A 127,743-nucleotide genomic window follows, 5' to 3' on the forward strand; every position below is an offset into this window, starting at 1 on the left:
GAAAAACTTCCCCGACCTGAGAGCAGGCACATCCTCCAGCTGGGACCAGACACCACAGGTCTATCCATCCCTCCAGGATCTGTTCAGAGCTGTGCCCAGGCCTCTGTGCTACAAAGTCAGAACAGCAAGGGATCCTAAAACAGAGTTTTATTATTTGCTTTATGAGCCACTCCAAAGTTGGGACCAAACTTCCTCTGGTGCACACTCTCTCTGTCCCATGGCCCTTCCGTTTGGACCACCTTCCTGACCTTTCTAAATGCAGTGGGACCCTCCCCTTGTTTGGTGAGTAATGACCTTCTTCTCTGCATTTGATGGCTTTGGTGGCCTCTGTGACTTTTCCCATTCTCTGGGTCTCACCCCACTCGCCCTTGCGGTCGGTGGCCAGTTACTCCCTCTCGGGGTCATCATCCGAACCCCCTCTCCTTTCGTGGGCAATCAACAGGAGACTTTGCCGAGTCTCCTGGGAAAAGGTCAAGTCCTGGTTTATTTGCCAACTTGCTTGGAGGGTGTCCACTCGAAAATGATTGGCCCCACGGAGTTGCTCCTCACCTGCTTGCTCTTCTAGTTGGGGATTTTTTTCTTTCCCTCAGCTAGATGTGTGCAAAGATTGAGGGTGTGAGGTAGCAGACATTTGTCAGGCTGGCCCGAGAACCTGACAGCCGGGACCACTCTTCTTATGTTCACCTTTCAGTCAGAAACCTTTTACTCCCTCAGCTGTTCTGGGGACATTTGCTTTGGAAACCACGGCCAGGTTTGACTGACTAGAAATCTAAGAACCTTGGGCAGCGTTACCAAGCGTTCAGTGCTTGGTGACCAGCTCTGGACTGGGGCTCTTGGCTGCCCTCCATCCCCTTCCTCATCTGCCCACATGTCTGGGCGAAACTTGTTTCTTCCCTGGTGGCGTGACTTCAAGCCAACCTTCAAAGAGAGTGCCCCTTTCCTGGGGCTGGTGTGGGGAGGGCAGGCGTGGGGGATACTGTGTGGGCATCCTAGCCTCACACAGGGGCAGGCACACCTCACACCCTGTGGAAAACCAGCTGTGCTCTCCTGAGCCTTCTTTGACTTCAGACGTGGTCACTGGGTGTTCTCTTGTATAAGTGGACTGACCTGCGGTCTCCTGAACCCTGCCTGCAAATGTGTGCAATCAGCATTGCACGTGTTTGTGACAAACACAGAAGAAGGAAGCGCCTTGGCACGTGGAGTGCAGCTACACCTAATACCTAATGGGGTTCTGTTGGGGGATAGGGGCACAGGATTGGGGGGGCCTTGGCTGGTGACCGCAGCAGCGATGGGAGACCTTGGGATCTCCTCCTCTGCCTTGCAACTTGGGAAAAAAAGGTGGCTAGTGATGGGGTGAACAGAGCTGGGCTCCCTGTCACTTTCTCACTAATGGGGGCATCTTCAGAGCAGAGGTGAAGACAGACTCTATAGGTGTCTCCTGGGAAATTCCAGGTGCCACATCTGGTGCTGAGAAAGAGGTCCAAGTCCTCTGACCTCCAGCTTTGGTTAATTCCTATCCATCTCTAACTTCCCTGGTGGCTCAGACGGTAAAGCGTCTACCTGCAGTACAGGAGACCCGAGTTCAATCCCTGGGTCGGGAAGATCCCCTGGAGAAGGAAATGGCAATCCACTCCAGTACTCTTGCCTGGAAAATCCCAGGGACGGAGGAGCCTGGTAAGCTATAGTCACTGTCTTTCTTTGATCCGTCTCTTATCACTTTCTAGTTAACGTCCAATGAAAACATTTCTACTGCTCCCCTGGGAGGTTAAGCTTTGTGTATTTTTTACTTTTCTAGGATAATCTCTTGACTATCAGAGAACCTTCGAAAATGTAAGTCTTAGAACATGCAGGTACTTCAGTGAATATGTGGCACGGCCCCTTTCATTTTACCCATAAGGGTTCAGAGCTGAGACCTAAGTGCTCTATCCGGCTCACAGATATAGACTCTTAACCTACCTCACATCCGTCTTGCTGGGTGACTTCAATGATTGAATAGCAGGCTCTTGGCAACCCAGGTGCCATTTGAGATATCCTGGGAGCAAAAAATTCTAGTCTTCTTTCTAAGGGTCCAGTTACTTTATGAATGAAGACACACGTCTGTCATTCTTAGCAATCTACGTGGGCTGTGGGCATCACCAGGTTCTCATTATGCCTTTCTTCCAAAGACCAAGCAGCTGCCATGCTCGCTTTCAGACTTGCCAGTCATTTCCTGGCTTTCCCAAATGACCTACTTTTCCCTAACCATTCTACTCTCTGGCTGATCCTAGGCAGTAATGCGGTTAGAAGTGATAGGGCAAGAAAGAAGGGAATGGCAGAATAAGGTGCAGGAGGAATTAGAAACATTGATTGAGCACTAACTATATTCCTGGCACTCTGCTTAGTGCTTTCCCCAATATTATCCCCATTTTACAGACTGAGGAAATTGAGGTTTAGAGAGGTTAAGTAATTTGCCCAAAGTCTCACATCAAGTAATAAGAGCAGCCTTGCTCTGATTTCAGAGCCGAAGCTTGTCATCACCGTGTTCGTGGGGCCACGCTGGAGGGATAAAGTCAGGTATCTAGGAAACTTCCAAGAGGCGGCAGCAAAGAATGTTTCTTTTTTAACTGCCTGTTGCTGCTGTCTTGATGGGATTTCTAGGACCACAGTGGAAGTGAGGGCATGAAAAGGAGAACAGACATTCCCTGGATTACCCATGCTCAGGACTCATTTCTTCTCTCCCTCTTTTTTCTGGGGTGGACAGACAAGGATTTTTCCAGCAGGTACAGGCCTGAGGATGCTGGGGCTTTATGTTTGCACCTATAAAAACAGTTTTTCAGGCTCAGGTAAACACTCATGTAGCTGTTTATCCATCCAAAGAGCATTTATTAAACACCTTCTGTCCTGTCAATTTTTGAGCCAATAAACTGGCAAAGTCACTGACCCAACAAACCTAGCTCAGATTCAGAAATTCATAACCTAATTCCAGCAGGGCTTTCTGTAGATTCTCCAGAGCAGTTTTTTAAAATAACCCTTTATCTTTCCCACTTCTCAGCTACTGCTTTACAGCCGGACCCTCTACATGAAGGAAGGTGGAAGTGATGGAGAAGCTGGCCTGTTTAGCACTTGAGCTCCAGTTTGGGGGAAGGATATGGAAGCCAAAGACTAACAAGAGGTTTTGGCATTATTTGTGAATATCCCCTTATTCTGCTATTCCATTTCCTTGGGCACTTAAGCTAGGCTCATGATGTATAAGGGCCAACTAAGTTTACTTAAAACTCTACCCCAGCATCCTCAGCGCAACCTCTGAACTAACTGCCAGCTGCCACTCACTTGCCCCAACGGAATTAACGGAAGCTGCCAACAGCTCTGCCCTAACCTCACTGGATAGAATTGTGTCCTCAGCAGACATGAGTTTCTCTTTCTTCTGAGATTGCCTCCCTCCTGTCTTGGAGCGGGAAATGTTCTCCTGTCCAGTCCAAGTTTCAGAGAGGGGAAGGAACGGGGTGTTTATTTATTCTTACCTTTTACTTATTTTTATTTATTTATTTATTCAATGTGCTCCCGTATGGGTATCAGGACTAGTCCTACAAGCAACTGCTGGCAGGGCCAGAGATAAGCCAAGGAGAGGGGTGCTGAGGAATTAAAGTGCTTGGGGGGGGTCAGCGGTCCCCTGATTACCACCGACAATCCAAAAGCATGGTCCTTTTGGACTTAACTGGTCAAAGCCAGTGAAGTCACAGAAATGCCTCTGTTAGGAAGAGTGGGCTGGTCCTTTTCCCTGAGATCTTGTAGCATAGATGCAGGTGGATGGAAAAGACATGGAGAGCCTTCATAACTGCACAAGTGTGGGTGGGGATCAGTACTTACTGGGGAATGGTGGAGGTCACAGGAATGTGTGTGCAAGAAGTGAAATTAGCAGAAGAAAGGCTCGATCTAGGATTCAGGGTTTGGTTATGGTAAAATCAGAGACATCTGGAAGGATGGAGACAGAAACCTGAATCTACTGGCTTTGAAAGTGAGATGCACGGCTGAGACAATGTTGCCCTGAGAATTTCTAGTTTTTGGCTTGAGACGTAAGGTTGTGGTCAGCAGGTGGAAGTACACATCTGCAGGGACACAGGTCTACCTATCTGTCTTGGACTTCTGGAAGATTCTCTCTAGGCCAAAGATTGTTAGCTAGGTTACAATATCAAGGAAGGTTATAGTTGCTTCTTCTCCACGTTGCCAAGCAGTTGGACTTTCATAAACTCTAGAGGAGGTTTCCAGCAGCATAAAGGAGACGGCACTGGATTTAAATTTGAAGCCTGGCCCTGCCAAGTTGTGTGCTCTGGGACAAGCCATTTAACATTTTTGACTGTAATCTAGAGAGTAACACCTATATTACAGGGGACAACTTTAATGATCAAGGGGGGGACATAACCAGGAAAAAGATAGGTTTACTGTAAAAAGCTGTCATCACTTACAATGGTGACGGAGAGGAGCTTTATACTAAACCCTAGGAAGCTGGCGCACGTTCTTGTCTAGAGCAATTGTATGTACAAGATAATCCTTCCAGCTTGAGGATTCTCCAGTCAGGTTAAAGGATGCTACTGTTGCCTGGGGTTTCACACACCTAGACCCACCACCTACTGCTTTATCCTAGGGGATGTGGGACTGGGGGGGCCTCTGTTAGCAACACTGGAGACCCTGGTTACAAATGATTGGAATGCACGGGGAGAGGGGATAATTATCAACCTTTGAGAGCCATATGAAATGGGTGAGTTATTTTCGTTCAGGAATACAAAGCAAACATTAGCGGTGAAAAGAATGCAAACCACATCTTGCCTATTTAAAGCAATGAAGGAAGAGAGCACAATCACACAGGCAAAGAGGCTCTTTTGTTTCCCCAGCCAGGAGTGGTGGTTAAAAAGTGCACGCAAACCACAAAGACCTAGCCCATCTCCTGCGCTCCTAACGCCATGTGTTTTCTTTAAGAAAAAAATTCCTAAAAATAAAGCAGCACCACATTTTCTCCAACTTGCTATCTCACTTGAGCTTTATGTTTATATTCTGTTGAGAAAATCTCAAGACATTATCTGTTTTTCTGTACAGTAGTAGCTGATTCTTCCCAGGGGTGCCAGGGGGAGGATAAATGTAATTTTCCCTAAGCACACACTTATTCATTTACTCACTCTTTATTAAGACCCATCACCACTTGAGCTGTCTCCTAGGTGGGGACTAACAAAAATAAACTGAAAAGACCCTGTCCTTTAGGAAGAAAAGATATACACCCCAGCATCTCTGACTTTTGGGGAAAGAGAACAGGCTTGGGATGAAAAAGAAGAGTGTTTATTTTTCATATATCTGAGCTGTTAGGAGTTAGATTGAGTGGCTGATGGGAAGAGAGAGCGGGAGTTAACCTTAGAGGTAGGATTAAATAAACTGGGTCACAGGTGGCCTTGGATAACAGGTTAACAATTTATGAGTTTTATTTTTAAGATGTGGGGAGTAATAGAGAAGTTTTGAGCAAGGGAGAAGCATGATGGTCTGGCTATATAGACCTGAAATTTGGAATCTTAATCCTGAGAATGAACGCAGACAATAATTGCACGGGTGGATGTAAAGTGACTTGAGGATGTTTGAAAGAGAGCAGCAACATGGAGTGGGCCCTCTGCTAATGTCACATTTGCTGCTTCTCTTTATTTGGCAGGGAGAATGATGCACGTGTACAAAGAGTTAGGTTCTTTTGGAATTCCCTTTCTGACTGAGATGGCCTCAGACGACTGAGAAACCTAGAGGATGTGTCTAAAAATACTAGATAGGAAGAAGTGGCTTCCCCAGCCTGAAGATGTCTCTTCCTAAGGCGGGTGGGCGGGGCGTGGCAGCAGGGCACGGTAATAGGCTCTACGGCCAAGATGAACACATGTTGATGGGGAAGGGGGCAGGACACTGAGGGCACCAAGCTCTAGTGAGGCCGGCTCAAGTCTGAACGTTGCCACTAATCCACTGTGTGACCTTGAACAGGTCACTTTTCTTCTCTGGGCCTGAAATGTCCTCCTCTATAGACTGAAGGGTGAAGCTGGGTGGTCTCTGTTGGTCCTTTGAGCTCTGACGTCCTGTGGGTCGTGGGGCCAAGCGAGGCTGTGGTCCCTCCTGCTTGACACACGGCCCACAAGTGCCTTCTCGTCCCTCTCACTGGTGCCAAGGAAGACAACTCAACAGGGGGTGTCCTCCCCTAGGTCCCCAGCCAGGTCTTACAACCCCAGTTCAAGTTCTGGCCTAGCTATAGGTCAGTAGTGTGAACTTGGGCAAATCACTTCACCTCTATGAGTCTCTGTTTCCCTTTCTTAAAAAAAATGGACAACTTTATTGGCCATGCCCTCTAGCCAAACAATCTTCCTTTGACCAAGAGAGAGTCAAGCTGTAGGACATTCATCTCTGACACCCAGATCTTGCCCATTGCTGAATTTTTGCTGTCTAGATCAGGAAAGCGGTTCAGAGAATGTAGTGTGTAAGCTGGTCTGGGGAAGAAATCAGTTTTCTTCTGGTTCCTTTGCTACAAGGTGAGCTGTTGGCTCCTGTGAGTTGCTAATGGCTACAGGGTAGCATCACAGACCCTGGGCAGAATATATGGACCAACTGCAACACAGGAACCTTCTGAAAACAAAAGGCTGGTTAGTTCTTATGACTGGTCTCAATGCCAGGGGGCCCAGATTATGAAACTCAGATGATGAAAACATGTCCCAGGATCCATCTGGGCCTGCTTTAGAGCCTGGCGGCTTTCTCTTGTGCCCGGTCACATGCTGTGCCAGTTGTCCTATAATGTGGACATACAGGGATAGCAAGACATGTTGGCTGTGATGTCAGTTTCCCTTTCCCTACCTACAAAGAGACTGAGGGGTCTGTGATTACTCACAATGAGCCAACTCTGGCTAGTGATGTTTGAACTGACCTGCTGGACTTCTGTGTTTGAGGGTGTTGCCATTTATGATGCCGTTAGGGTCACAGATAAGTTTGGACCGCCTTTCTCAGTCGTGTTAATCCCTACCATGGGAACTGGGGCTCTCAGAGGGGATGACGTGCTCCATTCTTGCCTCTTTTGGAGGTTTCTGAGTATACTCCTCAGGGAAGCCTGGAGGGGTGGTCCTTGGATGCAACTGAAAGTCTCCCAACAGCTCCCCTGAAGAGAGAAAGTCAGTGTGTTGGCAGATGGGTGAAAGCCTAATGTCTGCAGAAGCAGTGGGGAGAACTGGATTAGGAGAACATTGTTTAGCACAATAAACATGAGCAGAGCTTTTGTCTCTCACATCGGGACAGATCCCTTGAGTGGGTTCAATTCATTCCCGCAGAGCAAGAACAGTCTGGCTCTTGTAGCTCCAAGAGCCCCAATATTAGTTCCCATTCCTGGTGGACTAGGTTCTGCTGATAGGATTGTAGTAGCCACAGCAGAAACATGTTGCTGAAGTGGAAAAGCAGGTTTCAATTTTCAAAGACTCAAGTTTGGAATCAGTCATGGGAGAGAAACTTAAGAACCAGAAGGGGCCCACAGAGGGAAATTGACCTTCTTAGATGTTTAAAGAAGCGTTATTAAATTTTGTCAAAAATCAGTTAAATTCAGGGCAGTGGCTAAGGCTGAAAAAAAAATAAGAGTTCTGATTTTTCCTAAGAGGACCATAGGGAGTAAAATAGTGGGGGGAGGAGGAAGGGATGGGAGCTCATGTTGAGAAAAGAGAGCAAAGCACAGTGATAAGCAGAAAGCAGAAGATGACATACACATGAATGAGAACCTACAGGGCTTTGCACACTCCCTGCATGAGCCATTATCATTATTCTATTTAGTTGAATATTATGTGTGCAACTACATATAATTCTTCTTTTTAAACAAGTTATGAAAACAGCAGAACTTACTTACACCATGAAACCAATATAGAAAACCTAGGAAGGTTGAATCATGAGAATTGGAACCAGGGCCTCATTCAAAGCAAAATACTGTGCTGACATTATTAGTATAGGGTAAATTAATTTTTTACAGATGCTGAATCAAACCCAAGGCCCTTTATCTCAGAGCTAAAGCCTTTAATAATTGCCTCAACAGTGCAGTAAAAATGAGAAGACTGCTATGTAGGTAAGTGTCTTTTCAGTGTCTACTGAGAGAAACACAATTGAATCGCTCTCCTTTGCAGACTTTTTGGACACTTTGTCTGCACTCTAGCTACTCCTGGAAGACACACACAACTACAGATTGATATTTTGATTGGTTACCTTTAGTTTTCTAAGAGAGGGAAAGATAGAGAGAAATTTAAAAAATGGAGGAAATTGGCTTCCAATAATATGAAATTATCATGACAAGGCTAATGGAGTCTCTTCTACACAGAGAGCTAAGAAAGGTTAGACATAGAAAAATAGAATTTGACATATGCACTCAAAAGCGAATGGCCTTACACTGTTTTAGATAACAACACGGGCTCTTGACAGTTGTATCAAGCTGCATGGTAAAAAGCCAGCACTTATTTATCCCCCCAATTCGGAAACCAAGGTGGGGGTGGGTGGGGGTTGTGTCTCCTATATTAAATAGTCTTGTTTTAGACAAGACAATCTTCATGCAATTTCCTCTCAAATCATCTTGCTTGTGTCAAAATTCCCTCAAGGGGCCACTGCCATTCCAACTTGTCTCTCACGGCTGCGTTAGAGACACAGGGAGACAAGTGACAGAGAAAATGAAAATAGTGGGTGTCGTGCCCCAAAAGTGTCATTTGGGTTTAAGAAGAAAGACCCCAAGCAAACCAGAAGAATCTGGAAGGAGGCTCTGTGTCTCGGGACCACGGTCAGAGGCCGATGGCTGGACATCAGTGGTCAGGGGCTGACCCCAAATCCTCCGGAGTCCAGGCAGGTGGAACTTTTTAAGGAAGGTGGTTCCCCAGAACAACAGAAAGACGGGACTGGGGAAGGGGTCTTGAAGGCTTTGAAACAGTGACCTGAGGGTCAAGTGGGGTCCGAAAGGACAGTGATCTGAAGAGGTCTCCTGAACTGCGTCCTGGTGACCAGGGCCAGGACAGACTTCTTGATCTCCATGTCTGTGCTCTTCCTGTTGGCTTTCCCACAAACAGCACTTAAGACACTAGACAGACAGACAGACAGACAGAGACAGACACAGGAGCAGCCGTTAGAAGGTTGGAAACACTTTTTCCAGGGAGCAGCCCAAGTCTGACCAGACAACTGACAAGTCCCACAGCATCTCATTCCTAGGAGAAAAGAAGGGGCTCAGAGCCGAGGGCCCTCCAGGTGATCCAAGAACTTATTTTGGGCGGAGCTTCATCCCCAGCCACGGGCCCACCCGGTGGGAGGCCTGGAGGCTTGACGTGAGGTCCACGGCTGGATGGTGTCTTCAGGTTCTGGGAAGTGAGGCTGTGCTCGGTGGTGGCTCCCTTCACCCCGCAGGGGAACCTCCATTTCTGCCACGTGCCTCCTGCCGAAACCCACCCAGAACATGCCTGAAGTTGAACAAAAATGGATTTTCCTTGACTTGTTTCCAAAAGGAGGAACGCTCACCTGTGGAGAAGGTGTTCAAAGGAACTCTGGGGCTTGGGCTTGTGATGGACAATTCTGGGGAGGGTGTAGCTTAGGATGGCGGGGTCTCTGAATAACATCGATAAGCAGGTGGGAGGCTCTGGCTGCGGATCTCAGTTAATCACCTAGAGGGTGAGATGCTTGGTGGACGGTTTGAGTGCGGCGGGTGCGTCACTAAGATGGGGAGACGCCTGACATTTGTGTGTCTGCTTAGACCAGATGATGAAGGAGTAACTTTTTTTTTTTTTGGTCTCCCCTGTGGTCAGTGGTTATGTCTGACATTGGTGTCCTGGGAAATGATGTCCACCAGGTCACCCTGGTCCAGGGCCCTATGCCCGCGCCTGGCAGATGGAGGCCAAGCTCTGTGGGTAAATGGGGCTGTTCCTGAGGGTCTGGGGCTGTATTTCTCTGTCTCACATAGACTGGTTCTTCAGTGCAACTGGGAGACTCCAAGCAGGAGAACTGTGGAAGGATGTGTAAAAATGAAGAGCACAAGAGAAATCAATAATTCTTACCCTGATACTTTCCTTATCTGGGAGTTGCCTACCCACAAGCCTTGGCCTTTGAGAAAATAGTCAAGGACTAGAAGCAAGCAGGCCACACTTCTGAGCACCTGAAATAAAAGCCCCCCCAATGCCCCAGGTGTTTACAAGATCCCGGGGTTTAACACAAGTCTTTCTGCTCTAACTGGTTTTGTCATGGTACTCACAGAAGGTTAGAAACTCAAGGGGAAGTGACAGGACCACTCAGACGTGGGTGGGCCCTGAGGACACTATAAAAGAAGCTGATACCAAGAAGCTGATAAAAGAAGCCAGATACCAAGACCGCATTTCTAAGGAAATGTTCAGAAGAAGTAAGTCCAGAGCACAGGAGGGGGGACCGTAAGGGTTTCCAGGGCTGGGGGAAGGGGTGGGGAGTGACAATTGATGCGAATTTCTTCTGTGGGGTGGATGAAAATATTTTGAATTAGTGGTGATGGTTGTGCGACTTGGAGAATACACTAAAAACCACCTTAAAAGGGTACATTTAGTGATAAGTGATCTATGTTTTGATTTTAAAGAGTTAGAATGAAGGAGAGCCTTGTCTGGCAGCCTGGTAATCTGATGGCAAGAGAGAGTCCAAGCACAGTAGACATCTTTACTCATCTAGAGCCTCAAGCTCTGCCTGGAGCCTCCACCGGCTTCGTCGTCATAACCCCATGAATGCACGCGGCGTCCCTGCTGTCCACGTGCACTCCTGGGCGCTGAGGGGGTAGAAAGACAAGTTAGGACATGGCGCCTGCTGCCTGGAGTGGGGGAGGTCACCTCCACACTGCGGTGCCGGCATACGTATTGGTGACCCCATTTTGAGGCAGCTGACTGATGTCCAAAACTGTTAGCTTAAGAAGGCAGAGGAGTGGGTCATGGGTGATAAATTTGTTTAAAAAAAAACGTTTCTTTCGAAACCACCAACCTTTTAAAGAAAGGTGGAAGCTGCCGGTGGCTAGTGTCAGGGAGCTAGAAGGATAATGCATGTGGAATGACTCATTTCCCAGAGAAGTGGGGTCCTCGCTGCATTCACGGAAAGGCAAATGTCCCCACGCAGTTCACTAACCCCAGACAACGGGTGATTCCTCCAGCCCGCTGGGGCATCTGGGTTCTCAGGGCCGCCGCCCCAGTGGTACTAACCTGTCTTGTTTTCCCAAGAGGCTCCACGTGCGTCTCCCTGAGAGGGCAGAGGACACAGAAAGCCTGAAATGGAGGGAAAGTCTCTGGGAGATGGGACTGAGGTTGGGGGTTGCTGGAGGCAGGAGCTGATTAAACCTGCCCCCCCTTCCCTAGGCTCTCCATTCTCTGTGCTCCTCAGCGAGTGGAGGACTATGTGTGGCTTCATGTGCAGGACATCCTGGAGGGAGCAGGTGGGGCAGGTGCCACATGAACCCCTGCTTCCCACCCCGGGACTGGTGTCTCTCGAAAGGAAGAGCCATGCACCGCTCTAAATCACAGCCTCAGTGGACAGCTTTGTCTGCGGCGGCTTAAGAGGGGGCCTTAGGCGTGCACGAGAGGAGAGCTGAGGCCTCTTTCGAGCCCTGGGCACGTGAGTCCTTAGCTCAGAATGTCCATTAGCTGAGGCCTCTTTCGAGCCCTGAGCACATGAGTCCTTAGCTCAGAATGTCCATTTCGGTACTCAGGCCGCTGCCAGCGACCCTAGGTTCTGACTTTGCCACAGGTTTTGGGACACAGGGCTTTTCAAAGAAACATTTGGGAGATTTGAAAGGCACAGGTTCAGACCCACTCATGGAAATGATATGTATAAAGAGAAGATCCGGCTCCCCACCCCTTACCCTGCCTCTTTCTACCAGGGCCACCCTCAGTGGGATCCAGAGGCTGAACACTGGGAGATAGGGACCCATGTCTTGGGAAGACTAGAGCCAAGCTGAGTGGGAGCGGGGTGGTAGGGGGTGGGGGGAGGCGGGCAGAGGGAATGGCGACTTCTTCACGGGTAAACAAGTGGGGGTGATGGAGACGCCTGAGTGGAGGTAGGGGGGGTTGGTCTCAGTGATGGCCCATCAGAGATTGCGTGGAGGCCCGGGGCTTCTCCTGGGCTCCTGTCACCTGCTGGGCTCTGGACAGGAGTCGGGGGGGTGGGCAGGATGGAGTGAAAGGCAGCCAGTGTGGAGACCCACCCTTGTCCCCAGCCCTTCTCCTCCGTCCCCTCCCACGACCCCCTAAGATTTGAGGAGCCAAGGCTGTCTGTCGGTCAGACCCTCTCAGGGGCACAGAGGTGTTTTCCCTTCACTAACGGGGATGTATTGTAAGGATATCTCTGGAAACTGGATGGTTACGCTAAACACTGAGGACAGATTGGCTTCCAGGGCTTTGGAACAGGATTCTGGATCCCTAGCAGCTCCAGGCACGAGCTTCTCTCGGATCCTCTGGTGAGATGGAACTCCTAGACCATGCCGCCCCCAACTCTATACCCGCCCAGCCCTGCTGCTTGTGATCTTGGCCACAGGCGCACCTGCCCCGGCTCACTGGCACGCCTCTCTGTGTGTCTTTTAGCTTTTAGTTACACGCCCAGCGCCTTTTCTCTCACCTTCAAACTTCTGGAAGAGGTTCAACTTCTGGAAGTACTTCGATTAGACCATTGTCACCATGGCCACTGTCACACGAAGCCACCTCCCGTAATGGTACAGGGCTGTCCTGAGGTCAGACGCTCCTGGTACCCTCAGCTGTGGCTTGTACAACAGAGTGGTGGCCGCTGACAGTTGGGTGTCCTGGGTGGATGGAGACTGTTTGTGTTGGTGGTGGGGCCAGTGTGTGCGGGTTGTGTTGAAGGAGCGAATAGCAGGTCTCTTAAGACTTGGTCTGAACTTCCGCCCCAGCAAAAAGAAAAAAAAAAAACAAAACTGTACATATATGAAGCCAGATTGATGGGATGCAGCCCTGCCTGGGTGCTGCTGTTTCTTGAGTCTTGTCTCCCCAAATGAGACTGGGAAGGACTCCCTCATTAGCCCCCCGCCCCCGCCGCCTTTCCTTTTTTGGGTCCTGTGAGTGAGAACAAGAAGAGGTGACCCTGTGTTTGTAGGGCTTTCTCTGGTTGCAGGAACTAACTCTCAGATTTTAAGTCCTAAGGAATGGGCTGCACTCTGGTCCTGATCACCTGACCCTCTGGCCCGTCAGAACCCATTCCTTTGGATGCCAGACTTAACGTTCCTTAGTTTCAAAGTAGTATTTGGAGCCCAGTGAGTGAGTCAGTGTTCGGCAAATGAATGAACAGATGAATGAGTGAAAACCATCGGCACTTGGGGCCGGCTGGGAGAGGCCGAGGTGCCTGGGCTCTGGTAGGAGCAAGGCCTCACTTTGAGTCCTGGCTCTGCCCCCTGCAAGCTGTGTGACATCAGAACAAGTTACTTAACATTTCAGAGCCTCCCTCTCCTCAACTGTAAGGTGAGGTTAATGTCCAGTGCTAAGTGGTTGTGGGGCTTCCCATGAGCCGAAGGTTCTCAGCACAGGACCTGACACTGGGCACTGGGGTTCTGAGAGCTGTAATGACCCAGGCTGGCTCCAGGGGGCTGGTGGGTGGGGACTGCACACCCACCACGTGTGGGCACGGGGGCATGAGCCCACTGGGGAAAGAGTCACTCGCCTGTGTGTGTGTGTGTGTCAGGAGGAGTGCGAAGGCCAGGGCCAGGCCCAAGTTGCTTGAATCCTCTTTATGCCCAGGGAGTGAGAGAGGGGCCCACTGGGCTCAGGGAGTGCGGTCCAGTTCCAACCAGGCCTGGGCTAAACGTGTGGCGGTGGGGGGAAGGGGGGGTGGGAGGCACTTCCCAGACGGGCTGTTGGGAAGAGCAGGATCCCAGAGAGGGGTGACAGCCCTGGCGGGGCCAAAAATCCACGTGGGGTCCACGGAGACTTAGAGTCAAGTCTGTGGTCAGTGGAGAAGGGGAGGGCAGAGCCACAGTGAAGAGCCAGCAGGATCAGAGAACAGGGAAAGCCCCGGGGCTGGGGTGAGGGGTGCCCTGGCTGCCTGGGGTGTGTGACCTAAGAGGTTGGAGAGCACCACCTCCTTGTCCGTCCCCGGAGTCCTCCGTCCACCCAGCTTGATGCCAAGCAGGCTCTTGACGTCCGAGTCTCTGATGGGGTGCAGCCAGCAGGTGGGGAGGGAAGGGTCGGTGGGGAAGGGGCACCAGGTGCCCAGAGAAGCTCCAGCAGGGGCCCCTCACTGACCGTGGCCACTGCTGTGAGCGCGTGTGCGGGTGGGGACGACTGCCCTCATGACTCCTCCTCCTCCCCGCTCCCCCCGCCCCACCACCCAGCGAGCCTCCTCCATCACGGTCCTCCCGCCCGGGGCCTCTCCCAGCCCACCTTCTCTTCCTTCAATTCCCGGCCTTGGGAGCTTGAGGGCCACCCCCCTCCCGGCCTCAAGGACTTCCCAGCTGTGGTCAGTCCTCAATGCGGCCCCGAGTTCCCCCCGCAGCCTCCCATGCTGGCCCCCCACCCCCAGTCCCTGTCCTAACCCTCACCTGTCTCCCTAAGCTCCTGTTTCCTGCTGACTTGCCCCTCTCCTGCCCAGCCCCCTGCCACCTCACCTTGTACTTGAAGGTAAAGGTCTTGAAGCTCAGTAGCAGGAGGACCCTCTGGTCCAGCCCCCTCCCTGTGGCCTGGGGGTCTTATTCTGGGTCTGGTGGTTTTCTCCCCACCTGAACCTTTTCCTCACCAGCCAGCCCCTCCTCTCTGTTAGCATTTTAACACACTCCTGGCTCATTCAATACAATTTACTGGCAAAACTCTTTCAACCCCAGGTCCCCCTGACTCCAGGGGCTGGTCACTGCCGCTCCTGACAGTTCGACGTTCTGGAAAGTACCTATTCCTCCTGGCACTTCCCTCCCGCCCACCCATTCATCTCAGGAACCAGCTTTCATAGGCGGCCCCTCCCCCCACCACCACCCAGCCTGTTCTCGAAGATTCTGTGCAACCACTCGGCTGAGACCACTGCCAGCCTCTGACTGCAAAGCCCAGCAGACGCACCTCTGAGGCTTCTCTGAGACCTCCTCCAGCCCTGACTGGCCTGTCTCCTGGTTTTACTTCTGTCTCTTGAGCCAGTCTTTCTCAACCTTCTCCTCCAAGCTCCTCTTTCTCTGTTGATCCTGCTGAAAGACGGGTCTCCCAGAATTCTCCACCTGCCATTCCCAATTGTCCACTTCTCCTTGGGTTTAAATGCCGTCGCGATGCTGATGACTTCCCCCACCCCCACCAACACTGGCACGGCCACCCCACCAGGGGTCTTTTCTGAGCGCCCCCTGTCAACAGGGCATCTCCTGTGGACAGACGGGAATGCCAGGAGGATCAGGTCCTTTGCAGAAGAGGGCATCTCCTTCTGGCAATCCGTTCAAACAGATTCTTCCCTCCCTCCCCTGCTTCTTCCTATTCCTCTTAGTTCATTCTCTGGGTAGATGTTGTCTCTGATCACCCAGCTGGCCGGCTCAACCATGACCTGAGACCCAACCCTGGCTCGTCCCTCCTGGGTGTCTGCTTGGTGCCTCCTGCTCATCTCCGATGGTTCCTTCTGCTCGTCACCTGGCTCGGTCGACTCTACCTTCTTACTGTCGGCGGAGCTCATCCTTCACTCTGCAGTCACGGTGTCCTCCAGACCCACTTTGGCATCTCTCGTGGGGGTTCAGGGGGGCCCCTGCCTCCCCACCCATGCGTGCCATCTCTGCCTCGTGTGTGGTCCCCTCCCGTTCATTCTCCATGCAGCTGCCAGGATGAATATCTACAGGTACAGCTCTGCTCGTGGCAAACTGCCACTTAAAACTCGTCACGGCTTCCCTGATGCTTTCAGGATAAAGTCCAAACTCCTTAGCGGGGTGTTCAAGCCCCCCACCCCCACCCCATGTCCCGTGGTCCAGCACTGCATGGGTCCAGGAGACTTGAGCTCAAATCTCAGCCGCACTTCTGCTGTGTGATTTTGAGTAAGTTACTTAACCTCTATGAGCTTCCGTGTTCTTGTGTGTCCAGGGCGCTCGGGTGCCAGGTCTGTTTCTCTTTATCTTAAAGCAGGCGCACAGCCACTGTCTCCCACCCCAGGGCCTGTACCCGGCACTCTGTCTCTTGCCCACAACAGCTTATGCCCCCGGACAGCAGACAGCCTCTGCCCTAATGCTGCCGCCCTGCATCCTCCCCAGAATGTCCACAGTTCTCCCAGGAAACCCCCGGATTGGTCCCGATCCTTGTTTCCACTCAGCTGCCACTCTCTGCAGCCCCCGTCCCAGGCCGGTGCCTTCCTGCCGTGCTTGCCCGAATCCTCTCCACTCCTGAGGGGGTCTTCTAAGAGACCCCCTGCGGGAAGCATCTCCTGCGTGCACACACCTAGACTAGTTACTTCCCAAATGTCCCAGGGGAGTCTTTCCAGGCCTTCCCCTCCTGCCTCCCAGGAGGGCTCTGGGTTGAGCCTCGTGGCAGCCCCCCAGAGGGTAGAGATCATGTCTTACTTATCTTTATATCCCTAGTATGGAGTACGGCACCCTGGGCTGTCTATAAACCTCTGTTGAATGAACAGTTTAGACTTGGGATTGTCTCAGGGTGCTACTGGGATCCTGACTGTATTTATCGGTGTATAATGCTCTCATTCTTGTTTGCTTCTGCTCCTCTGGGGAGTAGGGGCCTGGGCGGCCCGTCAGATTGTAACCTCCCTGAGGGTAGGGTCTCCGGTTGAGGGGTGCCCTGTGCAATGAGTACACGGCGGGGAGCCTCATCAGTATTGCCAACCGCCCAGCTTCTGAGAAGAGGGAACTGTCACGTGGGGTGGCTGGGTCCTAGTTCCACTGTGTGCAGAGCAAACGCAGTGGCCGTGGAGGGTCCTGGGCTGTCCCTGAGGTACCGGGTCATGAGAGGTAGCAGTGGTGGAGGGGCAGGGCACATTTTGGGGCAGGATGGCAGAGCCGAAGCCCCTAGGAAACACACGGTTTCCTGGGAGAGTGGTGGACATTCGCACCGGGGACTGTCAGGCAGGGACTGACTTTTCTTACCCAACTGGTTTGAGCTTTTCTTTTAAAATGAGTTTTCAGGCCAGGTCAGAGCATCTCTGAATGTCACTTCCCATCAGTTCAACGGGTGAACTTGCCTGTTTGTAATGTGACAGATCCCTGGGGGCTTTCTCCTGCCTGAGGACCCAGGCCGAGCTGCCAGCCCTCTGCCTCAGAGCTGCCCTGGGCTCTCTGCAGCCTGCCACCAACTCCCCTCACACCCCTGCCACCCCTGAGTTGTTGCACTCCTGGGGTATTTTGCTTTGAGGTGGAGGTGGTCTGCAAGAAAGATGCACAAGCCCCCCTAAATGTGGCCCTGCAAGAGCCTGTGGGCTGTCCCCTCTGGTCACTCCGGGAAGATGGGCACCCTCACCCTCCCCACCCTGGGTGCCCAGCACTGGGGTCATGGGGGCTGATCCCGAGGGAGGTGAAGCCCACTGCTGTGCTGGTGTCTATCCGGGGGGACCCTGGCACCTCAGGGAAACTCTTGTTTGTATGCTCACTCTCTTCCCTGTCCTGTGGGTGTGTGATGAACATGGAGGGCCGGGAGCCGGAGGGCCATGAATTTTGTGCCCCTAGCTCTGAACGCCTTTTTCCATATCAGAGCTTTCATAAAGTTGGTCTTCTGATAATCTGCTGAGAAATGGGGTTGGGCCAGGTACTTGGCCGAGCTTCAGGAGTCGTGTTCAGTCTAATGAACATCTACGTGTCTTGGTAGAGGGAAGACCTCATTTGGGTCACTGGTCCTAAGACCGATGTGAATAAAAATTCCTTTATCTGCCCTCTGGGGCGACCCTTCAGCTGGCAGTGGGGGTGAGTGGGGCCAGGCGCTCCCAGCCCTCCTTGCTTAGGAGCTGGGTGTCTGGGCATGAGGGATGCCATGGATTTGGGGACAAGCCCTCCTTCACATGCAGTGATAGAAACATGAGACTGTTGGGGAAGGGGGAGAGGGAAGTTGAGGCAGCTGGTCCCAGGCAGACGTCTTCTTGCAAGTCCGACTCTCAGCATGAAGGTTCCGCTGTTGGCAGGTATCTTAACAGTGGAGTATCTAAGCAGAGGAGTGCTCACATTGGGCGTCTGTATTTACAGGCACGGAGTCATCCAAGAAGGCCCCCGTTGGTGGCTCCTCCATATGCAGGCACACAGGAGATTTCTGTCTGTCTCCCCTCCCTCGGGCCAGGTGTCTGGCTCGTGCTGTGCACGCAGGTCAGGAAAAGAGTCCCTGCAAGAAAAAAAAAAAACAAAAAAGCCCTCTCTGGAGGAGCCTTCCTGGCTGGGTTCACCAGGATGCTTGCCCTAGAGTTCTGACGGCAACCTCTTGCCCCCATTCTCTTCTCTGCCTGACAGAAGGCCTGAAGCTGTCCACAGATTCTGGACACAAAGCAGCTGAGCATGCAGCAGGGCTGTGAATCAAACAGGGATGGGGCATTGAGTCTGTCCATTGGTGGGCAGTGGAGGGGGGGATGGCCCCTCAGGAGCTGGGCTGGCAAGGCCCGGGGACTCAGAGAAACCAGGCAGCATTTTTAAGCATATTGGCATCCCGTGGGCATATGTGTATTAGCAGGAACTCACAGCTGTCGGGTCTGCCTGGTGTGTGACTGGCCGTAGGTGGGAAGGTATCTTCCTCTGGTGGTGCTGGACATGAGGAGGAAGTGGAAGGAAGGGTATCCTGGGGGGCTGTAGAATTGCTGGGGTCCATTTACAAGGCTTCCTGGTTGTACAAAATGTATTTAGGAAAAAAAAAATCCATTTTCTAAACTTGCTCCCAAATAATGAAAGGCAGTGAGCCTGGAAATAAAAAGTTACAGGAAGGCATCTTGTGTCCATTCATTCATTCATTCATTCACTCATTCATTCATTCATTCAACTAGTACCTATGAGTACCTTTTGTGTGTCTGGCGCTGGTCCAGGCATGGAGAGGGGGGTACACACAGAAGGTCAGGCTTTGCTCTCCTGGGGCTCACCTCACTGTGAGGAAACTGAAAGGCATGGCCAGGGAGTGGTGGAGCCCCTCTAGCACAGGCGGGGAGGTGGCTGCCCTTGTTCACCTTGGTTTGGACGTGGGGTGCTGAGTGCCCAGACTTCCCTGTGTTGGAAATTCTTCCAGCCTCTAAGTTTGGAAACATATCATTTGAGCACTTTTTATGGAGATCTTTAAAAGGGCATCCCCTCTGCCTTAGGAAATTTAATCCACAGAACACAACCTCATCTCTTTTCAATGCTTTGGTCCTAATCTTCCCTTCCCCTTGACTGTCCCCCAATCTATTCTTGCTCCCCTGCTGCCATACAATTGGCCATTGCCCTTACGAATTTAAGACTGACTGGAGGAAGGACAGAACCGATTCTGTTTAATGAGCGAGCCTTGCCTTGCGTTCAACCCAAGGGTAACAAGCTCCGGCTTGGTGGGTAGGGTGCTGCGGAGACAGGGTGATGACTGTTCTTACTTTTCTGAGCATTTTCCTTGCCTTAAGCTGTGTTCTGCAGACTCACAGTGGCTGGATGTAACTTCTGGCTAAAGTAGGGCAAAACTCTATAAGATGCAGTGTCAAAGTGAGTGACGTGGTGTATAATACTTTGAGAGTTTAAAGAAAAAAAATTCCCCAGGGGCTGGCAAGCCCCAGGAAAGGTTTTATGGAACAGAAAGTTAGCTAGGCCTTGGTGACGGGGATGAGGGGCTTGGTGAGTTGAGGGGAGGCAGCCCCTTTATCAAGAAGGAGGAGTAGGCTGAACTCTGTGATGGAATCAGAGGGTCTTTGTGATCTGTACGCATAACTCTTCATGAGGTTCTCTGTGGTGTCATGTCTTCCACCCACAGGCCAGGTGGGGATTTATTATGCAGATTCTGGGCCCCTCTGGGTTCCATAGGCACTCATGGGTGCATTTGCTGGCTGTGGGTGCTGCCTAGATTGTGGGCCTGAATCACAAGACAGAGACTTGTGCACCAGCTGTGACTCCGATGACTCAAAATGGGACAGCATCATGGAGCCTGCATGTGTCTGTCAAAGGCAGAGGAGAAAGAGGGCTGGTTTCATCCCCTCTTTGCACCGTCAAAGGCCCATCCCCTTCTCTGGAACCCAACTTGCCCTAATATTTCAGAAGGATGACAAAGTTGCACTTGAAATCAAGAGCCACCAATGGGTATGAGCTCATGTGGGTATCTGTTATCAGCAAAAAAAGCATGAGGGTCTTTTTTCAATTTATAAAATTCCTTGGAAATCTAGAACAATAGGGAAAAGAAAAAAAAAAAAAAAAGACATGCAACTGGGCCTAAGACCCTTCCATGTGACGCCCAGTTTTGTATTCACTTAGAGTAAGGTGAAAAGTCTCTTGAAATCAGTCACTATTAATGAGTCAACTATTTTTCAAATGGCTGCTGCTGCTGCTAAGTTGCTTCAATTGTGTCCAACTCTGTGCGACCCCATAGACGGCAGCCCACCAGGCTCCGCCATCCCTGGGATTCTCCAGGCAAGAACACTGGAGTGGGTTGCCATTTCCTTTTCCAATGCATGAAAGTGAAAAGTGAAAGTGAAGTCGCTCAGTCATGTCCGACTCTTTGCGACCCCATGGACTTCAGACTCCTCTGTCCATGGATTGTCCAGGCAAGAGTACTGGAAAAGTACTCTTGGGTTGCCATTGCCTTCTCCAATTTTTCAAATAGAGGAAGATGTTAAACTTATAGGCATTAGGATCCATTCATTCGTCCAAACACTCTTTATTGAGAGCATAGCATGTTTGGTTCAAGATGAGGGATTCAGCAACAGTGGCCCCCTCACCCTTCCATCCCAAGATCCCAGAGATGACAGAATAGAATGAATACTTATATAAAATTACATTAAAGAACATAAAACAGTGCCAGAAATTGAAAGAAAAAAAAAAAGGTGTCTTTGGTACAGAAGAAACTGAGGACTCCCCCAAGGATGGAGAGCAGTCAAGATCAGACCGATGAGGGAAACCACAACTCCAATGTCCCTGCAGAAGGATCACTAAAAGATGTGCTCTGGGCCCAGAAGTGGCTGATAATGGGTTGGAGGGAAGTGGGAGTACATGACAGGGTGAGGGCTTGAGGTCACCGGGAGGCTCAGGTAGGCAACGGAATCCCTCCACACCTCCACATCCAGCCTCTTCAGGGCATGCAGGGAGCAGAGGAGACTGCTTGGATACTTGGGTGAGAGAGACTGAAGCTGAGCAGTGCTCCAGGGTGGCTGACACAAGCCCAAGAGGAAGATTCCACTTCTCCCCTCCTTGCTTGCTCACTTCCCCAACAGCAGGCACTTCCCCTTCACTTAGATTGGAAAGGCTGAAGCCAAACCTACCCTGTAGCACATCCCACTTCCCACTGCCAACCTGACTTTCCAGTACAGAAAGGGGTATGCCTCCAGGATTCACCAAAAAGCTGTAGAAAACCCAACTGTGAAAATGATGTGCTGATTGTAGGAGGCAAAAGTTCACACCAAAGCAGGTGCTAACAGTACAAGCAGAATGGGACTTCTCTGGAGCCTTTGGAATAATAAGTACCACTATCAGATCTGTAAAATGATCAGCAGGAGACCTTGGAAACAAACTGTGCACAAGGACATATAAGAATCAACAGATGGGCTGGACCGGCAGTGTGGATGAGAGTGAAGAGTAACTGGTGAACTGGAGGTGTTCTCTGCAGCATGTGGTCTACAGGACCATGAGATGGAGATACGGATTGAAGCACTTGAGAGAGAGGTGGAGAACACACTCTGTCCACAAGAAGTTTCTGAGGGATGGAAAGGGTGAAACATAATAAGAAAGCTTACCGGGAGACAGAAAAGAAACCACTGAAGACCAAATTGCAAGATGAAACCGGATGACCAAGTGCCAAGAAGGGGGAGTGACAAACACCTGCGACTAGATACAGCACAACAAGAAAGTTAGAGGAAAACTACTAAAAAAAAACAAAAAAAAAAAAAACAAAAAAAAAACCCAAAAGCAAAAACAAAAACTTCCAGGGAAAGAGGGAAAAGATGATCTAAAATGGAAGGATGAGAAGGACAACAGACTTCTCGCTGGCTACACTAGATGCAGAAAGGCAGTGGAACCACATACAGGAACCCTCTGGGGTGGGGAAGACCGCGAGCCAGGAACCTGTCCCCAGTAACACTCTCTTTTGTGTGTGCAGGGGAAAGAGTCACTCTGGACGCTTAGGTCTCAAAGAGTTCACCATCTTCTCTCTGAAAAAAAAAAAAGGTCAGAAAAAGGCAGAAGAAATTTGGGAATGAAGAACCTCCTTTTTTTGCTGACTCCCCACACTTCTGTCTCAGAAAGAGACGATCACTTTGCTTCTGGTTGGAGAAGAGTGGACTGAGCATCTCCCCAGGCCGGCTGGCTGGACAGAAGCAACTGTCAACAGTTCTAGAAGGTCTCGGCCTGCCCTTGTGTGGTCACCATGGTAAAGTGTGCGACGGGGCCTGCCGCTGGCCATCTCCTCTCAGCCCTCATCCTAGGACTTGCTTTTTTATCTGAAGCCTAAAGAGGCCTGGCTACCTAGCTGGGCTGGCCACCATCCCGTGGAGTGTTTGCTTCTCTTTATTCTCAAATCCATCCCGTAGGCGTCAAAGAGGGGATGAGGCTGGGAGAGGCTCTCTCCCCCAGACTTATGCTCAGGGCAGTAGTAGACACACTTGTGCAACCTTTGCCTACTGGAATCTGTGCCATGACAGCCTTAGATTGCTCAGAACATCAGGTGTATGCCTGGCTGAGCAGAGGGTCATGGACTGGACCTCTGGGAACTCTGCCCAGTAGCCTGGCAATATGAGAGTCTGCCAACTCTGCTCGAGGGAGGAGAACGATCTGTTGGGAAGAAGCCCTGACGGCCTTGGAAAGGAGTGAAGGAAGGAAATAAAAACTGCTGTCACAGGCTACAGGTACTGGAAGTCCAGGCAAAGACCCAAGGTGCTGCTCTGGGACACTGGGTGGCTGAGAGACGAGGCTTACAGGGCTGCCCCAGGGTCTCAGCGGTCCAAGCCGGCAGAGCTGGTCCTGGCTGGGAATGGTCTGGATCCCCTGGCAGGCCTATCCACCCACTGAGGGGGGTTTGGAAGCTCTTTAAAATTTCATATGCTATTAAAGTCATCTCCCTTCCTCCAGTTTCTCTCCTCCGTATAACCGTGTCTGAGAAAACCATGCCGGGCTCATGTTCCCTACAGGAGTCTGTGCCTCCCTGGTGGCTGCTCTCCATGGCCCTGCCTGGTTCCCTGGGGGCCAGAGCAGGCCCCGAGCCTCCTTCACCCTCGTAGGCCTTGGCCTGGGTTCTGCCTGGTTCTCCAGGTGGGGCTGAATTTGGGAACCAGTGTGCCCAGTTGGCTATCTTTGGAAGGGCCCCGGGGACTTGGCCCACGCTCTTATTATAATCCTAGAATGTGCAGTCTAGTGGGGGACCTTGAGACCCTTTATCCAGCCCCTTTGGCTCTAGTCTGTTTTCTTTAGGTAACTGCCTTCTTCGCTTAAAAAAAAACAAAAACAAAAACAAAAAAACAAAACAACTCTGAAGATGCAGGTCCTTCCTTCTGCATTTCTTGAAAAGGCTTTCCTGCACTTTGCTTGCTGTTGGCCAAGAGAGGTTACACTGCTGTATGCAGGCCCACTGGACTCAGAGGAAGGGCCAGCCTGAGGACTCTCCCCACCCCTGAGGAGCACTGGGCACCAATGACCTTATTCCATCTTGGCCCTGAAACGAGGAGGCCCCTTGGTTCTTGAAGCTGCCATGTAAATTACATGTTTTTACACATCACCTGTTAGTGGCTGATTTGACTCTCCTGATTTCGTTATTCACGCTTTAGGCTATATCCACTCATTTAAAGGCATCTGAGCACAAGTGGAAGATGCAGTGGAAGTGGGAGCAGAGAGTAAGCGGGGAGATTGGAGAGAAACAGGAAGTCATTCGTGGCTGCCTTGCAAATAGATTCCCAGGAGTTCAAGTCCATGGGTGCCTAGGGCTGGCACGCCCCTCGAGTGGGTGCAGAGAAAGCGGAACACTGGCTGGCATGAAAATGAAAGTCCCTCAGTTGTGTCCGACTCTTTGCAACCCCGTGGACTACACAGTCTGGAATTCTCCAGGCCAGAATACTGGAGTGGGTAGCCATTCCCCTCTCCAGAGGATCTTCCCAACCCAGGCATTGAACCAGGGTCTCCTGCATTGCAGGCGGATTCTTTACCAACTGAGCTATCAGGTATATTTCTCCATAAATTCCCAGCTAGAAGAACACCCCCTTCCCCAACTCTACAAGCTGCACTTGGATGGAGTATTTGAGAGCAGATGATTCCTCCCAGGAGACCATGAGTATTTGAGATCCTTGAGGGCAGGAGGTGGCATCTACAGCTTTCTCTTTTTTTTCCCCTGCATTTTTGTGTTTTTTTTTTTTTAACAGAAAAACCACTTTGAAGATGAGTAGGGCTGGGTGTTGGTGTGGCCCATGTGACTGAACCCTTGGATGGAGCACAAGGCTCTCCAGCACTTTTTGTTCTTTTCCTCATTTGCCATGCTGTGGGACAGCATCTTGCCTCTGGACACCACTGTGGGCTTTTCAATGACAGAACGGAGAGTTGACAGTGACCTCCTGGCTCAGCTAGTCCCAACTCAACAGAGGAAGAGTGATGACAGGGAGCATCAGGGACTCTAAGGACAGGGACAGACCCTAGCCATCCGCGCTCCACCACTTCCCTCTATCTGATACCTCCCTCTCCAGGGTCTTGAGCAGCCTGTGGCCCAGCTGGAGTTAGAATTTGAGCCTCTCGATTCTAGCTGAGTGCTTTTCTCTGCTCCCCTGCCCTCCCAGTGCTCTGTGTTTTCTCTGCAGCCCACAGACCAGGGTACAACCCACCCACAGGCAGGAGAATGAAACAGGATCTTAAATAGTGCAGGGCATGCTTCCACCCCAGAAAGACGCTCCCCCTGGCAGGTAGCTGATGCTTGACCTTCCACCATTAGAGATTCATTCCTTTGTCACTTGGAAGTGAGGCCGGCCCATAACTCTGGAAAGGCCACCCATGGCTGATAGCTAACAACCTGCTTGGGCTGTTCCTGCAGGACAGTTGGTATCTGATGGTGGCAGGGGTGGAGGAGAAGCCAGGACAGAGAGATCTGAAACTTGCTGAAGCAGGAGGACGGCTTCCCAGGTGGTGCTAGCGGTAAAGAACCTGCCTGCCAATGTGGGAGACAGAAGAGACGCGGATTCAATCCCTGGGTCGGGAAGATCCCCTGGAGGAGGGCCTGGCAACCCACTCCAGTGTTCTTGCCTGGGAAGTCCCACGGACAGAGGAGCTGTGGCAGCCTACAGTCCATGGGGTCACACAGAGTCGGACGTGACTGAGCATGCATGAAGACGCAGAAAGACCACGAGCTGGGGGTGTCGTGAAAACGGGTCCTCCTTGTTGCAGACATTCCTTACAGGCTACCACCCATCTGCCCAGCACACACAACAGAACACGACCAGAGCTGCTTCCGCATGGACTGAGCCGCACGGTGCATTGGTCCCCGGCTGAGGGAACAGAAGTGCTTGAGCTGTTGTTTTGTGACCAGAAGGCAGAGGAGGGGCCCCAGAGGCCGAGGGGATGGTGTGCTTGCTACCCTGACACAGGGCTTTGTGTTCTTGCAGACACAGAGTGGGAGGGTTCCGGCCAGAAACAGAAAGGGCCGATTCCCCAGGAGGCTCAGAGGGACTCAGAGCATGAGGAGGGGGCTGGGGGCTCATCAGGTCTTGCCCCCAGCTTCTGCACAGCATCCAGAACTGCCAGGTGGCCGGGGAGACGACAGCCCTGCACGGCCATCAGCCTCCTTCCAAGCGACACGGTCGATGTGGGCACGGGCAAGGCTCCTGGAAGCAAGTTCAAGGTTACCGGACGGTGATGAAGGGGAGCAGAGATGAAGAAGGAGATTCCGTGTGAGTGCCTATGGGGTGGTCCTGCAGGGTCTCCTGGAAACTCATAGATAGGAGGGGCTTTGGTACGGGAGGGGGTTATAAAGGATCCTCTGTCATGTGACATCTTAAAAAGCAGAACTCTGGGCCCCTGTTACTTGGTTGGGACACAGGGTGGAGTTGGCCTGGTTATAACTGGAGTTCCTCTAATGCCATCTGAACCCTGCCTGAGATGCTGCTTGAAAAAGAGCCTCTGGTCCTGGAACCTGGGATAGAGACCGCAGCCCTGCTTGGAGAAAGTGCCGGAGCTCACGGGTGCAGCCTCCTCTTCCCCTCTATGTCTAGGCCATGAGTCTACAGGACTGGAACTTGACCCAAACTCAGTCTGGGAAAGGGCGGAGTTTTCAGGGACCTCATTATCCAACCTGGAGGAGGAAGGGGGAAACCTAACCCACCTTGTCTTATGAACTTGAAGGTAAAATGAGGCTGAAGGAGGAAGACGAGGTGTGCTCAGAGGCTCCGGGCTGGAAACCATGACCTGAATGAACCTCCTGGGGCCTAGATTATGGGCCAGCGGGGAAAGGGTACAGACAGAGATTTGTTTTAAAAAGAGAAGGCCATCTCTGCAGGCTGGAGAAAAGTCAGAGCAGATAAGCAGAGTTGTTCTGCTGTCGTTGCCCCTGGGCCCGCTCTCTCCTTCCTGCCTGTGATTAATCCCATGCTGGTTCAGGACGCATTCCCTAAGTCCCCAGGCTGTGGAGTGGCAGATCTGGCCCCTTGCATAAGCCGAGTTTTCCAGAAGTTAAAAGGGCGAGGTCCTCCACGCCTGCAAATATGGTATGCGACCCAGGGTGACACCACTCAGGGCAGGTACTAAGCAGATGTGACAGAAGGAGCCGCAGCAGGAACACGGCCTGATAGGTGCCATTTAGATGGAGTGACCCTGTCTCGAGCCATTGCCCGGTTGACGGATGCTGCGGCCTCAGGGGGATGGGGTGTGCTCGTCACCTGGAGAGTCAAACAGAACTGGAGGAGATGCAGTTTTGGTAGAGTGAGGTCGGTCACATCCAGCCGCACACCATTGCACCCGTCTACTGAGCTCTGCAGGGAGCCTGGCTCTGGGTCAGGCACGTTGCCACAGTTCAGCCTGCCTCTTTTGTTTTTTTATTTGAAGGATAGTTGATTTACAATGTTGTGTTAATTTCTGCTGTGCAGCACAGTGACTTGTATATATATATTTTTTTTTTCTATTTTTCTATTCTTTACATTATATTTTATTCTTTATGTTTTTGTTCTTTTCCATTAGGGTTTATCATATGGAATATATTCCCCTGTGCTATACAGTAGGGCCTTGTTGCTTATCCACCCTCTATATAATAGCTTGCATCTGCTAACCCCAACCTCCAGCTCCATCCCTCCCCCGCTTCTCCCCATTGGCAACCACAGGTCTGTTTTCTGTCTGTCTGTAATTCTGTTTTGGTTCCATAGATATGTTCATTGTGTCATATTGTAGATTCCACATGTAAGGGACATCATATGGTATCTGTCTTTCTCTTTCTGACTTAACTTCACAACGTATGACAATCTCTAGGTCCATCCACATTGCTGCGGGTGGCATTATTTCATTCTTTTTTATGGCTGAGCAGTATTCCACTGTGTATATGTACCGCATCTTCTTTACCCATTCCAGTCAATGGACACTTAAGTTATGTCCATGTCTTGGGTATTGTGAAGAGTGTCATGAACTAGGGGTGCGTGTATCTTTTTGAGTTGGAGTTTCGTCTGGATATATGCCCAGGAGGAGTGGGATTGCCGGATCATATGGAAACTCCTATAGTTTTTTGAGGAACCTCCATCTGTTCTCCATAGTGGCTGCACTAACTTATATTCCCACCAACAGTATAGAAGTTTCCCTTTTCTCCACACCTTCTCCAGCATTTGTTATTTGTAGACATTTGAATGATGGCCATTCTAACCGGTATGAGGTGATATCTCATTGTATTTAGTTTTGTTTGCATTTCTCTAGTAACTAGTGATGTTGAGCATGTTTTCATGCACCCATCTGGCCCACCTCTTTTTGCAAATGGGGTTCTCGGGGCTCAGAGAAATAGAGCGATGTGCCCAGAGCCATAACGGAAAGTATCAGAATCTGGATTTAAAACCAGGTCTGTGCTCCTTCTGCTGGTGGAGTTGGGGAGACGGGGGCTGTGTTTAGTCCCCTATTAGGAGCGTGACCTGAGAAAGCTCTGAAACCTTCCTGAGCCATCCCTCCCTGATGCACAAAACAGGGTATAACGCAGCTCGCCTCTGGGGTCAGTGTGGGCTCGGCGCCTGGCCTGGAGCAGGCGCTTGGTCCGCAGTCACAGCTCTGAGGTCACCGTGCTCCCTCCCTTCCCTCCAGGCCCTGGAGAGAGGCTGCACAAGCTCGGGAGAGGCCCTGAACCCTGCCAGGGCTGGTCCAGCCCAAGAGAGGGAGGCCCTGCTCTCTGGAAGCCATAGCTGCATTTGAATTAAACAGATACCTGGATGGTCCATGAAACTGAAGCCACTCTTTTCTTGTATGATTTTTAAACATCACCCAAGCATTACGCAGGTTTTCCCATAGAATAACCCTGGGAGGTGTGTAATGATGACAACTGATTTTTGTTTTCCTGCAGGAGAATCAGCTCCAGGGGGACCGCTTCTGATGAGATGAAGACTCTGGCTGGCTTTGTCAGCACCCCAGCAAGCTGCTGCCTGGACTATCAGCCAGGGTGAACATTGAGTATTTGGGACAAGAAATTAATGTGAATATATTTTGAAGCCAAGAGTCATGAGACATGTAGAAGTTCTGTCTGCATGTACCTGGATACATACATGAGTCAGAGAAGCAGTTTGGGGATCATCTGCTGCTTTGAATGATTCATGTGTCAAAAAAGATCACTGAGACCTCATGGGGGTGTAACTGGCCACAACCGCGCAGCCTGGGCTGTCGGGAAGCTTGCTGGCTCCCCCACAGAACTCTGCCCCTGGTAAGCATCTCAAAAATTAAGTGATGACTATTTATAATGATTGCCTGCTTATTGACTTTGAGGCTGCGAAAGCCAAAGAGGACTGTTTAAAAAAAAAAATGGAGTGCGACCTCTTAGCCCAGTGCTGGAGTGACCATTGCGATGAGCATTAGCGGCAGGCCTTCTTTGTAAATGTCTGACTGGCCAGGAAGGGATTTTCCATTTGATCCCTCTGACACGCCTTACTTTTCAGCCTTTGTTTTGGCCATCAGAGTTGAGTTTTGGTCTGAGATGTGACCAGTCTTGGTTGTCATTTGGGTGTGATTGGATTCATCATTCATATCGTGCATAAAAGGACAAAGCAGAAAGGGGACATGGGGCTTATCTCATGTGAACCACCCCTCCCCCCCCTTTTTTTTAAAGAAAAAGAAAGGGGTTTGAAGAGGGAAAGGGACTTTTTCAAGCTACCCAGCCATTGACTAACAGAGCTGGGACCAGAGCCCAGATCTGCTGACCCCTGCAGTGACCCTCTTCCCCCACATCACTCTGTTTCCCTCTTATGTGGACAGACATGATCTTCTATGAAGATGCTGGAAAGGAAACCCACTTCTATTAGAACACTATTTCCTAGGAATTGTCTTAGATGCTTGGTCTACCTTGGCTCATTTTATTCTCACAGTGCATCTGCCAGAGAGCCGTCTCCATGAAGCCACTGATATAGGAATGAGAGGTTAACTGACTGGTCTGTAAGACCACAAAGCCCAGGCCCTTTCTCCCAGGCTCTGGCCAAAGGTCTCTCCTACCTTTCGCTTCTTCCTCCCTCAGCCTCTCACACACTCTGAAACAGGCTCTAATGGCCTAACATGGGAGGTTTTAAGCGGTATAAGGTTTCCTTGGGTTACAGGTGAGTCACGGGTGGACTGCATCTTATCGGCAAGTCTGGACACAACAGATGTTTCAAAGGGACTAAGCAAGACTTACTGGGAAGTAAGGGTGTGGTTTTGCAGGTGGTGGTTTTCTATTGGGTCCCCTGGACAAGAAGCAGGGGCATCTGGCCTCCAAGCCAGGTTCTCCTGGCACAACTTTCTAGAAGGAGTGGGAAATGAGACGTGCCCCACAGGCCTGAGTGTCCCCGTGCACATTGCACCCAAGTGACAGGTAATTGATACCATTTTTTTGGCCTTTATTATTTTTCAGACCATAGAACCTCTTGGTAGCATCCAATCCATGCTTGGCTGCCTAGACCTGGAATCAACCTGGTTTCCTCTCAGGAAAAATGCCCCATGCCTCAGCTGGTCTCGTGAACACTCTGCCAGGCTGTCGAGCTCTTAGTGTAGGAATGCTTTTAAAACAAGGACTGTGTCTTTTATTTCATGGATCCTCCCCCTCAAGTCCCTGATCCAGGGCTTTTAATGCAGTAAGTAAATATTTTTGTACTTAACATTGGAATAGTGGCAGGGTAGGGAGGCTGGATTTTCACCTTCCAAGGGTTCAGGCTACACCCCAAGGAATCAAATTTTTGAAAGGATCTGGCAACATACATTAAAATGCTGCCACTTTTGAGAAACTATCCTGTGGAAATGAAATTCCTGTTCATAGGGGTGTATGTAAAAGACCATTTATTGCAAAATGCTTAGAGTGACAAGAAAAATCAGAATGACTTGAAAATCCATCAGTAGGAGGGTGCTGGTTGACAAAAGCATGGTTTATCCACATAGCGAGACATTTTGCATGTTTTAAAAATAATAACTTGGATTTACATGTAATAACCTGGAAAGGAGTCTCTAAGGTAATAACATACTGTTTAACAAAGAGATCAAGTTGCTGAGTGATGTATGTTATTCCACTTCTGTACAACACATTGATGGTCCCTGACTTAGCAGAGTTTTGATTTATGATTTTACAACTTAACCATGGTATGAAAGTGATGGTGTGTTCGGCAGGAACCATACTCTAAAGGTTGAATTTCAACCTTTTCCTGGCCTAGGGACATGCAGTCCAATACAATCTTGTGATGCTGGGCAGTGGCAGTGACCACATCTCCTGGTCGGCCCTGCAGTTGAGGTAGACAACCGATGCTTGTAGAGCCATTCCGTACTCAGATAGCCATTCTGCTTTCCTGCTTTCAGTATATTACATGTGGGGAGGTGGGGTGTTAGCAAATGGACTTTGTGTGAGATGATCTTGCTCAGCTGCAGGCTGATGTAAGTGTTCTGAGCGTGTTTAAGGCAGGCAGGGTGACCTGCCTGTGATGCTCGGGAGGGTAAGCGCATTTTTGACTCATGGTATTCTCCATCTGGGATGGGTTCATCAGGAGACAATTGCTACTGTAAGTCAAGGAAGATCTGTTCATACATTTGCATGAGAAACAAAGGCAAGATATACAGAAACATGCGAGCATCACCAGAGAGGGGTAACTTAATTTTTAAGTTTTTAAAAATCTAGCAGAGTTTATATTAAAGAAAAAAAATGCTTTAGGAAGGGAAGAGATAGATCAGGGCAGTTAACTGGTCCAGAAAGAAAACAGGTGGAACCAAGCACAGCTTTTTTTGCCACCTCAGCTTCCTGTGCACCCCCAGGCAGGACCATCCCTAAAACTCAGGATGAGCTCTTCGCTGGGGCAGGTCACACAGGGTGTTATGTCCCAAGAAATATCAGTACTTGATGTTTTGGGGAGGGAGGCAAGGCTGCAAAATTTCCCATCCATAAAAGTTTTGGAAGCACTCAGGAACTTTAGTATCTTGATAATGTGTCCCCAGCCTTACCTGAATGGAGGCTACTATGCTTCTAGTCCAGGTCCTAAAGCCTCCAGGGTCTCCTGTCTATATCAGTGGTTAGTTCTTGCAGGGCCTCCCTGACAATAAACCATTGGTTATAGCTGTATTGAACCTATAAGACCCAATCCATATGACCTCTGATAGTACCTCTGAATCCATAACCATCTCCTCCTGAGAGGTCATCAGGGTAGGGCTGTGTCTTTTCATCTTCTGGTCCAGAACACCCAGCACAGTGCTTGGCTTAACGTATCTGCTATAGAAGGGCTAATGGAAGAAAACGTGTGCTGAGTTCTGGCACCAGATAAATGGAATTGACTTCTAGCTGGCTTTGGGGACCCAGGAGAGATTTTCCAGAAGAAGGTGAACCTTAATGACTTAAGAGGAAAGGAATGGAGTATCCAGCTTCCACCAAGGAGAAGAAGCTGATTTTTGTTGTGACAGCATTTTAGAAAGACTAAAATAGTATCTCTAAGGGCTCTGCTACCTTATTCCTCTTCTGCCTCCTCCAGAGAAGTTTGGGTTCCATCGTGGGCCACTGAGAAAATGTATGGATGTCTTTTGAGTCCTTCTCACCTTGGGAGGGCTCCCCTGAGAGCTCAGTTGGTAAAGAATCTGCCTGCAATTCAAGGAGACCCCGGTTCAATTCCTGGGTCAGGAAGATCCACTGGAGAAGAGATAGGCTACTCACTCCAGTATTCTTGGGCTTCCCTTGTGGCTCAGCTGGTAAAGAATCTGCCTGCAGTGTGGGAGACCTGGGTTCAATCCCTGGGTTGGGAAGATCCCTTGGAGAAGGGAAAGGCTATCCACTCTGGTATTCTGGCCTGCAGAATTCCATGGACTGTATAGTCCATGGGGTTGCAAAGAGTCGGACATGGCTGAGTGACTTTGACTTTCACTTTTCACCTTGGGAGAAAGGTAGGTAACAATAGCCTGGGGTTTAGCTTCTTAGGGGCTTAAAACACCAAGGAGTAAGCTCTGAAGAACTACCAAGAAAATGCCTCCCAGATATAGTTAGAATAAATATTCAAGTCAAACAAGATCATATCCAGCAGAAGACTACAATGAATCCATTTAATCAGACATTATCAGAGTAAAGAAGAAATAACATTCTGGTTTTTATGGCAATGGAAAAAAAAAAGGGAAGAAACTCACATTACTTTGCAGGCATTGGTGGCACTCTTCAAGTTGTTTTGGGGAACGTAGTTTAAGAAACAATTTGGCTTGAATTGGGGAGAAATAGGACTGTGGAGCCTTCGTGCAGGAGAACTCCCCAGGTGAGGGGCTGTCTGAAGGCTCAGCCAGGTAGCTGGCTGCTGCAGCCTTGGCTTGGCTCCCACCTCCCAGAAGACACTAAGAACAGTGCTGGGTTTGCTGCTGGGAGGTGGTGATGGATAACGACTGTGGCCTGATTCTTGAGGCGCCATGGATTCACTGCAGCGTGTCTCAGCCATATGTGAGCCCTGGCCACGTGTGAGCTCCCCCGAGGAGGAGGACTCGGGGGTGGGGAGCCACGTGACACGTCTTATACATCCCCTCTTATTGCAGCAACCACATTTGAACAAGCTGGCATCTGGGTTTCCCTAAACAGTATGTGTGCAGGCCAGAGAAACTGCACCCTGAGCCCAGGTGCTGGATTTGGGGAGGCAGCAGAGGAAGGGTTGGCTGGCTTCTGAAGAACATCTACTACACACGGTCTTCATCTTCCGGGGGTGGGGCTTGGAGGAGACGAAGATGGGGTGGATGGAACATCAGAGGCATTGCTCAGCCTTCCAGAGTTTGCAGCTCTGCTACTACATCTATGCCAAATAATGAGTCCAACTGAACCCTTCTAGTGACAGGCGACTTGGTTTTTCTGTGGCATCTCATAAAGAAGGATTGTGGTTGTACGGTTGCTAAGTCATGTCTGTCTATGACCCCATGGACTGCAGCACACTAGGCCTCCCTGTCCCCCACCATCTCCTGGAGATATAACCACCCCAACCCGTCTATCTGGGGTGGCCCTGCTTGGCCTGGCTCATAGCTTCATTGAGTTATGCAAGCCCCTTTGCCACGACAAGGCAGTGATCCATGAAGGGGTTAGGCAGGATAACTGGTCCAATTACAGCATAGTCCTCCCCAAGGTCCTTCAAAAACCTCTGCATACTCAGCCAACCCACAGCACAGCTTTACTCTCTCAAGGACCTCTGTTAGGGATGGACATTTTGATAATGTGAGGCTTCTTACAGTTTTGGATGGGTCTTCTCTGTGACTTAGGGATATTTCCTCAAATGGGTCTTTTCATCTCTAAATAGCCAACTGTCCTCAACCATGACTACCTGTTAGACTCATCCGGGGACTTAAAAAAAGATCCAGGTACTAGTTTCTTCTTAACTAAGTCTTAGTTTCTGGGGGTAGAACCAGAGCATGGTGTTTCTAAAACTCTCTGGATGATTCTCAGCAAGGTTGGGACCCACCCCCTGTCCCTGGAACCCTGGGTGACCTCTGGAAGATCATGCTGGCATCCTGGATTCGCAAGCCCACTCCACCACACGGGCAGTTCTCTTGTGTTTTTGTGTCATCTGTTATGATGTGGAGACAGCGACAGTATATCAACTTCACAGAGTTGTTGAAAGAACCTCACGAGGACACATTACGTCTGGGAGAATCTCCAGCACGTGAGAAGGGCTTCATTGAGTTGAACTCAGAGCCCCCCAGCTCAGGGCCTTGAAATGTGAGTGCAGTGTCCGTGTTCTTAACATGAGCCAGGCATGTTCTAAGCATTTCACTTGTACTATTCAATCCATTTTGTTGCATTGAAGACCTGGTGTAAGAAAAATGACAACAGCAAAATTAGTCTTCGGGATTTCTTTACCAGGTAGGACTTACTGTACAGACCACACATTTAACTCACACCCTGGAGAGCTCCCCTGTACCCCTGGTCATAGGCCCTCTTGCCTCCCACCAGAGTCCTTTCCAAAGAAAGCTCTTCTATAAAAGTTCTGTATATTTCAAAACATCCAAGGTGATTAAGGGCTTCTCAGTTGGCTCAGTGGTAAAGAACCCACAGGAGATGTGGGTTTGATCCCTGGGTTGAGAAGATCCCCTGGAAGAGGAAATGGCAACCCATTCAGTATTCTTGCCTGGGAAATCCCAAGGACAGAGGATCCTTTCGGGCTACAGTCAGACTTGCAAAGAGTCAGATACAACTTAGCGACTGAACACATGCATGCGCATCCAAGGTGATTGGACCTCCTCAATGGCCATTCCAGTGTCTTTGCCTATTGCTAAAGCCCAGTGCCTACTCATGGGCTAGGTATAAAAGTGCTGCCCAGTAAGTTCTTGGTGGAATGACTACATTAATCCTACAAAGGAGTATGCCAACATACTTGTGCAAAAGATAGGGAGAAAGACCGAAATCCTTGTGAACAGTGGGGATGGTGAGAAAAATGGTACCACAAAATGCCTTCTGTGTGCTGGGCACTTTAAATACATTATGACTTTTCACAACTCCAGGAGATGAGTATTCAGGTCATCTTTTGCTGTGTAGCAATTTACCCCCAAACTTAGTCTTTTAAAGTAGTGATTAATGAGGTGGGAGCGTAGAAGGGGCCGCTGCTGTCTGCTCCAAGCTGGCTCTGCAGAGGACAGGAGCATCCACTTTCAGACAGCCCAGTTGGTCCTCCAGCCACTCTGAAGCCACCCTGAGGGCCTTGGCAACTGGGCACCACCCCAGGCTGGCTCAGGGTTGGATGTGTTGGCCTAGGACACTCTTTGCCATGAGAATACAGCTTTCCCATCTCAGCCTCTCTGCTCCCCATTCTGAGGGGAGCCGTGCCTGGGGAGAAGCCAAGCGAGAGATTTCAACAGAGAACAGAGGAAACACACCCACTGAGGTTCTCATAGCAACATAATCACGCACAGGCAGCAGCCTATTTTGGTGGGAGCTTGTCTGAACCTCCCTCCCCACCCCGGTTAGTCACAGAATGGATGCCCTGCACAGGCTGCAGCAGTGTGGGGTGGCATGGGCTGGGGTGAGGGGAGAATGCTGGACTGGAAGCCAAGGGCTGGGGAGCTCATCTCAGATGCTCCATCAGCCAGCTGAAGGATCACAGGGTCCTTGCCCGAAAAAATGACAGGATAGGACTGAAGTGGAAAGATCCTTTCTGGTTTCCTTTGATCTTACAAGTGCTGAGCCTCTCCCAGTGGAAGATCATATGTCTCGAGAGATCTTTTGTCTCTGAGAAAGATGCTTAGAGAAAACAGGGTTCCAGAGGGTAAAGGTCATTCTTTAAATTCAGCTCATTTACCCCCTCACCCCCACCCCATCCCCAACCTTTGGCACATTGGCAGGATGTGAAAGGGGAGGAGAATGACCAGTGTCACCAAAGACTCTGGTCACTCACCCAGGTTTGTGGGCTGAGAAAGGACAGGGTTAAGGAGGTTAAGGTCATTCGTTTAAATTTACTCCTTCCTCAAACACACATACACACACATAATCACTGGGAACTCAACCGTATTGCTCACTGTCTCTCCATCCTCTCCCTCCTGCACTTACAGCAAGGCATCCTCTTTCCCCGCAGGACCAGGTGATGGAAACCTCTTTAGTTTCTGGCCCATTTCTTCAATGGATGCTGGGGTTAGTTGAGGACAATCAGGCTGTCAAAGGTGACGTTAAAAAACAACCAGGACATGCATGCAGGACTGCTCTCCCAGGGTCAGCATGGGGGTGAAGTACAGAGCACCAGGAGGACCAAGGAGCCCCTTTTGGGTCCCTGCCCTTGACTTGTGAAAGCTTTAAAAGTGCAGCTGTCTTTGAAGGAGTCAGACCCAAGTTGGCCTGTTGTATTGGGAGACAGAATGACTCCCCCCCTCCCCCACCAAGCCCAGCTTTGTTTCCCACCAGCCTGACAGATGGCCACTAAGAGAAAAAGAAGCTCTCAAAGTGAAGACAGGAATGCATTGTATAAAAATTCACACCCCCTGCTACCGCCCAAACTCCCTTAAAAAAGGACCAAGAGAATCCTAATGGGTACGTGACAACCTCCTTCTCTCCCATAAAAGGGACTTCAAAATCTGGTGATGCTGGGGGAGGGGTGAGGAGGGAGAAGAGAGATGTGTGGGCAGGGGACTGCCAGAGAAGACTGGGATTGGGGGAGGGAGAGGTCGGCTGCAGGTCACCCACTTGACTTCCTCCCACCCTCTTTTCCAAGCCACTTCTGGCTGAACCTTTGCCCCACCTTCCCAGCGAGGCTGGGAGCCCCAAGCCCTAGGAGAGGCAGAGTGGGAGAAAAAAAGGATGGTGATGCCACACTTGGCCCTAGAGTTGAAGGAGTTAAGGACCCTCCCTCACCCAGACAGCCACCCTTTTGCTCCCCAAACCCCAAACGCCAAGGAAGCATCCAGGAATTGGCAGCGGAGCAGGAGAGGGGGTGGGATGGGGTGGGGTGGGGGCGAGGTGACCGTAGCCCAGCCTTGCCCAGTGCCAGTCCTGGGGGGCGGGGAGGACGCACACCGGGGCTGAGGACCTGCCAGCGCCCAGCTCCGCCGCGCCTGCCTTCTCCGAGCCTCGAGCGTGGCCCAGCCGCGTCCTCGCAGCCCTCGCTCCCCTCCACCCCACCCCCCTGCAAGTTGTCTACGGCTACGGGCAGCGGAGGCGGCCCAGAGACCCCCGGAGCCCAGCCGAGGGGGCGGCCCCGGGGCGCGGGAGCCCTCGGTCTGCGCCCAGCCACCGCCCGCCCGGCCCAGCCTCCTCCCCGCCCCCACTCACCCGCTCAGCCCCCGGGAGGGACGCGCAGGGAGCGTGTGGCTTCGCCCGCCGATCGGCAGAAGTTGAGAGGAGTTGCCGGCTGCCTCGGCCGGCCGGACTTTGCGAGCAGAGCAGCCGGCGAGGCGCCGCCGCCGCCGCCGCGGAGCCTTCGGGGGCTGCCTCCCGCCTGCCGGGCCCGCAGCGCGGCCGGAGAGGGGCGGGGAGGGGGTCGCGGGCGCCTGAGCCGCTCGGATCTGTGCGAAGGACTGGACTCCGAGGAGAATAAAACAAAGTGGACTCGGCAGGGAAGACCCTACCGCCGTTGATGGTACCGGCCGAAGCTCCGGCAGAGGGGCTGGGTTGGGCTTTTTTTTTTTTTTTCCCCTCCCATTCTCTCTCTTTCTCTCTCTCTTTTAAAGCGACACCCGCTCTCTCTTTCTCCCATCACTGTGCCACCAAACCCTCGCTGGCTCTTATGGGCATGAAACATTCCTCCCGCTGCTTGCTCCTAAGGAGGAAGATGGCGGAGAACGCGGCCGAGAGCACCGAGGTAAGGAGGCCAGAGGCCGGCCCGGCCACCCCGCGGCGGCCGGGTTACCCCGCGGCCGCCCGGACCCCCGCGCGCGCCGCGCCGCTCCCGGTGCCAAACTTTCTCAGCTCCATCCCGCTTGCTCCAGCCGGCCGCTTGCGCGTCTGTGTGTGTGTGCGTGGTGTGTGTGTGTGCTGGGTGGGGGAAAGACGGTGCCTGTCTCAGGACCCCTCCCTCTTGAAAAATGCAAAAGAGTCGCTCTTACCCCAGCTTCCTCTCCTTCCACCCGCTGCTCGCTCGCGCCCGCCTCGCCCCCCCCCCCCAACCCCCCCAACCCCGAGTCCCAAGCCCTGGGCGGCCGCGCTCCCCTGCCCTCTCCTCTGGGCTCCGTTAGGGCTCCAAAGTAGCGGACTGTGCTGAGCCTGGATGGGCGACCCAGGGGCCAGGTCGTTTCCCTGCAGGGCCTGGACCGTCCCTCCTGGCCGTCACCCTTCAAGCTCGCGCTCTCGGTCCCCGCCGCACCGCGGAGAGCTTCGGGCCTCGGGAGTGCCGAGCCGCGCCGGGGTGGGGCAGGGGCACCGCCGATAGACCTTGGCGCCCAGACCGGGGCGGGGGAGAGGTCCGCAACCCTGGACCTAGAGCCGCCTCGGGGGTGCTAACCCAGGGAGGGAGCTCGGGCCGCGGCCACCTTCAGGACCGCGGACAGCGCCCGCGCCTGCCGCAGCCGAGCCCGCGCGCGCTGTGGGGGCTGCGCGCCGCGCCGCAGCAGCTTGGAGGAGGAGGTAGTGGGATCTCCGCAAATTGCGCTCTGGCCCCCAGTCTCCGGCAGCCCGGCAGCTGCCCTTTCTCGACTCTCGAGTTGGCTCGGAGCCGCCAAAAGCCCAGCGTCCCGAGACCGACCAGAGGCTGGGCTTCCTGTCCTCGTTCTGACTCTGCTGTCATGACCCCTGGCTCAGCCCGTAGGCTCCGGGCACCTGTAGTCACGCAGGGGATCCGCATGGGCAGCCCCCTTACCTTCCTGGAGGAACGGTGCGCCGGGGCGGGGGCGGAGTGGGGTGTGTGTGTGTGTGTGTGTGTGTGTGTGTGTGTGTAGATCATCCCTTACTCGGTGGCAGGAAAAAGACAGAGAACAAACTCCCGGACTCTATTAATAGCCTGGTGTCTGGTGGGGCTGCCGTGCCTTTCACAGATGGTTGCCCATATGCAGCGTGGGGCGGGGACGGAGGTGTGGCGCGCGGGGATTGTCCCTCCGTCCGTGGGATGCCCAAAGCGGCAGAGACCCTTCCCAACTGTCTTCCCTCCAGGTCTGAACTGCAGCTAACCCTCCACCCCACCGCGGAGGCAGCAAAGCTTTTTAAAATCCCCGTTCCCCGAGAAACTAGAAGCAGCACACATCCTGTCGATTTCGAAACAAAAAATGCTCCGGGATAGAGCAGCGGGGCGTCCAGGAGCTACTGTGTCTCCTTGAGTTAGGGCAGAGCCAGCGCGTGCGGGGCCCCTCCCGGTCCCCCACCGGTGAGAGGGCATTTAGGAAGCTGTGTAGCGCGAGGCAGAGAGCTCGCCTGTACGGAACCCCTCGCCCTCCTCGCTGTGATCGCCCACCCACAGAAGTGGTTTCTAAAAATAGCTCCGAGTCAAGGCAGCACTTCTGTAATCCGTTGGCCCAGCGGGCACGTAGCAGTCCCTGCAGCCATTAGGCTGGAGCGCGGGCAGCAAAGAACAGCTTCTCCTGGCCCACCGCCAAAAAAAATAAAAGTTTTCACGGGTCTCTGGCCCCCGCACTCTTGTTGTTGCCCGCGGGATGCGGGCGCAGACCCCGGGCCAGCGTCTGCAGTGAGCTTGTTGTGGTGAGCTCCACACCTCCGCCAAGGTTCAAGGCGTCCGGAGCAGGCAGAGCGCCGCATGTGCGCGCGCCAGGCTATTTTTACTTGCTTCCCCCGCAGCTCCAACGCTCCCCCTTCTCGGAGGTTGCACATGCCAGCTCTGCTCAAGGCATCAATGAAAACAGCAGTAGAGGCGGCGAGCTCCTGCGGGGGGGCGGGGGGGGGAACCCACGTCGCACGCCTGGCACACAGGGGAGGGGCAGATCCAGCTGGGGCTCCCGGGGCGGGGAGTGAGTCTGGGGTTCAGTTCCTCGCAGCTTCCCCGAGAAAGGGAGGAATTCAGACTTGGGCCAACGTGCCCCGGTGGAGGCATCCAGGCAGCGTGACAATCTCTTGGTTTTCTTCCAGTAACTGCCTGTTTTTGGAATGAGCCAGGACTAGAGCAGTACTTCCAAAAGTGGGGTGCTGTGGGTTTGCCTGCATTTATGGTGAGAGAGAAGCAAGGATGCCTCGGGGTGTATGTGTGTGTGTCTATGGTGGTAGCTCTCCTTGTTCTCAATTCAGCATATCTTTATCTAATACTGACTCTGTGCCAGGAATAATTAGGTTCCCGAGGTTCAAAGATAAAGACACTAGGCCGCTGCCCTCATGGAACTCAGTTTGGTGGACAGGAGTGCCAGCTGATCCAGATCATTCGGTAGCACCTTTTCCCGACTTTTGTTAGCGTGGTTTGCAAGCACTTTATCTCACTTTATCCTTACCATAATCCTGTGAGATAAGAGAAGGTTAGAATTCATTGTGTAGCCCCATTTTACAGATGAGGATGTTGAGGCAGAGAGGTCCAGCAAGTTCTAAATATTACCTGACCGGCTAGGACAGCCTTGGAGCACAGACTGCCCCCACTTCTGACTCATTGCCCTTTGCCCTATACTGCCACCTTGATTCTTTTTTCTACTGCACCATGCAGCATACAGATCTTAGTTCCCCAACCAGGAATCGAACCTGCACCACCCCCCTCCCAGTGGAAGTGCAGAGTCTTAACCACTGGACAACCAGGGAAGTCCCTACATGGCTACTTCTAAAACGATGCCATGTGTGGGTGGGAGCAGGCAAGAGGATGGGGAGAGAGGATGTTTGGGAAGGAAGAGATGCTGTTTTGGGACAGGCAAGGAGAACAGGGAGCAAGTGATCACTCACAAAGTAAAGGTACGGAGAGAGATTCTAATCGATATGCAGGAAGGAGAGTGGGGAATAAAACTATCTGTGAGCAGAGCCTCCCTTGACCAGACAGGTTTAGAGCTGGGGCCGAGGGCATCCTGGGTGCAGCTTGTTGGGGGGGGGCATGGCCAACGTTGTTGCCACTTTCTCCAGCTCCCTCCCTCAGGTGCGCTTCTCCTCCTCAGCTGAGGGCATCCCCTCCTGGCAGCCTCTTCTCCTCTCCCCTGCTCCACACGTGCCTTCAGAACCTCCTAGTGGGCCCATTGGAGTCTTTTTTTCAGCACCCCGCACTCGCTAGGCTGCCACCCTCACTCAGGCAGGAGGCGCTTTCCCGTTGTCCTCTCCTCTAGTCCAGCCTCGTCATCACTGCTCGATGGGCTTTCAGAAGCACAGACCTGCTCAAGAGCACACATGGCTGTCAAAACTTACCATGTCACCCTGTTCCCTTTAGGACACAGGATAAAACTTGATGTCCTTAACCCTTCCGTATCTGCCCCATGCAGTTCTCTGCAAACACTGACTTCATGCCTGAATGCCTTTGCACATCCTGGTTCCTCTACCTGGGCTGCTCTTTCCCCCTCTTTCTCTCTGGGTGGGGGGGGGGGATTTTCCTCAACCTGCAGGACTCAATACAAAGGTCACTTCCTCTGAGCAGCCTTCCATTTAAATAGTTCTTCCATATATCCTCCATCCTTATGGAGATGGAGTGTTCCTCTCCTTCTTCTGTGCTCCTAACACCTATCTCTCACTTTCCCTGTTACAAGATAATTGCATTTTTATATATCTGTTTCTCCAGTTGGATAAAGAACTTTTGGGGTGGTGGGGAGCGGGTCTACCCTGTTCTGACACTGGGCCTGACGCAGAGTAAATTAAAATCATTGACAAATGTTGACTGATTCATAGGAATATGAACAAATTCGTGAGCCTTCTGGGTCTTAATCACTTTCTGCAAACTGGGCCTCCTATCTCTCACTCTTGTGCTTAGATTCTTGTGGACCCGGAAAACACAAAATGAGAGGAGATTCTGGGAATTAGGTGCTGCAAAGCTCCAAGCCCGGGTACATTTTGGTTACCCGTGTTCCTACTTAATAGTTGGTAATGACTGACTCTTCCTATGGGGTGTTCGTCTGAATAGCAAATAAATGGATTAATCACAATGCCCAATTAGGAGCCGTGGGCGATGGTGGACGCTTTGGAGCTGCTGCTTGCTTTACCGGCTCTCAGTGAAAGCCTGATGCATTATTTATGGTGCCGACCTCCCTGATTGGGGTTTCAGCACCTCAAAGGGAAGCCTCCATGGGTGTGAAAACAGTTTTAGCAAAGGAGTCATTTTGGAGGCTGGTTTTTGAATGTCATCTTGACTTCCTGGTCCAAGGAGAGAGAGAATGTTTATGGGTTGGGAAAACTACAATAAGACCCAGGTTGGGGCGCCAATGGGTGCTGCTCCTGTGAGTTATGGGGAGACTGGGGCTGTATTCTGATGTGGTGCCTGATGGTGGTTTTTGCTGATGGATCCCTCTTCTCAGGGTTTCTCACTTAAGTGTGTGGTCCTATAGCACAAAAGTGAGAGAGGAGGAGGAGGAGGAGGAGGAGGAAGAGGACAAGAATTGGCAAGACCCAGGCCCACTTCTCTGAGGTCCACGTGGTGTCTCTTTCTAACGAGCGTGGGGCTCTGGAGCCAGACCGCCTGGCTTTTACTCTGAACTCAGTAGATGTGTTGTTATGATGAACAAGGCGCCCCTAACCTCTCTGGGCCTTGTAAAGCTGTTGCGATGATTGAATGAATTAATTCGTGCAAAGGGTTTAGAGCCTCGTGAGCTCCAGAGGCCTTCGCAATCACCATCAAGCCATCAGCTTGTAGGAGCCTCGCCGAGAAAGTGCCAACAGGATGGACTCAGCCTGCCCTTGTTTCTCCACCTGAAATGGTCCCCAAACCCATGGTCTGCACGCATTTCTCCTCCCTCAGCAAACACGGATTTCAGTCCTGAACTGAACTCAGGAGAATTAAGAAGATACCCACGTTTGTTTTGTTTTGTTTTGTTTTCCTCCTGGGAAATTTGGCTCTTGAGAGAGTCCTCCATTGGCTTTTGGCTGTCAGAGAGGGTGAAACCACACTCCCGTCTCTGATTCGGGAGCGGTTTTCATTTCCTCCTCTGTGCTAACTGCGATGTGAAGTGATTATCACATTCCAGCGTGGAACATGCAAAAAATCTGTAAAAACAGCATTTACACCTTGGCTTCTCCTGTGCCAGCAGGGGAAGAATGGGCAGCATTGCGAGATGTGAGCTGCCAAGGTAACTGGAAGTGGATGGTGGTGTTGTGTGATGGGCAGGCATTGCTGTCCAGTCGTGCACGGGCTTGGCCAGAGGAGAGGAAGCTTGGGCAGCAAGGACCATCCCGAGCCCACTTCCTGCACCCACGATGCAGTTGGCCCCTTGGTTGTTAGTTACAGAGCTTCAGAGAAGGCAGCTTCACCAACTTCCTTGTGCATTTTCAGTCAGGAAGTTCTTAGGTCTGAGCTCCACCTCTTCATTGCCATGGGAGTCACTTTGGTTTGTTCTGTTCTAAAAGGAGATTAAAGACTGTCTGGTTGCTTTTGCATTTGGGACTGCACGAGGGCTGTCACCCTCTCTACTAAACTCTGTTCTGAGTCATGCCAACCCTTTCCTCTGAAATTCTGAACTAGCCAGAGAGGTGGGGTTGAGAAGATATACCCCTCCAGGGTTACCCAGACGGTTGGATGTTTCACACACCAAAAGGCTTTTCTATTTTGTTATTAGAAGTCCCTCAAGCATCTCAACTTTCCCCAGATTTGTAACGGGTGACCCATAAGTAATGATTGTGGTTTTTTTTTTTTTAAACTCATTTTTATTTTTGACTGCACTGGGTCTTTGTTGCTCCACGAGGGCTTTCTCTGGTTGCAGTGGGAGAGGGCTGCTCTTTGCAGTATGTGGGCTTCTCATTGCAGTGGCAGATGTGTGTGCAGGCTCCAGAGCATGCAGGCTTCAGTAGTCGTGGCTCCTGGGCTCTGGAGAGCGGGCTCAGTAGTTGTGGAGCATGGGCTTAGTTGCCCCGCAGCATATGGAATTTTCCCGGACCAGGGATTGAACCCACGTCCCCTGTGTTGGCAGGTGGATTCTTAACCACTGGACTGCCAGGGAAGTCTGTAAGGATCTCTTTTTAAAATGTAATTTTATACAAGCAAATAGCTCAACGTATACATTTTCACAAAGTCATAGACTCTTAGAGCCGGATGGGAACTTTAAGTTATTTAAGAGGCAGGAAAATTTTTCCAGCACCAGAGTTCCTCAATGTTGGTGTTAGTACCATGTTTCCTCCTAAGTCAATGCCATCTCTTCCTTCTTTAGACTCTAATTGATTGCTTTTGATACTTGGCACTAATTTTCTGGTGTATGCTGATATGGAATACTAAAAACTAGTTGTTACCCTATATAAGATCTAGGAATTGTGCATAACAAGATACCTCTCCCTTTCATATGACACTTCAAATGCTTTGGCATCTATTGTCTCGTGTTAGAGATGCCATCCTATATTACATACATGCATACACAGGCTCCATCCTGTACACCATACACAAACACAACGAGTTCCATCCTATTCCCATGGGACAGATGGAGAAACCAAAGCACAGAAAGTTAGTGTGACTTGCCCAAGATCCCACAGAGAGTAAGTGATGGAACCCAAGCTCTGGTTTTCTAGCCACTGAGACCTGTGGCTTCTCCACTCTATGGGGCTGTGAAGGTAGCAGGAGGACCAGAGTAGATACTCAAAATAAATACGAAGAGAAAGAATGCGGAAATTAACTGGAGAAACCACAAATGGTGGATTGGGAAGAAGTCCAAGAAAAGACACCAGCCCTGGCTTTCCTCTCCTGTTTTTATGGTTCTCACTGCTGTGCCCCATGGCTGGCGGGGACCTATGGCCAGGACAGGCCTTGTTCCACAATGCCCCTGAGCCCCAAATCCTTGCCAGTGTAGTGGGCCAGGAAAAACTCTTGAGTAACAAAGTATACGTTTTTGAAAGTTGGACTGAAGACCATTGTCTGATCATCGTTAAATATGAACGTTCATCCAGCTTCTTTCTTGGGATGAAGTAAATAGCGAGACTTCAGGACAGGAACTTTGTTTTTTAATTTATCTTTGTAGTTTTATTTCATTGTTCAGGTGGTTGCAACAAAATACCACAAACTGGTGGCTTCAGCAACAGGAATTTATTGTCTCCCGGTTCCAGAGGCCAGATGTTCTGAAATCCAGGCATCTGCAGGGTGGGGTTCCTGCCGGAGATTCTTAGGGGATTGTGTTTGCTGACTTCTTCTTCGCTTCTGGTGGTTGTCAGCTGTGCTGTGGTTCATAGATGCAGCACCACCTCTCTGCTTCCATCTCCACCTGGCCCCCTCCCCTGTGTGTCTGTATCTCTTCTTCTAGGGACACCAGTCGTATTGAACCAGAGCCCACCTTGTCAAGTATGGCCTCGAATCCTTAATTCGATGTATTGGCGAGATCTTGTTTACAACGAGGTCAAATTCACAGGTCACAGGGATTGCTGTTTAGTCGCCCAGTCGTGTCCCACTCTCTGTGATCCTGTGGACTGTAGCCCCACCAGGCTCCTCTGTCCATGGGATTTCCCAGGCAAGAATACTGGAGTGGATTGTCATTTCCTTCTCCTGAGGATTGTCCATCTTCCTGACCCAGGGCTCAAACCCGAGTCTCCTGCACGCCTCTTTACCACTGAGCCACCTGGGAAGCCCTAACAGTGGCTAGGGCTTCAGTACATCTTTTGGGGGGACGACTCAACCCATGACCTCAGCCAACACGTCATAGGCCTGAGTAGAGAGTGACTTGCAGATGACAATGAACAGGACTCAAAATACTTGCAAAATCAATGGAAGTAGTCTCTCTTCTCCGGTCCACCCACTGTCCACCTCCCCCACCACCTCCCCAGCACCTTGGCTGGGCCCCCTTTCCTTGAGTAGCAGCAAAATTATAGCAAGAGCTGCGGTGTTCACGTCTGTATTTTGTGCTGGACACGGTGTTCAATGCTTCATATGTATTGCCTTGTTTAGTTTATACAAATTGCAAAGCAACTCTTCTTATTCCTGTGTTGTAATATCTTGACAAACCTTGTAGGGCCCCAAGTAGCAGAATGGAGGTGCTCTGGAGCTGGGGGCTCTGCTACTGATGGGGGCCTCTCTCTGCTCTTTCATCCCCTTCCAGCAGGAAGCTTGTCCTCACTTTTGCTCCACACTAGCTCTCACCGCCGGAGGGCTGGAAGGAACTGATAGACATCCATGGGTGGAAGAGGGCGGAGCCTGCCAGCCTGTACCTGGCTCCATGTGTTCAATCCACTGGTCCTCCCAGGAGACTGGCTTGGCAGTAGTTCAATCACTCAGTCATGTCTGACTCTTTACAACCCCATGGACTGCAGCATGCCAGGCTTCCCTGTCCATCACCAATTCCTGGAGCCTGCTCAAACTCATGTCCATAGAGTCGGTGATGCCATCCAACCATCTCATTCTCTGTCATCCTCTTCTCCTCCTGTAGCCAGAGACTTATTGTGGTGGTAGCATCGTGAGCCCACTGCCAGCTTCCATGAAGGGCTGTTCTGGAGGACTGGAGGTGTGAAGACTTTGTGGGCACCTTCCAATTAAGCAACATGTGTCACTGGCTTCTGGGCCCAAGGCAGTTTTGTGTGAAGGTTCGGGGCCCTGGCCCTGGGGTTCATGCCCAGGTGCAGACCTCAGCCCGGTTGGGCCTCATGATCACCTGTGCCCAGTTTAATCATCTATGATATGGTGGTAGCACTTTTTTCCCATGAAGCTGTTACGAGGATTAAACAAGTGACTTCACATAAAGCTCACGTTGGCACACAGGGAGATGCTCAAGACAAGCTCAGATTTATCATCCGGGCTTCTCTGGCAATGTCTCAAAGGAGCAGGGCGGCACACAGATGAATAAAAGGTGTCCCCTGCTGATGTGATGGACTCACTGATTCAAACTTTCTCAGGAGGGATGGGGTCCTCGAAGCCCCGCGGGCTGCCCTACCTACCCCATTCCACATGCACACTCAATGCTGGGCTCCAGGGTTCTGGTGTCTGCAAGACCCAGAGCATCTCATGGAGCCCCTAGAGATGGAGAGAAGCAGGGAGCGATGAGCACCCACTGCAGACCTCTCAGCCTCCTCTGGGCCCCCCTCAAGCCTTGCTCCTGGGATGAGAGCGACTCCTACTGGTCTGTGGCTGGATCGAGCTCCCTTGCCCACATTCCTGAGAGGGAAACTGAGGCCTGTCAGAAGGGGAGGGAAGACAGAGGTGTGGCCCAGTCTCCCTCCGCACATCGGGTGTTAAATACCAAGTTAAACACACTGCCCTCTTGGCCATGGACCCAGGAGAGCATATTCACTGGGGGTGGGGCTTGACCGGAGGGTTGTAGAGAGCAGACCACTCTAAAGGAAGCAGCGATTAGCAAACGCCTCCATCAGGGCCTGACCTGCAGCTCTGTTGTGAAGGATCCTCTCTTGTTAGTTGGAGGGAGGGAAAGGGGTGGCCCTTTACGGCTGGGGCTGCCAGGAAATGAAAGGCTGCAATTCTCACAGGCATGTGACATCCAAGGGCTTCATCGCTCCTTGACAGGCAGTCATGACAGGTGCTCTCTGAGGATGCGCAATCAGAGGATCCCCAGAAAATGATTGCAGCCCATCACCAGCGTAAATGGGCTCCTAATTAAGGGATGTTCTCTATTAATGCACATTAGTTCAACTCTCGCCTTCAGGTACCGAGTGGGGAACTGATGAATATTTATTGAATGAATAAAGGAGATAAACCTGCGCATCGCATGCACAACAGCCAACTTCCTTCTCTTGGAAAGTCTCTCTGATCCCCGCTTTCCAGAATGAAAGCTACAGTCCCAGGATGCAGGTGGGGAAGGTTTTGGAGGCAGCCTTGAGTCTGATCATCTCATCCTCATCTCTGTGGGATTAAAACCCACTTCACAGTCCACAAACAAGGATTAAACACGATCATGAGAGAAGACAGAAAAAAAGAAACTCGACACATGTTTTCTCCTTCTTCCCCGCTGTTGTAACTCTGAGTTTATTTGCTCAGCTTTTGGTTTGCTTTTAGGGGACGATTTACAGTTCAAAGCATGAAGTGTGCTTTTGGATTTCAGTGCAGAGGGGGTGTGAACCACCTCATCCAGGTGGCAGGGCGGTGGGCGTGTTTATGCGAGGGGGTGTGGACAGATATCTGTAGAAGCACATGTTCCCATGCTTATGAACTTCTCACGTGTGGTTTGTAGTTCATTGCAGGTAGCACACACGAGGTACACACTTCACCGCTCGCCTGGAGCTCCAAGATGGAGACAGGGAATGGTGACTCAGTGTGGTGGGGAGTGTTGTATGTGGGGCACAAGACTCCAGGGAGGAGACATCATAGAGATGGATCTGAGTGTCAGGGTCAGGGAGGTCCGAAGCCCCGGCTTTGCAGCTGATGCACGACCTTTGTTACGAAACCCGGATGCTGTTTTCCTCAGGTGGGGGGTGAGTGGCCTTCCCGTCTTGCTCCACACGCCATCTCCAGACCCTCTCACGCCCTCTCTCCAATATGCTGGTGCTTCTCAGCTGCAGCCCAGACCTGGGCCTCAAGCTTGGACCATTCAGTCTGGCTGCCCCCCTGTCGCAACCACTCCGGTGCCTCTCAGGGACCTCAGATTCACAGGGTCCCTCGGGAGCATCACCTCCTCCCATGTCTGCCCCCTCTTCCTGGTCCTCATCTTGGGGTGTGAAGTCACCTGAGGAACAAGCCCCAGTCCTGTGTCCATGGCGATTCCAGTGATTCTGCATCTCCTTGGCTTGTCCTCTGCCCTGACTCTGTCCTCCTCTTTCGGGTCCCACTTTGGCCGTCCTGGGCACGTCGCCCACCTCTTGCCTGACTCTCTGCGTCTGCTCCAGATGCGCACCCCACCCCTCCGCCCCCACCCCCACCCCCGCCAGCCGCCCCTGGCTTTCCTCTGTCCTCACAGCAGCACGGACCCGCATTCTGAAGTGGCGGCCTGACTGTGCTACCCCCCTCCTCAAACGCCTTCAATGGCTCTTCCATTATCACTGCAGAAAGTCCCACCTCCTTGCCAGGACTTAGACGGCTCTGCAAGCTCACACCCCAGAGCGCTGTTGTCTGATGTCCTTCCCCTCCACTCTAGCTACGCTCACCTGCCTCCCTCCCCTCATCACCTTCCTTCATCACTCTTCCTTCAGATCTCACCTTAGATGCCACCTCTTCCAGGAAGCCTTCCCTGACTCCACTCCCTCATTTAAGTCAGACTTAGCTCTCCCCACTCTCCACCATGTGATCCTACCTGTGTCGCAGATCCTACACCAGTCGCAGTGTGTAGCACTCTGTACTCATTGGCTGACTTCCTCGTTGACAAGTCCACCATAAACTTTGTGAAGGCAGGGGCTCTGTCTGTGCTGTTCACCATTGGATCCCAGCACCTAGCATAGGGGCTGATACCTGTTAGAGGTTAGAAACCTTTTGTCCTATGAATGATCACTGTTGCTCATACTTTTCCTGCATGGACAGTGTTATATGGATGGTGGTAGTGGTTCAATTGATAAGTTGTGTCTGACTCTTGCAACACCATGGACTGTAGGCTTCCAGGCTCCTCTGTCCATGGGATTCTCCAGGCAAGAATACTGGAGTGGGTTGCCATTTTCTTCTCCAGGAGATCTTCCAGACCCAGGGATCAAACTCAGATCTCCTGCATCGCAGGCAGATTCTTTACTGACTGAGTCACCAGGGAAGCCCGTTCGTTCTATGGATGCTGGTGTTAAATCATTATGGCGCCCTTCCTTTGACACTGGTTGGGATTGTCAGTCATTCACACAGCATCCCCTAAAAAGGAAGTCTCCACGGTCATAGTCATCATCCCCCAACCCAAATAAAGGTTGCAAGTAAGCTGCCCCCAGAAAGATATTCACTGCCAAGCAGCAAAGGCAGGACTGCAGAGAGATGGGGACAGTTGTGCAAACTGGGGAACTAATTTTCAGATAAACAAACGTGTGCGTACTCAGTCGCTTGTCCTGTCTGATTCTTTGCAACCCCATGGACTGTAGCCCATCAGACTCCTCTGTCTGTGAAATTCTGTACACAAGAATACTGGAGTGGCTTGCCATGCCTCTCTTCCAGGGGATCTTCCTGACCCAGGGATTGAACCTGCATCTTATGCCTATCCTGCATTGCAGGTGGATTCTTTACCATTGAGCCACCTAGGAGGGCATATGTTTAATACCCTCCTGAACAGGCAAGCCTTAAGTTTCAGAAAGGGCTGGGGGAGGTCAGGGCTGTGCCTTGGCTGTGGGAATTCTCTGCACTTCTGCGGTAGGAGGAGGAGGCAGAGAGACCGTGAAGCCTCCCCTGAAAAACCTCACTTGAAGCACAAGAGCTGGAGGTTTGCATCAGTTCAATTCAGTTCCATTCAATTGCTCAGTCATGTCTGACTCTTTGCAGTCCCATGAACTGAAGCACGCCAGGCTTCCCTATCCATCGCCAACTCCTGGAGTTTACTCAAACTCATGTCCATTGAGTCAGTGATGCCATTGAGCTGTCTAATCCTCTGTCGTCCCCTTCTCCTCCTGCCTTCAATCTTTCCCAGCACCAGGGTCTTTTCAAATGAGTCAGTTCTTTGCATCAGGTGGCCAAAGTATTGGAGTTTCAGCTTCAGCATCAGGTAGCCAAAGTATTGGAGTTTCAGCTTCAGTCCTTCCAATGAAAATTCAGAACTGATCTCATTTAGGATGGACTGGATGGATCTCCTTGCAGTCCACGGGACTCTCAAGAGTCTTCTCCAACATGACAGTTTGCATCAGATGTTGGTTTGCATCAGCCAGTATATTTTTTCCCACTGGGCCTGATGCTCATCATTGGCTGATGTGAGCAGGAGCTGAGCAGGGTAGGTGGTTGTGTCCAGACCAGGGATCTGAACCACCCTGAGGCTCTGGCTCCCAGCCCCAGGTTCTCGGGAGCCCCACGCTCCGGCTCAAGGGCCAGCACTCTGCAGGGGGATGTGACTTCTTGCCCAGCTTCTCCTGAGCCTCCTTTATTCACAGTTGTCTTAGGCTGGCACTGTCATTCACTCTGCTATTTATAAAGTTAACAATAAGATGCTCCCTACTCCAGGAGGGAAAGAAAGTCAAACCAGCGGGCTGGGCTGCCGATGCAACCGGGCCCTGGGGTTCTGTCCACAAGGACAGCTCTGGTGGTTTTACTGGCGGCTTCCCTGATGCTCGGCCAAGCCTGTGCCCACCCCCCTTGCTTCTTGTGGCTCTGCTTCGGCATCAGAACCCAGAGCTCTGGCCCTGCCCCTGCCTTTGGAAGGTACTAAGTGTGCCCTAGTCCAGGCAGTCAGGCTCCATCCTAAGCCCAAAGGAGTCTCGGCCCTGGCCTTCCTGTATTTTTTGCTCTGTTTCCTCGGGCCCTAGGTGGTTACCAGGTAGCATGGAAAGAGCTCAGAAGCCTGAGGTCCTGACTCTGGTGCCGTCTGCCGTCTGCCCTCTGCCTCTCAGTCACCCGTGTGAAAAATACCTGAGTTGGTCCTCGTCTATCCCACCTGATGTGTGCATGCTAGATTGCTTCAGTCGTGTCCAACTCTCTGCGACTCTATGAACCGTAGCCCACCAGGCTCCTCTGTCCGTGGGGATTCAGGGAACCCCTGAACTAAATGGAGACCAGATCTTGAGCACCTTTGGAAAGGAGGGAGGTGTTTTATGCAAGTTGTAAGCCTTGCTGTGGCTCCCCAGCTGCCCCAGGTGCCTCCCCGGGCAACTTTGTGTTCGTTTCCCCTTTACTAGGTTGTCAGCGGAGATGGAGACAGCTCATCGCCACGCTCCACGTGGCTCCCCTTCCAGACGTGCCCACGTGTGCTGGACTCGTGCTGCTGAACATGAGAGATGTTTTCCCCTCTCGGTGGCAGGTGGCGCAGAAAGTGGAGGTTTGGAAGGAAGGGAAAAGGAGCCACCAATCTGGGCTTGGTGGACAGCTGACCTCTCCTAGGGTCCTGAATTGAACAAAGGGTGATAGGGAGGTGTTTATCCAGGCTGGGGAGCAAACCTTCTGGAAACCTCCGCCTCCTCTTCTGCTCCCCGCCTGCTGGCTTAGCCGCCTCCCTTCCTCAGGCTGGGGCTTCTGCACTGCTGAGAGCCAGGGCTCTTTCTTTTTTAGGTAGGAGAGATGTGTTGTTGTTGTTGTTCAGTCACTCAGTCATGTCTGACTCTTTGTGACCCAATAGATTGCAGCACAGAGTTTTCTCAAACTCATATCCATCGAGTCAGAGATGCCATCCAACCATCTCATCCTCTGTTGCCCCCTTCTCCTCCTGCCCTCAATCTTTCCCAGCATCAGGGTCTTTTCCAATGAGTCAGCTCTTCTCATCAGGTGGCCAAAGTATTGGAGCTTCAGCATCAGTCCTTCCAGTGAATATTCAGGGTTGATTTTCTTTAGAATTGACAGGTTTGATCTCCTTGCAGTTCAAGGGACTCTCAAGAGTCTTCTCCAGCACCACAGCTCAAAAGCATCAGTTCTTAGGAGCTCAGCCTTCTTTATGGTCCAACTCTCACATCCATACATGACTACTGGAAAAATCCTAGCTTTGACTATACAGACCTTTGTCAGCAAAGTGATGTCCCTGCTTTTGAATACGCTGTCTAGGTTTGTCATAGCTCTTCTTCCAAGGAGCAACTGTCTTTTAATTTCATGGCTGCAGTCACCATCCACAGTGATTTTGGAGTCCAAGAAAATAAAGTCTGAGAGAGATGAAGGGCTCTGGGGGAAGCAGCCTCAGCTTCTTAGTTCTGGATTCTGCGGTCCTGTATCTTGGAGTGATTCCAGTTTCAAGCAGCTGCGCCTTAACCTCCAGACACTTGATGCACCATAGGTCTAGCCTGTTGTTAATGAGTACGGGATGGAGGAGAAGAAAGAGAAGGTTTGCGTCTCAAGTCCGTTAGTGCCGTGCTTCTTTGTCTTCCCCTGTGTGCACTGCTGGACCATTATTTCTGAAGTGCTGGGACCTGGCTTATCTCCCAGGATCCAGGCTGAGCCAGGATGTTGGGTTTCTTTGGTACCCTGGCTGGTGCCAGCGGCCGAGCGCCAGGCTGGGGGCCTGGAGGAGGGAGAATGCCACAGCCAGCCCTGGCATCATCCCCCCCTGACATCTTCTTACCATGGGCCCTGGAGACCCCCTTGTTACCAACTGCAACGGCCTCAAATCTCACCTGATCGATCAATGGCAATGGCATCAGATGCTGTTGGTGCTTTGTTTTCCCTGATGCTCTCTGCTCTTCGGGCTCCTGTGTCCTTCCTCCCGCCGCTCCCACAACTCTGACTTCCTGGATCCTTCTTGCTTCTCCCATGAGTGACGCTGAACCCTGCTCCCCATCCCTGGGTGATCTTTTCCTCCTCCATGTCTTGTGACATCCAGACCTCCACTCCTGGCTATGTTCCTCTTCCTCAGTGTTCGGCAGGCCCTTCAAGTCCTACACAACCCAAACTATGCTCCCTACGTTTACCTCTGAGCTTGCACATCTGTTCCTACCCCAAGTGCATCCTCCCCTACTCAGGCCAGAAGTCAGGAGTCACACTAGCAGCCTCCCTACACTCACCTCCCCAACCCTAACCCTAGAGAATCTGTCACAGAGCCCTGCTGATTCTACCCTGTTCATATTGTTGGCTTGCATATCCTCCTCTGTCTCTTGCTGCCTCTGGTCAGACCCTCGCTGTCCTTTGTCTGGGCCTGCTGCCTGCTTCTGCCCCTGCCCTGGCCAGTGCTCCAGAAGGCCGCAGTGGATGCTGGGGGGATGAATTCATGAGTTCTGGGTGGAGATGCTGGCTCAGAGGAGCAACGAGGGTGCTCATTCTGCAACTGCTGGACATTGTGAGTTAACATCGGGGCTCACCATTCTCATCTGGCCTTGGTGGAGATGGTTGTTTAGTCACTAAGTTGTGTCTGGGCTTCCCCGGTGGCTCGACTGGTAAAGAATCCACCTGCAGTGCAGGAGACCACAGTTCAATTCTTGCGTTGGGAAGATCCACTGGAGAAGGGATAGGCTACCCACTCCAGTATTCTTGGGCTTCCCTGATGGATGACACCAGGGAAGAAGGGGACAACAGAGGATGAAATGGTTGGATGCCATCACTGACTTGATGGACATGAGTTTGAGCAAGCTCCAGGAGTTAGTGAGGGACAGGGAAGCCTGGTGTGCTACAGTTCATGGGGTTGCAAACAGTTGAACATGACTGAGCAACTGAGCTGAACTGAAGTCATGTCCGACTCTTTGAGACCCCATGGACTGCAGCACTTGAGGCTTCCCTGTCCTTCACCATCTCCTGGAGCTTGCTCAAACTCATGTTCTCTGAGTCGGTGATGCCATCCAGGCATCTCGTCCTCTGTCGTCCCCTTCTCCTGCTGCCCTCAATCTTTCCCAGCGTCAGGGTCTTTTCCAATGAGTCAGCTCTTCTCACCAGGTGGCCAAAGTATTGGAGTTTCAGCTTCATCATCAGTCCTTACAATGAGCATTCAGGGTTGATTTTCTTTAGGATTGACTGGTTTGATCTCCTTGTTGTCCAAGGGACTCTCAAGCAGTCTTTAATTCAGGGCTAACTTTTTATCACTGAAGTGGGGGAAAAAACCCAACTCTTCAGAGTATTCAGGATTTATGAGGTTTTCCACTCTGGTCCAGAGGGACAAGAGCTCTTCCTGGCTCTATGTGAGTAACTAAAGTAGTCCCTTTATCTTTTTTTTTTTTTTTTAGAAGTTTTAAAATAATTAATTAATTATGGCTATGTTGTGTCCTAGTTGAAGTGCCCTGGCTCAGTTGCCCCAAAGCACGTGTGGTCTTAGTTCCCTGACCAGGGATCGAACCTGAGACCCTTGCATTGAAAGGCAGACTCTCACCCACTGGACCTCAAGGGAAGTCCCAGCAGTCCCTTTATCTTGTTTGCAGGTTGGTCTCATGTAGCGTCCTCACAGGCATGATTTGATCAGCCTTGGCTGAAGACTGAAGGGACTCTCTCTCCAGTTCTCCAAAGCCGCCTCACTGTAGAGCCTTCTGCCCTCCAGCACTCTGCCTCGCAAACTCTAGCTGCCTTGCTGTCCTGACTCCCACCTTTGTCTCTTCCACCAAGGACAGATGTATCACTCTGCCTCTGAGTGTTCCCATTCCCCACAGCACAGCTCAGACACACCCGGCAGCTGGGTCATCGTAGGCCAGCCTTGTCTGTCATCTTCCAGAGATCTAGTTTTTCACTGCCTGGTGTTCAGTATCTTGAAAACTGTTATTTCATATGTTTTCTCCAGCTTTTAAACTGATCTTCGGAATTGCATGGGAGTGCTTTGAAAAACCCAGATTTCTGGGATCTGCCATTGGCTAATTTGAGGCCACTCTGGAGTAGATCTGGATATTATTGGGTGGCTGACAGTGTTCCCTTTCTAGCTGGAGCATCTGCACTTTCAGTCAATACTCACATTGGGAGCCTCTGATTAAAGGAGTCAGTCACCTCTGCTAAGAATCTGAGTGGAGAGATATTTATTAATATTTAAAGCAAATGAGTTTCCGGGAACTGGGTGGAAAGTATCTGGAGGAATCCATGGAAACCAGACGAAAATCTGGATTAAGCAGATGTGGCTTTGGTTTTGGCCAACAACTTGCAGATGAGGACGAGATGGTTGGATGGCATCACCGACTCAATGGACATGAGTTTGAGCAAACTCTGGGAGATAGTGAAGGACAGGGGAGCCTGGCGTGCTGCAGTCCCTGGAGTCTTAAAGATTTGAACATGGCTTAGCAACTGAAGAGCAACAACAGCAACGTGTGATTTTCTTTGTGACTTAAGACTCTGTAGCTTGTTTTTCTCCAGCCATTGGCATATCAGACAGATCATGGGGCCAGAGTCTCTGTGAGGGACCAGCTCTGGGATCCTGACCAGTCCTGCCATGGGGGCAGAGTCAGCTTCTCTGAACCTTGGCACTGTTATCTGCAGCTCTGTCTTTGCACCACTTGGGTGTGAAGAGATTGTTGGAAAAGCATCTACGAACACACTTGAATCTGTACTTGAAGCCACTTGCAGACTCTACAGATGAAACGACGGGGCTTAGTAAACACATTCTGTATTTGCAAGATATTTCCTTCTAGAAATCCCAGGAGATAGGACACTTCTCAGTAAAGATATTAGGAGCACTACCGAACCCTCCAAAGAATGTTGAATATTATTCAGATTCTGGTGGTTATTTGTCTTGGTTTTGTCTTTCTTCCTGCCACCTCTCTGCCCTGTAAAGGGGAAAGAAAGGTCTCTGATTGCACGGTGGGAAGGAACCTTGCATAATATATTTATGAAGGGCAGCATTGACCCAGATGAATGCAAGGATGCTGTAATCAACACGTCTTTATTGAGCCCCAGCACTGTGCCAAGTATGAAGAGAGAAACAGTGACACAGAAGGTCTGCTTACTGGTCTGAAGGAATCTGCTTCTTTGTTGTAGACTCAATACCTACATGTGTGTGTGCTCAGTCGCTTCGGTCACGTCTGACTCTTTGCGACCCCACAGACTAAAGCCCACCAGGCTCCTCTGTCCACAGGATTTTCCTGGCAAGAATACTGGAGTGGGTTGCCACGCCTTCCTCCAGGGGGATCTTCCCAACCCAGCGATTGAACCGCATGTCCTGCATCCCCTATACTGCGGCAAATTCCTCACCACTGAGCCACCAGGGAAGCTCCCAGTGCCCACAGTTGTGAGACAGTTTGCATGAGACCCTTTGCCAACAAAACGGAACAGAACGTAACCAGTAGCTTCGGACCAGCAGATGCCATGGGAATTGAGAAGCAGCAGGAGAGAACAGGTGTCGGGGCTAGAGAAAATGACTGACTTTCCATGATGGGTATGTTCCTGAAGACAGCCAACTGGATAGTTCTCAGAAAGCTCTGGGGAGGAGGGGCAGAACGGAGCCCAGGGAGCAGACAGAATGGAGGGTGAGGACTGGAGTCCAGTAGGCAGAGAAACAGAGTTCTAAGAGCAGCCAAAGCCACCATGTCCAGTGCCAAAGAAGAGCCCAGGGAGGATCCAAAAATAGCACCAGGGCAGAGAGTCAGATGGCCGGAGATGGACGCCTGGCCCTCCTGTACCACACTTCAGAATTTCCTCTGAATGTTTATACACAAGATGTCTTTAGTCATCACTCAAACCCTGTAAAAGTCTGGACACATAATTATTGCCATGTGACAGGGAAGGAAGCTGGAGGTCAGAAAGGTTAAATGGGGTTTGCCTCGTAACCTGAATAGGGAAAGAGAGAATGAAGACCAGAACCCACAGGTGCCCTGTGTGCATGTGACTTCTGCCTGATACCCTCTGTCTCCATGGCGACCCCGGCTGAGTGTAGAGTCACCTGCCCGGCTCAGATCCCACGTGGATGCTGTGATCCAAATCCGGGATGAGGGCTTAATCCAACTCTGGGCAAGATGAGGGTCAGGGGAGGAGATGGTCTTTCTGCACGTCTGTCCGTAAAGGAAACAGAGAGCAGCTTGGTGGTTTCCTTCCAGTCAAAGGAGAGACAGGCCCCTGTTGGCTTGGGGAGGGGAAGGGGGGAGGGGAAAGGGAGGGAGGGGTTGGGGCACATGGCAGGTCTGCTGTTTAAGCCCATTAAGGAGGAAGAACCAGGAGCCAAGCATCCAATTAACCTGACATCTCTTGCAGCCAAAATATCTGAGGATATAAGAAGAAAATTTAATATGTGGAGGCTTGGGAGAAAAGTGACTAATAGCTGGAAAACAGCCCCAGTTTATTTAAAAAAAAAAAAAAATAGGTCAGACCCAACAGCTCCAAAAGATTCCTTCCCAGCAGTTCCAGATCTGGGAGATGGAGCGGGTACTGCATGGCGGCAATGCCCCCTCTGACATGAGGCAGGTGTGGCTATTGCGCCACAAAAAGATGGTCTGGTGCTGCCAGGAAGCGACGGGACACCATGCACGTCCTTGGAGTTGAGCTGCACTGTGACCCTGGCCGTGACCATAAGTTAGGGGCTGGCCCAGGTCGCCCAGCCTGCAGGTGGCTGAACCCTCACCCAACCCCAGTCGTTTGGCTGTGAGAGCCAACGTGCTTTCTGTAAGCCGTGGCTGCCTGTCCTTCAGATGACCTTGGCTGGCTCTGGTGTTGTCTGGGGATCACAGTGGCCCTGAGACAGGGCCAGGCTGGCCTCCAACGGCTGCAGCAGGGGGTCACTGAGGGATGGAGAAGGTGGGCAGCTGCCCCCAGTCCTGCCTGGACCAGGCTTCATGGGTAGCCCTGGAGGAGCTGGTTAAAGTGCAGGCTGTCCGTCCTGACCCTCAGAGGATCAGATTCTGTCCGTCTGAGGAGGGGCCTGACCCCCACCCTAAGGTGACTGATGTATATGGTCCTCAGTCAGTTAGTCCCCAGGTGATTTCCCTCAGAACGCTGCTTTCTAGAGACAACTATAGCTCTCTCAGGAAAAAAGGATGTCCCAGCTATTAAATTGGTAGCACTAGACACCTTTCTCTGTCCATGGGATTTCCCAGGCACGAGTACTGGAATGAGTTGCCGTTTCCTTCTCCTGGCGAGCTACAAGTCTATGGGGTCTCAAAGAGCTGGACATGGCTGAGCACACACACAGGCATGCAGACACCCTTGTTGCCTCTTAGAGATTCAGGATTCGTTTTAGCAAATTAAAGGCTTAAGAGGATTGCAATTAAGAAATCGCTTTATACTTTGTAGTCTATACATACAGCAAATTGTTACATTGTATATGCCTTCAACTTCCACAGTGATATATATCAATTTGATCTCAAGAAAGTGGGGAAAGAAAAGAAATTTCTTTGGCTTTCTTTTTTTTTTTTTTGCCCACACTCAACCACAGAACCCTTGATTCCAGGAGTATATCTTCTGTGGGAAACAAAGTGAAAATAATTCAGCTGCAGACAAGTGGTTCTCAGTCTCTGGACGCGGTAGAGTCCGGGGGTGGAGGTAGGAAGTTTGTTGGGATAGATTACGGAAACCCACCCACCCTAGAGACTCAGTGTTTCCTGTGAGGTCCAGGTACTTGGTTTCTTACAAGCCTCCAAGTGGTGGCTGCTGCTGCTAGTGGACCTGGGACCACCCAGCGAGAGCCACCCTGAGGCCCTTCTGTGAGCCCCTGGGAGAGAGGGAGGGTGGGCAGCAAGACCCAGGGGTAGAGCATTCTTGGGAGCATAGCCTTGGAAGGGGCGTGAGTCTGAAGTTAGAAAAAAGCATGTGGGGGTGGGCTTTGCTGAGATGCCAGAGTTGCAGTCAGGGACACCATATAATGGGCTTCCCTGGTGGCTCAGATGGTAAAGAATCTGCCTGCAATGCAGCAGACCTGGGTTTAATTCCTGGGTCAGAAAGATCCCCTGGAGAAGGAAATGACAACCCACTCCAGTATTCATGCCTGGAAAATTCCATGAACAGAGGAGCCTGGTGAGCTACAGTCCACGGGATAGCAAAGAGTCGGACACGACTGAGTGACTAACACTTTCACACCATACACTGGAGAGATACCAGTCTGTGACAGGATCAGAGTCTGGCCTTGCCCCAGGGGTCTCTGTGCCTTTAAAAAGCCAACTCAAGGGAGGTGCATGAAAGTGACTGTTGACAAATGAACAAGCACAGGGGCCATGCCTGGGGAGACAACTCTGCCCTGTGGGACCAGCAGCCTCTAGAACCCTCTCCCCATCCATCGCTGGGTTGTCAGGTTTCTCATCGCAGGGTGAGGAGCAGGGAGCTGGGTCCTGGCTTCCACTGCACCGTGCTTCCTTCCAGAGTGATGGGGGCTGACGTCAACATTCCTCTGCTGATTCCTCCTCTTTCAGCCCAGGTGATAGGAAACGGGTGCAGCAGTGGAACCAGGCCCGTCTTTGGCCCAAGGCAGGCAAGAAAGCTGTATATCTGTGGTGTGGTCATGGCAGTGGTGGGGGACAGGGGAGTCCCCAGTTCCCGACACAGCCATGCCTGCCTGGGTGCTGCCCGACACGCACCCTTAGGATGGCTCCCCTGCAGCGGAGCTCTGACCCCCTTCCTAGAGGCAGACAGATGGTGCCAGAAGATCTTGCTCTGGGTCACTACCAGCTGCGTGGACCACGGTCAAGATCGAAGTCCTGGGAGTCAATACAGATGAGGGGGAGAAAAGGGTGACCCCAGGCTGGGTAGGGAGAAGATGAAGACAGGTGGGAAGGACGAGGCTGTGAGACCTGGGCCGGGAGCCCTCCTCCTCCTACGCCCTCCTCTGCTCCCCCTCCGGTGCCCCACCCCTGCAGGTCCCTTTCTGTCCCTCCGCGGGGCCTCAGGCTGGGCAGGCGGCTGCAGAGGACAGGCTCAGGTTAGAAAAAGCTCTCCTGACATTTAGAGACAGAGCAGGATTTGGTACCTCCAGTGGCGCCTTTTGTTCTCAGGAAAATCGTTCGGCTTGGGCCGGCGCCAGTGACAGCCATTTATAGCCCAGCGGGCTTAGGTGGCTTCAGCTGCCTGGTACAGAAGGGCTGGCTGCCCCCTGCCCCCCCACCGCCTGCAGGCTCTCGGCCTCCCTGCTCCTCACCCTCCTTATCCTCTCCCTCCTCTCTCCCCCCTTCCTGTTTCCTAGAGGTCCCAGTTCTAGATTTGCCCACGTGACCCTAGACACATCCCCTTCCTCACATAGACCCCGAATTCTCCTGGAGCTCGCTGTCCGCTCGCTTTGGAACTCAGTCACCTTGGCGAGGTGCCTACCTGTGCCAGCCTCCACCAAGGGCTTGTCCTCTGCTTCCACATGACCTTTGACCCTCCCCCCCCAAACCCCAGGTTGGGCTTCCTGCCTGGGCTGGCTTTGCCACCTACTTCTGAGTGCAGAGTCTGGCTCCCAGCAGAAGCTGTCAAGCTTGGTGGGACAGAACTGGCCCAACCACAGTATCAGGGTCAAGAGCACGGCTTTGCTGTCAGACAGACAATAACTGGTTCATGTGTTGGCACTGTTACTCACTAACTCTGGGCTTAAGAAGTGATTGAATTTTTTGAGCTTCAGCTTCCTCACCTGTAAATTTCATTACCTCGTTGAGTTATTACGAGGCGTTTATGGGATATTTGTGAAGTGCTTAGCATAGTGCCTGGCACACAGTGGGCTCTCAGTCACTGTTAAGGATCACATCACCACCATCATCACCATCACCACCGTTATCACCATCATCACCACCATCATGACCATCATCATCACCATCATGACCATCATCACCACCATCATGACCATGATCATCATCATCACCACCATCACCACCATCACCGTCATCAACACCATTATCATCTACCCTCATTTTCAGGTGGAAGTGGGGTTAGGTAAAAAATTCTGTCTCTGAATCCCCAGCCCTGCCCATGGAATTCCCACCCACCCTTTGAGGACCAGCTGGACACCACTTTTGCAGGGAGCCCTTCTCCAGTCTCCAGCTTCAGTGTTTCCACAGCCCTTTATCTAATTTCTCAGCATTTAGGAGCCTGGGCCTGTTGACTGCAGTGGAACTTGGTGGGCCAGGGAGACAACAGGTGAGAAGTACTGGTGAGAAGCTATGCTGAAGATGCCCTGGTAGAGGCCAGACCTGGGGGCAGGTCACAGCATCCAAGGAGTCCTGATCCACAGTAGGCACTAAGAATAGAAGACAAAGTCACAAATCCTCTCAGTGGAAGGTGACCCTGAGCAGATTGGGGAGCAGGCAGCAGTGCGAGATTTTCCACAAGAGCAGTGCCCTGAGCCCAGGGCCCTGTGGAGGAGCGGGGAGGTCAGAGCAGGGCACGGCCGGAGATAGCCATGTGGAAACGGTTACCAAAACCAGACAGAGCCTCAGGGAGCCCCATGGAAGGGACCTTGGACTCAGAGTAGAATGGAGCTCAGGAGTGCAGGAGGCTCCTGTGACCTTGACCATGCAACAGCCTGGTTCAGCTGGAACTTTTTCTTTCTTAATGTATTTAAGTGGAGTCAAGATTAGGGCAGCTTCATGCTGGAGCCCTCTCCTGCATTAGAGTTGACTACACAGCTTCCTGAGCACAGCATCCTCTGGATTCGAGAGGCTGAATGAGGTTGGCTTTGTTCTGGTGTCTTGTCTGGTTGCTGGAGTGCAGCACTTGGGTCACATGTCCTCAGAGCAGGGGCCGTCACAGAACCAGAGGCGTGAGGACACGTCCTCCTGAGCCTCTCCTCTGTGTCCCCTGGTGCCTCCATGGTCCTCAGAGGAGGGTGCTTCTCTCGCTGCCCCATCCTCACCCCCTTTACCCTCTTCCCTGAGATCTCTCCCAAGTGAACCCCTCAGGCCCCCTCCTCTGCAGATGGCCTCCAAATCCAGAGAGCCAGCCTAAGCTTCCATCTGAGGTCTGGGATCACGGTTCCAGTGTTTCTACTTTCGGCTCTTCACAAAACTCGTACCGGTTCGTGGTGTACATTTAAAAATACATGAACCAGCACAAGGGTGAAAAGAATGAACTGTCCACAACCCAACACGCTGTGACAGTTGCCGCTGACTCTAGGACCTTCCCCGGGCCTCCCCTCCCCACTCACAGGCATGAAGAGGCTTCAGTTCTAAAAATGCTCTCTCTTCTCCCACTGGCACTCCTCAACCCACAGTTCGTCACGATCACATTTCTGTTATTAAACACTCTTCCGCCACATTTGAAACAGCTGTGTAGATGCTCCGTGGTTTGTACAATCAGTTCTGTTTTGTGAAAACCCCAGGTTGGCTCATATTCTTTCTTCCTTTTTTTAGTCTTTATTGAATTTTGTTGTAATATTGCTTCTGTGTTATGTTTTGTGTTTTTGGCCAAAAGGCATGTGGGATCTCAGCTCTCTGACCAGGGATCGAACCTGTACCCCTTGTACTGGAAGGCAAAGTCTTAACCACTGGACCACCAGGGAAGCCCCTGATTCATTTCCTGCGTGATGAATAGAGTCATCCCCAAATTCTTACAGCGACGTGCTTGCGATTATCCATGATTCTTTCCTTAGGATACATTCCAAAAAAATGGAATGGCTGTGCTAAAGGATTTGTGCTTTTTACCACTTTTAATGCATTTTGTCAAACTATTTTCCCAAAAAGTCTCACTAGCACTGGAAGTATCCAAAAGCACGTATTTTTCTTCAATCATTGCAAATGCCGTTTTAGTCTTTTTTTTTTTTTGGAGTGGGTAGGGAGAGAGTTGCGCTTATTTGGAATTTAAAAGTTATAACTTTTCCATGTTCACTGGAAGTTATCTGGTTTCCAGAGAGACTGAATATTCTGGCAGCATGTTAATTTGCCATTTGTGGTGATCCTCATGTGAGCTGACTGTAAGATCCTCTGTTCAGTGTTAAATTGGAGATGTTCCTCTTGTTCTGGCTGGTTTGTAAGGGCTCCCTCCATTTGAAGGGGTAAAGAATCTGTCTGCAATGCAGGAGACCCGAGTTCGATTCCTAAATTAGTCGAGAAGATTCCCCTGGAGAAGGGAAAGGCTACCCATTCCAGTGTTCTTGCCTGGAGAATAACACGGACAGAGGAGCCTGGTGGGCTACAGTCCATGCGATCGCCAAGAGCCAGGCATGACTGAGCAGCTAACGATTCCGCTGTGTGAAGGATATTAACCTTCGCTGCCACGTGTGTCAGAGATGTGCTTCTCAGTTCCCCGTTGACCTTCCGGCTGTGTTTATGGCATTTCCCGGCTGGGACGACATTACCGCCTGCCTGCCGGACATCTTTCCTCGTACTGTGCAGTGACGTGTCCAACTTCTCACAGGCAAATTGAAGTTTACCTCTTCCCCCCCCGGCCCCGGCAGGCTCTTCCTGCTGACTTGCTTATTTCTCTTTGTGTCGCCACCACTTTCCTAGTCAGCCAGGCTTGAAATGTTGAAGTCATCTTTGATTCCAGCATCTCTCTTCTCTCCTCCCTTCTGACAGTTGCCAACTCCTGTGGATTCTATTTCTGCGATTTCTCTGGCAGGCAGCCCCTCTGACACCACAGTGTCTCATTATCTGGACTTTGGAACCGGCTCGGAGGCTCGCACTTTGCCTCCCACCCCTACTTTCCCCCACATCCATCCTCCTTGCCCGCACTCCCCCCACCCCCGCACCCACCCCCTGCAGGCTGCCAGCACATCACTCTTCCTCAAGTAGAGCTGAACCCTAGAGCTCCCCTGTTGCAAACCACCAACAGCTCCCTCTCAGTCTCGTATTTATTTACAGCCTCTTGCTGCTGCTGCTGCTGCTGCTGCTAAGTCGCTTCAGTCGTGTCCGACTCTGTGAGACCCCGTAGACGGCACCTGGCTGTAATTTCTTCCAGTCTGATCTCCCAGTATCCCGACCATGTTCCCCAAACAAGCTCCACTGCTTCTCCACCCTTTTCTTATTTGCTGAAGCCACGCCTTCCTAGAACTCTCACATCCTTCTAGTCCTTCTAGTCCTTCTAAAACTCCCTCCCGTCATCCTCAGCCACCAAAATCCATGGAGAAAGCCCCACGATCTCAGGTCTCTCTGAATCTTCAAGTTGAAGTGACTTCTCTGTACTTTGAACCCGCACCACCCCCCACCCCCCCACCCCCACTCCCACCCTCCCCCACGCCCCTGCCCCAGCCCAGAGCAGTTTGCTTGAGCTTTTCCTGTAAAATAAATCTTTCTCCACCATCTGGTGGAGCCTCAAGGGCCTCCGGCTCCCACTAGATCAAGTCCTTTGAGGGCACATTACTTGCATGTCTGTTTCTTCCACGGGACGCACAGCACTCACGGCCGCCAAAGTTCAGTGGGTGTTTGTGGAATGAAACAGGCGGCGATGCCTAGAGGTAACATGCCGCTGCTGTTCCCCACCCCAGCCCCCTGGGACAGGGCACCCTGGCCGCCAATAGGCAGATCGCAAGTCCCCTGTCTCTGCAGGAGGCTGAGCTGGGCTGACAGCCTTGGCACCAGGGCTTGGGTCACAGTCAACTCCTTGTCCCCTGGACCTGTGATTATTGAGATGAACGGCCCTGAATCCATCCATCATTTGCCTCGCGATGCAATGGGAGGCACATGGTGGCACTTTGTAAGTTGGCACCAGGGAAAGAATCTCATGGAGCCTGTGGCAAGGACCTTGGACTCAGCTGCCTGGAGCCCAGGGGTACAGGAGGCCCCTGTGACCTTGACCGTGGGAGAGCCCAGTCCAGCTGGGACTATCTCCTTAATATATTTAAACGGAGTCAAGATTGGGGTCAGCTTCATGCACAGAGCCCTCTCCAGCATTAGAGGTGACTCTGCAGCCAGCATGGGAGTGTGCAATTGACACAGTCTATTTTTAGCCTCCCAGAGACCGTGACCAACATCCCAAGTGGAGGGTGGGTGCACCTGCCGCATTCTAATGAGGCAGCCCATTGCCTCCACTGCCAGACAGCCCGGGATAGCGCTGACCTGGAATCTGATGTTGCTAAACTGGGAAGTCTGCTTATTTCCCAGAGGCTGTAGCCTAGATTCACCAAGAAAACGGGACCATCGCCACTGCCTCGAGCTCGCTCCCCTCCAGCCCAGGACTCTGGGAAGTTTTGGGGCTATGCCTGCAGGACAGTGGAGGGGATGGACTTGGATTTCTTGATCTTGCTCTGTCCTAGGACCTCCCTGTTTCCCTTGCTGGAGAGGAGATAGTAAGTCTGTGTTGACCCAGCACACAGATGAGAAGACTGAGGCATAAATAAGGAGATGTTAGTGTACTCGGAATAGTGTTACTACTACTAAAGATTGTTGTTGTTCGGTGGCTAAGTCATGTCCGACTTTTAGCGACCCCATGGACTGCATCACGTCAGGCTTCCCTGTCCTTCACCATCTCCTGGAGTTTGCTCAAACTCATGGCCATTGAGTCGGTGATGCCATCCCACCATCTCATCCTCTGTCGTCCCCTTCTCCTCCTGCCTGCAATCTTTCCCAGCATCAGGGTCTTTTCCAATGAGTCGGCCCTTCGCATCAGATGACCAAAATATTGGAGCTTCAGCTTCAGCATTAATTAAGCAATGATAGGTCATATAATAAAGAACTTACTATATGCAGAAAGTGTTCTAAACTCTTTACATGTATTAACTCATCACTTAAAGTAGACTTTTATAAATTCGGGACACCTGGATTTCCTACACTTTGGAAAAGGCAATCTTCTCCCGGCAGAATCATGCTTCTGCAATGAAACCTGAACTTCTGGGCTTCTGTCTCTTCCTCTGCCCTCCCCTTAGCCGGTGGAGGAGGAGGGACTGGTCAGTGCCGTGCAGCAGCTGAGGGAGGTGGAACTGAGCTGGCTGTCGGGTCAGGGAACCGGGGATGGGCCATGCGCTTGCAGGAGGTTGTCTATCAGTGAGGGCACTCGCAGCTCAGAGCAAACTTCTGCTGAAGTTCAGAGTCAAACAGTGAACCAGAAGCTGGGGGAGGGCAGACAACAGGTGTGAGAAGCCAGAACCCAAGAGACCTGCATTTTGGGGGCCAGGGGCTGCCTGTGTGCTGGAGAGAAGTCCAGGGGCTTGAACTGCCTAAGAACACAGGTGGGATTGGTTTTCGTCAAACACATTCATGGTGCCCTGGGTCCTTCTCTGAGCGCTTTCCAGATACCACCTTCCCTAGTCTTTAGGATGGCTCTACGAAGTGGGGACATTTATATTCCCATTTTAGAGTTGGGGAAACTGAGGCGCAAAGAGGTGAATAACTCTGGCCAAGGTTGTACAGCTGGTGAGTGGCAGGGATTCATGTTTAAGGGGGCTGGCCCTTGGGATCCATACTCCAGCCATTCTGCTATGGAGTGCTATGTGACGCTATTACCTCTTTCCCTTTATTCTCCTCTAAGGAAAGGTATTATTGTCCCCATTTGACGGATATGCAAACTGAGGCACACATTTGCCCAGGTCACCAACTAGTAGGAGACAGAATTGGGTTAAATTCAGGGGGCTTCGCTGATGGCTCAGTGGCTAATACAGGAGACACAGGCTTGATCCCTGGGTTGGGAAGATCTTCTGGAGAAGGAAATGGCAACCTACTCCAGTATTCTTGCCTGGAGAATCCCATGGACAGAGGAGCCTGATGGCTATAGCCCATGGGGTTGCAAAGAGTCTACTACGACTTAGTGACTAAACAACAGGTAGGTTTGGCTCCTAGGTAAGCAAACTGCCACCCACATAGCACGACCATCAGCTTGGGGACACCATCCCTTCGTCACCTTGGGTGCTGGGGCTGATGGAAGCTGGACTGGGGGAGCGGAGGGCGAGGAAGGAGGGCGGAGTCTCAGAGGGCAGGAGGTGGCCGCTGTTCACACCTGCCCCTCCTCTTTCCCTCAGGTGAGCAGCCCCCCATCTCAGCCCCCGCAGCCGGTCGTCCCAGCCAAGCCTGTGCAGTGTGTACACCACGTGTCCACTCAGCCCAGCTGCCCAGGACGGGGCAAGATGTCCAAGCTGCTGAACCCGGAGGAGATGACCTCGAGGGATTACTACTTTGACTCCTACGCCCACTTTGGGATCCACGAGGTATGGCGTCCTGCACTGGTGGCCAAGCGAGGCGAGCTGGGTCCTGCGGCGACCGCACTTTTTCCTAGGGCAGCATCCTGCATGCAGTTCTCTGCTGTCATTAAGGGAGATCTCCCCAAGGCTCAAGGCCAAGGGCCTGTCTCCATCCTGGAGGCTACCCAGGTAAGAGATCAGGGCCAGGCCTGGAGCTGGTGAACAAGGGGAAGCATGTGTCTGGGTGTTTCTCAGTCAGAGAGGAAGAGATGCTTCCGGGGTCCTTGTTTTATGGTCCAGCATCCTTGCCTCTTTCTGAGCCTGAGCCTGAAGGTCCAAGAAGACCGGACATCCTTGGTCCTTGCTACCAGATGCTTTGCAGCTGGGGTCCTTCTGGCATCTTGATGTGCTGGCTTCAGGCATCCACCGGTCCACAAGTTCTCCCTGGACGAATGAGCACCTCTAGGGAGGGTCAGCAGGCTTCCTTGGGAACTGGGGCCTGACACCCTGATTGATTCTCAGGAAGTTCTTATGTCTAAATGCTGTCTTCTTCCATAGCAGGGGAGATTGATGTTAGCTGCGGAACAGAACAGAGCCTCCTAACAAGCGCTTCCTGGCTGCAGCAGGGGCACAGGCAGTATTTCTTACCTCCCTCCCCCACCACCTCCAGCACCTCCTCACTCCAAACAAACAACGGACATGAGATGAGCCAAGTGTGTACTCAGGGCTGGCCGCTCTTCTCAGCAAGCTATCCGTGTCGTTGCATCGAAGCCCCAAGCACTCTATGAGGGAAGTGTTTATATGATCCCCCTACAGTACACAAAAACGTTTTGAAAAAGGAACAAAGGCTCGCTTGCTATGCAAATGCTTTTTCAAAAGAAGTCTCTGAGCTCCCCTTTCAATTAGATGCTTCTGTAAACCCTTCCTGTATCCAAACAGTGATGCTGCATTGCCAAAAGCATGTTTAATAAGTCATAGGCAGCTTTTTCTTTTCCTGAGTGCCTACTCCATCCACACTGGGTGTTGATCCCTATTTTTTATGTTACTGACTCATTTATTCCTCAGGCCAACCCTACGAGGTTGGTATTATTATTTGTCCCCATTTCACAGATGAGGCTAGATGACCTTAAGAATCTTATCAACCTCCATTCATCTTTGCTGGTTCCTTGGTACTCAAGCTGATACTTGGCAGAGCTAGAAATGAAACCTTCATGTTTGTGGCCCCGGGGGCTTCATTCCTAACTTCTAGGCCGTATGGCGTTTTGAATGGGTCTTTCTTTCTCTCTTTCTGGAAACTTTGGCTTTGTTCCTGCTGGTCCCTTTGCAGTTTCCCATGGAGGTAGAGGGTGGAGGGGTTTGACCCCCCTGAAGATGGCTCTCCATATCAGAGCATGGGGCCTTGCAGGGAAGGGGCTGGGCCCTGTGTTTAGTTCCAGGGTCCCGGCCGAGGGAGCCCCGGGCAGCTGAGCCTGCAGCATTTGGCAGTTCCCACTGGGGTTGGGAAGCTCGCATTCTCTGGTGGCTCAGACGGTAAAGAATCTGCCTGCAATGAGGAGACCTGGGTTCGACCCCTGGGTCAGGAAGATCCCCTGGAGAAGGGAATGGCAACCTGCTCCAGTATTCTTGCCTGGAGAATCCTATGGACAGAGGAGCCCGGCAGGCTATAGTCCATGGTGTCGTAAAGAGTCGAACACGACTGAGCGACTAACATTTTCTTCTTTCTTTTCTATCTGGGTGTGGATGGTGGATGGAGCCCTGTCCTAGGGAGGCAGGAAGGGTGCTCCCCAGAGCTTCCTTCCTCAGGACCCCGCCTCTAATTAAAGGACAGGCCTGGGACTGTGGGCACCTGTCTCAGAGCAGGATCCTAGGAAGAGGCAGCAGTTCTGAGTCAGTCTTCAGTCGTGTCCAACTCTTTGCGACCCCATGGACTGTAGCCTGCCAGGCTCCTCTGTCTGTGGGATTCTCCAGGCAAGAATACTGGAGTGGGTTGCCATTTCCTTCTGCATTGAAGGCAGATTCTTTACCGCCTGAACCACCGGGGCATTAGTTCTAGCGGTCCCCAAATGCCCCCCCTGGGCCCCCTGTTAGGGACCAGCCGACTGTGGTGTGCCCCTCCCGTCTGCCCCACTCCTTTTGACCCCTCGCCCACCACAACACATGTGGGCAGGATGCTCTCTCTGAGCTGTTACACCTCTACGATTCCTTCAGGACAGGGTTCCCGGCCTCTGACTCAGGCACTCAGCAGACTGTCTGATTCGTACAGGTTTGTTGAACTAGAGGCTCATCTCCTCACTTGGGCACTGCTGGTCCCTCCATGGCTGGGCATCTGAAGCATCTGATGTCCCCTGGGGGGAGCCACCCAGGCTCACCTCCTACAGACAGTATGACCAGGTTCCCTCCATTCCATGCGTCACTGGAAAACTCACACCTGCTTATGAACACATATGAGTGGAGTGCGGACTGAGTGAGCTTGTGAACCCGGAGTAGAGAAAGGATCTATATTCAGGTCATGCAGTTCACATCTCTCCCTAGTAACCTATCCTAGAATAGTTTACCAGACCTTTGCATCAGGAAGTACTTCTGATGACCCAGCTGGAATCCTTCTGGTTGTCATGGGGGGCCATCCCTAGATCCTAGCTCCTGGGAAACGCAGGGGTCTTTAATAGTGACAGGGGCTAACTAGCTTCCCTTTACCCCTAAACTCCCCTCCAGGCCTTTCGTCTCCATGATTGTCCACTGTGAAAGGAGGTTGGGGCCTGTGGATGGCCTCCTCCTGTGATCCTTTGCAGAGAGCACCTGTTCATTTCTCTGTTATCAGACACCAGAGATGCCCTCTCTATGCCAGACGGCTCATGGGGCTGTCTTTACTTCCTCAGTCTGGACAAGACCCACATCTCATAGCCCACCTGGAACCGAGCTGACTGCTCGGCAGGCTTCTCCCATCATCAACAAGCCCCTCACGTGGGCCGGCAGCAGTACCGCCAGTTCGCTGATTCATAGTGACCAGCGAGTGTTTAGGAAACATGGTCCAGGCAGGATTGGGTTTGATTCGTCTGCAAATACAAACAAATGCCCAGTGTGGTGTGTGTGGGGGGCACCGTCGGAGGTTGGAGGGCACAGTGGGAGGTAATTCTGAACACTTCTGGTCTTGCATCCTATGGTTCTCCCAGAGCTGACTCCACGCTTGGCCTTGGAAAGGCAGGAGACAGGGAGAGGAGGACCGTGAATCCTTTCCCACGGCCTCTGCGAGAAGAAAGGAGTGGAAACGACAGATGTCCCTGTGTGCAGAGGGGAGGGGCCCGGCCCCACGACCTGGCCCCATGACCTCTGAGATCCCGCCTCAGCTGCCAGAAGAATCAAGCCCAGCCGGGCCATGTTCCCAGCTCCGCGCCCACCTCTGGGGGCCCCACCCGCTCCCAGCCAGCGCTCTTTTGACAGCCTTGCTGCAGGTTCTTTTTGAAATAGATTCCTCAGGGCTGCATTTCGCAGCCATTAGTCAATGTCCTGCCATGTGTTCAGTGGGCAGGAGACAAAGTCACCCACAGCTGGGGGTGGGAACTGCTACCACCGAAGAGTGGCATGCTCCTGTCTGAGTGTCTGGAGATGTCTCTGGGCTGTTCTCTTTCAGGAGGGATTAAAGCAAGGGCGTGTAGGGAGGGGTGGGGAGGCAGGGAGATAGCCTTGCTATGTCACAACTTCTCTTCCCCCAGAACTAGTGTCTTTGGACTGAACTCCTGTGGTCTGGAGCCTTAAGGAAGGGAAAAGGGGGCCAAAGAAATGACGAAGATGATGAATTGAAGGGGACCCTGGGGAGATCCCTTTTAGCAATAGTAGGATCTGCAGAGACACTGGGCCGATCTACTTCCATTGGGAAAGGCAGTGAGGAGTTTGAACTATGAGTATAATTGGGAGATTTCTGAATCTTCGTCATATTTTTGCCTCCATTCCCTACTCACCCTCAACAATCTCCTCCCAGAGATGGAAAGGGTCCTCGTTTTCACAAAGACCCAGAGCTAAGCATTTTTGTAATACTTCCTTCACTTATTTGGTCATGACAACAACCCTATGAAATAGCTGCTCTCATTATCCCATTTTTCAAATGAGACTAAGACACAGAAGGATAAGTGATACTCTGGGCCTGCTGGAGAGCTCACTGGAGCTATGACTTGCATGCAGGTGTCCTGGCCCCTTCCTTATAGAGCACGGATTACACCCTGTGCCCCATGCCTGGTTCCGGGGATGCCATCTTGCAGTCTTGTAGGCTCTCAGTTTTGAGGCCCTGTTTTTTTTGATGTCAAGTGATCTTGCAGTGTTTGGTCCCAGAGAACTTCTGGAAGGAGAGGCACAAACTCACTTACAAAGTATTTAGACTGAGACGTGAATTCAGTCTAACCAAACCGTCACCTTATTCGGCTTCTAAGATAACCAAAGATGTGAGCCTTGGGGCAGCACAGGAAGTAGTGGCTGGACTGAAAAGCGAGCTCACATACTGTTAGCTCCTGTAGTTGAATTCCAAGGCCCTGAGAGATGAATTAAATCCCCCCATCTGAACGAATCCTACTCAACTCCTAACCTGCTCAACCCCTGATTGGACTGAACCGACCAACTCACCATTCTAGCAGCCTAGAAAGAAAGGCCATTCCCACTTAGAGAAACAACTGACTTCAGCTACTATTGTTCCTTAGACACCAGCCGTGGCATAAAGGATAAGTGGCAAGACTTGAGAAGAAACAAGAGAATTTTGTTCATAGTCAAGAGAAAAATCAGTCAATAGAAACAGATCTACAGGCAGCCCCAGTGTTGGGCTGATTAGATAAAGATTTGTAAATAGCTATCAGTATAATAAAAATGATTTTTAAAAATTTCTAGGGAGAGCTAATGGATGTAACAGGTGCAACTGAAATCTTCCAACTGAAAAATACAGTATCTAAACCAAATATTTGCTGGATGGAATTAATAACAAATAGGATACATAGAAGAAAATATGTATGAATATGAGGACAGGAAAGAAAGAAATCATTGAAGAACAGAGAGAAAAAAAATTGACAAGTGAAACAGAGCCTCGATGAACTGTAATACAGAATTAAGTGGTAAAACATGAGTAATTGGAGTTCAAGTGGAGAAGAGAAAGAATGGGACGGAAAAAAAAATGTTTGAAAAAATATGGATGGATAAATGTCTAAAATTGATTTTAAAAAAGGCCAGTAACCTTATGGATTGATTTGGTCAAACAATGAAACCACATCAGAGACAGCCCCCGCAATCGTAGTCCTCACCTGACTATGAGGATCCATGGTCACTCTGGGTCCATGAGGATCCTCTGGGTCCACTCTGGGTCCACTCTGGATCCTCATGGTCCATGAGGATCCATGGACGCTGTTTTGGTGATTTAAGCCAGACTTCCGTTCACTAGACCTATAGCTTTTCTGCTGAAACAGAACAAGTGAGAATTTAGTATGCTCCTCAGGACTTATTTTCTAGAGGTATTCTAATTAACCGGTCGCCCCCTAGGGTTTGGTGAGCCAAGCTTTTACAAACACTGCTCAGGCTCTCCGGTCCTTCACAGTGGCCACACCCTCCTCGTCTTTGGTGATTGGCCCCTGCTACCCCAGGATCCCAGCTGGATGCTGATCCCACGGTAACTTGGAACTCAGTTCCCAGTATAATTTCTGACCTAGAGAGAAGGGCACACAGAGCTGGTCAAGGGTGCTGGACTTCCCTCATCAACTTCTGCCTCACAGCGGTGGGTCTGTTCTCTGGCGCTGGTGTGTGGGTCTCACACGACAGCTGCATTTTAACTTTCCAATCTCCCTGACTCTTTTTGGATACCTTCCTTTTCTGCTTATCAGGGATGTGCTGGCATTTCCAATTCATTTAGTGTCAACTAACTTTGACCATGTTTCCTTCGACCAACCACAACCATTAGAGGTGCTCCAAGCCCCTGGAGGTAAAACAGTGAAACCATAATCTTTGCTCATGGACCCACGTCAATAGACTCGGCTCAATCCAACTTTATGTTCCCTTCAAATTGTTCTCTCACTCTTCCTATACAACACCCCCCCGCAACTATCCCCCAGATTTCCGACTGTGTAAGTTAGAAGTATCGTGCAGTTATTTTGGTGGGTATCACACCTCCTCCTGCGTCACTCTTTGCCTTGCTATTTTGTTGTTGTCTACTCACTAAGTTGTGTCTGACTCTTTATGACCCCATGGATGGTAGCTTGCCAGACTCTTTTGTCTATGGGATTCTCCAGGCAAGAATACTGGACTGGGTTGCCATGCTCTCCTCCAGGGGATCTTTCTGACCCAGGGCTCAAACCCATGTCTCTTGCGTCTCCTGTATTGGCGGAGTTGGGGGTGGTTCTTTGTCACTAGCTCCACCTGGGAAGCCCCATGCTGGTACAGTTGCTTGCAAAGTAACACAAATACTCCTCAGGGCCACCCTCACCAACCTTATCCCAGGTGGCACTAGGGGTAAAAAGAACCCACCTGCCAATGCAGGAGACATAAGAAAGACTAGTTCAATCCCCGGGTTGGGAAGATCCCCTGGAGGAGGAAATGGCAACCCACTCCAATATTCTTGCCTGGAGAATCCCATGGACAGAGGAGACTGGTGGGCTACAGTCCATGGGGTTGTAAAGAGTCTGACATGAATGAGGCGACTTAGCACAGCACAGCACATATGGGTAAGACTTCAGGAAAACAAGCTTTCTTGGGCAGGGGTAGAAGGTGCTTTTGCTGGCAGATAAGACCATGCAATTTAGGAACTTGAGGTCCCAGCTGCACCCGAATCTGCCCGTATGTTCCCATTCCAGTTCTCAGGACCTCGTTCTTTTCCAGTTGATGACTCAACTTTAACAAAGAGACCCTGCAAGGACAGGGGATTCAATCCGTGTTGTCATTCAGACAAGATTAGACTTTGGCTTTGCTTTTCAGAAATCTTGACCTTGCAAGGAAATAAGGGTTTCACGCCTCGCTTTTATTCTTTTCTTTCTTTTTTTTTTTCTCCTAGAAGTCATAGAAGTTTTCAGGTGCTAAATGAGCTGGGAATTTAAGTCCCTGAGCTCATCATTGTCTTCCTTTAAGTTTTCTAGTACAATTAGCAATGACCAACCAACCAATCAATCCACCCCATTAAAATGCTCTAAGGTTGCAAATACTCGGCCACTTGGAGTCCTGTCTTTTGTAGGAACTTTATCACAGATATCTAAAGCTAAAATCTGAGTAACTCTTTTGCCATTTCACCAGAGCCCTCTTCACCAATGGCAACAGATTCATTAATGCCTTTAAATCCAATCAGATCAGAGAACCAATTCCAGAAAACCCAGAACCTATTCAGAGAACCCACCCTTAAGCTCTGTTCCTTAGGAGCTATTCTTGGAACCTCAGGCAGTTGTGTAAGGTCATTGCCTCCATGTCTGATGGTGGAGTTGAAGTCCAGCGCACGTAATCAGGAAAGGAGCAAGAATGACAGTTCTCTCACCACAACAGAAAGTTCTGCTGCGGGTCTAACTTAAATCCTTAACGCTGTGCTCATACTGTCCCCTTTTTTTGGTTCTTGAGAAATTGGAGCCTTCCCAGGTCTGGATGGGAGTTTCTCCTTCGATGGTACAAGGCGACCTTCCCGGGGCAGACTTTTAGGGAACTGTGTGTCCCATGCAGGGGGCCCTGGCCTAGCCATGCTCTTCTGTGGCTCGTCCTCATGACAGAGCTGAGGTCCCAGAAGAATTTGGCGGGACAGCCCTGGGTGCATGACCCCGTAGGTGTGTGGCCAGGTGCCCTAAACACGTTGACTCTGCCTCTCCTTCCACACAGGAGATGCTGAAGGACGAGGTGCGGACGCTCACTTACCGGAACTCCATGTACCACAACAAACATGTGTTCAAGGACAAGGTGGTTCTGGACGTGGGGAGCGGTACCGGGATCCTCTCCATGTTTGCTGCCAAGGCCGGGGCCAAGAAGGTGTTTGGGGTGAGCATGGCCTCTGCGGGGACACTGGCCCTTCCTGGTCCTTCTGGCCCTTCCCAGTTCCCGTCCTTGCTGGGGTCACACACACCCTCCAGGAGGCAGTCAGGCATGGCTCTCGGGAGACAGGCAAGCTCCTTAGCTCCTTGTCACCTGGGCATTGCTCCTGGCCTTGCCCTGGAGCTGCTGACATGTATAGAGGACTTTTGACTTTTCTGAAACCATTTTGGGCTCAGCATTGCCTTGGAGTCCTTAGTCCTATGTGGGCTTTAGAGGCAGGGCAGGGTGGCTACACCTGTGAGCTCTGGTTGGAATCTCCGCTCTTCCGCTCCCAATAGGTATGACCTGGACTATTCACCTCTCTTCTGTACCTCGGTTTCCCCACCTGTAAAGTAGGCATAACTACGGTACCTTGCCCACAGGGTGACTATGAGGAGGGGATGAGTTTAATATACAAATCAAGTGCTTAGCACAGTGCTTGGTGCAAGTCAAATGCCCAGGCTTCATTAGTAGACTTGGGAGGGGGCCCTCAGCGCTAACAAGACAGTCTCCTTCCTCTGTTCTTTAAAGGCTAGCTGATAAATTTCATCCTGCTCTTCTGGCTCCTGCAGCCTCTCCAGCTAGAGGTGGTGATGGGGGACCCACTGGGAGAGCTCCCGCAAAGCAGCTGGGCGCAGCCCCAGGATGGGGGCTGCGAGGGTCCAGAACTGGGGAGAAACTGAGAAAGCAGAGCTCTGAGCTGCTGGCTGACATAGTGGGTCTAGGGCTGGAAAACGGGAATTCATCTTAATCAAAATACAAGGCACACTGCAGTTAAACACACAGCGTGTGTACAGGACGGCCCAGTGCAGAGGCTGGCGGGAAGCTTTTGGTGGGGCTTCGTTAGCTGGATCATCCTGCAGCTTGTCTCAAGACCCTGCCCCCTGCCAGGCTCCTGGTTGACTAGAGCCCCCCAAATCCCCCTGCACCCCAAAACCCCCTGCCTGAACAACATCCCCCTCCATGCCTTCCTTAAAGAAACTGCCTGCAATTCAAGAGACAGGGGTTTGATCCCTGGGTTGGGAAGATACCCTGGAGAAGGAAATGGCAAACCACTCCAATATTCTTGCCTGGAGAATTCAATGGACAGAGGAGCCTGGCGGGCTATAGTCCATGGGGTTGCAAAGAGTCAGACACGACTGAGCGACTAACACTTTACATGCCTGACTTGAAAGATACCCGGGTCCTGGTTGGAAGGGGTCTCAGGGCGGTCTCAAGGCCCCTCTGGTGTAGCCTTGACCAGCAGAGCCATGCTGTACTTGCTGAGGTCCATGTAGAGGATGCAGAGTCAGCCCGGCTGCACATGGTCAAGTCCTGCTGTCTCCACGGCACTGCCTCTCCCCACCTTCCAACCTTCCTTCCTTCATGAAGCCTCTTCCTCAAGATGGGGGCTTCTGGTCAAGGGACTGATTCCCTTCCAAGGTGCTCACAGAGCCTCACGGCTTGATGTACACCCCCTGTGCCTCCCTCTGTCCTCCCTTCAGGGGCTCTCTGAGGTCCCAGCTCAGCTCCAGAGTCAGACAGGAGCCCAGGGCAGAGCCAAGCAAGGCAGGGCAGCCATCATTCGCTTCCAAGTCAGGGGGCTTCAGCTGCAGGTTTGACAGCTGCCCCTCTGATTCTAGCACCCGGGAAACAGGTTTTCTACGGCCAGACTGGGGCTTGGTCTCCTGCTGTTCCCACAAGGTCTTACTCTCAGCTGAAAGTCAATGAATTTCTCAAGTATCTTAGCCCTTTGCTTAGGAGGGGCTTCCCCGGTGACTCAGATGGTAAAGAATCCACCTGCAATGCAGGAGACCGGGGTTTGATCCCCAGGTCAGGAAGATCCCCTGGAGGAGGAAATGGTAACCCACTCCAGTATCCTTGCCTAGGAAATTCCATGGACAGAGGAGCCTGGCAGGCCACAGTCTGTGGGGTCACAAAGAGTTAGATGTGACTGAGCAACTAACACTCCCCCACTTTGCTTAGGAGATTTGGAGAGCCTGGCAAGACTAAGGCTTGCAAGAGTAAGAAGAATCAATTCTTTCAAAGGTGGAGATTGCAGAAGGAGTTAGAGTTAACACAGGTCTGCCCATGGGGCGGGAAAGGGTCTCAAGATGTCCTGAGTCCCTTACCTGCCCTTTTCCGATGGTCCTTGTGGACGGTACCCGTTTAGCCAGGGAGGGCCAGGGAAGGAGAATGACAGCAGGGAGGCTCATCATCGCTCTGGCTTCCCACCTCATCTGCCTTCCCACCTCCTTCACCCCACCACCCCCAAGACAGTGGCCATGCCAGGGGAGTGAGACCTGGTCACTTCTACCAACTCAGAGGCCAAGCCCTCCACTGTGGGGAAAAGCAGCCAGTTTAGTGGGAGAGCCACTGCCCTGTGCTTCAGAAGGGTTGTGGGTTAGGCTTCCATCTGCCACAAAGTAGCTCGTGTGGCCTTGGGCAGGTCATCACACCCCCAGGCCTCAGCACCTCCGTCTGTTCTACTGGCCCTAAACTGTGTGCTGTGATTCTTCTAATGCCTGGCCCCTTTGCTCTGTATCCCCTCCAGATTGAATGCTCCAGTATTTCTGACTATTCAGAGAAGATCATTAAGGCCAACCACTTGGACAACAGTAAGACTCACCTCCGCCTGCTTTCCCGTGGAGGGAGGGGGCGAGGGGTTTGTACTTCCTTGTTCGGGTGGCAGAGACTGATGTAAGACCACTTGGCCTTGAAAAGGTGGAGGCCAGCCACTGCCTTATTAGCAGGACTGTGCCCACAGGGCTCAGTTTTTCCCAGTCCCTGCCAGGCCACCAAGGGCACGTCTGTCCCAGCTCAGCCTGCTCTGAGCCCAGCCTGAGGCTAAAACCTTCATTTCCAAGCCCTCTGCTTGGCCCCAGCTGTCCCTCCTCCTCTGGTTCCCTCTCAATGCCTCCAGCCCTACGTCCACTGATCAACATCCCAGCAGACCCCACGCTCTGTATTTGGAGTAACGTCATCTTCTCATGCCCACAGGCCCCGCTGCTGATGAACTATCTTGGCAAGTAGCTTGCCCCTGGGAGTGGGACCTTCTTATAGCTAGAGTCTGAGCACAAGAGGAGCTGTGTTTCCTTCCCTTCCTCTCCTCACTCCTTTCCCAGGCATTTGTGATCTCCTTGGCCCCTCCCTCTGGGACTCATCTTGAACATGCTCACCCTCATGAGGGCCCCTAATCAGGAATAACTCCTGTATCTCCCATCACTCAGTATTCTTGCCTGGAGAATCTCCGTGAACAAAGGAGCCTGGTGGGCTACAGTCCATGAAGTCGCAAAGAGTCAGACACGACTGGAGCGACTTAGTGTGCGTGCACACACTGGGTCAGTTTCCTGTGTGCGGTCACCACCTCCTGCTCTCCCACCTGCCATGCAGTGCTGGGTTCCTACCCCTGGCTTGTAAGGCCCCCTGAATGCGCCCCAATCTCTGGGCTCAGGCTTGGGTGGGCGGAGCTTGGCTGCTTCTGCTGACCATGCCCTTCCAAGGGTGACCCCTTGCTCATCACGTGGCCTCAGACCCTATCTGGCCTGTCTTCTGCTGGTGCCATCTTCTCAGCCCACCTCGTGGCTCCAGGAGAGAATCATTCCCTGCTCTGTATTTCGATGGCTCACATTTGATTCTGTGCTATGGAGGCAAAGACCTGGGAGGGACAAACAGCTGTCCCCAGGTGGATGGCCACCCCCATGGCCCATGCTTGTCCTCTTCACACAGGCCCGGGGGGATCTTTTCAAGGCAAAGCATGCTCTGCCTTGGCATGTATACTAGAAAGAGGACAGCTTGGCTTCCATGGAAATGCTTCTGAAACGTGGCAACAGCCAATTGTGTGGGTCTCGGGAGCGTAGGTGTAGAGACATAAATAACAACCCAGGACATAAAATACCTGCTACCCAGAATCAATCAATCTCCCTCCCTCTCCACCTCCGTACGGCTCCCCGGATGGGTTTGTTCCCAGGCAGATGCGCACCTCCACATGGCCACCTGCAGGCGTGAGTGTGGCCTTCACGTGGCTCCTGCCACCCGCGTGGCCCACACATGTGCTCAGATCAGGGTGTCATCTTGGACATCAGGGCTGACAGCCCCCACTTCCTCTCTTTGCCTGCCCAGGAGACCCATAGTTCTAGAAGACAAATGCTAATCCATTGACTTTTCAGAAAACTAAAGGGAATAGTTGGGCCCTCCTTTCTCTTCTTCTGCCCTGGAGCATCCGTGAAGGTCACGGATGCAGAAGCCTGAGCAGAGTGTGAGGCACAGAGAGGCAGCAGGAAGGGCTTCATCAGGTGGCTCCCCTTCTGAGCCCCGGCTCCTGGTGCAGGAGACGCCGCCACTCTCAACTCACAGGATTACGGAGGGATTAGAGACAATGCACGCGAAGGGCCTGTACAGCAAGCCTTAACTGTAGATCTTTCTGGCTTTACGTTCTGCACTTTGCTCATTCCTGGTCATGCATCCCAAGCCTTTTGTAGACGATGCTTGAATTCTCTGCCCTGTAGCATCCCTCCGTGCTTGAGGCCATCCAGTCCTGCAACGATTCCCCTAATGAGGGTCCCATCAGCAGCCACCTGGGGCTGTGATGGTTTGAAGAACTTCCTTCTGCTGGAGTCTGCCTCTCTGCAGCCTGACCACAATGCTCTGGGTCATCACTTTGGGACCACACAGAGTAAGGGGGCTCCCCTTCACCTGGCAGCCCTACTCCCACAGATACAGGGACACACCCCCAGTTCCTTCACCCGTGGCTTTGGTTTCAGCCCCCTTCTCCTCTGGCCATCCGCCAGCATCCCTCTCACCCTGGCAGAGGACGCTCTGGCTCCCTTAGCAGATGTGCTGACCTCAGGCCACACTGGTACTCAGCTGGCATCAGCCATGATCTGTAATCTACCCACATGTGGCTGCCTAGCAGCAACTCCTCACCTCTGTCCAGTCTGTGGATACTTTGAATCCAAACTGAGAATCCCACCTTATCTACATATCAAGCCTCTTGTTGTTAGGTTTGGTTCTTCCTTACGATCTACTGGGCTTCCTTTGTGGCTCAGCTGGTAAAGAATCTGCCTGCAATGCAGGTGACCTGGGTTCAATCCCTGGGTTGGGAAGATCCTTTGGAGAAGGGAAAGGCTACCCACTCCAGTATTCTGGCCTGGAGAATTCCATGGACTGTATAGGCCATGAGGTCACAAAGAGTCAGACACAACTGAGCGACTTTCACTTGGGCACTTTCATTATAATCTACTCGGAGTCCCCAGGCAGAGACTGGGGCTTCCCTGGTGGCTCAGTAGTAAAGAATCTGCTTGCCAATGCAGGAGACGCAAGAGGTATGGGTTCAGTCCCTGGGTAGCGAAGATCCCTTGGAGGAGGAAATGGCAACCCACTCCAGTATTCTTGCCTGGGAAATCCCATGGACAGGGTAGCTTGACAAGCTATAGTCCATGGGGTTGCAAAGAGTCCAACAGGACTGAGCACGCACTGAGGAGTCCCCAGAGCCTTGCTCTTTGGGGATCACTGTTCCCTGTGAGGCGTCATCTACATAGGGAGGAGCTGGGGTGGAGGCAGGTCTAATCCAGTTCAGCTCTGAGCCAGCACCTTTGAATACAGTCAGGGAACAGCTGTGAATTTGCAAAATAATTGGTCAGCTTCCACTCCAGAGAGGCCGTGGAGAAGGTGCCTTGCCAGATCCTCACGTGGGGCCTGGCATGGTGGTTGAGAACTCTGGCAGGTTCACACTCAGTTCCAAAAGATCAGCTTGTGATCTTGGGCACCTGACCTTCTGCGCCTCCGTTTCCTGCTCTGGGAAATGGGAATGACAATGGGACAGACCACAGAGGGTTTCACAGAGCTACCATACTTTTAGTGAATTTGCAGAATGGATGCAGGGCATGTGGTGGCTTGAAATTGGCCTCAGTGGGAGTATTTATGTGGAGAAACAGGCAGATGCTGCAAGTCAGGGTATCCTTCCTGGAGAAGCCCCTGTTAAGTGTCTCCCAGCACAGCTCTGTGTAAAGCACAACAGTGTACACGTGCCGTTAGCAGCCAATACATGTTAGCTATTGTTATGATTATTTCATTCATTAACTTGACTAATAGGCTGGGCCAAAGAAGGGATGAGTTTAATCAGATATAATCGCTGTTAATGAACCTGTAGTGGCTCTTGGCAATGGCTGCTTCCCTCAGAGGCAGCGCATGAATAATCCCAGGACTGGGTTCGTGCACCCACCCCTGGGGGAAGGATGTCACCCACAGTCCGGGCCCCGGGCCAGATGCAGGGGAGCTGGGGAGAAGAGCACAGATGAGGTCTGTGCTCTCATGATGCTTACAGTCTCAGGGAGGGCACAGACTCAAAAGCAAGTGGACACACAGCATCCCAATAGAATCACAAATGGTGACGGCGCTCTGGAGGACAGGTTGGAGCAGTTGAGAAAGCTGGGATCCGCTTTGGATGGGGTGGCCGACCAGGCGTGTCTGACTCTGCTCATACCGTGGACAAGCGCTTCGCTCCCAGCCCTGCTGCCCGTGACATCACGGCTGAGCCAGAGCAGAGCAAGGGTGGGCGTGTCTACACCACAGGCAGCGGTGGGTGATCAGGTCGTGATCCTGTCCGTGTGCAGATGCAGGACAGGGGTCTCAAGTGGCTTTTACCAAGTTGAACCGCAGGCCTGGATTTTTCTTCAACTTTTGATTTGTATTAGTGTGTTTGTGCTCAGTTGTGTCTGACTCTTTGCGACCCCATGGACTGTCGCTCACCAGGCTCCTCAGTCCATGAATTCTCCAGGCAAGAATACTGGAGTCGGTTGCCATTTCCTTCTCCAGGGGATCTTCCTAGCTCAGGGATCGAACCCATGACTTCTGCATTGGCAGGCAGATTCTTTATGACTCTGCCATCTGGGAAGCCTTATTTTATATTGAGAGTGAAAGTGTTCGTCGCTCAGTTGTGTCTGACTCTGCAACCCCATGGACTGTAGCCCACCAGGCTCCTCTGTCCATGGGATTCTCCAGGCACGAATACTGGAGTGGATTGCCATTTCCTTCTCCAGGGGATTTTCCCAACCCAGGCATCGAACCTGGGTCTCCCGCATTTCAGGCACATTTTTTACCAACTGAGCCACCAGGGAATCAAATTGACAATGTTGTGATAGTTTCAGCAGAGCGACTCAGCTGTACATATACATTCTCCCCCAAATTCCCCTCCCATCCAGGCTCAGGCCTAGATTCTGGCACCCTCTTTTGACATCCTGGGGGAATTCCTGGTGGCAGAGTGGTAAAGAATCTGCCTGCCAATGCAGAAGATGCAGGTTCGATCCCTGAGCCAAGAAGATGCCCTCGAGAAGGAAATGGCAACCTGCTCCAGTATTCTTGCCTAGGGAATCCCAGGGACAGATTAGCCTGGCGGGCCACAGTCCAGGGGGTTGCAGAGTCTGAACACGACTGAACACACGCAGGTCACTGTTTAGTTTCCCCAGAAAAGCTCAGGCACCAGGTGGTCTTTCAGAGGATGATGAAGGATGAGTTTCCTTCTAGAGGAAAGGTTCTGGTGGAACCAGCCCACTGTCCATTGCACAGCAGCACCTAGGAGAGCTTTTGCTGGGATCTTTACAGCAATGAATGCAAAACGAGCCCCCAAATGAGGTGTACATCTGTCTTGAATGATCAAAAACTCAACTGAGAAGTTTCTTCTGCTGTAGAGGGAGGCACAGGTCTGAGAAGGGACTCAGGGGCAGAGGATGTTTACAGCAGGGGCTGCCTAAATCCTATCCACCTTACATCTCAGTCATCTGGTCACCAAGGAAACAATGTCAGTGTTTGCCTTCTCTAGAGCCCCGATTGCGAGCTTGCCCTTCACCTATCATTTCATTTCATCAGTACAACCTCTCACCAAGTAGATGTCACTTCTCCTGATTGTTCTCTGGATAACTGGAGTTCAGTCAAGTAACTTGCGGAAAGTCGTACAGCTAATCATGAGAAGACCCAGCACTTTAAGCCAGTTTTCTTGAGTGCAAAGCCCATACTCTTGTCAAAACACCAAGTCCTCTCCTCTCCAACACTAGCCAGGCATCCTTGGGGCTGAGCCCGGGCTGTGGACAGATGAAGTGGCGGCAGTCTCTCAGCCCTCTGTGGGTTTGAGTTGTCATGGTAGCCTGACGTGGGGTGGGGGCCCTGGTAAGGGTATGGGCTCTGTTTCCATGGTGATCATTGAACCCCCTGTAAGCCTCACTTTCCTTAAAAATGAGAATAAGAATGCTGTGTCTGCTTCAAGGGCTTGTTGGGACATAGCGTCCATCCTGGGCTTAGCACAGCACGGGCCTGTAGTCGTCATTCAGTTGCTCAGTCATGTCTTTGCGACCCCATGGACTGCTGCATGCCACGTTTCCCTGTCCTTCACCATCTCCAGGAGCTTGATGAAACCCATGTCCATTGAGTCAGTGATGCCATCCAACCATCTCAACCTCTGTTGCCCCCTCCTCCTCCTTCCCTCAATCTTTCCCAGCACTGGGGTCTTTTCCAATGAGTTGCCTCTTCATATCAGGTGGCCAATGTATTGAAGCTTCAGCTTCAGCATCAGTCCTTCCAATGACTTTTCAGGGTTGATTTCCTTTAGGATGGACTGGTTGGATCTTAACTGCCCAATACACTTCAGAAGGAATCACACAAGGAGTCTTCAGTCCTTAGTATAAACTGGCATGGTGAAGGGAGAGAAGAATCAGAACCGCGCTGACCCCTGTAGATTGATCACGTCCTGATGCGGGGTGCTTCCCAGCCTGGGTCCCTGCGAAGTGTGGCCGTGGGGTTCTTATTTTGCAGTCATCACCATATTCAAGGGGAAGGTGGAGGAGGTGGAGCTGCCCGTGGAGAAGGTGGACATCATCATAAGCGAGTGGATGGGCTACTGCCTGTTCTACGAGTCGATGCTCGCCACCGTCATCTTCGCCAGGGACAAGTGGCTGGTGAGCCTGCTGCATGCTGTCCCCTGGTTGCCCTGCCGGCTGCCTGGCTGTTCAGCCCCCGCCTGTAGCCGAGGGAGACTATGAGGACTTCAGAGAGGACCTGGGCTACAGGGTCACTGCTCCCAAACCCCTCTCTTTAAACTAGATCTGCTTCTGGGGGACAGAATGAGCATTCGTAGGTCTAACCTTGGCCTCTTTTGCTATAATAGAGACCCATTGTTTGCTGTCCAAAGTCTATGCTGGTCAACAAGTACTAAGGGTTTGCACGGCTGCCGGTAAGCCAGTGTGCTTTTGACCTTAGCTTCTCCAGACTGAGAAGTCAAAACATCTTCCACCACCCTCACTGGACACATCTCTGCCCGTCCACATTTATCCTATGGACCCCACCTCGGCCCCTTGGGTTTTTCCTGGTACCAAAATCGACACTAAGCCTCCCCACCCAGCCCTCTCCCCAGCCGAGGTGACAGTCTGCTGCATGAGGAATGCTGGCGAGGGGGTGCCTGTCTGGTGACTCTATGTGCAGTTCAAAAATGTATGTCTTTGTCAGGTGAATAGATTACGAGACCCATTTCCCCACAATTCATCAACAGAAACCTGGAGGGCTTATGTTTCCAGACCGGGCGGCTTTGTACGTGGTAGCAATTGAGGACAGACAGTACAAGGACTTCAAAATCCACTGTAAGTCACCCTTTCATTCTCTGCTGGGCTTTTAGGGGGGCTTTGGGGGGCGGGAAGCACTTCAGAGGGCTGGGCGTGAGTGGTCAGTCTCGCGGACACAGCTGCTGTGCCTCTGAGGAGTTTATACCTGTGACCTTTTCCGGATTCTTCTCTCTGGATGTTTTCCTCTGGTCCCAAGGGTGGGGGTTCTACAGAGAGGAAATAAGAATGTGGCTGGTGGGAGGTAAAGCGGGGAGAGAATGAATGCAGTGTGGATGGAAAGTGAATGAGGCGGCATAAGCCGAGGTTTTTTCGCAGAGCCGGCAGGTGGCTGAAAGCTACTAAAGGTCATTTCTCCCTAACATCCACATAAGGACAGGGAGGGTCTCCAGCCAGGCCAGTCGTTTGAACTCTGCCTTTGTATGCCTGAAATCTGTTAGCATAACATTGGTTCTCCTTCATATAAGTAAGATACAGAGGGAGATGGAGGCTGAGCATGGGGGTGGGGGAGCACTGGGGTGGGAGTGGGGGCTCATCCGAATCTGTGCTCTTTGTGCTTAATCAGTTGAAAAGGTGCTCTCTTAGAAAAAACATCCCCCACCCCCGCACAACTCTCCAACATTTTATCTGATCCCCAAAGAGTTGTTTGATTCTATTTCATTTAAAGAGTGACCGTTCTCAAGGGATAAAAGCCTGGTCCTCCATGTGTTTAAACGAATTATGCTTCCATAAGGTTTAGAAGGACAGGGAAGCCTGGCATGCTGCAGTCCAAGTGGTCACAAAGAGTCAGACATGACTTAGCATCTGAACACACACACAAGGTTTAGAGACAGACTTGTGTCCTTAGCCAGAACTAATTAAAGCGACAAAGTGCAAAGACCACCTCCCCCACTCCACACACACAAGTGAGTATGCACACGATCCAGCCCTCCCCTCCACCCCCACCCCCGCACACATACAAGTGAGCACACACATGATCCAACCCCAAGCATGAGCAGAAATTCCAACACAGTCTAACAGTCTCCGCAGATTTGGGTTCCTGCCAGCGCAGTGCTAAACACCCCTCGTCTAGACTCCCTATGACAGAGGGGTTCCCAGATGGAACAGACTGGCTTCCGGCCCCCAGAGGCTAGGACTCCAGAGTCCAACAAAGTCTGGTCGTTGTCTGTGCTGCTGGGCTGTGCCACGGAGTATGTGCGATCACCTGCGTCCGCACCTTTCTGGCAATATAAACTCAGAGCATGTTCAGAGCCAGGTCAGGACAAGACAGAAATGGGACATTTGTCTGAGCCCTCCCGCCCATCTGGCGTCATTTCTAACGTTCAATGAGCAATGAGAGGTAGGAGGTTAGATGATGAAGCTTTGAAGGTGGCCAGCTCTGGCTTTGCATCCTCTGGGTGACCGTGAACGAGTCACCTAACATCTCCGAGCCTCAGTCTGAGATAAAACTCCCCCAGCCTATAGACTTGTCAGGAGGATGAAGTGAGACGATGTATATAAGGGGCGTGACAGTTGTTGATGCTGCACGTGGCAGCCTGGATCTGGTCCCCAATTGTGTCATTAAGCTCCTTCCTGCCTGTGGCCGTGGCCCTGAGCCTGACTGCCGAGCTCGCTGGCCTCCAGAGGCTCAGAATCTAGGCCAGATGCGCTCTCGTGATAGGTTTCAGAAACGGCTCAACGGCAAATGTTGATCAAATGCATGAATAAATAGGACATATTTTGCCCTGGAGCTGTGTGGTTATGCTGCCTTTGGAGTTCTTGCTGTAACTGTATAAATTGTGTTTGGAGGAGAATCTACAGGCATATTCTTTGTTCTCATGTGCTCTAAACTGATTGAACTCCAACCCTCGGCTCAGCGCTTTAAGGAACTTCCTCGTAGTTTAAACGCAAACAGATCTCACCCTCCTCCTTGTCTGGATCCTGTTCGGGACCTTGACCTCACCCACCTTGCCATGAGGACTGGATCAGCCCTGACAGGCCCTGGGGCACTGGCTCCTACTCAGGTGCCAGCCCAGGACCGGAGACCACGGGATTGCGTCTCCTCCTGCTTATTGCAATTTTCATACCATCTGAAAAAGAAAAAAAAACAAAAACAAAAACTGAAAGGTAGCCCCATTTTTTTTCTTGTGGAATCTCTCCAGTCTGTCAACAGCATTCCCCGCAAACTCAAAATCAAATGCACCTTTACATTTTATCTAACATAGTTTCCAAGTTTTCTATTTAAACATGTCTTTTAAAAAATGACCTGTTTCTGTTTTTAGGAAAGGAAGCAAGCGCATTTAGAAATGTGTTTTAAATAAACAGAGATTTTGGTTACTCAGAGTTCTAAATCCAAAGTGAAAGCATAAAGGTTGCTGGTTGCTAAGGGAACAATTGTAAGCAAATTTCTGATGGCTCAAGAACCGGCTAAAAAAGAAAAATCTTAAATAGGGCAGGAGAAAGAGTTGTGCCCAAATCCCTTTCAGAAAGAAAATTGTTAGGAAAACAGTCTGTCCCCTCCCCGCTCCCTCCTTGCCCTTCTCCTCCCCTCTTTTCTCCACCACACGCAACACGGAAACACAAGCATGAGTGGACTCAGCAATTGCCCTCAGTTTGCTCACACACACACACAGATCATTGGCGTGTACCAGGCTCACGACGCACAGTTTGTTGAGTGAATGAACGAGAAAATGAATGAAGGAATAGAAGTAAACCAGCAAAGGAATGGACAAAGTGATGGTGGTGAGAGCGGCAGCGGCGGTGCTGTTGACTTAAAACAAAGGCAAAATGTGAGAGCTATGAGTCAAGGTTCATTTGGGCCAGCATGAGGGCTGCAGCCTGGGAGACACACCTCTGGCGACTCTGAGAAACTGCTCCAAAGATGTCGGGGCAAGAACAGTATGTATGTGATTTTGGTAAAGGGGAAGTACATGTGGTCAGCCACGTTTATTTTTTTAGAAAGTTTCTGCTGGTCTTGTGAAGCTTCTGCTAGTCACGAGAAACGGTCGTCACAATGAAGGACGTTAGTGTTTTGCTACATATAAGGAGGTACTAGAATTGGGCTCATAAAATCAACTCCTGAGAACATCTGAAGACCTGTCCTGCCAGCTTTCTGGAGCACAGAGTGCCTCGTTTCTGCTCTCCACCCTGGACTTCTTCAGGGGGTGTTGGAGGGCAGCCGCTGCAGCAACACATGATTTAATTCTTGTAGAGGTAGATGGCAAGCACCCATGGCAAGTGCCAATATGTGGTTGACAGTGATTTAGTTGCTAAGTCATGTTCGACTCTTGTGACCCCATGGACTGTAGCCCACCAGGCTCCTCTGTCCATGGGATTTCCCAGCAAGAATACTGGAGTGGGTTGCCATTTCCTCCTCCAGGGGGTCTTCCCGACCCAGGGATTGAACCAGGGTCTCCTGCATTGCAGGAAGATTCTTTACCAGTGATCCAGTGAGGGTTCCCAGACAGAGGTGCAATCATTAATTTTTTTTTTACTCTGAAGATTTCTAGAATCTCAAAATTGGGAGGAAATTGGGTAGATACTCCATGTGATTTTCTTACCCAGTAGTTGACTCTAAAACATGCTGAGGGTCAGAGGATGGGCACTGGCTTCCTGGCTGATGAGAAGATGACAAGGGACCTCTTGCATAGAGATGGTGGTGCCTGTAGCTGGAGGCTTGGCAGGCAGGACCTCTTGGAGGGTTCAGGTGCTCTCCATGAGTTTCTCCACCACCCTGACATCCAGAGCTCTATTGCCTGGCTCTAGCCTATTTTACACAAGGAGTTGACTTTGATCTGAGAGCCTAAAATGTATTAAACTATTATACACACCTTCCTTTCTATCTGGAGGAAGTTGTCAGTGGCTCCTGGTGCCACCTGCTCAGTTTTTCCCCGAGGCACCCCCACTAGTTCTAGCAGAGAAACTCAAATTACCGGGGCCAGGACAGGGAGGGGGGATGTAGCTACAGATCTCTCCACTGAGCTTGTTTTCCAGTACTTCATATTCCTGTCTTTGTTTTCAGGTTATTATTTCCTCTAATATATATGCATTCTGTGCATAAGCTCATTGGAAGAATTCTACATCTTTGATATTGTGATCTTTTTCATTTCCATCTCACTGATAAAATTCTGCATCTGTTCATGCATGTTTTTTCTGCATTAGATTCTTTAAAATATTTATTAAAGTATTTGAACCTCCTTGTTACATATTCCCAATACCTGAGCTCTGAGTCTGGTTCTATTGACTATTTTTCCTTTTGGTAATGGGTCATATTTTTCTTCCTTTTCCATGTGTCTTGTAATTTTTGATTAATGCTGGACATTGTGAGTAGTGCTGGACAGTAGAGACAGATGAATAATTTATGCCCAGAGAAGAGCATGCCTCTTCCTCTACCAGTCCATTCAAGTGGGGATTCTAGTCCACCTAGTCTGGTCTAGCTGGTAGGTCTGGACTTGATTGCTGTTTTAGTTACATTCAGAACACCATGGTGTGGTCCTTTTCAAGAGTTTGTTTCAATCCATAAACTAAATTTCACAGGTCTTTTGTTATTATTTTTGAATCCCTAGAAAGTTAGCTAACCCTTTCCTGGTGGTTGATGACCCTCACTCCATATTCACTCATTTACTAGATAAGACAATTGCAACAAAAAATTAATATGCTTGATGTGCATCCTTGCCCATCCCTGCTGCATGCATGGTGGAGAAGCTAGTGGGAAATGCATGGTCAGTGGAAAGGAGAGGAAAAAACCTTAAGTCCTAGATAATCTCTCACTGAATAACTGGAGGTAGGGCCATCTGGCCGGGAAGATCAGACATGAATTAACCAGGTGTTGTGAAGCAGTGCAGGCATTGAATGTTTGGGAATAAATTCATTAAATTTAATTCATTCATTAAAAAAAAACCCCAACATTATTGGTGGACCTGTACTGTGCCAGATGCTCTGTTGCAGGTGCTGAGGATACAGAAGGAGAGGGGTTCCACAGGTGGGAGTGGTTGGAGATGTCCCAGTGGCCATTTGAAGCTTTAAGTCCATTTGAAAATTGGACTGCAAGGGACTTCATAGATCGTGGAGCCCAAGGATTACCAACTGGTTGGAACTGCCTATGTTGACTTGGAAATCTCATCTCCCTGGGGCCCAAATCTGGAGATTCTGATTCAGTGGGTCTGGTTATGGTCCAGGAATCTGTATTTTAAGAAGTGTCCCAGATGATTCTGGAACACAGAACCAGTGGACCACACTCCTCACTTTACAAACAATTTGGAAAGAAGGGGGCCAAGCTGCCAGGGTCACGAGCTTGGTTGATGGCAAAGCCAGAGCTCAACCACCTAACTACAGTAACCATCACATCTCAAGGGCCTTCTCTGCACCAGACCTGCTGTGAACCTTATATATATCATCACATTTGATCCCATAACAACCCTATAGAGCAACATCATCATCATCATCTCCATTTTTAAAAACTTGTTATTTTATACTGGAGCATAACAATGGGGCGATGCCTCCAGGTGCGCAGTAGGGGCACTCAGCCATACATATACATGTATCCATTTCCCCCAAACCCCCTTCCCATCCAGGCCGCCGCATATCATTGACCAGTGTTCCCTGTGCTGTACTGGTGATCCATTTTAAATATAGCAATGCAGTCATTGGAAAAGACTCTGATGCTGGGAGGGATTGGGGGCAGGAGGAGAAGGGGACGACAGAGGATGAGATGGCTGGATGGCATCACTGACTCGATGGACGTGAGTTTGAGTGAACTCCGGGAGTTGGTGATGGACAGGCAGACCTGGCGTGCTGCAATTCATGGGGTCGCAAAGAGTCGGACATGACTGAGTGACCTGATCTGATCTGATCTGATCTGATGTATGTCCATCCCCAAATCCCTTAATTATCCCTTCTCCCAATCCTCCCCCCGTACCACCGCATCCCCCGGTAACTGTAAGTTGATCGTCTCTATTTTAAAGAAGAAACCAGCTCTTTGAGAGGTTAAACTCTTGCCTAAAGTCGCACAGCAAATAAACAGAGCCAAGATTTGAAGCCCAAACCCAGGATTTTAACCATTTCACATGGACTCTCAGATACTTTCACAGAGCCTTAACTTACAGCAGGGCGGAGGAGCAGATGTGTAGCGGTAGGTGTCTTGAGAAAGGGTTTTAAAAAAAGTGTGTGTGGGTGTGCATGTTTTACCTGGGTAAGCATGGACAGCTCTTTCCAGATTCTAGCAGGGGATCTTCTCTGGAGCTGTCGCCACACTTTCCCAAATGTTGAGTGTTAGTTGCTCAATTGTGTCTGACTCTTTGTAACCCATCAACTCTAGCCCACCAGGGTCCTCTGTCCATGGGATTCTCCAGGCAAGAATACTGGAGTGGGTTGCCATTCCCTTCTCTGGGGGATCTTCCTGACCCAGAATCGAACCCAGATCTCTCACATTTCGGGCAGATTCTTTACTATCTGAGCCTACAGGGAAGCCCCAAATGTAGATAGGTTCAGTTGGGAGTTTGGCTCCAGCCTCGGGTATAGAATGGGAGCTGACTGGCATCTAATCCTCAAGCCAAAATTGCACAAGTGCTTGCCCTCTGGGAGATGATTATTTCCTCAGCCTCTTCTCTCCAAGGAAAGTCTTTGTGTGCCCTTGAAAAAATCCTGAGTAAAAGGAACACAGCATTCCCTGGTCGTTCACGCCTCCCTCATTTCACCCCCATCTCCTAAAGACACAGAGGGACATAAATTTCCTATGGTTCCATTTGTTTGGTGAACATTTAAAAATAGTTTAATCCTGTAAGATTTAAGAGAAAAGCAAGTCTGGTTCAATGTATTTCTAAACTCCTCTGAGTAGACGAACAAGTGAGATTCAGCCACCCAGTAACTAGACTCCGCTAAGGGATCCTCAACCTCCAGATCTAATGCTGATGATCTGAGGTGAGGCTCACGTAAAATAGCAAAAATGAAGCACCCAACACATGTAATGCACTTGAATCGTCCTGAAACCACCTCCCCCAACCTTGTCCAAGGAAAGATTGTCTTACATGAAACCGGTGAAAGTGAGAGTCACTCAGTCACGTCTGATTCTTTGCAACCTCATGGACTACACAGTTCATGGTATTCTCCAGGCCAGAATACTGGAGTGGGTAGCCGTTCCCTTCTCCAGGGGATCTTCCCAACCCAGGGATCGAACCCAGGTCTCCCACACTGCAGGTGTATTCTTTACCAGCTGAGCTACTAAACTGGTCCCCGGTGCCAAAAAGATTGGGGACAGCTCTGCACTGTGGGGCAAGCAAATGGCATTCCTGCTTGCTTTCATGACTGTGTTGGTGCAGCTGAAGGGTTAGGACACAGGGTTTGCACCCCAGCGCCACGGTTTCCCTGCTGTGGGATACCAGCCCAGTATCCCACATGCATGTAAGCCGAGCGCCAGCTGCTGCCAGCCCCATTTTCTCATCTGCTGTATCGAGGTATCCTCATGCGGTTGCTGGGGAGAGTCAGTGATGGGTCCGGCCAGGGCTGGGTGATCAATCAGTGGTACCAGTGATGATCGTCATTTACCAGTGATCTGGCACCATCATGGACTTCTTGGTGGCTCAGATGGTACAGAGCCTGCCTGCAATGCATAAGACCCAGGTTGGGTCCCTGGGTCGGGAAGAACCCCTGGAGAAGGGCATGGCTACCCACTCCAGTATTCTTGCCTAGAGAATCCCATGGACAGAGGAGCCTGGTGGGCTATCGTCCATGGGGTTGCAAAGAGTCTGATATGACTGAGCGACCAACACTTGGATCATCAGACTTGTATTCATTGACTTCCAACCCTGCACCCTGAATCCGTTCCCTGATTAATGCATCTTATGAGCAGCCCCTGGGGGCAAAGGGGCACTGCTGGGCTGCTCTGTGCCCCACCTGGGGGATATGTCTCACGGGATGGGTCCTAATGAGGACATTGTGGTGTGTGAAAAAAGCAAGGCCTCTGCTGGACACCCCGGCTCCCCACCTCACATTTTGCAGTTGAGAAAATGGACGATCAGAGAGGCTAGGAGATTTGCATGAGGGCATGGAGAAGGAAATGGCAACCCACTCCAGTGTTCTTGCCTGGAGAATCCCAGGGATGGGGGAGCCTGGTGGGCTGCCATCTATGGGGTCGCACAGAGTCGGACACGACTGAAGTGACTTAGCAGCAGCAGCAGCAGCAGCAGCAGCAGCTGGCTAGTAAAAGATGGCACTGGGATTCCAACGTCAGCCTGTTTCATGAATCAGGAAATCCCATGTTTCTTTCTGCTTCATGAGAGCTTCAGTAGGTGGGGATGGGAGGAAGGAGAGAGACGGCTTTATAGCTATGGGGCGGGATGGAGCCGAGGCAGTGGGTAGAAATGGGGACGGTGGAGGAGAGAGTTCTTAGGAGATGCTGAGGCTCAGAGAGAAGGGAGGAGAGCAGATACAGAAGAGTCAGGAATCTGGGTTCTAGTCCTGGCCCGACAGGAGTCTAGCTGTGTGACTTCGGAGAAGTTTCTTACCTTCTCTGAGCTTTACTTTTCCTAACCCTAAATTGGGACCTGTGCACATTAGATGGTGTGAAGGACCGTTTGGCACCTTGTGAAACTCTTCACCAGGCAAGCACCTCTCCTGTCGTCAGACCAGGGAACACAAGCTGCCGATCACCCTCTAGGACTCAGGGGGGCCCAGGGACTTCTGGGGGGGTCCCGCTGCTGGCCCTCACGTTTCGCTCTGTCCCCACAGGGTGGGAGAACGTCTATGGCTTTGACATGACTTGTATTCGGGACGTTGCCATGAAGGAGCCCCTGGTGGACATCGTGGATCCAAAGCAAGTGGTGACCAACGCCTGTTTAATAAAGGTCTGCAGATGCATCCTGTGTGGGCCTGGGGGTGAGGGAAGCCTACTGTGCCACCTGGATGCTCAGGCCTGGGGTCAAAGCTACGCGGGCTCCTGCAGAGCCCCAGGCTGTGAGGCATGGCCACCTTGGCTGGCCGGAGCCTCCAGCAGCCCAGGGTGACCAACGAGAGTAGGCACTGGCCCTGAGCAGAGCTATCGAAAGAGGGCCAGTGGACTCCACGGTGGCACAGCTGGGGGGTGGTCAGTGCGTGTCTCCTGGTGATGTGAGCGGGGGTGTGTGTAGGGGGAATGGGAGCATCAGAGAGAGAAGTCCTGGAGGCTCAGGTCGGGGGAAGCCCCCCCATTCGGAGCAGGATGGCGGCTTTAGGGAAGAAATCCCAAACCTCAATCGGCTATGCAGTCAGCGTCACACTCCCCCGCTTCCAAGCATACCTGTGACGTGGCCGGGCAGAGCTCACCGCATCCTGGGCTCCCTGGTTTGTACACGGCTTCACATCTTGTCCTCCACGGCTTTCCGTCTTCAGTGCAGATGGAGAACTGCCCACCAGGGTCCTCCCCCAGGGCATTCCTATTACTAAATATCAAAACTCGCCAACTGTGCTGTGTGCGTGTACACTCAGACCCCATAGACTGTAGCCCGCCAGGCTCCGTGGTCCACGGGATTCTCCAGGCAAGAACACTGGAGTGGGTTGCCATTTCCTCCTCCAGGGGATCTTCCAGACCCAGGGATCGAACCGGCATCTCTTGTGTCTCCTACATTGGCAGGTGGATTCTTTACCACGAGTGCCACCTGGGAAACCCCTTTCGCGAGGGTACCAATAAAAGCGCTCCGTGACCTCCCCACCCTTCCAGCCCCACACTCCCCCCGGAGGTGACCACTGTCCACACAATGGGTTAACCTTTCCAGCCCTTTGTCTAAGTATCTGCATTTACACATGCTGATCTGTCCTCCAGACCCAAGGCGAACTCCTGGTACTTGACTGCTTTCTTAAAGTCCGGAAAGCCATCCGTTTCACAGGGTTCAAGTTCACTTTTTAATCTAAGAATCTGGGTTCATTGTGTATCCAGGTTCATTGTGTCAGTTGTCTTGGGCCCTCCCCCCAGCCCTCATTTTGCTGAAACACACCTGCCCGCTCTGGTCCAGTGAGCATCGCTGCAGTTCCAGGAGCTCTGGTGGGTGGGACAGGGAAGAGCCCAGGGCCACTGGGGGAAGGGGAGGTTCCTGCAGGGTGAATGCAAACCTCTGCTTTGTCCAGGCGAGAGCAGTCAGTCCCCAGTCCGTGGTCACTGTGTTCCTCATAAGGAACCTTTGTCATCTTGGATTTAGAAGGGACCCTGGAGGACAAATAAAACTAGGCGAACCTCATACAGGTCCCATCAGATAAAGGATGCTTCCCTCTCATCCTGCCTGAGAGCCTTGGCCTCGCGCTGGAGGGTTTTGCCACCTGTTACCTCGGCCGGTTCCGAGTCCAGGCAGGACTGACGATGAGCAGACGTCCTTTTATTTCTTCCCACCAGCCCCTCTGTCCATGAAGCTTCTCCCTTCTGGCGCTCCAAACAAGGTCCAGCGAACTATCATGTGCTTAGTTGCTCTGTCCTGTCTGACTTTTTGCGACCCCATGAACTGTGGAGCCGTGGGGGTCTACAGGGCAGACTCCTCCGTCCATGGGATTCTCCAGGCAAGAATACTGGAGTGGGTAGGCATTCACTTCTCCAGGGGACCTTCCCAACCCAGGGACTGGACCTGGGTCTCCTGCATTGCAGGCGGATTCTTTACCACCTGAGCCACCAGGGAAGCCCAGGTCCAGCAAAATACACTGCAGATAATTCACCCATGGTGCAAAACATTCCTGCAAATATTGTAGTATGAGTGGAAATAGCCTGGTGCCATTGAATTTGCCCAAATGGCACACGGCAGCTGCATGGAGCCATTAAGCATTTTCCCACAGGGGATGAAATTCCTTCCCAGGTCACTCTCTGCCCCTACCGGGCAGGGGTGGCCACAGCCCTTGTGCACGCCCACTGCTGGTCCTGGACTGGCCTGCTCTGTCTCCCCTCCTTCCTCTCCCCCTCCCAGCCAGGAACAGGCCAGGGTCTCTCCTGAGTGCAGCCTGGGGCTGGGGGCATGGCAGAAACTGGAGCTCGGGGCCCTCCCCGGCCAGTCACTTTCCTTCCTGTGCTCTCTGAGAAGGGCAAGGTTGGCTGTGTTTGCTTCCGCCACCGGGAGAGCCATCCATCAGCTCTTTCTAATGTGCTCAGCACTGTCTTCCCGGGTCTGTTGGGAAAACAGTTGCCCTTCTTCACACACTTAATTGCTATTTTCATCGCTATTAACGTTGCGGCTTGTGACACTTGATGATAATTAAGACTCTGTTTTGACCAGCCTTCTGCTCTGAGACGTCCGTTTGTAACATGACTTAGTGGGGACAGCAGCGGCCTGGCTCCTCAGAGTCACCGATGCCTGCGGAGCCCTGCGCCTGGTGGGGTGGCCTGAGGCCTCGTCAGGGGTCCCCCCGGGGTCTCAGAGCTACTGCTGCTGCTGCTGCAGAAAGAGGAAGCTTTCTGGCAGAGGGATCAGGGCTCTGGGGGGCAGGTGATGGGTCTGACTCTGGAGACTTTGAGTCTAAGAGGAGGGGGGATCCGACCCAGAGGGCCTTGTGTCTCTGAGGCACAGATGGCAGGCGGGGGAGGGGCACTCCAAAAGAGCAGCTGCCCCTCTGTCTTGCCCATTTTAATGTATATCAGACTTTCAGTCTGGACGGCTTTTGTTCTGCAGAGGCCCCTGTTTAGAGGCAAATGTCCAGAGGACCTAGAGAATGCTGCCAGAGCACTGGTGGCTGACATTTTGATGATGGACATCTGAGACCCCCATAGAGACAGAATCCCTGATAGATGGGGTGGTGTGTGTGGGTGTGTGTGTGTGTGTGTGCACGCGTGCATATGCGTGCATGTGTGCTCTTGTGCACGCTGAGAGTGGTGAGGAAGTGAAGGGAGGCCAGAGAAGGAAGAAACCAAGTCCAGGTGAGTCACACAGCATACTTCCCAGGTTGCTCTCTGTGTCCAGGCCCAGAGGCTGGGATATTTATAGGTGAGTCCTAGAAAGTTCTGGAAGGCTTTAGATCCAGGGAGCGGCATAGTCTGAATCCATCTTAGCTTGGTGGGTTGGTCTGAACCCACTTCAATATTCTTGCCTGGAGCATCTCGTGGACAGAGGAGCTATTCTTGCCTGGAGCATCTCGTGGACAGAGGAGCGGCAGGCTACAATCCATGGGGTCACATGGAGTCGGGCACAACTGAGCACACACAAAAGCACACTGAAGGGGAGGCCTGGGGGTGGGTGGGAGGGAGAGTCGTCAGGCGGGAAGACAGTGTTAGGAGGAAAATGATGAGTTTTAGGGGCCAGGTCACACACCGAGGGTGCGCGGACCATCACGTCCAGTCCCCGTGTCTAACGAGCCCTGGTCTAATGGTGGGGACAGGGGCAGAGGCGGTGAGACCGCTGAGCTGAGCCAGAAGCAGTGTACAAAGACCAGGCTGGGCTGGTGGCCAAGGGCACAGGGACAGGGACAGGGACTTTGGGAGGAGCCTGGAGACAGGTGGACTGGTCCCAATGGAGAAAGAGATGGAGAAGCTAGTGAGTGTAGACACCATGAGCCCAGCCCTGGAGACTGAGCTGAAGCCCCCAACAAAAACCCAGTTAAGCTCCGGTGCTCTGAGAGTTGTTGGGTTGGAGGGACCTCCAGACACGTGCACAGGAGGGATGTCCAATGGTGTGAGCTGACAGGTGCTGGAGCTAGACAGGCTTCCCCGATGGGGCAATGGCCCAAGCTCACAGGGTGACATAGAATGAAGGACACCCCCCGCCACCACACCCCCGGCCCCTGCACTCTGGTCCCAGGTGGAAAGGACAAAGATTCTGAGAGCGGCTCAGTGGAGGAGGGGCTTGCCTGCCTAAAGGCAGTAAGAGCCAGCAGGGTGGTCCTTGAGGTCAGAGGCTGCTAGAAGTGGGGCTTCCCAGGCATCACAATGGTGAAAAAGTCCGCCTGCCAGTGTAGGAGATGCCTGCTCGATCCCTGGGTCAGGAGGCAAATGAGCCCACACACAGCACACAGCTGCTAGAAGTAGGTCCCCACTAGAAGGGACCCCCTAGGCTAGAAGTTGTGGCCAACTCTTTCCAGCCCCATGGACTGTAGCCCACCAGGCTCCTCCGTCCAGGGACTTTCCCAGGCAAGAATACTGGAGTGGGTTGCCACTTTCTCCTCCAGGAGATCTTCCCGACCCAGGGATCGCACCTGTGTCTCTTATATCTCCTGCATTGGCAAGCGGGTTATTTACCACTAGCTCCACCTGGGAAGCCCCAGCAAGGAGGGAGAAGGAGATGAAATCATGACTTAGGAAAGGCCGTTTACACAGAAGAGAAAGTTGGGGGAGCGGGAGTGGGCATTGGCTTGTTCTGTGGGTGAAAGATACAGAGGCTGGTTTTGAAGCAGGACCTACTGACTGGAGATGTCAGGGAGGACTGGCCACCTGGTAGGCAGTGAGCAAATCCTGCCTGGGGGTGGTCAGGTGTCCAGGGCCACTAACTTCCTGGGGATGCTCTTAGGGCTCACGCATTCCCAGGGTAACAGGGGACCAGCTTTCTGACTCTGCTGGATTCTGGATGCCTGACCTGGCCTCACAAGGACCTTTAGTCTTTGTTCCCCATCCCTAGGCTCTAGAAGCATAGCATGGCTTATCTGAAGTGATGTCACCAACATCATGGGCCCCCGCAGTCCCCAACACCTACAGTCACTCCCTCTTCCCAACCAACAGGTCATCGGGTGTTGAAGCTGCCACCCTGCACCGTAATAGCACTCTGGGCTGGCCGCTGACTTGGCCTCGCCTCTGCCTCTGTCCACCCTGTGGAGGCAGGACTTGGTTTTGAAGGTCCGGGGATTCCTTTCTTCATCCTAGAAACCTGTAGAGATAAAAGCCTCTTTGTCTTTCCTCCCCCCTCCCCTGAGACCCCTCTCTCCTACTTATTCCCAGCATCTTCCATCATCTGGGGCTCAGGCACACCCTTGGGAACCATTTCCAGGCACACAGGTGTCTGTCTGGCTTGCACAGAGCTTTCAGGACAGAGGTCCCTACTGTGCAACCCAGCAGTTAGACCTCACCAAGAGTGGTCTGGATGCCTGGGGAGCTTTGTCCTGTCTTACTGGAGCTGGCCCACATCAGGTCAGCATCCTTTGCACAGAGAGAACACCACACTGCAAACCATCATTCATGACTCCTGCTGCCACCCAAGATTGATTTTCAGTCACTTCCCGGCTGAAACGGTTAGAGTTATCAGTTCCTTGTGTTCTCCATTCCCAGCTAGAACTGAAAAAGTCTCGCCTCTTATTTCCCCTTTTTATGTATTTAACTGTCCGGCTGGTGATAAATGGTCAGCAGACTTCCCTTGGCTCAGCCTGTGATCGTGTGGGCTCGATTCTCAGTGCCTCCTGTCGATGGGAAATGAGTAGTCAGCTCTGCTGGAACCCAGGAGGGCTTGATGGAGCAGGTGGCTGCTTTAATGCAGTGGCTCTGGGGCGCCCCACCTCCCTACCCTACCCCTTGGAATTTGCCCCCCAGTACGAGGCTTCCCAGGTGGCGCTAGTGGTTAAGAACCCACCTGGCAGCACGTGAGACCTGAGTTGGATCCTTGGATCCTGGAGGAGGAAATGGCAACTCACTCCAGTATTCTTGCCTGGAGAATCCCATAGACAGAGGAGCCTGGCAGGCTACAGTCCATGCGATTGCAAAGAGTCGAAGAGGACTGAGCAACTGAGCATGCACACATGCATGCACTGAGCAGACTCCACCCTAGAAAGGATGGGGAGGGTGGTGGGTGGGCCTGGGACGTGGTCCCAAGAAATGTGACACCCAGGGGAGTCTGCGGTCTATAGTCTCCCTGGGGGATGAAGCCTCAGGCGGGACCCAGACCCGGAAGAGGTGCTGACCTGCACTCTCTCTCCTCTGGACTGCAGGAGGTGGACATTTACACGGTGAAGACGGAGGAGCTGTCCTTCACGTCTGCCTTCTGCCTGCAGGTACAGCGCAACGATTACGTCCACGCCCTGGTCACCTATTTCAATATCGAGTTTACCAAGTGCCACAAGAAAATGGGGTTTTCCACAGGTGAGCCTCCTGCTGGCCTTCCACACCCACCCGGCCTGGTGCCCAGGCTCTGTAGGATATGATCTCCCCAGCCTGGACATGGGGCAAGGGCCGGGGGGCATCAGCCAGGGATCCTCACTTGGCACCTCGCAAGCCTCTCCAGTCCTGGAGGAATGCCACAGTTCTGGCTGCTAGAGAAGAAGGTAAAAAACTGTAGCAGCTGTGGCCAGCGCTGAGAGCCAGTGTCGGGTGGGCAGGGGCAGGTGCTGGGGCTGCCTTTTTGAATGCACGCTTATTCATTTAGTGTTTCCTGAGCACCTCCTGTGTGCAGGAGAGGGTATGGAGGGGAGTGAGACTTTCTTGTGGCAAAGAGCAGGCAAGAGATTTACCTTAATTCCTCACAGGAGGGCTTCTTCCAGAGGTGATGCTCCTGACCATCAAGTGGAGTCCTCTGGTTTCCATCAGCCAGGCCAGCCCTGGTGCCTCCTCATCCCGGGAAAACCAGAGGACCCTGGTCCCAGTCATTATCAGCCGCTCCCCTCCCTTCAGCCCACAGGGAGTAGGATATTTCACCTGGACCTTGACAGATGGGTGGGACTCAGCCTTTCAGTGGTGAGGGGTGGGGCAGTGGGGCTGAGGAGGAGCCTGCTGGAGGATCATGGCTGTGACTGGAGGCCAAGGGTGGAGCCACATTGCTGTTTCTCCCTCTTCCATCCCTGGGATATGCCTCCCGCAGGGCCCGCCCACCCTGCTGCCGGAGATGAGAAAGTCAGGGGGCAAGGGTTCTCTGGAAAGAGTTCTGTGTCTCTAATGCCTGGGCTCCAGCATTGTAGCTAGCTCCCAGCTGGGGTCTTTCTTTCCCTGAGATGGTCTGTTTCTGGTGGATGTCAGCATAGGGTTTTGATCCAGCGTGTAAGAGATGTCTTACCATCTTTACCAGCTGGCATGGGTTTGGCAGTCGGGTTTACTCAGACCCTCTGCACTCTGACCACCGAGGAAAGAGTATTTCCTCTTTGTGTTTAGGGACCCCAGATGCACAGAAATAGATTAATCCTGATTCATGGCTCATGACATACTGCCACGCGCGGTTCACTTTTTGCTTACGTTTTAATTAATACAGCAAACACTCGTGAACTTGCCACCTAGCTCAGTAACTAGATTGTAAATAAAGTATTATTAATTCGAATGAAATAGTGACTAGAAATAAGTTTATTTTAGTAGAATGTAAATGTATTAGTTAATATCATGAGATAAACTATTGTTAATTAGAATATAAATATTAAACTGAAATACATTATTAACAAGCATAATACAATAAGGTTTATAATTAATAAATGTAAGTCAATTAATTCAGGGGGCTTCCCAGGTGGCTCAGTGGTAAAGAATCTGCCTGCCAAGCAGGAGACATGGGTTCGCTCCCTGGGTCAGGAAGAGCCCCTGGAGTAGGAAGTGACCTGCTCCAGTATTCTTGCCTGGAAAATTTCATGGACAGGGGAACCTGGTGGGCTACAGTCCACGAGGTCGCAGAGTTGGACATGACTGATAACACAGGAGATTAAATTAATTCAGAGTCACAAAATAAATCCCTGTGAGCTTACTACCTAACTCAAGGATGTCAATGCTATCCACATCTTTGCATCTGCCTGGATGGTCCCCTTATCCCATTCCCCACATCGCCTCCAGATGAACATTATCCTGAATTTTGGGTTAATTATCCCCTGATATTTTTAAAAAGTTGTTTTATGTGTATGTATAGGCCTAAATAAGGTATTGTTTGGTCTCAGCTAGCTTTGAACTTGAGCCGAAACGCAGGTTGTTCTAAGTGGTTCCTCCCCATGGGCCCCCGGGGGCTGGAGCTGCTCCAGGAGACACACTGGAAAGCACATCTCGTTGTGCAGCTTGGAAACCATCCCTGCTAATGGCTCTGCCCGCGTCTTCCCCCCGAAGCTCTGGGCAGAAGCTGTTGCAAACGGGCACAGCCACGCAGGGCTCTGGGCTGTGCCAACCAGCCGGCGGGCCTAGCGGCCCTGCCCCCTGGACATATCCTCTGCGGGTGGGGTGGAATATGTGAACTGGGCCGCTTGGGGAGACTGTGTGGGTGGATGGGCGGTGCTGAGTGGAAGCAACCTGGGGTTAAGTACTAGTTTTTCCAGGAATCAGCAAGGGAGGGCGGCCGGCAGTGGAGATAAATCTGAGTGAGTCCCTTTCTGGGCCTTGGGCTCATTATGAGTGAAATGGCCCGGATGGACTTCAATGGCCTGGCAGCTGCTTTCCCATCTTGGCTACCCTGTGACACTGAGTCAGCTTCCCAGGTCAAAGAAGCTTCTTCATGCATAGTCTTGAATTCTCTGAAAAGCTTGTGAAAACCCTAGGGAATAGAATTACAAATTTACAGCTGAAGAAGTATTAAATTCCAGAAAGAACTACCATCCCCTTAATCACTGGCAAGAGACCAGAAGGCAGGATTCCACTCTGACTCCAAAAGCACCAGGAAAAATCTTCCTGTGAGAGGGCCCTCTGTTCGTACCCACCGGCTCCTGTGTGCCCCACTCCCAGCCTCTGTCACAACCACTCACAACTCCCACTGGACGTTATGGCCAGCTACCCGAGTGTCTTCTCACATAGGCTGTTGGATCTCGTGGGGCAAGGCTGTACTGGCTGCTGTTCCCCACTTTTAGGACCATGTCAAGCATATGATAAGCATCCTGAGTGGATGTCTGCTGAATGAATGAGCGAATGCATGAATGAGGGAGTGAATGCATGAATGAGGGAGTGAATGCATGAATGAATGAGCGAATGCATGAATGAGGGAGTGAATGACAGTATCATTATAATGGAAATTTAAAAGCCACTGATATGGCCTTGACAGTTGTAGTTGGGGCTGGGAGGGAGGGAAAAGCCCGTTCACTGACCACATCTCCGGATGTCGTGGTCCACAGTGATGCTGAGAGCTCACCTTTGTGCACAGCAATTCTCTGGGGAATCAATCCTAGAACATTCCAGACCAAGTGTGGCAGCCCTGCTTTACAAACCAGAGCCATAGTTGATGGATAAATGACATGACATACCGCTTTCCACAAAGAGTCAATAACCACTGATCTGGGCCTGATATGTTATATGAATATATCTGTATTTAAGGTGACCATGCAATTCATCTTTCAATTGAGGACAGCTTGAGAGTAAAGAGGAGAGCTCTTGATAATTACACTGGGAACATGGACCTGGGCGCAACAGGAGATGGTCACACTCGGTCTTCCCCCGCTTCCCATCATCTAATCCTCACAGTCCCTCAGGAGATAAACCTTCTGCAGATGTAGAACGTGAGTGCCAGAGTCCCAGTGCAGGAGGAGGCTGGACACTGGGCCTCCTGTTGCCTCATTAAATGTCCTTTTCACTGATACCCACCCAACAGATGTATAGGGTGTGAAGGACTGGATCTGCACAGCCGTTGAGGCCTTGGTTGTGTATCTACATGAGATTTTTATGTCTTGGCAAATCTGCCCCCTTCTCACACCCTAGAATTACTGATTTCAAATCCCTAGGACCAGAGTCAAAACATCTACATTGCAATCAGCTTCTCCTGGAGACCCTGATGGAGGCCCCAGATTGAAAAAACTGCTTTAGACAATGAGTCCGTGGACCCATTACAGAAATGAGATGTTTGGGGAAGTTGTTAACCTTTTAATGTTGATGTTGAGGGAAAAAAATCCCTTTCTTCCAACTCAAGGCTGGCACGTTTTGGGGGGGCCAGCATCAGAGGCGGATGGTCTGGGCTCGCTGGCAGGCAGATCTGAGTCAGTGAAGTCTCTGGGAGTCTCCCAGGGCATCTGATTAGGAGACAGAGGAAGCTGCTGGAATCTCCTTGCCTGAAGGTCTCTAAGAACAGGAGAGGCACCTGTCTGGGCTGGCGTGGGTGGCAGTGGCGGCGAGAGTGCTATCACTCACTCACTGCCAATCTCTGCACACCCCGGAAACTATCTTTTGACAATTCGTTTAGGTGCCACTGGCAGAGAAGGTACTGGGAACAGTTGGACTTTGCCCATGGACAGCAGTATGCCTTGGAGGCCAGGAAGGCTGGACGTGTTTGGAGATTCACAATCTGAGCAGCACAGACTCCATGTTCATGATTCTCCTTCAAGCCCTTCCAAATGCTCAGGCTGCTTCCCCTCCCCATGACCTTGACTTTGCATCGATTTCCCAAACACACACATTGAAGGCTACTCAGATCTGTATTCAAAGCACTGACATTTGATCAAGCTAGTCTATTACGAAGGACACAGACAGACTCTTCACCACCATTAAAATAGATCCTGAGGGTTGAATGATCTTGGTCCCACTGGGGGTGCGATAAATCTCCAGGCAGGCTGTGTGTGAATTCCTTCAGGCTGGACCACCAGTGGCCGGTACGACTGAGGGACAGCCCCAGTTCTGCCTGCGAATTAAAACTCTGCCTTCTGATGATGTCCAGGGCCTAGCCTTTGTTCTGCCTCCAGAGCCATCCATAAGGCCACAGACTTTTCTTGTGACAGCCTTTGAAATATTTAAAACTCCTCCCCAAGGCTTCCCACCTTCAGCTCTGGTTGTAAGGCAAGAGAATGAATCGGTGTTCATGAGTCACGCCTCCTGGTGGAGGAAGGTAAGAGCCTGCAGAACAAGAGGAACTGGCTGTAAGATGTATTCTTCTACAACCCTTTGGTTCTAAAGTCTCAAAGTTGCTGAACATCTCTGGGTACCTTGAAGCCTCACACCAGACCCCCTCTGGCTTTTTACTATCGGTCATGTATTCGGTGCTCACAGACCTAGCAAGTGTGGTGATGGGCTCCAAGGGTGTAATAGTAATAGTCCATCAGACCTCTGTCCTGATGGAGGTTGCAGTCTTGTGGAGACTACAGAAGGTAAAAAGAGACAGAGATGGTTATGCAGCGGTGTGGCCCCTACAGTAATCACACAGGCTCAGGACGCCCTTAATCCAGCTGGGTGGTCAGGTGAGGCTCTCCCGAGAATTGACCTTGGAGGATGAGGAAGGGAGAGGCTGGTGGTTAAGGAAGGAAGAGTGTCCAAGGGACGGCAGCGGCTGGGACAGGACCCCTCATCTAGTCGTAGAATTTGTCATGAGCCCAGAGGATGGATGGGATTTCATGGGAGGTACGAGCGTCAGTGTGACTTTGGTTCATGCATGAGGTATGAGCTGTGGACCAGCATTGGGTCAGTAGAAGGAAAATCATTCTGAATTTTTACCCTATCTGGTTAGGAAGGCTCGGCCGAAACCCCACAGCAGGCCTGAGCCAAGGGTAGCAGGATGGGTTATAGAAGGGATCCCCAACCTCTGGGGTGTAATGCCTGATGATCTGAGGTGAGCCAATGTAATAAAATAGAAATAAAGTGCCTAAGAATGTAGGGCACTGAAATCATCCTGAAGCCACCCCCCACCCCCGGTTTGTGGACAAATTATCTCTCACGAAACCAGTCCCTGATGCCAAAAAGGTTGGGAACCACTGATCTAGGACAGAGAGGCAGGCAGAGAAAACTATTTGTAGGGCTGGAATATCCATGAAATTGGGGAAACTGGTTTAGCCGTGGAGTTGGTGTGAGTGGTGTCATTTAACAGGAGACCGGATGGACTGCCCTCTGTATCTCTCCCCTATATTTGTCTGCAAGTCTTCACTCTGTTGAACCAATGAAACAACAGCATTTTGAGATTCATTTGTGTTAATACCACCCTTGGTATGACCTTGTAATGTCAGTTGATTTCTCCTCTGGTTCTCCACTAAGATCCTCAGTCTGGAGGGCATGGGGAGTCGATGACAAGTTGAGCCCCTGGGCTGAGTGGGGAGGCCTGCCAGAACTTGGGCGCCTGACCCAGTGAGAGGGCTGGGCAGGGTGTTCAGCGTGTCGCAGAAGAAACCCAGCAGCTTCCAGGTGGGGTCCCAGCCCTTCTGGAGACATCTCTCTCTCTCTTTTTAAAAAATACTTATTTATTTGACTGCACCAGGTCTTAGTTCAGCACGTGGGATTTTTAGCGGCAGCATGGAGGATCTAGTTCCCTGACTAGGAGTTGAACCCTGGCCCCCTGCACTGGGGGCTTTCCTGGTAGCCCAGCTAGTAGAGAGTCCACCTGCAGTACAGGAGACCCTGTTTTGATTTCTGGGTCAGGAAGATCCGCCAGAGAAGATAGGCTACCCACTCTAGTATTCTAGCCTGGAGAATTCCATGGACTGTATAGTCCATGGGATCGCCAAGAGTCGGACCCAGCTGAGTGACTTTCACTTTCCCCTGCACTGGGAGCGCAGAGGTCTTAGTCAGTGGACCACCAGGAAAGTCCCTGGAGGCATCTCCTGTGATTCTCCCTTCTCTCCCTCAGCCCCTGATGCCCCCTACACCCACTGGAAGCAGACCGTCTTCTACCTGGAAGATTATCTCACTGTCCGGAGAGGGGAGGAGATCTACGGGACTATATCCATGAAGCCAAATGCCAAAAACGTGGTGAGTGCTGGGGGAGCTGGGGGTTTGGAGGGGGAGGTGGCACAGAGAGGAGGAGGGACGTGGAGGGGTTTCCCCCACTGGCTGGCAGGGACCTGGGCACCTTGTACACAATCAGGAAAGTTACAGGGGAGGTGTTAGAGAGGCAGGTGTGGCACCCTAGAAACACCCAACCTGGACCCCTTAAAACTGGAGCATTGGAGCCCTCCTGCAGGGCCCCCTGGGACTCTCCCCACCATGAGGGCAGCTTCCAGCCCTTGATGAGAGGGGTTCCGTGAGCAGAGACTGTGGCCATGGGTTTCACCTCGTTTGGGATGAGCTGAGCCAGGAAACCACCGTGTCTGGTGGCCTGGAAGACAAGTTCGCATTCCTCCAGTTGGCCTGGTGGGCTGGATGGTGTGGTTCTCTCTGGGCCCGCCCCCTCACTCCCCGGGTGCGGTGCGGGCACTGGCCCTGCAAATGCCAAGGTTGGGGGTGGGGGAGGGGGTTGTCTGGGGCCTCTTCCTCTGAGAAGCAACCGCTCCACTCCTCCCGAGTTGAAACCGGAGGGGACATTTCTATATTCTCACAGGAAAGATTTAGGTTAGAAACCAACGACTTTCCCAAGAGGATAATGAGGCTCCGGAAGAGGCTCGTGAGGGCTGTTTGTGGGGTGTCCTGAGCTGGAAACTCTTAGCAGCTCAGATGCGCGCGGCCCTCCGCCTGCGGGGAGGGGCGTGGTCCCAGGGCTCCTTGGTGCTGACGCCTCGACTCCTCCTCCTTTGCAGCGAGACCTCGATTTCACAGTAGACTTGGATTTTAAGGGACAGCTGTGCGAAACATCTGTATCTAATTACTACAAAATGCGTTAGCACACGTGGGAGGCTGCAGAGAGCGAGCGAGCGAGCCAGCCCGGAAACTCGCCTCCATCTGCGGCTCGACCACCAGGGACCCTGTTTGCAGGACGACACGATCCATCCTGGAGTGCCCTCGAGACTGGTGAACTCCGCCGGCCTCCCGAGGGCCCTGCCCCTGGACCAAGGGCCCCCAGCCCCTCGGCTCTGCTCTGGGGGGCCCTTCTCAGAGGCTCTGTTTTCCCGACCTTGAGCCACGGCCAGCGCAGCAGCCGGGCCCCAATGGAGGAGTCCACGCGTGTCTCCATCGTCCTCCTTAACCGTGACTCTCGGATCCTCAAGTTTTGCATGCTGCAGGCATCTAGGTCAGATTGCTTCTCTAGAACCTGGAGACTAGTGTCTTTGATAGCATAAGACAGACTCTACGCGCGTGCGGCGGTGCGCGTGCGCGTGCGCGGACACCATCCCGGTTAGTTACTTAACCCCGCGCACCTGTATGTGTGTGCAGATACAGTCAAGCGGGTGACGTCCGTGTTCATTACAGGAGTGTGTGTGCGTGTGTGTGTGTGTGCGCGTGCGTAGAATATATATTACTCTCAGAGGAGATTCTGCTGCTTTCCAATAGAAATTTGTTTTGTGATTCTCTCCCGTCCCCGGCCCTTCCCAGCTATGAAACGTTCTCTGTATTAGCTCCGGTCTCCTTTTGACTAGACTGTGGCTCCGAACCCTGGGCATAGGACCGCACACTCCGTGGGCGCTCAATAAATGCACACGAGAGTGAAGAGATGGGCGGCTGCATTCCTCGTGCTCTGGGGGCTTGGGGCGGGGGTGCAGGAGGAGGTCAGAGGCCACAGTGGAACAGAAGAGCCGATGGCGCTGCTCTCAAAAGGAAGGTGGCTGCTTGGTGAGGGAGCTGTAAAGCTGGGACCTGTCTGAGGGCATATCCCCTGTGACCCTCGGGGATGGGAGGAGGGTTCTGGAGTGGGGGTCAGGGGACATGGGCTAACATCGAGTGCTCTGGAATGGGAGGCCAGATATAGCCTGGAGAGGGACCAAAGTCAGGGGCAAGAAAGGTTGGGAGGGTCCAGAGGAGGCAGGAGGTGCTGGCTGAGCTCCTGATTCTGGGCTGGGGTTTCTGGATGGCAGTGCCAGGGAACATGACCACTGATTCCAGCGGCAGTGGGCCTGCCCTTTCACTGTGTGTGTGCTAAGTCTTTCAGTCGTGTCTGACTCTTTGTGACCCCATGGACTGTAGCCCGCCAGGCTCCTCTGTCCATGGGATGCTCCACGCAAGAATACTGGAGTGAGTTGCCATTTCCTATTTCAGGGATCTTCCCGACCCAGGGACCAAACCCGCGTCTCTTATGTCTCCTGCATTGACAGGCAGTTTCTTTACCACTAGAGCGTGTGCGTACATGTTGGCTTCCCCAGAGCCCTGGGGTTGAGCACAGGGCCCCCCTCACCCCTCCACTTTGGTAGCTGAGCCTCTGGGCTCCAGGGTGGGGGAGGCGGGGAGGAGAGGGGTCATGGAGGAGACACCCCATCTCCAGGCCTGCTCAGCTGCCCTCTGCACCCCCCGGCCCCCCTACACCCACCCTGTGCTCCGTCCTCTGCCCTTCCAGCTGGGGGGGGGCCTCTCGTTATAACTAGAGACAAATACCATGCATGCAAATCATGGAATGATTTCATCATGTGTTTTGGACAAGAGAAATAGAGAAACTTAACTCGAGGACCACAGTAAGAGGGTTAAAAGAAGGAAGGGGGTCGAGGAAGGACCAGGGGTGGGGTCCCCCAGAGGGCACTCGAGGGGAACCCCCTGTGGTGGGAGTATGGGAGTAGGCAATCCTGTCCATCCAGCTTTGGAGAATTCCATCCCTGGTCCATGGGGTCAAATCCTCCATGGCCGCCGAGAGCCAGCAAGGAGGATGCGCTTCCAGGATCTCCAGGCCTCTGGGGGCTGCAGGTGTCCCTGACATCCCTGGGGGCCTGGAAGGGAGGCCCACGCTGAGCAAAGAACTGGCAGTCTTTCGGGCCTCTCCAGCCACCAGCCGAGAAATGAGCACCCCAGAGGCCTCCCTGGGCCCTGGGCCTTCAGCGCCTGCTGTATTAGCTCCTGGGGCTCCAAGAGTGAAGCCTGGGGGACATGGAGGAGCACGTCCACAGCAGCCCCCTCCCTCCTGCCCGTGGGAGCGCCGCAGTGGGACTGCCATCTCCCCTGACTCAGTGGGAAACAAGCAGTGTCCGTTCTAAGTACATTCTGTAGGGATGAGGTCTCAGCTTGACCTTGGGGATTCCACAGAGACCGCTTCACTTGTCAAACCTGTTTTCCCCAACTCTGCCTTCCTCTCTCTTTCCTTCTTCCTTGTTTTCCTTCCTTCCTTTCTCTCTCCCGCCTTCCCTTCCTTCATTCCTACCTTCCTTTTTTCTTCCATTCTTTTGAGACTACAAAACCCAGTAGTGACTTTCTCCGTGTCTCTCTCCTCCCTCTCTGGGGAACTTCCCCATTCCATCCCCACCCTACTTCTCCCCAAGCCTGCAGCTGCGATGCCCCTTTTCTCGTCTGATTTTGGCTTGCTTGTACACGGGCCCCTCGCTGCTTGCTCTGAGGTCCACTGAGGTCCAGGTTCCCCGCTGGACCACAAGCTCCAAGGGCAGAGACCTTTCTCGTCCTGCCCGTATTTCCCCTGGACAGAGTGGGGTTGCAGGTGGGGTTGCAGGTGGAGTCTACACGGTGACAGCAGACTGGCTTGACTTCCTCAGTACGCACCCCAGCGTGACTCAAGGGCTCCAGGTTCCCGTCCTTTCTATCTGTGCCCCTCAGGAGATGCCCATCTCCCCTTCGTCCTGTCTCTGTGGCCTTCCTCTCCTCTGGGTACCACACTTAGCACCCAGCCAACCCACAGCTGGCTCCAGCCCATCGCTGTGCCTTGGGGTGGTCCCCTGGTCAGGAGTCTGTCCCTGGCCTTCTGACCAATTCAGATCCTTGGGTTTCTGCTCTGCTTTATCTCCTATCTTTTTAAAAAATATATTTATTGACTGCACTGGGTCTTCATGGCCCCGCGCAGGCTTTCTCTAGCTGGGGAGTCAGGACTACTCTAGTCATGGTGTGTGGGCTTCTCATGGCAGTGGTTCCTCTTGCTGCGGTGTATGGGCTCTAGTCACACAGGCTCAGTAGTAGGTGGCTCGTGGGCTTAATTGCCCCTCAGCATGTGGGATCTTCCTGGACCAAGGATGGAACCTGTGTCCCTTGCATTGGCAGGCGGATTCTTAACCACTTGGACCACCAGGGAAGCCCTATCTCCTATCTTTAAGTCTCAGGTCCCACACAGGGTTGGGGCTTTATCTTGTTCTCTCCACCTTCTCTATAGCGTGGAGGGTCCCCAGCCTGGTTTCTTGAATTCCCTTCCTAAAGACTGTTTTTTCTGAATCCCTGCTCCCCACTTGGCATCTTGAATGGCACCTGTCCACATGCCTTGGTTTCTGAGTGCAGCCCCACCTGTGAAGCTTCCTACCTCACCTTAGACCCTTGGGTGTGTTGGGCCCAGACCCTCGCCTGTGGTCCTGAGACCACTGGGATGAGCCTGGCTTCCTGAGGCTGGGCAGCCTGACCACAGTGGACATGCCGGTCCCCTGTCCAGAGCCACCCAGGCTGCTGTGCCCCCATCCCATTGGGAGCCATCAGCCTACATTCAGGTGAGACCCAGACACAACTTGTTCAGTGATTGAAATTTAGCTGAAAGAAACGTGTACTGGAAAAGGCATGGGCTCCAGGCTCAGCCAGACACTGGCAACAGAGTCCACAGCCCCGTCCCTGCCCTTGGGACTCCTGGTCCATACCGCCTGCTGGTCAGTCTCTAGGTGGGCAGGGCCTGCTCCTTTCTGAAAAGAAACAGGGTCCCTCAGCCACTTTCCCTAAGCACAGCCCCTCTCCACGACCCCCACAGTCTTGACCCCTCGGCAGGTGATGCACGCTGTGTCCAGGTCGTGGTGAGGCGGGCTGCCTCCCAAGCTGGTCCAGAAAGAGATCACACTTAATTTGCCTGCTTCTGCAAACGCCCACAGGGGCCCAGGCCGTCACGTTCAGAGAAGGAGGCCTGGACCCCTCTTGTATTCTATCGAGGGATCATGTCTCACTGCAGAAGTGAAAAGGATCTTTACCAACCTCTAGGGTGCAGCCAACATCTCGGCCTCAAGGGCAGCCAGAGTCCACAGGGCAGAAGAGGCCCCTAAGGTGCTGAGTCAAGGACCTAGGCCCCTGCGGACCCCTGCTCTGAAGGCAAGCATCCATCCTTGGACAACTTTGCCACATGACAGAGGTTTGGAGCCAAACCACCCAGTCAAACCCTGGTGCTGCTGCTTGCTAACTATGTGAGTCTGGGCCAGGCACTGCACCTCCCCGAGACTCCAAGGAAATCAACTGAAAGAACCAGAAAACACATCTGGAAACTGAAAGTATGATGGACATTCCAGTTATGGTTGCTATAGTAATAACATTTTGCCTGCATTCCAGTCCTGACACTGAGAAGCATGGCTGGGTGCCAGCGCCTGAGGCCTGTGGGCCTCTGAAGGTCCCCGGGGAGCAGTAGGCACCACCATCCATGGTCAGCAGCTGGCCAGATCCCAGGGCTATGGGCTTAGGCCCAGGGAGCCGGGCAGCCCTGCAGGCGACACACACGTAGACTCTTGCCAGAAGCCCTGGGTGGGAGTGGCCTGCATGGTGACTGTGCTCATTAGCTCGTTAAAGGCTTCACACGTGTCTCCCTGCGATCTTGATGTTCATCTCCCAGCTCCCCGGTAGGCAGTGACCGCCTGGCATCAAGACATGCGTGGCCTTCCATTAGAGCTAAACGCTACTCTGTCACCGAGGTGTCACAGGCCTGCCTGGGCTGCTCTTTGCAGGCCCCCGCTTCTGGCTCTCTACCTGCGTTTCCAAGAACCTCCTGGAGACCCACCTGGCCTAAGGCTTGGTTTGCATGGAGAGGAGCAGTGGACACCTGCAGCGTCCACTTCACCTTGGAATTCAACACACACTGCTTCCCCCAGGAAAAGTCATATTTGGTTTGGGTTAATAATATGAGTCTATTTTGGGAGGGCTCCAAAATTACTGCAGACAGTGACAATAGCCATGAAACTAAAAGACACTTGCTCCTTGGAAGAAAAGCTATGATAAACCTAGACAACATATTAAAAAGCGGAGACATTACTTTGCCAATAAAGGTCCATCTAGGCAAAGCTATGGTTTTTCCAAGAGTCATTGTACAGATGTGAGAGTTGGACCATAAAGAAGGCTGAGAGACGAAGAAGTGATGCTTTCGAACTGTGGTGCTAGAGAAGACACTTGAGAGTCCTTTGGATGGAAAGGAGATCAAATCAGTCAATTCTAAAGGAAATCGATCCTGAATATTCATTGGAAAGGATGATGCTGAAGCTTCAATACTTTGGCCACCTGATGCAAAGAGCTGACTTGTTGGAAAAGACCCTGATGCTGGGACAGATTGAGGGCAGGAGGAGAAGGGGGTGACAGAGGATGAGATGGTTGGAGGGCATCATCGACTCAATGGACATGAGTTTGAGCAAACTGCAGGAGATAGTTAAGGACAGGGAAGCCTGGTGTGCTACAGTCCATGGGGTGGCAGAGTCGGACACAATTTAGTGACTGAACAATAACAACAAATAATACATCCAGTTGGTGTAATGGGGTACCATTCTCTTTGACGGCCAGAGTTAGAGGCTCAAAAGTGCCTCTAACTTTCTGGGGACCAGCAAAAGGGAGGAGGTGGGGATTAGTGAGACAACCCTTTCTTGATGGCGTAACAGCCACAGAAACGCTCCAGAGTTGTCTGGCTACATGGAACAGGAAATAACCGGCCCAATACCCCACTGTCTTAAATCATCATTATTGTGACAGAAGCACAGAGCCACGATGACGTGGTGAGTCAGGAGGACAGAACAGGAGGTCCTTCCCTGTGCCCAGGGCTGGAGTGGGCTTCCCAGGAGCGCGCCGTGCAGGGAGGAAGGCGTGGCCTAGGAATCCTTTTGTTACTGTTTCGTCACTCAGCTGTGTCCGACTCTTTGCAACCCTGTGGACTGCAGCACACCCATCTCCTCTGTCCTTCACCATCTCCCGAAGTTTGCTCAAACCTGTGTCCATCGAGTCGGTGATGCCATCCAGCCATCTCATCCTCTGTCACCCCCTTACCCTTCCTGCCCCCAATCCTTCCCAGCATCAGGGGCTTTTCCAATGAATCCTGTGTGATCACCAAATGCGGAAGTCCTGCCTGAGCGGTGGGGTGGGGAGGGAGATACACTCACATCTGTGACCTTGGGAGGCTGGCCGTGGCTTCCACGTCAGGCGTGGGTGCTGGGCCATCCTGAACACAGTGGCTCCAGTCCTGATCTCAGGTGGACCCAGGAGAGCTACGCAAGGAATCTCTTCCAACTTTCTCGTTCCATCAACTTTTGTCGGTCCCTCCTGAGGAGCAGATGCTAGGAGGAGACTCTCCACAAGGGTCATACGTGCTACGAGGGAGTAGAGACTGTTAGGAGATCAAGAGCCTCTCTGAAGACACGACTTGAAACGGAAACTCGAAAAAGCAGAAGAGGAGGGGATGGTAAGGTAGAGGATGCGGTTGGCAGAAGTGACACGTGCTGAGGCCCCACCCAAAGGCGTCCAGAGAGGGAGGCTTGTTTGGAAAGAAGAGGAGAGACCAGGGAAAAGCCAGGACTGGGGGAGCGGGGAGAAGGGAGGCGTGGGATGCAGCCAGGGTCCACGGTCCGGAGCCCGTGTCCAGGTCAGGGAGACGTTTTCCTCGGTCAGTGAGAAAGCACTGGGACTGTAATCAGGAAAGTGACAGGATAAGGTTTGCAGGCCGCATGTGCTCTGAAGCTAATGAGCTCAATTTGGCGGCTGCTTTCCCTGCAAAATGGCAATGGACTTCACTTATTGCCTAGTTCGGGAAATCAGCTACAGAAAAAGTGCCGGCAAGTACACCTGGCAGAAGCGCCCCTGGGAGCCCCGGGCAGAGGGTGGAGGGGAGTCTTCTCCGGATGCTGTGGTGGGGAGTGGCAGGGGGACAGGTGGCTGCCTCGTAGGACTGCCCGCTCCCCAGCAGGGAGCCTCAGAGGGGCGACCTGTGCAGCTCCGAGATCGTCTGCATCCTCCTTTCTTGTGTCACGTCGCACTGTTCTCCCCACACAGATGGCTCGGAGGATGTAATTGTCTGGGAAGCGGGAGGGCGTGAAGGGTCTGAGCCAGGCTGATGTGTGCTCGGGGATTGTTCTGCGACTGTTTCCAGGGGACCATGACACCCAGCATCACTTTCCACTCACAGAAAGGACTCTCGAAGCGTCTTTCAGCGGCTCCGTGGGTCGTAATGGCTTTCTGACATTATGACGATTGCTTTCTGGCCACGGTTGGTTAGCTCAGCTGGATGGAGCTTGAAGCCAAAGACACAGGCTTCTCAGGCTCCCGCTCAGCTTCACGGTCATGGATGAACTCCAGCCAGCCTTGGAGTAAACAGAGCTGGGGCTGCAGCCTGGCTTCTCCGGCCAACAATTGAGCACTGCAGTGAGTTACCAGAACTGCTGTCTCCTGGGTGGACCCTTCCTCTGTGAAATGCCGTGATGATCACACCTCTGTCCCAGACTGTTGTGAGCTGACCCAGGAACACATCCCGCATGGTGAGATGGTAGCTCCCTTTTCTCAGAAATGAGGGCTCCGGACAAGAGCGTGCAGGAGCCCCTGGGAGGGAGAAGCCCCTCTAAGCTGAGCCTCTGCACACAGTGGGTCAGAGTGCTGCTTCCAGGGGCCAAGTGGCCAAGGCCCACCATCCTCTGTTGCCTGGAAGTGACTCTGACAGCTGGCCTGGGGATGCACAGATTAGAGACAGGGTAGGAGGTCAGAGCAGGGCCAGGGCTTGGAGGACCCCAGGCTGTTCAATAGGACTCAGGACTGGGGCCATCTGCAGACCTGGAGCCCATGGTGGAGGGAGGCTCCCCCGGGGTCATCACAGAGGACCCAAGGTCCCCTAAGAGGGGAGGAGCCTGGAGCACAGTAGAATGTGGGCTCTGGGCTGGAGCACCAGGTTCAACCCCCAGTTTCCCCACAACCTCCTGGCTGTGTGACCTGCAGCTTCCCTGCCTCAATTTCCTCTACTCGCAAACTGGCTATAACCTTTCCCCTTCCGCAGGGACATTGATGGAGGTAAGTGGGAGCCGTGATGGGGATGCGGTGAGAGGGCATGGGTTTGCTGTCATGACCGTGGTCACGACTGTGGCTCTGACCTGGGCCCACCTGAGCCCCTCCGGGGCTGGGACACACGGGCTGGCTGAGCCCGTCCGGCTCCCCGTGTCTCCATGTGCCCAGGTGTGGGACCTGCTGTATTTTCAGTGTCTGCTCTTGTGTCTCCTTCGACGGTGATCTCCTGGAGGACAGGTTCTGCCTCTCATCTGTGTTTATGTTCAGTGTCAGGTATAGACCATGCCCACCAAAGTTCTTCCAGATGTTCAGGAATATTTGCCAAACGAGCTGATGAAGACTTATGGCTGCGATGCTCCTCTCAGGTGCAAGCACCCATTCTTCCTGCTCTTGGCACCTGCCTAACACGCGGCCTTGAGGTTCTGGCTTATGAATGAAGGGTTCATAAGGTTCTCACTTATGAATGGCTTCTGGGTTCTCACTTATGAGTGAAGGTGTCGGCCTAGAACAGTCTCCAGGCATCCACCCAGCTGGCAAAGCTGTAATAGCTGATTCTGTGGCTCTATGCCTCTTATTTTGTGGCCCTGGGCTCAGAGATTTCTTCTTTTTTTTTGAAGTCTTTTTTGAATTTGTTGCAATATTGCTTCTGTTTTATGTTTTGGTTTTTTGGCCAGGAGACATGTGGGATCTTAAGTCCCTGACCAGGGATTGAACCTGCACCCCTTGCATTGGAAGGCGAAGTCTTAAAACCACTGGACCACCAGGAAAATTCCGGGCCCAGAGCTTTCCAAGGAGATTTTGCTCTGGACTTTTTAGGGGGGAGAGTAGATTGGCTGCTGGGAGATCAGGGGTCAGGGTGAGAAATAAAGGCTTGGGGAGGAGAGAAGTTCCCACTAGGACTATAGCACAACAATATCCCACGACTTTGCCAGCACACAGCAGATGAGGAGGGGATAGCCAGGTTGCCAGGTTCCTCCAGGCACTCAGCTCCATTATTCGTCTGCAGCTCTGCTGAGCCGGGACTATCTCATGGAAAATCATTTTAATAACCGAGAGGAAATGGAATTAAGGATTCGGCTGCCGGCCGGCCAGGGCTGGGCCACTCGCATCCAGCAGGGTGTTAGCTCTGCTTTTGTTGTCGTCGTCGTTCAGTCGCTCAGTCATGTCCCCTTGGACTGCACACACCAGGCTTCCCTGTCCTTCACCATCTCCCAGAGTGCTCAAACTCACGTCCATTGAATTGATGATGCAATCCCATATTTATCGTCTCTGATAAGATCCCTATTCAGGCATCGTGCCCACAGCTTCCTAATGAGTGGCCTTTGGAGTGTTGGGCTTCTGCAGAAGGCGAGGGCAGCCTAGAGGGCAGCAGGGCTGGACAGGGGTCCGGGATCGGGGGAGGCCGGGAGAGATGACCATAGACGTGCTCACGTCCAAACAGCGATCTGGCCCAGACGTAAGGTCCTGGTTTGGATGAGCCCCAGCCGCGCTCTGGAGGAGGTCCTCACACTTCAATAGAAAGGAAGTAGTTCACAGAGGGTGTCACAGGAGAGACCCGTGAACTCCAAGGCACCAGGTAGCTGGGGGTTTTCTGCACCTCAGCTACCTGGGGCCAGGATCCTGTTTTTCTCTATCCTGAATCTTCTCAGCTGAGAGCAGCAGCAGCGGCTGATGGCTTTATGGCTGCAACATCCGTGTTCACAGAAAGGGCCGGAACATTCTTTGTCCCCACCATCAGGGGTAGGATAGTTGGGAAGGGAGCCAGGGATGAAATTGGAATGGGTGGAGTGTGTGGATTCGTGTGTGTGTGTGTGTGTGTGTGTGTGAATGTGTGTGTATGTGTGTGCCTATGCGTGTGCGAGAATGTGTGTATGTGTGTGAGTGTGTATACGTGTTTGTGTATATGTGTGTATATGTGTAAGAGTGTGAGTGTGTGAGACTGTGTGTATGTGCGTGTGTGTATGTGTCTATGTGTGTGTGAAAGTGCGTGTGTGTATGTGTATGAGTGTATATGAGTGTGTGTGTGTATGTTGTTTGTGTGTGTGTTTGTGTATGAGTGTGAGTATGTGTGTGAGAGAGAGACTGTGTGTGTGTTTATGAGTGTGTGTGTGTGTGTGTGTGTGTGTCTGCGTGTGCTGTAGACCCACAGACACAGGATGAAGGACTGTAGCACTTGAGCCCCCAGCCCCCCACGCCCCTAAGCGTAGGGCTCACCTACACTGACTGTCCAGGTCTGGTGATTAGAGGCTCTGCATTTCTGGGGAGGTCTCAGAACACTGTCAGGCAGCTGCTTCGCTAATGGCCTGCTGCGTGGACAGAGGAAACCTTTAAAATTCTCTGGAGGAATCCAGACGGAGGTGGAGGCAGGAAAGAATGTGGAAGATGGAGACAGGCAGATCTGAGACTAGTTCACACACAGGTAGGTTTTCCACTTTCTATTACTCCACACCACTGTTACTGTTGCTGATAATGGTAATATTAAACACATTTTAAAAAAGAACTTTTAACTTCTAATTAAATTAGAATTTCTTGTGAGGGACTTGGACAAGCACTGGTATTATTTTTTTCTTAGTACTTACCAACCAAGTATGTTGAAAGAAATAATCCACCAGTTATGACAGGGAAAGTAACAACATGAAACAAGAACTTTAAGATACTAGACAGATACCAAACAATAGCCTCCCCCGCCAAAGAAACACAGTGATACTGTTTTAAATATTATTTTTAAATTATTTTTTTAATGGCAAGCCAAATAAGCCAATTAAAAGAAGAATAAACAAAAATAAACAAATGGTAAAAATAAAAACAAATCCCTCAGGGATTCCATGGGCCTCTGAGACTAAAAATGTGGAGTTGGAAGCCTGGCCTTCCTGGTGCAGCTGGGGTGGAGCGGTGGATGGGCCATTTCCAGGAAAGCATCTCTTCAGATTCGACCACCGCAATCCCTGCAATCCTGGCCACCTGCCTGCAGGTGGAGGACCTCTTGCAGGGCCTCTTATCAAGCCTCAAAGAAATGATGTTCAGGGATTAGTAAACAGAATATGGCTTAAATTACGGCAGGAGAAAATTGGGTTAGCTCAACCAAAGTGGGCTGAAGCCCCAGAATTATCTGGGGAGGGGCTGGGGCCCCTGCTGTGACAGCATCCTGTGAGGGCTCATGGGGGGCTTATTGGGAGCTTGGGGGCTCTGAAGGCACCAGACAGTAAGGCTGGCTGTGATCCCCAGGGCAGCGGGCTGCAGGTTCCTTGTCTGTGACAGGCAGGACCTTGGTGAGTCCTGCTCTGGGGTCTGCCCGGCCAGGCAGGGAGTGAGCTGGGAGTGAGGGCAGCCCACTTGTGGGGTGCTCTCTCTTATCTCCTATGCACTGAGGAGGAAACCCAGACTCCTTGGGCACCCAGCCACTCTCAGGGTGCAGACTTCAGAGCCACTGAGCGAAGGGGAGGGATGGGAGATGGGCCTCATGAATGAAAACTGCTCTGGGAGGGGGCAGGAGAGGGGGGAAGGAAAGAAAGAGGACGGGGTGGGCACCGAGGAAGGAAAATGCAGCCTCATCTGCTTGTTTGTTTCTTGTGTTCAAGATGCTGACTTCTAGCATATTTTTAAATCCATCAGACATGAAAGGCTGGTTTAAATAGATCTGCAGCGTGAAGCTGGTGATTTCATTTGCCACAGCGGAGGGGCTGGCAGGATGCTGGCGAGGGCCCAGAGTCTCTCCCTATGCTGCTGAGGAAGCTGTAGGAACATGAATCGGTGGCGCTTTTAGGCAGGTGCTCTCCCCGCGGACTGAGGGAGGGGGACATGCACTGGGGGCGAGGGGAAGGTTGGCAGGAAACGAAACTGGAGAAATGAATTGGACCTACACTCTTCTGGTCCAGGGAAGCCTCCTGGTTTAACCCATCCTGACCCCTGTTGCACCTTAAAGTGAAAGTGAAAGTCGCTCAGTCGTGTGTGACTCTTTGCAACCTCATGGACTATACAGTCCATGGAATTCTCCAGGCCAGAATACTAGAGTGGGTAGCCTATCCCTTCTCCAGCAGATCTTCCCAACCCAGGAATCAAACCCAGGTCTCCCGCACTGCAGGTGGATTCTTTACCAACTGAGCTATCAGGGAAGCCTTTGTTACACGTTATCCTACAAACTTTCACTTCAATCTCAGCTCAAAAGAATCCCAGACCCTTGGGGTTGATGGGGGTGGAGGTATGAGCCTAGTAATTCAGGGTATCTAGTTTCTCACCTGCACTCCTAAGAGCAGATGTCAACATATCCTTGAATGCCTCTCGTGTTGGTGGGCTCACTACCTCACGAGGCAGCCTGTTCCTCTGCTGGACAGCAGTCACTGGGATAAACCCTGGGATGAGTCACAGCCCCATGCTCTGTGCTGACTGGTTCTAACCTGGTTCTCTGTGTATGATGCCGAAGTCAGCCCTTCACCTCTGAACACAGTTCTCAGCCCCTCCCCAACTCCATCCTTCTGTGCCAATTCCTAGTTTCCCTACCATAAAAGTACCCCATGAAAGTGGAAGTGTTAGTCACTCAGTCGTGTCTGACTCTTTGAGAATGCATGGACTGTAGCCCACCAGGCTCCTCTGTCCATGGGATTCTCCAGGCAAGAATACTGGAGTGGGTACTCATTCTCTTCTCCAGGAAATCTTCCCAATCCAGGGATTGAACCCAGGTCTCCTGCATTGCAGGCGGATTCTTTACCATCTGAGCCACCATCAAGGAACCTCAAAATTTACCCCATAAATCTCTGCAAAGCCAAAATATTTCTTGGTGCTAAATGAACATATTCCCTGCTGTAAGAATGCATATTTCCTGATGTGACGAAATTCCAGGAAAAACAAAAGACTTTGCCATTCATTTTTTCTGTCATTCAACAAACTCTGGCCCCTATTTTGGGGCCAGGCTATGCCTACTGTTGGGATTTGGGGTATGGGAGTCCCCTTATCCCAGGAGTATCTCCAGAGGGAGAAGTCAAACTCCTAAAAAGAAGGGTGTGCTCTGGTGGGCAAGGGCAATGAGCTGGCAGAGTGGGCTGGGGTGGGGTTGGCTCCAGGTCCTTGGGGGAAGGGAGCTGGGATCATTGTCATGGTGTTTTTACAACATACTAATATACAATCGAGGGTTTCTAGGTCTTTCCTCCCCTTGGGGCCCTGACACTCAAGGGCTGTCAGCAAGCTTCTTCCCTCTCCTGATCCCCCATCTCCTGACACAGCCTGAGACAAACATCATGTGTCTTAGAGCCTTGGTGGTTGGCACTGGAGAGAACCAAGATTTCACCCATTCATGGAACATAAACGTTTGTGAAAGACGTTGTTCAAAAAATGTATCACAGGAAAATATACATAGTGCACATTTACAGTTTTAACCATCTTCAAATGTACAATCCCGAAGCATCCACAGCAGTATGTGCAGCCATCCTTCCGTACCCTCCAAGGCCAGAACTTGGGCCTCATCGCAGAGTGCAAGTGTTTTATAAACCATGCTGGTGAAGATGGTTCTATCTGGAGTGTGGTATTAATATCTAAAATCTTAAATCCACCCATCCACCCAACCAGTGTCTGTTGCATGCCAGTTTATAATAAATACAAAAGGGACTGAGACCTGAGCCCTGCAGGCAGTGTGGAGGGGGGAGCCTGGAGTCTGGATTCCGCGCCCAGTCCACCATCCACGGAGGGCGGGAAGACACAGAGCATTCTGTTCTTAAACGGCATCTCTAGCTTGGAGATATGTAGGGTTTCCTTGTTCTATTTGCCCAGAGACACAGGAAATGCTCTTACCTGAGACCCCAGCTTCTCCCAGTTACCCAGGCATGTGAGATTTCTCTCTTTCCTATTGTGTTTTGTTCTGATCTCTTCACGAGAGACAGAGGTAATAACTAACATTTGTCTGGAACTTTTTGGTTGACTAAGCACTGTCCCCAAGAGTTCTCTTTTGACCCGTCCATGCCCGGTGAGTGTAGCTGGGCAGAGAGAACTCTTTTACAGCCTGGTAAGCTGGGGCTCAGAGCAGCAAGTGGGTCCAGAATCTGCCCACGGCCACACACACATCTGCAGGTCCGCACTCTGCACAGGTCTTTAGAGAAAGTGTTTGGGAGGGGACCGTCTGGGTGAAGGTGGCTGGTTCCACACAAGGAAAGAAAAAGGCCAGCAGGGAAGCACCTTTTAATGCTCAGAGGCACGAAGCCCAAGTCAAATTGAGCTGTCGAGCTGCCTGTGGGTCATGGATGACTGCCAGCGGGAGCCGGGGCAGCTCAGGGCAATGAGATGGACGCTCTGATGGGCTGCACAGAGATTGAAAGGCAATCAGACCTCGGCAGCTGAACGCTCCTGGACACTTTGTTTTAAAGCTGGAAGCAGCTCCTCATTGGAACCAGCAGGCACACTCATGGGTCTACCAGGCCACAAGGGTCCAGGTGACCAGCCGAGTGACCCACCAGGTGCTCGTGATGCTCTGCTCTCAGCTGGGTCTTTAGGCAAACGCTGTTGGCCAGTGTACCCAACATGAGGCCACAGAGATGGATGTTTGTGCCCTTACTCTGTATAAATAAACACCACACAGTAATTTTACAGAGCAGCCTGGCAACCCTTGGCCAAATGTTGCACCAGCAGCCCCATCTTCTGCCCTTGACCTCATGCTACATGTGCTCATCAAACCCCAGTTCCATGGTCACATGATCCAAACTCATTACGAGTCCCCTTGAGTACCACACTTTAATTCTTTTCAAGTCAAAAAAGATTCCATTCTCTCTGTCCATGTTCTTTGGGCATTTTTGATTAGCAGTGCAGAGTTTTTATGTGTATTATTTATTGCTATAGGTCAGATGGATCCAGTCATAATTCATTATAACAGTACAGGCCTCATGGGTCCTGGGAGTCCTTATACTTTGGGAAGTGGACTTTCCTGGTGCTGTGACAAGAACCTGCAAAGACCACTTCTGAATCAGAGCCAAAGCCCTGATGAAGTCCAGCCCCTTGAGGGGGTCAGTCCTTGAACCTGACGCAGTCCTGCCCATGGATGATAAGCAGCCCAGCCTATTCCAACGCTGCCCAGTTTCCACATTGACTTCAGGTCCTCTGCTGAGCACCATATGGCTTCCCAAACCCCATCACTTCCAGGAGGTTCTTCCTATGTAGGGCACTTAGATTAAGTGGCTGCCCTGCACTGTGTGAAGGGTAGAGTTATAATGTTCTTTGTTATTGCCACGGCTGAGGATCAGTATGTCTATTAATAGAAACATTAATAGGAAGTGGGGAGGTTTAGAAAGCTCCCATATCCTGCCAACATCACAGTTTCCTCCCCACCAACACACACCTCACAATGAGGAGGGAGGGAATAGCTCATAACTATGGATTTTGGCTGAGTTGGTTGGAATTTGAAGAGCTGCTTTCTGTCCCCCAGACTATGGGAAGACAACATGGCAGGACACCTAGGGCCTGTCAGCAACAGGCCACTTACGTCTTGGGTTTTGTATGCTTATGTACTATGATTTCATGATTTGGAAGTAATTAAACTAATTCTTAAATAAGCTTCTGATTTGCAATCTTCCCACACCTGTCCTTTGGGAGTGAAGCTTTGTGGAATGTCTGGATTCCTGGAAGGAAGGGGACAACTATCTGAGGACCCCTGGTCTCTCTTCACTTCCCCAAGGAACTGGACATTTCCTTGAGCATTCTCAGATCCAAACAGCTTCTGATGTTAAGGTCCTCCTCCAATCCAGAAGAGAAGAAAGACCCTGTGCAGGAGGTTCAGGGTGGGGCTAAGGGATGAGGCCAGAGTCCTGGTTATGCTGGGTGAAGTGCAGGAAGGCAGCAGGAGCTGGCAAGCAGAGCTCAACCTGTGCACAGGGCAGATGGCTACCACTTCGAGGTCTTTGAAACTGTCAATCAGCTATCTAAAACATGTTCAAAGACCTACAGGAAGTCATGTATAAATAACTGAAGGGAAGCATGAGAATAATATCTCACCAAATAGAGAATATCAATAAAAGACATAAATTATAAAAAAAGAAGCAAACAGAAATTGTGGAGTTGATGAGGACAATAATAAAATTCACTAAAAGTACAGTGAAAAATTCACGAGAGGGTCCTGATAGCATATCTGAGCAGGCAGAAGAAAGAATTAGTGGGCTTGAAGACAAGGCAATTGAGATTATCCGGTCCTAGGAACACAACTTTAAAAAAATAAAGAAAAATGAACAGAGCCTCAGAAACCTGTGAGATACCATAAAGCATGCCAATATATGTATAACAGGGCCCTAGAAGGAAGGAAGGGGGTAGAGGGGCAGAAAGACTATTTAAAGAAATAATAACCAAAAACTCCCCAAATTTGCTGAAAGCCATTAATTTATACATTCAAGAAACTCAGCCAACTACAAAAAGGATAAACTCAAAGGGGTCTATTGCTAGACCCATAAGAAGCAAACTATTGAAAGACAAAGAGCTTTGAAAGCAGTGTTCTCACTGCTTTCTAGAAGCAACTCATCACATACAAATGATCCTTAATAAGATGAACAGCTGGCTTCTCATCAGAAACCATGGTGGCCAGAAACATGGGGATGGTAAAGTCCAAGTACTGACGGGGAAGAAACACTGTCAATCAAAGGTTCTATATCTGGTCAAACTATCTTTTAAAAGTGAAGGATAAATTAGACATTTCTGGATAAACAAAATTGAGAGTGTGTCTCTAGCAGACTTGCCCTACAAAAACTACTACAGAAGTAAAGGACACTAAATAGCAACTTCAATCAACATGAAAAAGTAATGAGCACTGGTAAAAGTAATTACATAAGTAAAGATGATATAAACATATTTTTCATTTGTAACTCCTTTTTTCTGATTTAAAAGGCAACTGCATAAAACAATAAATAAAAATCTATGTTGATGGGCATAAAATGTATAAAGATGTCATTTATAATAATAACAACAAAAAGGAGGGTGGAATGGAATTATGCAGGAATAAATTTTTTATACTATTGGAATTAAGTCATTATTAATCCAAACTGTAACAAATTGAGATATTAATGGTGACCCTCAGGGCAACCACCAAGAAAACAAATAAATTACACATTGTAAATAAAATTACAAGAGAATTACAGTTGTACACTAGAAAATAACTAACACAAAAGAAAGCAGTAGTGGAGGAATATAGGAACAAAAAAGACACGTGAAATACAGAAACAGCAAGATGGCTGACATAAATCATACTTTACCCATCACATTAAATATAAACAGATTAAACTCTCCAATTAAAAGGCAGAGATTGGAAGAGAAGAAAACATGACTCCATCTACATGCTGTCTATGAGAGACCCACTTTAGGTTCAAGGACACAAATAGGATGAAGGTAGAAGGACAGAGAAGATATGCCATTCAGGAGCTGTATCAACCAAAAGGGCCCAAGTGGCCACACTAACATCAGACAAAACAGTCTCTAGGGCAAAAATTGTGACTAAAGACAAAGAAGCACATTTTATGATGATAGAGGGTCAAACCATCAGGAAGACAAAACAATTATAAACATACAGGAACTTAGAGCCCAAAAGTACATGAAGCAAACTGATCTTTAGGAGAATAGGAGAAGCAGCGCTGTCTTAAATATTTGACCCCATAAACCATTATGGTGCTTAATAGTCTACTAGGGATTTATTCCTTTGGGTTAAAGTATGCGTTTCTTAGAGTTCTTTGTGAAAATACAGATACAGCCCTGAACACCACTGGCATGAACACCTTAGCTGAAACTGTTTTAAGATCCTTTGGAGTAGGGCCTGCTAGTGACAGAAACAAAGGGTTGAGCCGTCTATGATGGAGGATACAGGTGTGGCCTGGAGCAGACCTGGGCGAGGGGAGGCTGGAGGGGCGTCCAAGATTGGGCAGAGGTATGAACACTAGGGAAAGAGCAGTACAGGGCAGAGGAGAGGCAGGAGAGAGCCAGGAGGAACAGAAAAGACCCCAAAGGGGAAATGAGTGCTGGACAAGGAGCAAAGCCAGGGTGTTGGTTTGGTGCTGGAGTTCGTGGCCAGAGGCAGCAGCAGACCCGGGAGAGGCCCAAGCAGTCAGAATGGGAGCGGCCAGTGTGGGGCCAGAGATGGTGAGAAGCGCAGGGCAACCCTGGGTAGGCACTGGGAGCACAGGGCATGCCTGGGTAAGCACTGGGAGCACCACGGCAGGGAGGGAAGGTGGCGGGATGCGGTCTGAGTGGAAAACCAGGAAGCCCCCAGGACAAAGATGGGCAGAGCCAGGAGGTCACACCAGACACAAGCTCAGAGTCGAGCAAAGAACTGGACAAGCAGAAGCAAAAACAAGGAGGTGTCTGGGAGGTGCCCAGTGACGGGAAGACGCTTAGTGTTGGCTGGTGCTGAATCTGAAACCGAAGCGAGGCAAACGTTCTGGGCAGAAACTCGAGCTTGACAATGACAGTAGCCCCTACCTGTCAGCACCTAAGTGTTCCAGGCACGTCACACGTGCTGCCTCCCACGGTACCCAAAGCATTCCTAGAGGTCCATGCGGAAACCTCCTGTCCACAGACACATAGGAAACCTGCTTCAGTGACTTGCTCAGAGCTGTTCCTGCCGCAAGGGGCTAGAGCTGGGAGGCTTTGCTGCCACCCTGTGCTAGGCTCTGGGCCGGGCTGGTGCCCAGCAGTGTTGCTTTAAAGGAATAGCGGGGAAGGGGCAACTGAGATCCGGGGGCACGGAAGTTCTCAGAGTCTCTACAAAGTCCCCGTACATCATGTTTTCTCAGGTGGGCGTGGAGAAGGGAGCCACAGAGGCCTGACCACCTTCCTGCCCCTCTCTCTGCCTGGATCCTTGAGGACTGGTGAGGATTCACCCCATGGGCTGAAAGGCCAGGCACTAGGGTTATCCCACCCTACTCGAAACCCAAGCTAGGGATGAGGGGCTGCGGATAAAGGCACACACACAGACACACAGTCACATACAGAGACTGCTGGTGACCATCTCACTAGTGAGACACTGGCAGTCCCCTCTCTTAGGGAAAGGGCCTCCTGTGAGTCCCCCACACTGGGGCTGGGGGCCAGAGCCCATCAGATGATGAACACAAGCCCTCTGAGCAGGAAGAGCCCCCCAAAGCCCTAATGTTACTGATGCCACAGAGGGAGCAGGACTGCTCAAGATCCTGGGTCCCTCCTGGCACTCAGTGCTGGCTCTTGTCACCCACCCTCCGGGGGCTCCCAGGTGCCTACAAAGGTGGACGAGAGAGAAAGCCTCAACAAAGGAAGCTGGCGCTTGCCTGTGGCCTGTGGTCTCTGACCCTCTGGCCGATCTGGGCAGGAGGCCATAGGCACACCCTTGGGAGCTCTTGGCCAGTGACTGCCCCCTACCCTGCCCAGCTGGCTGTGTGCAGCTTTCTTGAATCATCTTCTTGGTGGCTTGCAGACTCTTTCTGTCCCCTCCCTTCCTGCATGCCCCAACGGCATGTGGACATCACCCACTTTCCTATGTGGGGCCGGGGTCTAGCCCTAGAATGGTCAGCGGCAGTGATGTTTATGATCTTTGCTTCCAAGTTTCCCGTCAGGGTGAGAGTGCCCTTGCCAGCCTCAGATGCTAGTCAGTGATGCTGGAGCATGCCAAGGGGTGGGACCTCAGAACCCAGCGGACCGGACCACACACCAGCCCAGATCAGTGTCCTTCGTCCAAGTGCCCTGTTCAGGGGCTGTCACAGGGGTGCCAAAGCTGGCAGCTACCCTTTGCTCACTGCTCAGAACCCCCCAAATGTCAACATCACAGCCACACTTGAAAAAAATATAGCTTTCTAGAAAAGTAAAATAAAATGAAGTCAGTAAGTACAGACCCGATGTTGGGCCTCCTGCCTGCCTGTCAATCTACCCCAATAATCATCAGGTACAATTCTTGAAGAGCTATTTTGAGAAACATTCAGAAAATGGCTTTTACATGGCTCTATGTACCTTACTGATACCCTCAGACACGGTCGCTCTGTTTAGCAGCAGCTGGTTTTGTTGCCCAGGTTTTCTTTTCATCTCCTCGCCGAAGTTAAGCAGTTGGTCAGCCCACTCCCTGACCCCAGCGTACATTTATCACCCACAGTCCACCCTGTGGAGTCGGGGGAGCAGGTGGGCGGTGGGGAAGAAGGCTGTGGCTTTTGTAAGGCGCAGCGCCCAAGAACCCACAGGGATAAACACAGAGGCCAGGCGGCTGCTGAGAAAGGAGGGGCCCTGAAGCTGGGGAAGGAGCA

General features: G+C 51.6%; 1 protein-coding gene across 2 annotated transcripts; it reads left to right on the forward strand.

Annotated features, from left to right (window-relative positions):
* Nucleotides 1-37,881: 37,881 nt before the first annotated feature.
* Nucleotides 37,882-108,072, forward strand: PRMT8 (protein arginine methyltransferase 8). 2 transcript variants are annotated; one of them, XM_055566062.1, is made up of 10 exons: nucleotides 37,882-37,956; nucleotides 67,319-67,504; nucleotides 75,293-75,448; nucleotides 78,015-78,078; nucleotides 84,266-84,408; nucleotides 84,999-85,086; nucleotides 93,769-93,884; nucleotides 99,892-100,042; nucleotides 106,383-106,504; nucleotides 107,269-108,072. In XM_055566062.1, the coding sequence occupies exons 1-10, from the start codon at nucleotides 37,882-37,884 to the stop codon at nucleotides 107,350-107,352; spliced, it is 1,185 nt and encodes a 394-aa protein (XP_055422037.1). In that variant the 3' UTR covers nucleotides 107,353-108,072. The 2 variants fall into 2 exon arrangements, with proteins under 2 accessions (XP_055422037.1, XP_055422038.1); XM_055566063.1 differs by lacking the exon at nucleotides 37,882-37,956 and adding an exon at nucleotides 66,941-66,970.
* Nucleotides 108,073-127,743: the final 19,671 nt, after the last annotated feature.

This window comes from Bubalus kerabau, chromosome 1 (genome assembly GCF_029407905.1).
Source record: "Bubalus kerabau isolate K-KA32 ecotype Philippines breed swamp buffalo chromosome 1, PCC_UOA_SB_1v2, whole genome shotgun sequence".
Taxonomy (NCBI): Eukaryota; Metazoa; Chordata; class Mammalia; order Artiodactyla; family Bovidae; genus Bubalus; species Bubalus kerabau.

Coding starts and splice junctions, on each gene's coding strand:
- PRMT8 (XM_055566062.1), top strand. CDS start 37,882: ATGGGCATGAAACATTCCTCCCGCTGCTTGCTCCTAAGGAGGAAGATG. Junction 78,079..84,265: donor GGCCAACCACTTGGACAACA/GTAAGACTCACC, acceptor CTTATTTTGCAG/TCATCACCATATTCAAGGGG. Junction 106,505..107,268: donor AGCCAAATGCCAAAAACGTG/GTGAGTGCTGGG, acceptor CCTCCTTTGCAG/CGAGACCTCGATTTCACAGT.